The following is a 121,896-nucleotide window of genomic DNA, read 5'->3' as shown; positions in this document are numbered from 1 at the left end:
CCAGGGGCCTGTGGCTGGGGATGCTCCCAGCTTCTGAGCCACCTGAGGCCTTTCTCCCTTGTCCCCAGGCATTTTAAGGGAGTCTTTTTCATCTGGTGAAGGCATGAAGTTAAAAGCTAATCAACTGCCCAGGGAATGAGGGAGTTTGGCTGCTAAACAAAGAAGGGCTGTCTGCTGTCAGATGCAGTCCAAGATTTCTCAAAGGGGCAACAAAAGTGCTTTATTCCTGTGGGATGTGAACCTTAGTTCCCTGGTGGCTCCTGGCACCCCTAGCTGAGGCAGGAGAGGTCTCTTTGGTCCTGCTCAAACCAGCCCTTGCTGTCCCTCTGGAGCAGTTTGCTCTCGTTAAACGAGCTGTGGCGACCAGTTGCAGAATAGCGAGAAGGAGTGTTCAAGACACAGGGAGCATCCTACCTGGTGAGTCACCAACATCAGCTGTAAAAGGGGCTTTCTCTTCTGTCACACAGGGTGTGGGGAACCTATTGCTTATCAAAGATTGGTGGATTGGAAAAGAGAGTTAAATGTGTGCTTTAAAGAAAAGTAGGCAGGCCAAGAGAATGCCTGCAGACTAAAAGGCACCTGTTTTTACTAAGAGTTTCACAAAGCCTGATTGAATACTCAGAAAGATCTTAATTTAATGACTTGAAAACAAACAGTTCTGTCATCTCTAATTTATTTCTTTTGAGTTCTTGCTATAGAATATTTGAGTAAATGCAAATTAATTCTCCTTTCTGCCTGGTCTTATCTCCCATGTAACCACTTCAAAGGGAAACTGTCAGGGCTACTTTTATCTTCGTTACATGGATCTTGATAAACTGGTCATACTATGTGAATTTTATCATTAAAAAAACACAAGCCAAACAAAAAAACAAGTGAACAAACAAAAACTTAAAAAAACCCCCACATCTGCATTTTACAATATTCAAAAAATATTGCAGTACTCAAAATGAAGTGTATCACAACCGACTAGGTGTTTTCCAGAGGCTAGTAAAATCAACCATTATGACATCAATGAATTGCAAAAGTGGGGAAAATAAATAGCCTTCAGCATTAGTACAATCACTAACAGCAGAGATTTACCAAGTTGGATGTGGTCTGGGCTTAGCTTCCTCCTTCTGTATCCATTTTCCCTTTACAGTAGTTCCTTCTTGCATTTCTTTTACTGCACTTTCTTGCTGCATGAAAACATTGAAAACATGCCATCTTCTGTTCTTTTCAGCTATTGCACTGTCCAAAGGAAACTTCTAACTCTGGAAACTTGTGTAAAATGAGTGCTCATCCATGCACAAGTACATGCACACGCATCTAAACCTACATATGCATACATCTCTTAAATGCCTCTGAACTACCAAAATCTCTTTATTTACAGACTTTTATTTAGTTACACTATTTGCACTCCAGCTGTTGCAGTAAACACACTCACTAAAGGGTTTTCAAGGAAACCAGAAGTTAGGCCAATTCTGACCACTGTCACTGGAAAGTAAAGTGGGAGAAGGAAGGTGATACTTCATCCACTCTCTCCTTAATGATGGTGCTGGACAAAGATCTCTATCTGCTTTTTTTAAATTCTTATCCTCAGCTGCTTCACTTCCAGGTGCACACCCACATGAATACACTTTGCTTCAGAGCTGCTCTTGAAAAATCTCTCTCCTCTCTCCTTTCACTGATGCAGAGATGATGAAAAACCTCTGCTAGGGCACCCTAGGCATCCCCACTTGCACAAAACCACAAAAAAACAGTGGTAGGGGAGATCAAAACACAACTACAGCCCCACAGTTCTACTTCTTGACTTTTAACCTGAGTTTTCATCTGGACTATTCCCCCCCCCCCAAAAAAAACACCCACAAGGGGATTTCTTATGCAACTACCCTTCCAAAGTTTATCCCAGTATCTTAGTCTTCTCTTATTCCAAATAAAACACAGCACTATGGGTGTGAGCAGATTCCTCTGCATAGATTTTCCTAGCCATATTTCCTCTTTAGCCATTTAAGGAGTCTCCATAAGTAAAGATAAACTTGGACTTTGGTAAGGCCAGCTGGCTCTCCAAACTGCAAGGTATGAGAAATGTTTTATTTTCTTTCCTCTAGCCACTAGCAAGGAGCACACTTCTTTCTAATCAGCTAGGGCTGTGTTCTGAGGTCCTAGCTTCTTTTCACTGGGGACTCCTGCAGTGGAAAAACAGGATATAGTTCTGTGTTAGGTGATAAAAAAAAAGGTGAAGAGTAGCCCCAGTGAGTGAGGGCAGGGGGATGTACCTAGCCACATAAATGGTGTTTGTGGGTCACCTTGGCAGACAGATATAGAGGCAGTCAGAGTACATCTCTCAGGGCTGCAGAAAAGGGAGGAATGTCTCTTGCTTTATCTCAGTTTGCATGAGGAGTGTTTTCCTAAGCACATAGCTGCATTCTTCTGTACCTACCTTATGCCCATTATCTTGCTTTTATATGGGCTTGGACTGCTCTGTTGTAGTGGATCCTGCCTGTCTGACTCCTTAGAGAGTGCACTTTCAGATATCTGAGTTGCAGATAGGGTTACTTATTCTTTAAGAGCATGGTAAATATAATTAAGCCAGCCTTTATTTTTACTATAACCCCCACATCAGAAGGGCTATTTGCAGGCTGTAAAGAGAAATAAGTAGTAAGAGTAAAATAAATATCCTCAGAAGGACTTTTTTTTCTCTCTTTTCTTAACCTCAAAGATACAAGTTATGACAGAAGCTAAAGACCCTCTCTGCCTATTCCTGTGGGCCAGAAAGGTGTTAGCATTCCTGAACAGCTGATCTTATATCACAATGCCTTAAGGCACTTTAATTCCTATTAGAAGTAGACTTAGTCCTTTGCCTACTGTGAAATACAGGGAGCTTAAAGATGATTTAAAATAATCTTTCCCCCTCCCTTCTAGTTATAAGTGGAATTTAGCTGGAACAGAGAATAAGGGCCCCACATTTTCAAGGCATCTGGTTTCCCAGATAAGCTCTTGACTTGCTGTGAGTGGGAAGAGCGTGTTGCAGTAAATCAGAAAGTCCATAAGGTGTGGACTGAGGTCAAACTTCTGACTGCAATAATCACTCCAGAAAGGACTCAAATGAGATAAGCCTTGTTCTTGGCAGTAAACTGTAGTGGTCAACAAAAACCATTTCATCTTGCCTTCCAGGGTCTAATGCCATGAGGCTGATGCAACTGAGCAGGGCAAGGTATTCATGACTGGCTCTGAACTGTGCTTCCAACTGAGAGTGCGCTGACTTTGTAAAAACCTACCCTTAAAGTATGGCATGAACAGCACTGCTTTTGCTGGTGCAATTTCTTGCTAAATTATAGATGAGGAAATAGGTTAAAAAGCTGGATAGAAACCTGGACTTGTATCTAGACAAGATGATTTTGGAGACAGTTGAGTAAAGGCTATGATGCCAAGAGGTGTGCAGCTCTCAGTATCCCAAAGTGAATCCCATCAAAGGTGCCTCAAAAGATAACATACTTGATTCTGGACTGCCAATGGGTCATTCCTTGGGACTAGCTTGGCCAGTAGTATTCTATTTTTCTCTTTTCTTTTCCATACAAGTGTTTAAGCAGACAGGGATGGGGTCCCTCCACTCAGATAACCCGAATTGCTTTTTAAAACCCACTAGCTGTATTGAAGGACTTTGATCCACAGCTCATGTATGAGCAGCCTGCACTGTGGAGAACCACCTGAGGGCGTGGGAATCCAGAGCTGACTCCCCTTTACTACTACTAGTACCTGTCTGGAAGGCAGAAGGGGTTCTCAGAAAGTAGAGCTGGCAATTTCACAGTTCTCCCTGGAAGCTTGCTCCCACAGTGGAGAGCACAGTTGCCCACTGGATGGCACCAGGGCTCCATATATATGTGCACACTCCCCTTCAGCCTCCCTGACTCTGTCCTGTCTATCACTGGGCTAAGTGATGCTTTTCAAACAGACACAGCAAGACTCTGCAAGCAAAATGATAGGGAGAAATTACAGATGTGAAAGCAATGCCTGAAGATGCAGAATCCTGTCACGGCTAATATTTTCAAAGGGGCAAGTGATTTTTATGGTGTGTTACTGAGATGGAATATTCTACATAGCACTTTATATTCCTATCCATACTATTTCAGAATAATCACACAGAGAATAATCATAGATGTGGAATGCATTTTTTCTAACCATACGATAGAGTGAAAAACTTTTTTCTTTTTTAAATATGTTGTTCCTAATCTTCCTTTTTGCTGCTTCAAGTTACAGTAACAGCAGTATATAGATGCTGCAGGTTGTGCAGATTCTGGCTGCAAGATTCTATGTCTTAAAGTATATTAGCATCCACATATGATGCAGGTCAGAGGCATTGATGCTGCCACAGTGAGACAGCGCTTTTTTGCGCCTCAGTGGAGAATACATGCAGAAAACTTATGGTGGGTATTTATAGAATAATGTATAAGTAAATGCTGTTAGTACTCTTCTCCAGAACCACTGAAGCTGGGCTCGCTGCTAAATGTACATCTGCAGGGTACTTACTGAAGCCAAGAAGCTTTACAAAGTCACCAAAAACGGGAGGTGTTGAAAAATGTATTGATCCATTACTTTCTGTTGTAATTCGTAATGATCTCTCTGATGACTGTTCATTTATTTACTTGTTGTTGCTCAGACAGAAGTGTAAAAGCCCATGAAATAGGAGCCAGCCCCAGATCTGAAGAAACTGCTGCTGGTGGCAGCAAGGAATGAGAAAAGCCTGCCAGGCAGAACATAGCAGCCCAGGACTGAGATGCTTGGTAAGGGCCAGCCTTGACAGCCCCATGCTGTGTGTAACCTGGATAAGGAGCCTCCTTCACCCTTTAGATGGCAGAGGTCGGTGGGCTCCAGGTGCAGGACTAGATGGTGTCCAAGCCCAGGAACAGCATTAACAAGCAGGCAGTTAGATCACAGATCTGGGCTTCTGTCTGCGGCTTAGAGAGTCATGGGCACTGACTTTCAAACCTGCTCTTTATTTCTTCTACCCCAGTCATCCAGAGAGTGACACCACAGGCCCACCCAGTGCAGATAGAAGAAGGAAAACTAAGACTGATGCCCAGATGTGGATGGCACCAGCTACAAAACCTCTCTGACAACTGACCCTAAAGAGGGGAGAGCAGAGGTACAGCCCCAGCTTTGGTATTTGCAGCAGGCTGGGCTGCTGTCAGAGGTAACAGCAGGATCCTGCTGGGGCCACAGGCTGAACCAGAACAGTTCGGAGGTGTTTTTTGGACAACACCCTGATGTGAATCAAAGTCATCTTCATCATTCCAAAGTCAGGTCAAAATTGAGCATGAATGGTCTGGAAATGTGTCACACATCATAAGAATGAATATGTCATAGTTTAACCACATCCAACAACTAAGCACCAGACAGCTGCTCACCCATTCCCCCTGCGTCAGGATAAGGGACAAAGTTGGAAGACTAAAAATGAGACAGTGGGAAGAAAAATTCCAAACATTCCACCCTTCCTTCCTCTTTTCCCCAGCTTTATATGCTAGGCATGATGCCATATGGGATGAAGTGCAATATCCCTTTGGTCAGTTGGGGTCAGCTGTCCTGGCTATGTCCCTTCTTACTTTTTGTGCACCCAAAGCTCACTCACTAGTGAGTGTGGCGTGAGAACCAGAAAAGGCCTTGGCTCTGTGACAGCACTGCTCAGCAGTAAGTAAAACATCCATGTTATCAGCAGTGTTTTCAGCTCAAATCCAAAACTCAACCCCATACCAGCTGCTCTGAAGAAATTAGCTCTATCCCAGCCAAAACCAGCACATCATCACAGGACATGTAGTCACTTATTAGGAAGGGCAGATCCATGTTCCTTCCAAGATGTGTTGACTAAATAAATGAAAATATCCTTTGTGTTCACGTTTTGTTATAGTTTCACCTTTTTTTTTTCCCTGTAGGTACAATATAATGTGAACTGTATATTCTGGGAAGGGTGTGTCTGACCAAAGTACCATCAGCAGGCTTTGGGGGCATCCAGCTGGTCCCTTTCTGAAAGCACCAATAGTCCCCTCTGCATCTGAGCCACTGAGAGGGCAGCTGAGCTGACTTCCTTTGTGCCATTTTGCTGGAGATTGCTTTCTGTAAAACTGGGTTAGCAAGAGGGAAGATTCCTGCTACATCCTCCATTTCCTCCTGTATCTGTGCCTGACAGTGGAGAAGAACATTATTCATCCAAATAGCTGCCTAAAAAGCCAAGGGTCACAAAGAGTCAGAGGTCTATTGAAGAAGGAAGACAGAAGATCTATTACCTGAATAACTGTCCAACGGAGCTGCTACAAAAGTCATCCAGACTTTACGCCTCTGTACCAGGACAGCAGATGCCCTGCCTGCCACACAGGGGGGTTGCTGCAGCTCCTGACACTGAAATATGCTGTCAGTGAGCAGCTTCTCTTTCCCAATAAAACCAAAACTCTCCTAACACTCATATCCTGTCTCCTTTCCCCTTTCTCTTTGTATTTCATCCTACAACATTAAAGCCAAGGGATTAAAAATAGTAGGACATGTTGGATCTGCAAGTGGAGCTGATCTCAACTTGCTTGGGTGTGATGGATGTGGAAGTTGAGCCTTCTCCAAGCTTTGGAGAGGAGATGCTTTCTGATGTCTCATGCTCCTCTGAGTTACTACATGAAATTAATGGTTTGGATTTAATTTGCAGATCAGAACAAGGCAGGATGCCAGTGGCAGATAGGCACGTGGCTAGCTGTAGTTGTATGTGGTATGGGATTTTTTTTCTCCTTTGGTGTGCTTATGAAACATTTTCTAGTATGATTGTGCAATTGTTTGAAACCTTAGAGTGTCTCCCTTTAGCAAGTCAGGATATGCAAGGAACAAGGGTCAGTAAGAGTTATAAATTACATCTCTAAATTTTTCCTGAACGAATACTGGTTTTCCTTGATTTCATTATATGCTTCCACAGCCACAGAACCAAATGTGTAACCTTTTTTCTTACTCTTCTCAGCTACTTAAGATTTTAGCTTTTGACACTGATATGTTCAAGATGCCTTTTGCTTTTTTTAACATATTCTCACCTTTTGCTCCCATGAAAAGGAAAAGAATTCCGTAAAAAGATAATTATGTTCATTACAGTCTAGAAGAATGGAGAAGTTGGGAAAGACCAAATTATTTGAAATACATTATTTTTGTAGATAATTTTTATTTGTTACAGTTGGTAACAAGGAAAAGTTAGGATTTCTTTATGTTTTATTGTGAAATTGAAATTAAAAAAAAAAGAAAGCCACAAAGGTTGGATTTGAGAAAAACGATGGACAGTGTCATGATATTTGATTACAATGGCGATAATCCAAATACCCTGTATTATTTAGGCCAAGTTGTTTTATTCCTCATTTCCAGGAGCTCTGTGCTTTTCCTGGGGGTTAGACAGTCACTTGCATGCTCAGACATCTCTTCCTCATCTGGCCATGACCAGTTCAATAGCTTTTTCTCTCAGCAAGGCTCTAGCTGGTATATTTACTAAATTTGACTTACAGTTCTTAAAGGTGCCAAAAGCACTGAGATTCTGAAAAAAGGTAGTTTACTAAAAAAACCAGGATGCATTATTGCAGTAGGGTGAAATATTATGTCAGTAGTATAATGCAATTATTACTTGACCTAAAAGAATCCCATAGTCTTACATAGTTCAGTTTTGCAATATATTAAATTTCTAGAAGCAGTGCTGGTTTTGTACATCTTTTAACATTTTTTTATTATTATTATTTTGACGCTATGTTAAGAAAATCACAGAATTTTGCCTACCCATTGGGAGAATGAGGGAGAAATGAGGGAGAAACCTATGAGAAAAAACTGAGGCTGGTTGTTCATGCCCCTGAAATCCAACCTCCTAAGATAGAGCAGAAAACCCCATAGATATACTAGTTTTCCTCTTTTAAATGGATGACTTTTTTTCAGGAGATACACTTAGGAGCACTAAATGCAGAACATTTAAAGAAATTTGGTTTAATGGAAAAAGCAACTGCAGCCTAGTTATCTTCTTAATTCATGACCTTGATGAAAGAAAGTATACTTTTAATCTACAATTTCAATTTACATTGACACTAAAGAGAAGCTATCCTGCTGTTAAGAGGAACATTTCAAATTAGACCCACACTTCATGGTCTGCTGTTGAAAAAGGATTTCAAAATCTAATTTTCTGAAATGTCAGAAGTAAAATATTGCCTTTTGTGTTTGTCACAGCTCCCTGTAACTCGGCAAAGAGGTTGTCACCGCAGTGCTTATTTGTAAAATGTGCTTTGTGAAGCTGTCCTTTGTACCCTTCTGCCAGGCAGAGGTGAGAGAGTGCAGGCTGAAACTGAAAGAAGAGTTTCATTTTGTTGGTATTTAGGCTGATTAAGGGGAAAAAGGCTTTGGGAAGCTCTTCAAGGGAAAGAACAAAAACTACTGCTGGTGCTCAAAACACTGTGAAATCCTGCAAAGTTCAAATTAAGCTACTGAAAAGGGAGATAGCATATACTCAATATAAAGCAAATCTGCCTCCCCAGTTTCGGGGTTTACCAGTTCCTTCTTACACATCCTGGGCTCTGCTTTCCACAATCTGTACTGGACTGTGGGTCAGCTGAAGGATCAATAGGTGAAAAGTGGCTGATGAGTATATAGGAAAGGACTTTGCCTGTAGGAAAAACACAGGCATATGAGTTATTTTAGGGGAAGTTTTCTGTGTTCTCACTTTCATACATGTGTTAGAGACCTTCAATCAAGATTGTTTTGGTTTATTTAGTTTCATTTTGTTTCATTATGTTATATTTTAATGTGCCTTTGGACTGGAATATTTTACATTCTGCTAAAAATTACAATATGAAGAATCCGTGTTACTAGAAAACCAGTGCAATGATCATTTTATACAAGCCCAGAGACAGACCAATTAAGCATAAGGAATTTTAAGATTCATTATATAAATGGTTATGTTTAAGCTTGCTCCTCTGTGATTGTGAGAGACAGTGAGAAATATCCCTATTTCGTTGAAATTGCTGGTTTATATTTTGGTGAAAAAAAAAATCCTTATTAAGAGTCAGAAAAATTCCTTAAATTCAAATATGAAATATTTATGCAACATATTGCTATGGATAGCTGTTATGTACTCAGATATATTTATTCACTTCAGGAAGCAAAAGTGCAAACCCAATTCAAAACAAGTGAAAGCAAAAAACGTAGCTTTTACAGGGTACTCTTTAGAGTGCGATCTGTGAAAATGTCTAATGGGTTCATACAAGGCTATTTGTATAGTTGTGCAAACAGACCTCAGACCCTGACAAACAAGCCATCCCAGACAATGGAAAGCCCGCCTCTTACCCTCTGATAAGTATCGGCACAGAAAAAGATTTTGGTGTGATCTCACAGTGCAAAAGTACTTTTCCTGTGAGTACGGGAGTAGAAAATCCACATTGGTTATGTTGCATTCTTCTGCAAATTGTTGACTGTTCATCTGGGAGAACTCCCTGTGTGTTTCTCAAGGAAAGGGCAGACCTTGCAGATACTACTTTTTTTCTTATTCTATATTTTGTCTGGAGAAAAGCAAAGGACCCACCCACAGTTGTCTCTTGTCCTGTTTTAGTGACTCAGTGATTGCATCAGCTCCTGCCTTGGATGACAGCAGTGGAAGATGTAGAAGCAGAACTGTCTTTGAAAATGGCAGGAGCCTTATGCTCACAGCCACTGCTGCTCTTAACTCCCTCATTATCTCTGCAAGAGTGAGAAGTCCTTATTTTACCAGCTGCAAGTTTAACAAGCCTGTTCTGCTCCCTGTGGAAAGCATGAGCCCTGTTCCCAAGAGGACTTCTTCTTACCTGTGTCTTTGCCCTGAACACAAACCAGTTTTGTGGTGGAAATCTCTGCTCTTTCTTCTCACCTTGATTGGTTTGGGAGGCCAAAAGCCCTGAGGAGAATGATGGGATTTTTGCACGGAAATAAATCAGCAGAGGGATTTAGAGGGTGGAAAGGGAGGGCAGGGTGAGAATAACTCTATTCTTAATGGTTCTCAAGTCTAAATTCCTGTAAACATCTCCTGAAGAGCGTGGATTTGAACCCTGAGGATCCACAGGTACATCTCCTCAACTTCTCCCTCCCTCCTGACACCTGAAGTGAGAGCGGAAGGCAGGACAGGAAGGGTGAAGGAAACTGGCTGTCTCTTGGTAAAAAAAAACCTATACCTAGAGCAGGCAAAACTTAGCTTTTTCTGATGTGAGTCTGAAGTCAGAAACATTCTTGCTGCTACTGCTGCTGGCCCTTTCTCTGATCAGCAACGGACAGAGAGTACTTGCCAACTTTTTTGGTCTCAGAGGGAGCTACCACACTTGTGGCACACGCACTATAAAATAGTGAACTGCTTTGCTGACAACTTTTTCTCTTTCCCTACCTCCTTGTCTTGAAAGAAAGGTAAGAGATGTCACTTAGGAAGATGGTGGGATGAGGTGAAGGTCCCTTTATCCTCACAGTACAACATGACTATGGGCAGTGAGCCCTTGCTGTGAGCCTGAATTCACCTTATAAATACTGGACTGCTGTTTTGAGGCATCCATTGATAATAATTAAAGACAGAGATTTAAATGAGGTGTATTAAAGGGCAGCTTATCATCAGAACCTGGTGGATAGCCACGGGATCATTTCTGAGACTTGACCTGCCGCTAAATCAGATGGGCATTTTTCCATTCTCATGAGTCAATAAAATTGTATTTGGGAGACAACAATCCAGTAAAGGTTCATAAAAACGAGACCTGATGAAAGTTTCAGTTTGTTCTTTCATTTGCCTTTGATCAAAACTGGTTCTTGAACAAACAATTGTTCCTCAGACAGTTTTTTCCCCTGTTTATCAATATCCTACATTGTAAGACATTGTGTCTCTCCTGCAATCTGAAATGCCATCAGCTGATGAGTCATCTTATATATTTATGCTAAGATGAGACTAATTACCCTATGGAAATCCCTCTGTCTTGAGCATACAGGAAAATGGGCTGAGTAGCTCAGATTGAGATGGTATTGTTCAGGTAGATTTCCATCTCAATTCCTTGGGTGCTGTGTAAACCAGAAGGAGCTTTCTCTCACCTTGCTGGACCACAGAAAGAGAAATACCTGGGGTTAAGTAATGGCATAGAGAAGAGACTTGTCACTTGCGTTTTGTCCCCACTTAGAAATGCTTTACAGCCATTCTTTTGGGATGCCTTTTGATTTCGGGATGCCTTTGCAGTATTTGTGAAACTTGTCTTTGTACATGACTTTTAGTTGCTATCATGTGAAAATGTTGAAGCTGGGAAGAGAATGGATGAATAATCAAATGTAAAATTGTGGCTTAGTCGGGAATGTCTGTCCCTGGGGTATTAATGTGCACATCACCAGCATGTCCATCATGATTGGTTGCACTGTTTTGTAAGTTATTAATAAATAACCAGCATAGGCAATATTCTTTGCTGTAATGTGCCATCGGCCCATTTCTTACAGCCTGGACCCAGACTGACAGTGGCTCTTTGATATCTCTGTTTTGCAGATATTGTGGAGTTTGCCGATGGAAAGGCTGGTATTGTTGATGAGCTTTTGTTTACTGCTGTCCGACACACAGCAAGCACCATCGTAAGTACATTTTGTTGCCAATTCTTCAATCCTATCCCTTGGAAGAGAAAGTAGGAAATATTTTCTCTCTCAATAGAGAATCAACAAAGCCAGTTTCTTGGACCACTGAAAAATTGTGTAATCTTAAATCGGAAAGAGGTAAAAAAAGCTTAAATCAGCCCTTTAAGGCACTTTTAATCAAGAGATCTCCACTCAGTAATGAATAATTAAAAATATTCCACTAAAGCATGTTGTTCATTCTGTTACTGCTGTTTGCTCACCTTCTGTTTATGACATGTCCTGGATAGAAAAATCTTTGGAAACAATATCTCTATAATTTATCTATACATTGCAGAAAACAAAGATTTCACTTTTGGGAGAGCTTCAGTATTTTCTATACTTGTCCTTTATTTTAGTGGAGACTTACACATGTAGATACTGTTTCTTCTAGTTGGACAAATTCCTGAGTTTGGGAAATAGGTGCTACTCTTTGAGAAAATCTGTGGAGTATGTTATAGGTCCTTCAAATTAATCGTTATCTGTAGGGCAGAGGTACAGGAGAAGAGACTCTTCCTTTGTTCCCACGAAGATCAAATGTTTGCAGGAACTTACCACACCCAGAGGAGAGCTTTGATGAGATATTTGGGATGCCACTTCAAACCTTCTTCCCCTTCCATGTCAGGTGACCTTTGAGGTTATCTCTAGCCCCAAATACTTTTTTCTTTTCTGATGATTTTTCATCCAGGTGCAGACTCCTGCCTGCAACCTGGTGTTGAACTTCAGTGTCCACATCAGCATGAAAACTACAGCCCCACAAAACGTTGATATTGGGGTACCTGTGGGGCATCTTGAGACAGACTTCATCATCAGTAAAGCATAATCTTTGTCATCTGTGAAAAAAGTCTTAGTGGAAAGGGGGACTGAGATAGATTTTTTTTCCTGAGGTAGTAGGGTGTGGGAAACACAAGGGGCTGAGTTTATCAAGTATATGAAATTGAACATTATATCAGAAAAATAACATGATGCTTCAAGACTGGATCTGACCTGTGCCTGCTAGCTGAGATTATGGGCAGTGTAGGCTAGCGATCATACCTCACTGAGATATTACATACGTAAACTTTTAAACAACCAAAACAACTAACTATACCTCAGGAAAAAAAAATACCTTGAGTTTTATAGACTATGTCAAAGAGCAAGAATTGCTCTCTATTTTCCGTATGTGAAGTCAGGTCTTGTGTCACCTTTTGCTAGAAGCAACAGACTCTGAGTGAATGAAACTAAATATCAGTTTTATTCCCTGATTGCTCTACCCCACAGTTCATTTTATACATTTCAGAAAGAAGAAACATTTTTCTAAAAAAGTAAAAAAGAGAAAGTTCAGCCAACCCATTCTGATAATAGCAAAATCATTTACCTTTCATTTTAGAAGTCTTTTGCAGAATAATAATTTTCCAAAAGCAGCTTCCTTGAGCTCAGAACTGTTCCTTGTATATGTAACATTATATATGAAGAGTCATGACATGGAATTTCATATAGTTCTCTGATTTTTGTGGGTAAAATGTACTGGAAAAAAATGAAAGCAAGAATAATGATCTACATTTTAAAGGTCATGAAACTAATTGCTAAGAAGCACCAGAGTAGAGTTAAGAATAAAGGAAAATAATAAAGAGAAAAAAAAATCCCAATCAGTTTAGCCTCCAACTCAGCCCTTCCCAGGGCTGTGGTCTTACCTTCTGTGGTCTCTCATTCCCAGCATTTCACAAACAGTGATATTGCAATGAAGATCAGTTACTTGTAACCCCATACCTATGGTTAGATAGGAAATTTATTTCTCCTGACATATTAAAGTGTAAGCTGTCATAAGTGCTAATAAATGAAGATACGTAACTTTGTAGCATTAAATATGTATTTATGAATGTGTATTCATTGTCTTTCAATGCATGACCTCATTTTGTTGAAGAAATTTGAGTTTATAAAACTTTCTCTGAGTTAAACCAGGCTATAAATTACATTGGTGGTCCCTGGGACATATTGCAGGTTTTTTTCTCTCCTATGTATAGGGATTAATGTCTTGTAGGACTTAAATGTGATGGTTCAGAATTTGGGGATCAGGCAGGGAGAAACTGTCTACTTTTAACCTCTATTCTGACTAACAAGGGTAATAGATTTGGTGATCTCCACAAGTCCCAAATTCAGCTATTCTGTGAGAGTGTTTTTTTCCTTAAAATTTTGCACTAATTGGACAATCATTGAGCATACTGGACAATCTGTTTCTCTGTTGTTTTAGATTTCTTATTACTGCCCCAAATGTGGTACATTTGGGTACACATGAGACAATAACAGTTCAAGTCCATGGAGCACAGAGCCCTGTGCAAGTTACTGCGTACTTCAAAGATGAGCTTAAAAATCAGCTGCTATCAGACAGGATCATCTTTAACCTTAACCAAAATAATGACTACCAAGAGATGAAAAAAATAATGGTGAGTCTGGCATCATAGTGATGTACATCTTTTAATTTAGTGATAACAAGCACATAATCTGTACTAAGAATAGGTTGGAATAGAGACAACACTGATTCCTAGAGACACATGACAGAACACCATTACCAGTGACAGCATCACCCTGTTCACCCAACCAGCTAATAAAAGAACACCTAATGTAATTTCAGTGGTGACTGTGAGTGCACTTTTGTGCCCAAATAACAAGCTCAAGAGCTTGTCACATGGTGATAAGTTCAATTTAATTGTTTTATCACTGTTGTTCTGCATCACTTAAACTACGACTGCATTCATATTTTTGTCTTACTACTGACCATGTTACAAAACAGGAGAAACCTTTGAAAATGTGTTGTGTCTCAGACCAAAGCCTGTGTTGCAAACTCTGAAGTGGATTACTTCTTTACATCCTGAGTTGCATCATTTGCTTCTGGCATGATTCTTTGAAGTCTGGCAGGATTTATTTCAGTAGCACTGGTTTGGGCTAGTTAGTTGTAAAACAGCCCACAGCAATATTCAGTTTAGCTCCAGTTGGTTTCCCCCAAAGCTGAGAGCTGAGCTTTCAAATCAAGTTCCTGTTGAGGGTCATGTTTAGAAGCATCATACAAAACTGCATGAAGTAAAGCACCATTCTCACAGACAAGGTTTTAGTATAATAGGGATTACAGGATAGGTGGTGACTGGAATTCAACAAGCATGTAGATTGAAGAAAAGTCACCAAGCTTGAGCTATTGCCATTGAACAGAAGAATGCATTTCTATGGTGGAAAATAAAGCATTAGATAGTATCTATACTTTAAAAGAAATATTCACCTAGGAAGAAATATATAATCCCCAGTGAGGAAGATGTAATTGAGAATCTTCTGTTGAATGGTGCTAATAGAATTATGTAAGCACTTCAGCTGTTTTGGACCCTCATCTATGTGGCCCCAGAGTTCAAAGGTTCATCTCTGATTCTGTGGCTTTTTCCCTTTTGTCCTCTTCAGATCAGGCCAGGGACTCTGCAACACAACCTGTTCAAGAAGAGTGATCGGCCATATGTTCTGCTGGTCGCTGAAAGCAGGGAGCTTCCTAAGACCATCCAGAGCACTCGCATCCTCCTGTCCTCCAAGAAAGGATACATTTTTATTCAAACAGACAAGCCTATATACACACAAAGTTCCAAAGGTTAAGATACAAATTCTGCATTTTGAATGTTGAATATAGATATTACACGAGGGCATGATTAGAAAAAGTAACAATGACTTGATCCTTCCTGCAGCCAGGACTTCTGCAGGGTCTGCACTGCACATCGTAGCAACCCTTGTGGAAATACCATTGGAGCCAAAGAGTCATTCTAACGGGAGCCACACAAAATCTGCTCGTTTTTTTCAAAAAGCTTAATGACAACATTCCTTTGGCAAATAAATTTGTGAGAAACCTGCAAAAAACCCCAAACTCATATTGGTCCTGCTTGTAACACCAGCAATAAGTATTCTTTGCTCTTTAAGACCACGACTGCTTTGTTACGTACCAATTTCAGTAAGTAGTAAGAGACGGAAGTAAACAGAGTTCTTGAGTTTGGTTTCTGGCCTCAATTGCAGAAGGAATATATATGTAAGTGAAGCTCCCTGAGTAATTTTCAGAATTTGCTTCAAGAGGTTATCTGGTCAGGTAACGTGCAAAACCCGTGTAAGAATTCAATTCTTTTTTGAAATTTCTCAGACTTATTTTCTTTAAAAGAAATTCAGTAAATTCTAAATTCAGTAACTCATTTTACAGCTTGTAATAATTACTCTTTAGAAGGGACAAAAAAAAATGTGACTCTATTTATTCTTCTGTTAAACAGTAAAATACAGGATCTTCGTTCTGGATAATGCTATGAGGCCAACAGATGACACAGTTACAATTGCTGTGCTAGTAAGTATGCAAAAACATGATGAGTTCTTCTTCAACACAGAAACTATCAATAACTTGCACAAAAGATGCAAGAGCAAAACTGTAGCTTTGACTCCTCTCAGTATTTACACATAGTGAGAGATTTCTAGTTGGTTTTGTCCGATACCAGGAGCGTGGAGGGAAACATGACATGAATATCAAAGTAGGAAAGTAAGCAAAGCATTTTCTCTACCATAGGACTAGTACACGAACTTGAACTTTTGGATGTAAATGTTTGACACCTAGTGCATAATTTCATGTTTGCTTTCTCTGTCTCAACAGAATTCAAAAGGATTGGTGGTTAAAAAGTCAGAACGGAAAATAAAGGCAGTGTTCAGTGAACACTTCGAAATACCTGACATTGCTGAGTACGTTACTGCTGTGCCTTTGCATGAAAGCCTATAGATTAGGATTTTGCTAGAAGTACCTTTCAAAATTGTCGCTCTCTCATCATAGGGCAAAGATTAAGCCTATGGTTAATATCTTTTTACCTTTAAGCACCTCATCTTGGAGAGATGAGTCCAGAATTTAATGTTATTATGCTGTAATTAGCAGCATGTTTCCTGACAAGGAAAAATTTTAAAAACTGCTTAAATATCTGCTCAAATGTATGGCTCCATTCAAGAGAGCACTTCTGCAGGGGCTTATTTTGCAAAGTGTCATTAACTATACCTTAATTATTAAATATTAACTATTTCAGCCAGGCTTTTACTTAATATTCAGTGTGTTCTTGCATGTTAGGTTGTTTCTAGTATCACAATGAAGATAAGCTATAGGAAATATTTGATGAGTTCTCTATTTCAGAGGACTTTTCAAAGGTAATACATGTTACATTGGTTTGCAAATATGTTATCTTGTACTTCCTCGTACAGTTATTTTGAGTGTTTTCTAGGACATTTGGAAATATGTTGCTGGTTCCCCCTAGCAAAGAGAAATCCATTAATAAATTGGTTTGGGATGAGATCAAAGTAAGGAAAATATTAGTATTTAGTGATAATTTATATTGGCATTATCAAATATCTGAGGAATCCTAATTAACTATTTTCTGCTGAATCTGAACTTTAGGCCTGGAACTTGGAAAATCAAAGCCTGGTTTCATCAACATGAAATGTCTAATGTTTCTGCTGAATTTGAAGTTAAAAAATATGGTAAGAGAATATTAAATTTGCATTTTTAATATATGAAGTTACTACTATGTGTTAAAAGATGCACTGTAGTGATTAAACCTGGCTCTACTTAGGTACTAAGGACAAATTTCTCAGTGTTTCTGTGCATCATTGCTATCTCTGATCCACAGAAGGAAAACCCCAGTTTTGTATGGTTCCCACTTATATTTAAGAAAAGAAACACCTTTATTTAAATACAGATTTAGCAACTTTTTAAACACTTTTTTAGCATTTGTCACAAAACATTGTAAGGGCTCTCCTACTGCAGAAAAAAAAAAAAAAAGAATGAGATGAGCTCCATTTTAGAGTCATTGTAATTCTCCTAAACTTTTCAGTGAAGAGTAGGATGAAAAAACGGCCTGCTCATTTTCTCTCAGTAGAATTCAGTCTGGAAGTTTATGAGAGTTATTCCTATACTCAAAGAAGCTTTTTTTAAGCAACAGTAAGGGTACTGTGGGAAAAGTGAAAATGTAAAAATGTAACAATTTGGGATAAGAAATTGCTTGACTTATTTGCACTGAAATTATGCCTTCTTGTAAAAGTTAGTGTGGGTTTGTTGTTTTGTAGGGTTTTTTTCTACAAAGACAAAATAAGACCTTGGGATTATATGAAAATCTTGGTTTAACAAAACTGGTTTTGCCTTAGCTAGCAAATGTAACAAAGGAGTGGAGACTACTGCATCCTCCACAAACACCTACATGCAGAAGCGAATTACCCTGACTACATCTACAGGTGCAAATAGTTTGGCTTGATAGGAGCAAATTCAAAGTGACACAGCTGATGCCAGGGATCTCACATCCACACTGAACCCATTTCAGAGTGGGTTTAGTTCAGACTGCTTCTAGTCCAGGGCACTCAATGCCCAGTAGCAGTTGGAGTTTATCTTCTGCCTAAGTTCATTGTAAATAAATGAATAAATGAATTTCGTGGGCTCAAAGACTGCTCCACTATGTGAAGCAAAGCAGAATAAGGGATGATGATCAGAGATTTGCTTCAGTAATGCACTGCTGATTCAAACTAAAACATCCCCTCAATGCAGCTGCATCCTCTTGGTGGGTGTTGCTGCATGCCAGGAGTTTAAGGTATGTTTGAAACTTGCATGTCATGACCTTTCAACTTCTTTTTTTCATGCAGAACTCCCATCTTTTGAAGTCAAACTCATCCCACTTCAGCCATACTACCACATCTGGAATGAAAGCTTTGTGTTTGATATCGAGGCAAAGTAGGTGTGCTCAGAGTCAGGTGGTTTCAGGAGGCAGATAAGTAGATCGTGAACTTTACGGCTTCTTCCTTTTGTTGTCATTAACAGTTACCCCCTTCTGGCTTTACTTGATTCTGACTAATCTTACATACTCTCTGTTTCCACTAATGACTTGAGACATCAGTGTAAAATTCCACCTGGGTTCAAGTCATGCTGATCAAGGGGAGCAAGATTTTCTGAATATTTTAGTTTGCTAGTAAAGGCAGTTGTTTAGGATTCTCCTCTGTGTTGCTCAGTAAGGTTTGAGGCAAACTGATCACTTGGTTTTCTTTATACTTTTCGCTTTTTACATTTAGAAATGTTATAAAGCCACAGATGTGTTATTTAATTCAAGTAGAGATGGATTCAAGGTTGGGTATGGAATTTTTTCAAGGCCCAGTGAAGTTTGTAAGTAATAAGCTACTGCTTGTTTGAGAGTAATGATTTTATGCATCAATGTTTCCAGGGGAATAAATACAAAACCTTCTTGACTGTTGAATTTTCAAGTTTCATAGGAGTCAAAATACTGAAACTGTCTGTTGGGAGAATGACTAAATCAGAACTAGATACATTTGTTTTCCCTTTTTTCTGAAGAAGTGAACATTTTATTAAGTGAGAACAGGCATATGGAAGCAGTTGGTCTTCTTTCATAGTTGAGAGAAATTTATTCAGTTTCAAAGGAGTGAGGAATCTAATTTTTATATCTTTAAAAATCAGAAATTAGTATTTAACAATACCATCAAATAGAGTAGGGTTTTAGGATATTGTCAGACACACTGGATAGTTGATGTGGAAGAATATATCTCCTGTAATAAGGTACTGAATTATCTGCATAATACTGAAATAGTTATTCTGCTTATTTCTCCCTAGATAGACAAAAGCTCAAAATTTATTTCCAGGCAATTTTGATGTGTCAGGGGAGAGTTGAACATGCAGTGTCAGCAAGTAGTGTTAGACTGTCACTAAGAACAGCTCCTTAAAATTAGGTCAGCACCTCATGGTTTTTGAGGTTGATTCACCATATCCCTTAACATTCTTTACCACAAAAGCAAGAATAGGATCACACACAGTTATTGCAGCTAGTACTGTAAAATATATTTAGTGTTATACAGTCGGCAGATTTTTTTGTATGGTAGCCATAATGCAAAATAGCAGAAAGTGAACTGTTTGTATTTTATTACATAGTGATTATTTACTTTTGACCAGTAAAGCTTATTGTATCCATTCGCTTTTAGTATTTTGACTATTAATGATTTGAAATTATTTCTAAATAATATATAAATATACACATGTGACGTTGTTGGGAGATACTTCAGCAGAGAAGTTCATTCTTTTAACTTACTATTCTACAGAATAACTTGTATAATTTTATAAAGGTATTTCATTAAGTTTCCTAGGCAAAACCTCTTTGAGTATTGCCTTTTAGCAACATACACATAATTTAATAGTATAAGAATATCTTATTGATAAGTCACCATTGCACAGTTTATGTCTTTGTAGTTGATGTGAATGGAAGGGAGAAGACAGCCAATACAGAAGGGAGGAAAGATCTAAGTATAGAAATTGCTAATGTAATACACACATAAGCATAAAAAATCCTGGTCTATACAACCAAAGCTTGAGCCTTTATTAAGCACTGACAATAATTAACTGATTAAGTCATTCGGCTTACAGTAATCTTTAGTTAAATAGGAATTAATTATTAACATTTATCTGGGGCCAAGGAGGCCAATGACATCCTGGCCTGTATCAGCAATAATGTGGCCAGCAGGACTAGGGCTCAGCACTGGTGAGGTTGCATCTCAAATCCTGACCTGTGTTCAGTTTTGGGCCCCTCATTACAAGAAGGATGTTGAGGTGCTGGAGCATGTCCAGAGAAGAGCAGCAAAGCTGTTGAGCTGTGGTTGTTTAGCCTGGATAAAAGGATGCTCAAGGGAAACCTCATCACTCTCTACAACTACCTGAAAGGAGATTGTGGTGATGTGGGGGGTCAGTCTCTTCTACCAGGTAACAAGTGACAGAACAAGAAGAAATGGCCTCAGGTTGCACCAAGGGAGGTTTAGATTGGGTATTAGGAAAAATTTCTTCACTGAAAGGGCTGTCAAGCATTTGAACAGGCTGCTCAGGAAGTGGTAAAGTTACCATCCCTGGAGATATTTAGAAAAGGTGGCACTTAGGGACATTGTTTAGTGGTGGACTTGACAGTGCTTGGTTAATAGCCAGATTTTTTCCAACCTTACTGCTTCTATGATTCTGTGTGAGTGCATGTGACTAATGCATCATTATTACTGTGACCATTCATATTTCACCTTGTATTTGACTCTAGAAAGCCCTCCAAATTAAGAGCAGCAAACAAATTATTATTTAATTCAAATATTATCCTCATACAGTAGGAACTTTGTCTGCATTTCAACATGATACCAGAGAAATTATTTGAATCACCTGAGCAGTCAATTAAACAATTCCAGCTGGGTCACAAGCGCCAGAGCTTAGCTGCCAGTGGCTCAGCTGCATGGCAAGAACTTGACCTCATCCATGCAGCACTCCCCAGACAATTTCTGAAACCTTTTTAGGAAGAAGTATGAACCAAGGTCAGCTCAAGGTATTTGTGTGACCACCTTGCTGTTTAGTAGAGCAGGACTGGGCTGGGCTGTGCCAGCTGGCTGCAGTACAACAGCACTGTACTCCTTTAGTTTAATTAACCTGGTCCAAACAGAGCACAGTTGCTAGTTTTGCTGCATGGACCCTGGCACTGTATCCAAGTGGAAAACTGATCCCCCATTCCCACTACTTCTTATCTGGGTTATTTCTAATCTAATTTTATCCCTGACCAGCGTATATCCTATTGGACTTCTGCTCTCCGTCCCTGACCATGCTGGTCCTTCCTTTCCCCAGCACACCTTGAGAGAGCAGACAGAATCCTGAATTTGTCTCTTTTTGCTTGGCTGAACTCAACTCTTCTAATCTCCTCTTGATCGCCTTCAATTCTTTATTTGGTTCTATTGAATAATTACTAGCTTTAATCATGATTCCTTGATACTGTGATATGAAGTGATATCAAATAATTTGCTTTAATTTTAATCCTTTCTAGAATGCTCTCTATGTTATTGCAGCACTTATTTTTGAGTTTATAAACTTCATATATATTTCAATACTCATTAACATCATAATTATTTAAGAAGAAAAATTATGGGTTAATAATTGTTTTGTCTATTGGAAAATGTCCTAGTGGTGCTGCCTGATTTCATCAAAATCAACATATGGAATTCTTGATAATTGAACTTATTTCTCTGAACTGACCGTGCATGTAATAAAATTATTTAGTATATTGAATATTGTTTCCCACAGTTATTACTTCTGGAATTTAATGGAGCTTTCATAAGAACTGCCTTTCAGTTGTTTTGTTGGTACAGATAAGTGCTGCTGATCAGGTCAGTTTGAAAGAGGCTTTGTTTAAACAAAAAAAAACCATTACAGAACAGAGATAAAGCAGGATTTCCACAAGCAAAAGACAACACCATGGCCATGACAAGTCTCATGTAGCACATTAAACACTGTGCTGCCAGTGGATTCCCTCTGCCAGGGTTTCTTTGAATAAGGAGCCAGGTACAGCAACATGCCTTACATGCCCCATCCTTTCTCTCCATGACCTATATGGAATGTTCAGGAATGTTCTGGACAGATACCTATCTCGCAAATATTTCACTTACAAGAGAACCTTATGCTATACTTCCTAAATCCATAGAGGAGATGTGGGGCAGAGGGTGTCTGCTGTACCCAGTGCATGCATTAAAATATCAGCAAGTAGGATCTGTCTCTATAGGTCTTCAGAGGGGCCAAATACTTCGTATCAATCTCTGAAACGATTCTCTGGTCCCTTGTTTCAAAAGCTTTTCTCACGAGGTGTCTCATACAAAGGAATTAGCAGTTCATCTAAGCTAAATAAACTGGATACCTCCCTACCTCCCTCTGGAGGGGATGAGTTATGTAGGACCTTACTATACAACTAAAGTTCTCATTAATTCATTAAAAAAAAAAAAAAAAAAGTTTTGTTTACTCTGGTACAAATTTTGTCAGATATTGTCTCAACATGTGATTCTACCAATGTGATTTACTCCATATATATGTCTGCATTTGAAATCACTACTTGGTACACAGGCCTTCATATTTGAGTTACGAGTGAATGGGACTAGTTGTTGTTTTCAAGCTATTAGTTACAGATGGGATGCCTACAAATATTCCAATTTTATTTCAACATAAAACAGTGTCTGATTTATGCTTGCTTTTTATTAAGATAATGACTCACCTCCTCACTTTTCTTCCTTTCAAAGACACTCTTATGGGAAAGAAATTCAAGGTGCTGCCTATGTGCGATTTGGCATCATTGATGAAAATGAAAACAAAGTGTTTATTCCAGGTCTGGAGCAACAGCTATCTGTAAGTATTCAGTGGAATTATTCTGATTTATTGTACCCAAGCTGAATATTGTCAGAAATTCTGGAAACTTAGAACCCTGCAATACCATAGTCATGATATAAGCAACAGTTTTTATTTCTAATGGCAACAAACCAGTAAAGGCTTGTCACTTCCCCTTTTTCTTTTCCTTTTTTTTTTTTTTCCACTTTCATTTTAGATTCAAAATGGGAAAGGAAGAGTTACTTTAAATACACCACTTTTGGAAGAGAAAGTAAGGAGGAACATTTCCACTCTGGAAGGGTTTCATTTATACGTTGCTGTTACTACTGTAGAAACTGCGAGTGAGTTTCTCATGGTTTAGCTTTTCATGGTTTAGTTGATATAGTCTGTAATATTTATACTGACATTTCTGTTCATGTGGGAAATCTTGTGCCACTAGATTAATCTTTTCTGCAAAGCTTGCTCATGCTGTAGTGCCTGACAGTCTCTTTCATCTGACCCCCTTCTGTACAAAACCTTCATTTTATGTAGCATTCACTTATGTGAACCCAAACATCCCGACCACTTTAAATGCCCTATGTGGTCCTGCGTGGTCTTCCATTGCTGCTCTGGAAGTACTCTGTAACTTCAGGTCTCCTGTGACTACTGTCCTATAGGGTCTGTCCCACATGAAATAGCCCTGTGAGAATATCTGAGATATCTGAGTCCCTCTGAAGTGGCATCAGACACATGTGTGAATGCAAATAAATTGTTCCCCATAAGATCCCACTGATCACTTGCCTTAGCCACATCCATGCCTTACATATATATAAATTTATTTGTTGCACTTGATAACTTGCTTTCTACCTCAGCTGGCTAAGCTGTCAGGTTAGAGGTAAGGCATATATATTAACGCCACAGTGCAATGCAGAAGAGAATTTAACGCTTGGGAGTCTTGTTTGTCCTCTCATGTCCCGCAGTTTTATCAGACAGCGGTACTTGGCATATGCATGAGCACAGTATAGTCCAAATTGCTTGATCTTGCTGTTCATCTGGGACATGAGCCTGGAGCATGCCTTCCAGAGTTTCTAGTGGCTGCTTGCAGTTGTTCTCCTAGGGCACAGATAATAACAGAGCAAACTTCTGAAGCTGAATCTGTGACATAGCTGACCTTTCCAACAGGGGCAAGATTTTTCTTTTTCTTCATAGAGAAATTGATCCCCTTTATTTTAGGTATCTAAAAGTAAAGTATCTAGTCAGAGCTCAGGCATTTCATGTAGTCAGTATAGAGAACGGATGGGTAAAACTGCACTCCAGATGTGGCTGTTCCCAATAGCTATAGAAGTAGTCTTAGCTTAGAATTACAAGAATTCTATAAACCCCTAGAAATCCTACACATTAAGTAGGATTCATTAAAATCCTAAAATTAAGACGAATTCATTGCAGCTGTGCAGTTCTTTAGTATAACCTACTATAGATGCTAGCATGCACTATTGCCACAACATTTGTGGCAAGAGCAAAAGGGGCTGAAGGAAGAACTCCTCTTACTGTACCATCATGGTGGGCACAAGTATGTCTCACATGGTGAGACATACTCTCTGTCACACTGTGCACACCGTCCCTTTCTGCCACAGGCAGGCTACCTATGTGTACTTGCTGAGCTTGGAACTAATTACATGCATGACAGGGCAAGGGTGGTGGGCTTTACTGACACCTCTCAGCCTTGGAGTGTTAGAGTGGAAAATAAGGATGTTGAAATATGTTTCTAAATTCATTTGGTTTAAAACAAGCTGTGCAACTAGTTTCTTTAGATATAGTTATTTGTAGTGGTGTAACTAGAAGTTAACTGGAAGAATTACTGTTTTAACTGGAAGAATCTTAGATGGAAAGCAATTGCTCAAGCTGCCAGGTTACAGAAGATGACATTAGGTAATATTAACACTCCTTAGTAGCTGAAAATGAAAAAAAAAAAATCTTTCAGAAAATTAGTTATCTAAGGTCCCAACCCCTCTACCAATTCTGAGTGGCTTCTATGTTAGACTTTCATGGAGCCTTTATCCAGGAATGGAGCCTCAGCAGCTCAGAAAGGGAGGTGTGGGGTTGCAGTGGCTGCTGTTGTAGAGTGCCTTTTGTTTTCAGGTACTTTGTTTTAACTGATGTATTAGAGAGGAATTTTTATTCATCCCCTGTTAAAGACTGAAACTCATGTGTGGGGATCATATCTCACTTTCCTTTGTATATGTTGCTAAAGATGAAACTAATCTTGGAAACAGAAATGAGGGTTGTTGTAGTTATATTGAAGTACGTAGTTATTGCCCTCATAGCAACAGGTACTCTTTGATATTAACAGGTGGTGAGATGAGGGAAGAGGAACTCAACAATGTGAAGTTTGTGAAATCTCCTTATGCTGTTGATCTGTCCAACACCAAAAAGTATTTTGTGCCTGGAGCCCCCTTCTCTGTTGTGGTATGTAGTATTCAGCCAATTGTATCTGTTTGCCTCCCAAGTAATGCATTTGCATCTGCCCTTTTTCCTTATCTGATCCAGTGGGAGCTCTACAGGACAGAGACCTTTAGGAATAGGTCCAAAACAGACATACAGTTTGTGTCTGGTTTGTCTTGTTTCTGTGCACTCAGAGCCTGAGCAGCCAGAAAATGATGTTTTTCTGCTCTGGAAGTCAATGTGCACTGTTGCCCTACAAGATTTTATAAAACAGAAGTCTCTTCCTCACTTCCAATCAAAATATTAAAATAATAATATTGTATCAAATTAGTCCCTTACCAAATTATAATTCTGAAAACTAAACCAGCATACTGCCTTTTTTAAAAAAATGCATTTAAATTTTTACTGTTTTAACCTTCACACCTTCAAGTTTTTCTACAGATTTACAACAAGTTAAAGTCATAAATTTACCTTATAATAGTTAAAGAAAAATATCTCTGGGACCAACTTAGACCAAACAGATGCCAAGTGAATATCTAAGGCAGATCTTAATCCTTATTCACAGATTTTTACCTTAGTTGGAGTCTGGACTGAGTCGATTTCTACCCCATTCTGTCAAAGCTCAAATTTTTGAACAATAATGTGTACACTTTTGTATTTCTTCTCAGTTTCTAAAAATAACTGCTTCTTATTTGTAAACCTTTTTTAACCCAGGATTTCCTTTAAGTAACAAAATCTTTTTTTTTTTTTTTTTTCCCAATAGGCATCTGTCACTTTGGTTGATGGTTCTCCTGCTGGCTCCCTACCTGTCACTGCTACTGTTACCTTGCCTGGAAAAGCCCCAATGAAGAAGACTGCACTCTCTAATAAAGAGGGCCTAATCTCCCTTACATTCAACATCCCCAGAGATGCCCAAAGGCTTGAAATAATGGTAAAGAAAACCCAAACATCCATGTTTAAAAGTATACCGCTGGGAAGAACTCAGAAGACAATTACAAACGACTGTGAAGATGATCAGTTTTCAATAAATTGGCACAGAGGGTGGAGCATCATTTTTTTACACCATCTGCAGAGCTTTTTCCAGATTGTGTAGGATATTTTAAAGAGACCAGGGGACTGAGGGATGTCTCACTGACATGAAGGGCACTCTGGTACATCAGAGCCTCAGGGGTACATGCATTGGTTGTAGTGGTGCATTTTGTTTGGTGTTTCAATATCCATTTTCCTGGCATGAAGGACAGAAATAGGACTGTGAGGACTCACCATGGGAAATGACAGGAAATTATGAAAAGAAGGTGAAGAAAAAGGTCCTGAGCAATGCAGAGAGTAGGCTACATCTGCCCACTCAGGGGGTTCATTTAAGTGCACAATATAAAATGGGGAAAAAAACTTCTCTGAGTACAAAATCACTTTTGAGTGATTTTGGGGCATTGATTCTTATTCAGAAGAGCCAAGAATGAAAAATACCAGATTAAAATGCAACAAGAGACAAAATGGGGTGAGAGAATAAAATAGTTAAAACTCTGTTTTTTGGTGAGAGGTTCTGCTAATGAGGTCTTGGCATTCATCTCACTTCACAGCATTTCCCAAATAATCCTGCAAGATATGAGTCAATGGTGACTCATGTACTGTCTCCTGCGGGACACTTGATTTACTCTGTCTTTTTCTTCCCTGACAGGTAAAGGCTGAAGAGGGAAAAGAAAAATTAGAATCACCTGAAGCCAGTATCAGAGCTGAAAGATACCAGTCTGCTTCCCAAAACTACCTCAGCATCAGCATCCCACATGCTGTTGTGGCACCTGGAGATACCTTACGCATCACTTTGAATGACATTCATCAGTCTGGCAGTGGAAAGATTGACTATTTCTATTATATGGTAAACAAAATAGTATCACATCAGTAATTTCTTTTAGAAATTATACAACCCAGAAGATTTATCAGGTTATTAATGCATGGGGAAACAGAGGGGGCCCAGCAAAGGGTGAGACAATCAGTGTTCTGGCACACCTGACCCACCAAGAAAGGCTGAACGAATTGGGCTTGTTCAGTTTGGTGAGGAGACTTGGAGTGAGTTACTAGCGATCTAAAATTACTTGAAGAGGAATTACAGACATAATGAGAGACAAACTTTCAAACCTTAATGAGAGGCAAATTTTCCTAGGTGTTGGCACACAATATAACAAGGGATCAAGGCTATAAATTATGGGCTGGAAGGTTGATTTTGGAAAAATCTATTCACTAGTGATGAATGCAATACAAAAGATTTCCCAGAGGGTTTAGGGACTTGCCATCCTCAGAAAAACCTCAACACACAACTAGAGAAAAACCACATCTGGCCTAATCTTACACTGGTGATGTCTCATCTCAGAGCAGGCAGTTGGACTAGAGACCTCAATAAGTCCCTTCCAAAAACTATTTCTATCATTCTATTATTTTTATATATTTATATATGTTCTGGGGCATGTAATACACAAATCTTGTAATTTTTTCTCCTGAAGAAGGACACATAAGTACAAATTTTAGTCTGTAGTTTCTAATGCAGTCTAAGGCAAATAGATCCATGTGGGGTAGTGTTTGTCTGCATAATTATGTGGATGTTTTTGAAAGAACTGACAGCTTTAAAAGCTGAAATCCCAGGCAAATAACTTGTATGATATCTATACAAATTTTATCTTAATCCAAATTTCTTTAAATCCAGATCTTGTTCTTTCACACTCCTTCCAATCTGTATTCTTTCCTCATAATATTATTTTCATAGGTCTGACTCCCATAAATGCTTCCCCCCCCCCCCCAGCTATTACAGAACTGCCCACCTGGTTGTGGACAGGTTATCCATGTATATAAGGTTCTGTCCCTGCAACTAGAAAACCTAGTCCTATTCTAAGGGACCTTGAATATATAAAAAATGTCTTTTATAATTAACTACTGTTTTGTTTTTTTGTTTGTCTGTTTTTTCACAAATAATACATGATTTTTTTATTACCCTGGCTCCACATTACCTGCTTTTGGTGTTAGTTAACTAGTAGGTCAGTGTTACCTCCTGCAAAGATTGTCATGAATGATACTGCAGGCTTTGGCTGTTATGACCCTAAATAACATTCTACAACTGAAAAGCAGATCTGTAGGTAGAATAGTGAGGAAACCATCTTGCTCAGTCTGGAATCAGGAATGCACAGTACTTATTTTGCTGAAGGAGACAAACGTATTCATGGGTACATTCCAGGAGTGAATCCTTTGGATGTGAAATGTGTTTAATCCCCTGCTCCCTCTCTTCATCCTAATTTCTTTTGGCTGCATAAATTTCCCAGGATGATAAACACCACAGACACCAGTTCCTATTTATTTTTAATAGGACTCTGATATATTGTAATAATTGTATTCCTAGGAGTTAAGTTTAGGTTTGTGGGTTAATTTTCATTGGATGACAGCACAGGGTTGGAATTGATGCTGCCAGGCTCTGGGAAGGGATAGTACTGACTTAGCAGAGTGTGTAGGAGATGTGGTGAGAGACACTGCTAGAGCTCAGCAGCGAGGCTCTCTCCCAAACTTTGGTCATCTAAATGAGGGCAGCAAGGATTTCAGAGAAGGCTGCAGCATGTCTTTGTTTCTTCCAGAAGCCCATTCATTGTGTGTTTAGGAAAACTTCACGTGTTTTGTTCAGGGAAGAACACTGTCAGTCCTGCCACTGTCTGTTTTTCGTTCCACTGACAACCCAAGAAGAAAGGAGTTAAATAATGAAAGGTGGACTGAAGTCAGTTAAAGGCTGTGATATTTTATCCTAGTATTTTTTTGATGAAACCTCCCATTCCAACCTTTTCACACCATCTGAAAGATTCAGTATTGATTACAGATTAAATAAAGCTGATAACCTCATGGGGGTGATGGTCAGTCATAGTAGTAGACAAAGATAAGACTGACATCTGGATGCCTCTTTTCAAGCTGTAAGATTGAGTGGAGGGTGGCAGATTTATGTTCAAACCTGAGCCACAAGACCATTGCAGCAGAGGCTCACCACCACACTGTGTGCTAGTCTCCTCCAGGCTACTTGTATACAGGTTGAGAATTAAAGCTGTTAAGTGCTATCAGAAGAAAATATGTTTTAAACAAAAATCACTACAGAAAATTATATCTATGTATATATACACATATATATCTATGTAAAATTATGCAAAATAATACCCATTCTAGGGTGTATTCTCAGTATTTGATTTCTGTTTGTTTCTGCCTTGCAGGTTGTGACAAAGGGACAAGCTGAGCTTTTGGGAAGGGTCCCATCCTCAGAAAAAATTATAAACCTTAAAATCACAGAGAAGATGGTGCCTGCCTTTCGCTTTTTAGCCTACTACTTCATTGCAAACGAGGGCCGTCAAGACATTGTTGCCGATTCCGTATGGGTGGACGTTATGGATGTCTGTGAAGGAAAGGTACTTCCAGAGCTTGCAGCTTCTGTTACTGTATTCCAAACTGAAAACAAAAACATGGGGTATCAGCAGCAATGCAGGCCTGGGGTTAAAAAGTGAAAGATGTATCATCTTTATTGAAAAACAAGGGAGTCGTCAGAATTTGTGCTGAAAATTTTCTAAGCTATACCACTTAGAAAGGCTCCCAAGAGTGACAGAAGAGATACAATGACAAAAGTCAGTTATGTTTAAGCTGGCATATCTACTAAGGATTCCCTATTAGTTTCATAATCACCATCCCTACTCCCTCCTAGACCATGAAGTGTCTACTTTAGAATCAGACTTGGGTTTACCCAGTCATGTTAAAAAATGCAAGTGTGAAATAGAAAACAGGTAGTATTATTACAGACTGATTTAAGTCAGTTAATTTTGTACATTAATTAGTCTTCTCCTGTATTTCATGGCAATTTTGTTTCCACTGGAAAATGACAAAATTATGTTGAAGACCCTAGTTCAGCAATCCCTTACACATACTTTCAACTCCCACTGGTGCTTCCCATTGAAAGTCAGTGTCCAATATTCTGCAAGACACATTTGTTAGTTCCCCATGATGTACTTCAGTGGAAAATATCTGCACCTCCATCTTCCAAAACACAGGATCTCAGGTAGAAGCACCACAAAACAGGAACATTCCCCAGACTCTGACTGCTGACGATCACAGCTGACAGTATTCCTAGCCCAAAGAGTCTTCACTTTTTATTAACAAATTTGATATTTTTTGTTTCAATCTTTTCTATTTAGATTAAAGTGAGAACAGAAAAAGAGACATATGAACCAACAGACATCATCAATTTACAGATTGAAACGGACCATGTGGGAAAAGTTGCCTTAGCTGTGGTTGATAAAGCAGTGTTTATTCTGAATAAGAAAAATAAGCTTACAGCCAAAAAAGTAAGATATTTCTAAGAAAAAAATTTTCTGTGACTAATGTGAGGATCAAAATGTAATTAATGGCTATTAATTACTTAAACTTACAGATTTGCTAAACTTGAAAATGTTCTTTTCTTTTGCAATTTATTGTCTACTTAAGATGAATGGTATATTTAAGATGGGAATTTCCATGCAATGGCAGACAAGTTTGTAAATTAAAAAAGCATTGGTTGAAATCACTTCCTAACTAAAACATCCCTCAACTCTAATCTCAGTTTCCAAATGCAGCTTGTACCTCCAGTTTGTCTTGCTTCTGTGAATCAAAGGCTACAAGAATGTTTCTAATATATATATATATATATAAACCTTTTACAAGCATGTATAGTACATCTGTACTATTTTGTTTGGCAGGTATTTAATGCTATGAATTCGTATGATCTTGGATGTTCTGCAGGTGGTGGTTCGAATAGTGTTCAAGTTTTTACTGATGTTGGTCTGGCTTTTTTATCAGATACAATTCAATCCAGCATTCGGGAAGGTAAGTGCAATCTGCCCTCTACTTTACATGTTTGTATAAGACCACTGTATAAGATCTGGCAAGGCTGATTGCTGAAAAACCAGAAACATTTTATTGTGATGTTGTAAAATCTCCTTTGCTTCTGGATTTTTCTTCTTCTGTTCTTCCATTGGGTGCTGGAAGTTCAGATAGACCAGATGATGGCTGCTGGTCCTTTGGTGACCACCTCACCTGGGACAGGTAGCAGCTGACCATGGCCGGAAGGTAACTTGATAAACTGTGGGTCTTCTGTGAATGAAATGGGTCCTGAGATGGGTCTTCATGAATAATGTGAATGATCAGACTGTTCCTGTCCTGTTATCATGGCAAGCTCTTCTGTTCTGCCTTCCCAGGATATAAATGCCTCCATGGTACCAGAAGGCAGAAGAGATCTTTGGATTTTCAGAAGAAAATGTCAGGAATTGGTATGTCTGCTCACCTGGGTGGCCTGAAAGGCTTAGCAGGGGAAGGCAAAGGAATCTGGCAAGGATCTAGGGGGGTAAAAAGTGATGGCATAATAAAGGTTACCAAGATATTCTTAGTCCCAGTTCTTGCATTAAGTGACATAACCTAGCACAAGTGTTTATACTATGCTGCGTGACCTGATGCATCATTCATCAAAACAGCTAAACAAAAAAGAAACCTGAAAAACAAATCCCAACAAAACCAAAAAAAAAAAAATGCAAATGGAAACTAATTCTCCACAATCTCTCAACTGTGAAGTACTTCTACTAGATGTCCTGTAATCAGTCACGACTTCGAGGCTTTTCAAAGTTATTTGTATGGCCAGAAAACGTTTCATAGTTCCTATTTTTTTTCTTGATATTCTACTTTAAAGTTGTGCTAATTTTAGTACTTTGTGCTTCAATTAAGAGAAGAGTTAGTATAACATTTGGTCTAAATTAGAAAAAAAATAATTTTACACAAATTGACATCTCCTTGCCGGAAGACATGACGGCTTGAGGCTATCATCTTCTTTACTTTTGAAATCAGGCTCTTTATTTGAGAAGGAAAACACTTCCATGGCTATTTCTACTAAGATGTCTAATTTCAACCTGCCAAGGAGGTGTTTTTAATTCACAGTCTGACTGTGAAGAGAAAGGTTAGAATAGAATATCTAGGATGATATAGGGACTGTATTTTCCTCCTGTGTTTGTGGACTGCTTTTAGGATGGAGAAAAAGTCCCTGGCTGAAGCTTGACTGTTGCAATAGAAACTAATGTTAATGGCAAAGAATGACAGATACAAGCATGATAAACATCTTCACACTTGTTGCTACTTACACAGCACTAATTCTGGGCTTTAATTGTATTGCAGCCAGCAAATACCAAAACACTGAACTACAAAAATGCTGTCAAGATGGAATGAAATTAAATCCCATGAGGTTTCCTTGTGCAAAAAGACTAACAAGGGTGTCTGGCTCCCGCGAATGCAGGAACGCATTCCAGGACTGCTGTGAGAAAGCCACAGCCCTCAGGAAGGAGGCGAAGCGGAGGAACAGAGTGGGCTTGGCACGACGTAAAGAGCAGTGGCATACAGCTGCTCCTTCTTTCACACTTCATATGGTGGCAAGGGAGGGTTAAGGGGCATTTAGTGCTGTGGGGCTGGGGAGGAAGTTTTCACATCAGGGTTGCAGTGGGCAACAGTAGAGTGCAGCACCCACACAGCATTGCATCTTCGCACCCGTACACTGGGAAGGTGGGAGTGGGATGGGATAACTTCCTGGGGCGAGAAAACACAGGAATCACTTTAGCCCAGAACAGCCTTGTGGAGGAGCTGTTTTTCCCTGCCCAAACCCCAGGAAGGCCACAGAGAGCAGAGCAGCAAAGTGGGCTCAGCGAGGTCTGGGTTCAGGGCTATAAGTGGTCTTAGATCCATGACTGTTTTATTAGTGGCAATACTGTTGTAACACATGAGGATCTCCCAGACACCTTGTCATGAGAAGGGACCACTTTAGACAGAAATAATTTTGTCTCCCTTTCTACTCACCAAAGTCTGTTTCTGACCACACAGGTTACATCTTGCCTCATGTTAAAAAACAAACAAACAAAAAAAAATTACTTGGCAGAGAAAATGACCCCTCTCTAAATGTAATTTCCGCTACCATTTCTCACAGATTTACCCTTTCATTCTCTTTCACAAATATGGGATAGTGGGAACATTTTTGCTATGCATTACTAAAGGGAACTGATTTCTCATTTGCTAGCATACAGTTATTGAACGTGGAAAGAGGAATTTTCTTTTGTTCATTGACAAGATTTGGTCAGTGCTTCTCCTTTTTCAACATATTTTTGTAATGTAGAAGAGGAAACACAGATGAAATCTTTTCATTCAGAGTATTTTTTCATGCTCTGACCAGCTGACTCCCTGCAAGACAACATAAGGTCAGTAGCCAAAGGCTTCCAGACAGAAACCCCACTCCTGTTTTACAGAATACAGCGACCATGAAGAATTCTTTGACGAAAGCTCTGTCAGCTTGCGCAGTTATTTTCCTGAGAGCTGGTGGTGGCATTTTGAAGAAGTGAAAAACCCTGGAAACCATAGGTAGTGTACTGCCTGAGTAGGTGAATATGTCTAAATTTTTACAGTAAAGTATATATAAATATCAGCTTTACATGTTTTCTGATGCAGAGGACTTCAGAATATTTGCAAGTACTTTGTCTCTACAACCAGTGGAATATGTTTTTCCCTTAAAATACTCAAACTTCAGCAAATGACAAGGTTTACATTTTATACATCTTTCCTAATACATTTTATTTTGTGTTTCTTAGTGTAGAAAACTTTGCTCCTGACTCAATAACTACCTGGGAAGTTCAGGCAATAAGCATATCTCCTGAAAAAGGTATAAGTATTGGGTATTTTATTTGGTTTCTTTGTATGAATGAATAGAGAATGTGTAGTTTTTAAAAGAGAGACACAATGTAATGTTGACAGAGTAAAACAGTCTGTACTGAACAAATGCAAAGTATTCTGATTGTGATATTTCCTTCACTCTTTTATGCCATATTAAAGCCCAACTAGAAGTTATGAGCTAGATTTATAGTTATAAAGGCAACGTGAAAGTGGGATCTGAGGGAGGATGGATAACACAATCAAAACTGTCTCTTATTCTTTTTTCTCTATAAAACACCTTGGTTTAGCTTTCACAGGCCAGGAAACCAGAAGAAAGATAGTGGTAGTAACACCACTTTTCTTTGAATAATTCTGGGACCAAGGTCTGGCCATATCAAAGCATGAAAGTCTGTGGTTTCTAGGAAGACAAGTAAGAGCACCAGGAAACAAGCAGAGGACCAGCAAGGGCTAGACACCAGAGAGCCCAGGTTCCTCTGTGCTACTCTCTGGGAACTCCTAGAAGTAGACCAGGACCATGCAGGAGGCACAAAGGGTCTGCCTGTTACTGACCACTCCTCACTGGAAAGGGTGTCTCATCCAGGGGTACAGTGATGGGCATGGAGTTTATTTTCAGAAAGCAAGGAAAGGTTATTGTGTTTTAAATGTGGCCTTTACAGGAAAACTGGGCCGTGTTTCACTCACCAAAGTTACAAACACTCCTGCTAAGTTTTACCTATCCAAAAGTCATGGCAGTGATGCCAGAGGGCAAACCATCTACCCTGAGGTGGGTCTCTAGTGCAGATGAATTGAAGTGCTTTCTGAATACGCCTGTTTTCCTCTCCTGCTCTTGACTTCAGGGGAGCTCAAGCAATGAGTTTTGACTAGACATTTAAGTTCTTATCAGCTGCTGTTAAGGTTGTAATTCTCAACTCATTTTTTATGGGTTGTTTGTGTTTTTTCTCATTGCAGGGTTTTGTGTAGCTGACCCCCACACCTTTGCAGTTTTCAAAGACTTCTTCGTGTCCCTGAGATTACCGTACTCAGTCAGACGACATGAACAACTAGAAATAAAAGCAGTGGTTTACAACTATCTGCCCAATGATCTCCAGGTAGTGTTATCAACAACTGCTGTACCATACATTCCTGGCTAACTAAATCTGTAGTTATATAGCAATTTAATGTAAATGACCCGGCCACCTTTCAGTGCCCTCCTACAGCCCAGACATAACACTCCCATCTTGAAAGTTTTCCTAAGGACAGGATCCAGTTCTACTTGCTAATCAAACTTACTGTATAAAACAGATTTTATTTACCATGTTACACAGCTGTATTGCTTGCCTTTGGGTATGATTTCTTCCCCTTCTTTGAAGCAATCAGTTACTTTTTTGCTCCCTGGTAATCTGGGCAATACCCAGCTGCTGATATTTCACAAGGTGCTCAAGGTACAGAGGGAAATTATGAGCACATAGTCCAATATGTTAGCCACAAAACTCTGTGCATACAGCGCAAAGTCACTTTTTTCTTCATGTGACTCCTATGCAGCTCTCCATAAAGCCACAGTTGTCACTGGGCTTAGGACTTCTGTCAGCCTAAGGCTGATGCTCTTTTTTTCATTTCTTCCTATCCCTCAGCCAGCTGTTTGTCCAGCATTTTGTGAACTGTGTTGGATGGTGTAGAGGGACATATTAAAAATGTATTTTCTTTCTTACTTCCCCATGGTTCAGGGATAGATCAAAACTATATTGTAAATTCAGTGTAATGGAGAAATACTATCTAATTTACATTCACAGCCCCAGTCAATATAGATGAATGTTAACACACTAAAGGGTCATAGAACAGCTTAGGTTGTTAAGGGACCTCTGGAGGTCTCTAGTCCAACCTGCTGCTCAGAGCAGGTCCAGTTAAAACAGGTTGTTCATGGCCTTGTCCAGTCAGATGTTGAATATCTCCAAGGAAGAGACTCCACAAACCCTTTGGACAAGCTGTGCCAGCAATCAATCAGTTCTTGATGAAAAGGTTTTCCCGTTTTATACATGGAAAACAGTAAACTCAGGAGAGCAAAGTGAAAAACACTATCTTGCGAAACGGCTTCATTGCTCTTTGCTTTTTAAGCAAAAGCTAGTCTCCTGTTTCACCTGTTTCCAATTTCCCATTCTTATCTAGACATAGTGGAGCTAGAGTTTTTTTCCTGTTCAGTGATGCTCTGATCTCAGACATTGCCTTGTCCCCGCAGGTAACAGTGAAGATGGATGCAGTGAAGGAGCTGTGCACCGCAGAGGCAAGAGAGAGGGCTGTGCAGCTGCCACTGGTGGCGAAGGGGAACTCTGCCACACCAGCCTACTTCTCAGTTGTCCCTCTGACTGTGGGAGAAATTCCAATTACTATTACTGCTTTTGACAAGGTTTCTGGGCATAGTGACAGCATTAGGAAGAACCTCAATGTCGTGGTAGGTATAACTAGTTGAGGATAGGCGCTTCATAAACATATTCTTCTCCCCAAACATAACGTTCACTGTGCGTGAAGCTTTTGTGAAGGGAGTGAAATGGTTCAAAGGTAAGACTGGAAGCAATCTCAGGAAACCTGTTTTTCAGCAAGGAGTGAGGTATAGCATGTGGAAGAAATTTAACCCTATGTGTACAATGTATACAGAAATGTTTTTTCCTCTATGGCAAAGAGGCATCCTTCTACCCCTGACATAGCAAAAACTTATTCATGCAGCCAGTGCTCATCTCATAATCTTTGACTTCCACATGCTTCATCAATGTGCATGAGATGAAAGCAGCCCTGGATGCACGTACAGACTGGGGAACCAGATGCTGGAAAGCAGTGCCACGGAAAGGGACCTGGGAATCCTGATTGATGGCAAGTTGAATATGAGTCAGCAGTGCCCTGGCAGCCAGGAGGACCAACTGTGCCCTGTGGGACATCAGGCAAAGCATCGCCAGCCAGTTGAGGGAGGGGATTGTCCCACTCTGCTCTGCACTAGTTTGGCCTTACCTTGAATACTGTGTGCAGGTTTGGGCACCAAAATATAGAAAAGATATTCAGGTTTGAGCGAGTATCCAAAGGAGGGAAACAGAGATGGTGAAGGGTCTGGAGGAGAAGCTGTTTGAGAAGCGGCTGAGGGCACTTGGTCTGTTCAACCTGGGGAAGAGGAAACTGAAGGGAGACCTCATTGCAGTTACAACTTCCTCATGAGGGGAAGAGGATGGGCAGGCACTGATCTCTTCTCTGTGGTGGCCAGTGACAGGACCTGAGGGAATGGTCTGAAATGCCAGTGGGGGTTTAGGTTGGATATTAAAATAAAGTTTCTTCACCCAGGGGGTGGTTGGGCACTGGAACAGGCTCCCCAGGGAAGTGGTCACAGCACCAAACCTGACAGAGCTCAAGAAGCATTTGGACAATATCTCAGGCACATGCTGTGACTCTTTGGGATGGTTCTGTGCAAAGGCTAAGGGTTGGACTCGATGATCCTTATGGGTCCCTTCCAACTCAGCATATTGTGTGATTCTATATGAAAATTCTTTTTCCCTTATGAAGCGAAGATTGAAGATATCCATGTATCAATATTTTGAGAAGAAGATACTCTCTGCTAGTAATAAATTTAAATCCTGTTTTATTTCCTCTGGTTAAAGAATCTTCAGTTTTAATGACTGCATATAGGCAAAAACCCCCCATGATGTATAGATTATTAAATAACTCTCTTTCAAAATCACAAAAAGGAGGAACCTTCTAGAAAAGATGACTTTTCAAGATCTAACACAGACTTGTTACAGCACCCAAGTCACCCACTGAGGGCTATTTTCCATCCACACAAAAAAGTGCAAAATACGAATCCTTGTACCATTGTAACTAAGGATAAGGCATAGGATGTTGAGAACCTGCTGTTGTTACAGATCATAACTTTTTTGGAGATAGACACACTCTCAGAGTTCAATGCTACACTAAAACATTAAAAGCAAATGTAAAAATAGTTTTATTAAGACTGAAACTGTAGGAAGAAGGATTTGTGGAAGTCAGAAGGAAAAAAGTTTAAATCTTATCAACAAGATGTACTCAGAACTTTGTGGATTTCATATTTTATAAAATTTTTATTTTATTTTATTTTCCAGATTTATAAATGTGAGTCCCTCATTGAACTTGTCTTGCATGGCTCTCAAGGTTGAGAATAAACTTTGAAGTTTAATTTTTTGTGGTTAGTTTTGGTTAAGGGAATTTCATCCAGGGAAATATTTCAATAGTAACTCAAAAAGTCAGTAGAGTTTATTAGTATTTCAACTGGGAGACTGAAATTCTGATTTGAAGCTTGAGTTTTACCTGGAGAGAAATCTTACATCAAAATCACTTATTTGTGCCACCTGCTGCTCTTATGCCAGGATGGAGCTCATGGGTTTTGTGCAACTTAATTTCAAGTGTGAATGCTTGTAAATGTTTTGACTTTTTCTTTCCTCAACTGTGCAGGCAGAAGGTGTTTTACAGAGAGAAGAGGAGACTATTTGCATTAACAGTGGCTGTAAGTTACAGAAAAGAGTTCAATACAGATGAGATTTGGAGTAGAAAGAGGGAGTGGGTGAATGATGGGTGCAGTGAAATACTTCTTAACATACAGACATTGCTTTTGTTAACCAGAATTTGTCACAAATAAATTCAGCTGATACCTAGCAAAAGACTCAGGAAAGAAAAGTCATTAAATTCTGAATTTTTAGAATTGATTTATTTTACTTTTGTGTTTCAAAGTAACATTCTTTAAATATTAAATAAGCCTCTATTTCATTGACTAATGGGTCCTAAACATATTAAAAAGTAGGGTTATTTTCAAGCCTAAAATATTGGTAAAGTTTCGAAATTAAATAAATTTTAAAAATACTTCTTTCCATAAAATTTCATTTAATGTTTAAGATAACATTTCTGTCATAATTGCTTTCAGCTGCGAAATGCTTAAGGAAAAGTATGTTCTAAAATTGCACTGTATGTTTTTTATGTTTAAAAAGTCTGGATGTAGATCTCTATTTATTATTTATTTACAGTAAAATCCCATACACTGGACCTGAACAGACCATCTGATATGGTACCAGGTTCTGATAGTCATGTGTTTGTTAGCCTGAAAGGTAAATGTAATTTTTTGTCAACAACTTCTAAAGGTGTCAAGGGACAGGCCCCTTTGTGCTGCTTATTCCTGCATGTCAGATCTCCATTCCCTCCTAGTTTTTCTGTTATGACTCAAATTATCTGTGCTACATGACCAGGTCATACAACAGAACACCCCCAGGGTTGGTCCAGTACCTTTTCCTCTTTCGAATTGCTCCTTCTTACTTGAAATGGATGTAATAGCTTTATATGATCCATTCCTTCTCAGTGTGCTCACACTAAAATTATGGGAAGGCCAGAGGTGAAGGGATTCAGCTTTTCTAATAAACCCACGCCGCATTTAGGTTTGTAGAAACCTGCTTTAGCTTTTAGAAATAAGGATGCCGGACTCTGATGTATAAGTTCTGGAAAGTTCTCTTTTTCTAAAGAGAAGATATGTATAATCATATAGTCATTTAATCCAATAACTGTATACACACATATATATACTCATACATATGTATTTTAAAAACATCTATTAGCAAGTAATTTTACTAGGGGTAAATACTTTTTTTCCCCAAAAAATGCAAAATAATGCATTTGTGACATAAAGGATATTGGCTTCCTTTTCAAATCCCTATGCTAAAATACAGCAATGTTTGAATTCATCAGATGATAAAATTGCAGAGAAGAAAAAAATGCGCAAAATGTTTGGCATGATTAATGTACAATCTTTCTTCCCCTCTGTGGGAGGGTCATGTGTGGTTTGACAAGAACTTTCCAACCCAAACCCCATGGACCACTCTTTCCCCCTTTCCTTGCTTCCCTTCCTCCAGTGGCCTCGGGACTCTTTCGTGCTCCTTCCTTGTGCCAGCCTCCTTTCTCCAGCTTTCCCAGGGTCTGGCACCTCATCCTTCCTCTTCTTCAGCTTTACAAAGTCTTAGGTAACTAAAAACAGTGTTTAATGGTGAGGAGTATCGGGCCATGCTGGAATGTCAACCTTTAGTAATTATCATCATCATCATCACCCAGTTTTAAGTATGGTATGTACTATGGCTTGTGTTTTTTACAACAGGGAATGTTATGGACGAGTCAGTTGAAAATTGTCTTAGTCTCACCGGAGTTGAGAAACTTATTCAAGTGCCCACAGGCTGTGCAGAGCAAACAATGGTCACAATGGCCCCTGCAGTCTACGCTATTGAGTACTTGGATGCCAGTGAGCAGTGGGTGAACTTTAATCCTGAACGGAAGCAGGAAGCCATTAGTATGATTGAACAAGGTATGCAGAAAAAATAAATAAACAAAAAACAACAACAAAACCCCACACACAACCAAAAAACAAACCAGAGCCCAAAGAACAGGATCTTTGTTATCCTTTTGCACTGCACTCTAATTGTTGTTATTTGGTGAAGGAGAGACCAACGTCACAGCCACAAAGAAATGCCTCTGACAATCTGCAAACAGACATGAGAAACAGAACCTGTGAGGAGGACTTTGGAGACTGTTTGCCAACATCTGACAGTGGACGGTATTGATGTTCACCATCCACCCTCTATCTTGCCCAATTTAGAAGTAGAAAGTAAAATCTGAGCTGATCAGTGTGAAGTCTTTTCAGAGTAAATGGATAGCAAAGGCCAGTTCTTCATTTCCTCCTAATGTAGATGTTTAAAATGGATAAAGATGAATCATGTCCTAAAAAGACTTATTTCTCCCCACAACTCACAGACAGTGCTTAGTATGCCCAGCTGGGATGTAAACATCTTTGTCCACGCCTGTCAAAAGAAGTATCACAAAGGAAATTCCCAATGCTAATCACAATACTGACACTTTCCCTTCCACACTTCTGCACTCATCATTACATAAGCTAGAATGACTTCAGCAACCTTGGACCAACCCAGGGAGGGAGTTTCCTTGGGGAGAGGACACCTGTAAGTCTGCTTCTTGAAGAGTCCACTCCAAGATGTGATCCAAAGATAGTATTAAATGACAAAGCCAGGACCACAGTATGTGGAAGTGTTCTGGTTCACTAACTCTCAGGCACTAACATAGAGCCTGAGAGTTACCAGTGCCCAGCAGGTACAGCTGATCTTTCTAACTGTAGTGATATGCTTGTGGCATAAAGTAATATAACGTGCCTGTCTTCATGATATTCAGACGTGGCACACATTTAATCAGTGATAAATAAGGATATAAATAGAGATTAAAGACATGCTAGCAGTTGCTGCATGGAGGCCTATTTATTTCTAAGACTGCCTAAAGTGACATGAGATCCTGCTAATGAGTATTTGGTATTATCAGGGTCATTTAGTCCCTATATTATGCTTTTATTGATTCTTATTGAAGTTCATTAGTGTAGAAAATGAGTTGTGTAACTACGATACAGACTTTGTCAGGATAATACTGGTCAAGATTAGAGGTGTATAACCAAATAGATGATGTTTTGTATACTTTTTGTTTCAATGTGCTATAAAGTCAATAGCTTGAAAAGTTGTCAATAAGAGGAAATAAGTTTCCCAAGATTCACTACACAGAAAATGCTTTGTAACCGTAGGTATCTGCAGTTTTCAGGTTATTCTCATGGCTCAATTAAGCTGAACAAGACAGAGTATCTTTTAAGCTAAGTGCTTTTTCTGTGTCAAAGTTTGCTGACCCAGTCATTTCCTCCTTAATGCACCAGTGAGCAGCTCCATGAACTCTTCCACCAGTCAATGCAGAACATGTTCATGCTAATACAAGTAATGTAGGAAAATGCCCAATAAATATGGGTATTCTCTGAAAAGTTATGTTCTCTCCTGTTCATGCAGGTTATACTAGACTGCTTGAGTTCCAGAAGGTGGATGGCTCCTATGGAGCATTTAAACAAATCCCCAGTAGTGTATGGTAAGTGATTTTTTTCCTGCGGTTTTATTTTTGGTTTTGTTTCTTTATCTGGTTGAGTTTTTTCCATGTTACCTCTATTACCTTTTGATGCACCAGAAGCTTTTCTGGAGTGGGAGGGGGGGTGGATTTTCAAAGTCTGGAGGACATGGTGTTGCCCGTATACTTCTGTCATGAATAGTCAGCCACAAAAGCCTCTAAGCGTGTTCAGTCCTTGATGAAGGAGATTTATTCTGAGCCACTGATTATTTTGCATTTGCCACAGAGTAGAAATGTTCATTCTGATGTTGAGTAATAACTCACTAGGTTCCAGTGAGTGGACTGCATTGAATATGAGCCTGTGTAGAAAATTAGTATGTTTATTTTTCTGTTGATATAGTCTTTTGTAAATATACATCAGCATAAGTTTGGAAAATTTTCTTTTGTGCAGGTTAACTGCATTCATTGTTAAAGTACTCACAAGGTGCAGAGAATACATTAGTGTCCAAGACAATCACATACTCGACTCGGTTTCCTACTTGATTAATCAACAGCAGGCAGATGGTTCATTCCATGACCATCACCCCGTGTTGGACAGGTCGATGCAGGTAGGTAATCCATATTTAGAAGAATCTGCTACTCATTTAGGGCTATTAGGGATTGAAAGGAATATTGTGATTTGTTGAGTAACAAGAGATGTATCTAAACAAAATAAATATGTAATGTAAAATTAATTTGTTAAAAGGTCTATTTTGTCAGATGCATAGTTAGCACTTCACCACCTTTACCTTTTCATCCAACCTTAGATAATTTTTGCAACCCTGCCTATAGAGCACTTGGAAAATTAATTGTGAGGTCCATACGTTTGGTAAAAATGTAAGCCTTTTCTTACCAAAGGCAGCAGAGCCATAGAATCATAATTTAATTTTGAAGGGACATCCAGAGGTCATTTAGTCCAAACCCAGCTCAGAATAGGTCTAGTTAGATTAGATTGTACAGGGCAATGTCCAGTTGGGTCTTGAGTACCTCCCAGTCTCTCTGGGTAACATGCTTCAGGATTTCACCACTCCCATGGTGAAAAAAAGAAAATATTAATACTTAAGCAGAATTTCCACTTGCATATCTTAGTCTACACATCACCTAAAACTGTCCAGAAACACAAAATTCTTATACAGTCCACGGATCTACATTATGAAAATAATGTACATCTTCCAAAACTCATTGAAAATGCAATTACCTTTGTAGTGACCATATAAAAAAACCCCCCATGTATTAATATTATTAATTATCTGTGTCACATAACTAGTGAGGCTTTTTACAGTTGATGTAACACTGTTGGGGGAAAAAAACCAAGACCAAAAACTGACCAAAAGCTTTTGATTTTTTTCTGACCCATTTTCATGCTGAGATAGTTATCTTCTATTTTTCATATACTTCAAGAGCTTTCAGGGGGAAAAAAAGCTAATGAGGGGACTGTGTTTATCAAGAAGAGGGATAAGAAATGATCTAGTATTGGTGTATAAATACCTTTATAGGGAAAAAGTTCTGTGTGCAAGTAAGTGTATAGAAAGTACCAGAGAAATGAAAAGAAAAAAACCTACCCCACTAGTGCTTGAAAATTGAAGCCATGAATATTTCAATGAGAAATTACAGATTTTAAACTAAAAGTTAAATAATTAAATATTTGATTATCAGCTGAAGGATATGGTGGGTTCCTAGTTTCTGACACTGTTTAATGCAAACTAGCTACCACCATAGAAGGTATACTTTAGATGGACACATCGAGAAAAATTAAAGGCTAAAGCTACATGGTACGTGGTCAGGTGGTTTGCCAAGAATATCCTTGACTTCATGAAAAGTGATTTTCTAAATTTAATCATAAGCATGTACATTTAACTCTTCTTTTTAACGTTTTGTCTTGCAGGGTGGCATTAAGTTAGCAGAAGAGGATTTGGCTATGACAGCCTTTGTAACTGTAGCATTGCAACAGACTCTCCGGGTTTACAAGTTACCTGATGTGGTAGGAAGTGTGACTCTTTAAGTCTGATGGCCATTGCACAATGGCATATCCACCCTTCCATCTCTTACAGTGCTGCAAATCAGGAGTTCAAAATCTGTTTACATCTGTGGTGTATAGGAAAAGATTCCATGGCCTAATGTACAATAAGGTGCTTTGAGCTACACAGTCCATCATCAATGGCTTTGATCACTAAGCAAAAATTATTACAATTGTCTCAAAAATTGCTACAGTGAAGCATTCTAAATTCCTGGTACTCTTGCCAGAAGTAAGACTTAGTAGATCTCAGTGATCTTTTCAAATGGATCCATTCTGTTTTCACAGGTACAGAGGATAAGAAGAGCAGTGGATTACATGAAAAATCAACTTTCGAGAAATGCTGACTGCTATTCTACAGTTATCACCGCTTATGCTCTGACACTTGTGCAGTCTGATAGTGAAGATGCCCAGTTTGTGACAGAAAAATTAAGGGACTGTTCTGTTTTTGATGCAGGTACTGGTAACCATCCCTAAAAATTCCTTTAGAAAGCACTTTTCCTAATTGAAACACGCTGAGAACACTTAAATGAACAAAACATATTCAAGTAAACAAGGAACATTTCATTTTATAGAGACATGTATGCATATGTGTAATATATTTAATTATTTAAATTACATAAATTAATACGTCAATGTTTATATTTTAATATGTAATATGAATAATTAATATCACTAAAAGTGACACATGAAGTGACACCATTATGAAGTTTGGATCATGATCTTCTCTGATATTGGAACTTGGACAATACCATGGTAAATATTTGTTTACATTTTCTGCTCCTCTCGGAGCAAAAGAGAAAAGAAAGTCCAAGCCCAATGAGGAAGAAGGCCCAATGAGAAAGAAGAAAATTCAAATGAGAAAATAGCTACACATAGAAATACCCCAGACTGGATTTCTGATCAAGAGGCAAGGTGTCTCTTCCAGCCCACCTGCTTTCAAAGCCTCCCACTTGTTTGGAGTGCTTTGTTACAGCTCCACGTGAATGTCATCTCTTACTCCTCCAGTGTGTGACTGTGGTGACTGCTGGGTTAGTTGGCTGTGTGGCTGCACTGCCATCCTATTATTTTCTTCCAATACATTTGCTAAATCTCTTGCAGTACATTATGGTTTAATAGCCATAGTTTAAGTATAGGGAATATGGTTGTCCTTATTCAAGGCTGGATTTATGGGCATAATTAATACTATTATCTCTCAGGGACCACCAGACATAATGCTACCACTCCATCAGACAGACATCTCGGTACACTGGGATCATTAAACTGTGATGATTGAAAAATTGAAAGTTACAGGTTTCCTTTTCTGTTAACTTTTCTTCTCAATGAATCTGTAGTTCTCAAAACACCATCTGTGTCTTGTGGTCCCTCAGTGCTATGACACGAAATATCCACTGTGTAGAACAACGGTGATTTTTGGCAAATGCCCTTAGGAAGGGGATTCAAGACTGAATTATTCTTGCAGCAAAGCAGCAGCGTTACTGGGGAAATGGGAACGATGCAGTCTCGGTGGAAACCACAGCCTATGCACTGCTTCAAACGTTGCTCCTGGAAGACATGGAGTACACAAGGCCTATTGCTACGTGGCTGACAGAAAGAAGAAACTACGGTGGAGGGTACTGCTCTACACAGGTGCCTGACCACCAGTTCAGGGGGAGTTCAAGGGGGAGGGGGAGAAAACAGAAGCCTCAGACAGGCTTTTTCATTTAGATTTGAAAGCATGGTAACAGTTAATCCTCAACTTCTTTGGTGCACAAAGCATTAAAGAATTTGGCTCATTAATAAACAATGAATCAAAATAAAATGGTTAAAAGCTAGCAAAGAAGATTCTTTGTCTTCATGAAGACTTATGATAATCTAAGGTCAGAACTCCAGTGGTTTTACAATTTCAGTGCTGAAAAGAAAAGCTCGGAAATAGGATTAATAGTCTGTTCAGATAGGAACAGACAGATACAGGAGAACTTCAGAGCAGCAAAAAGCATAAAATTGAGTAGTCCAAGGTGACTGATAATGTCATCCTACGAGTTGTTGAAACAATGTGGCATAATTATTAGTTTTTTTGCACTTCTTTCTCACCTAGGACACAGTGGTGGCCTTAGAAGCTCTGTCAGCATACAGCATACGGACATTGAACACTATTTCCACTGACCTGACTGTCAGACTGGAAACACCTGGAAGACAAAATGACTACAGCATTGTTCTGACTGATACTGATGAAGAGTTTCAGAAGCAGATAGAGGTACACAACAATCCATTGTTTCAAACTTTTTTTCCTCAAATGGGAGAAACTCTGTCATCTGGCCTGGGTTTTCTCATGTTAAGTTGGCTTATAATACCTTTAAATAATTTATTCTGTAAATAACCAGAATCTTTTTAAAGAAGAAAAAAACAACAGGTGCTTAGCAGAACACTTTAGAGGTGCTTTCTTCTGACCTCTTCAAGGTCTTTGGTGATGTGAATCTCTCCCAGCAGTGAAGAGCAGCCAGGAGACCAGGTCTTGTTAGGCAATGAGCAAGAAGGAGAATATTTTGATTTTCACCGTGCTGGGAACTGTGAAAATATCAAATACAGGCTACAGAGGGGAGAGTGAAGTTGATGAAATATGTCTATTGGGCCCTAAACAGCAGAATAAGATGCACCAACTCAGCCCATTTAAAATCTTATGAGACTTGAGGTCTTATAACTCCATAGCTAAAAGTTTTCCCTACCCCATTTTGGAGTGGCAACAGCAAGACGACAGGAAAAACAGATCAAATGCTGAGCACAGACTAAGTATTTTTTTCCCCTTTGGTTTGCAGTTTGAACTTGGGAGAAAACTTGAAGTATCTGTACATGGCAGAGGAAATGGGACAATGAGTGTAAGTTGCAAATTCAAAATCCAGAGTCTTATTGGACTTCTTTTAATCCCTTCCTGAAAACTGAGTGAAAAATTACTTGCCATGACCTAAACCTTACTTTCCTACCTCCAAATTTCTAAAATTCATGCCCTAAAGCCTGCCCATATGGGCAGTCAATTTTTCCTGTCTTCAAGTTTATTAAATCTAGGAAATGTCAATGCTGGTAGAGGCAGCTGGAGTTTGAGAAACTTTATGGTTGGGAATGGAGAATTAACTCAAAGGGGTCCCACACCATTTGTGAATTGCACCTGCTTATACCCATGACAGCCCTCTGTGACCATTCTGAGTCTCTGGGAGACTGGTCTTTCTCTCCACACTTCCATGTCCCATCAACATTTGTTCAAGTCCTGGATGAGTAAATCCCTCATCATTTAAATGATATTTTTAGTGGCTTGCTGTTTGTGTCTTCATCTTAGATATTGAAGATGTACTGGTCTTCTGAGCTGAAGAACAATACCTGCAATGATTTGATTTTGACAGTGGAAATGGAAGGGAGCATTAAGTACTCTGGTGAGTGAAAAGGGCAGTGATTGGCTCTCAAAGGTGACACATTGGGACAGCTGCTAATGCTAATTCATAGCTTTCCAGCCACAGAAAGTGGGAACAAATAAATGAACAAGGAAAGATAGAAGGCCCTGAATTCTCCCTAGCTATTGTTTCATTTAGTTTGTTATTATTTTTAAATAATATAACAGCTATCAGAGTGACTCTAGGTGCAGCAGGTACTTAACAATTACACAAGTACTGTTAGAAACTCTTCTTGAAGAACAGGAGGTGAACTCCCTTCGCAGAAGGTAAAGCTCAGCTCAGTTCCCTGGCTAATAAGGGACCTACCATGTGGCCTTAAAACTCTTCGAGGCAGATCTGTCATAGGTTTTTCATATGAGCAATAATGTGTTTTCCATCCCATGAAGTATATATTCATCATCATCTCTGCCTTTGTCTACAAATTTATGCATAGCCTAAACTAATTCAGCTAGATTTGTGGGTTATTCTAACTATAGTTATCCCTAAAATTCTAAATCTGAATTAATTGGAAATACTGAGATGGTGTACAGCAAACTTCTATAAAACCCACAGTGATGGCATGACTTCCAATTGATATTTATCATTATACCCAAAAGGAGCCAACTTACCAGGTCCTCAGGCAAATTTATGCATGACTGATCATATCTCTCACCAACAGCAGCTGAATACTCTGATGAAAATGATGATGAGGACTTGATTGCTGCAGAAAACAGCACATTTGAGGGCCTTTCTAGCATAGAGTTGTTTGATATCCGCAGCAGAAGGAAAAGGGATGTGATCACTCCCAGTAAAGCAGAATCACTGCGGTACAAAGTCTGTGTCAGGTATGTCTGCAAGATCAGCTCTTCATTTGTTTGTAATTCTCCTTGGTCACCCTCTTCATATCCACAAGCTCAGCATCCAACATGGTGATCTCCTGTGAGTCTGAATATATTGTGAGTCTGTGTCCTCTCTCCCATGGTAGGAGAAAAGATTTCCACACGATTATGAGGTTTACAGATGTCTACTTCAGATTCTGCCCCATCATACTCTGGGGAGACTGTAAAGCACCTGTCAGGTTAATAATTTGAAAGAAGTCATTTATTAAATAAAGTAAATACAACTGGAATACAGTAGTAACACATTTAAGAGTTTCTGGAAAGATGCTGTTACTTCTTTCATGGTCAGACTCTGGCCTTATAAAAAAGAAAATATGTCTACTGCTATCTGAAAAAGCAGGGGAGGAAGGTAGGATATCCTGTTGTGACAATCAAGAAGTTGGCAAGGGCAGAGGTAGTAAGAAAGAAATCCTTCCATGCAGAATAACTCTGAAATACCTGTCTTTGCTCTTGCTCATGGTCTGGCATGGGTCTCAGAAACACAAAGTGGTGGCTTTTCTGAATTCCCCTTCTAGAGAAGTCCAAGGTGGCAGAAGCAGGTTTAACTCCTCAGTAGAATTTCATTTTTCCATTGAGTTTTGGCAAAGCCTTGTCTTTATTCTTCCTCTCAGACAATGGCATGAACAATGGCAGTGGAGGACTGAAGTCACCCTAATTCCCAAGTTTCACTCCCTCTCATTAATCATATATTCAGTGAAATGTGTACTGGCCAAAGAATTATTTCCCCCTTTAATTACTATGTAACATTTATCAACTACGAGCCCCACTGTTCCACAGCACACTGTTGAGTGTTAGGGTGAAGCTTAAACAATAATACAAAGCTCCCTTTGTTGTAGTTAAGACAAGGGAGAAAAACTGAAGGCACAAACTACTTCACCATTCTTCCCTACACTGTGGTACATCCCTTATGGGAAAAGGAGGGTGCCAAAATAAAAAGTCCTGAGGTTCAGAAAGCCTATATGAGAAGCTCAGTCAACAAACATGGGTTTTGAATGGCCATTTGACTAATTGAGATGACTAATTTTGCCTCATGACTCCTAATGAAATAGGCAGCTAATTTTCAAATTAAAATCCACTTAGGAAAGTTAAATGGAGCAGAATGTTTTGTTTCACCATTAGCAAGCCTGAAGAGCCAAAGTCTTCAAAGCAAGCTGGCTGTTCAGTGCAGATGTTCACTGCTGACTGTCTCCCTTATAAAGGTCCACAGGTTCCAAAGCACCAAAGATGTCCCTGGTTGATCTCACTCTGCTGAGTGGCTTGGAGCCTGACACAAAGGATCTTGAACAGGTTAAAACCACACTTTTCTGTGCAATCTTTTATAGGTTTTTTAGAAAATTTGTCTTTCAAAATCTTTCACAAGTCCACAGGATAAACAAGGGAAAACAGATTTTGAATAGGCAGATTTTCATTATTCCTATTCTGATAAAATATTTGCTGAATACATACAACAAATGCAAAGCTTGTGGTGAACAGAGTTCAGCCTTCTTAGTCCCTTGTAAGAGAAATTAGGGCAAAGCTCAGCAGGGCACTTAAATACGTGCCTGTCCTTAACACAGGTTACTGTCCCCACTGGCACTGTTGTCCTGCGACACGCCAGGACAGTGCACCCTGTGCTTGCAGGAGGAAAGGCAAGTACATCTTTTAGAGATGGTTGATGGCAGAGCACGGTGACAGGGAGATGGGGGGACACAGCTCTATAAAACTGTGGCTACAGAGTTTTGAATTCTGGGACCTGGTTTATTGAGGGAGGTTTGCCCAGTTTCATGCTCTCTGGGACTGTCTCCTTTAGGGAGGAAGTAAGAGGACAGAATAAAGTAAACAGCTGAACAAAGCACACCAGTATATAGAGGGTGTAGTATTCCTGTTCTGCCAGGGTTTTGTTCTGATTTGTTTGTTTCTTTGTTTTCCTGCAGTTGGTCACAGCTTCAGACCAGTACATTCAGCACTATGAGTACAAGGGAGGAAAGGTTTTGCTCTACTTTGGTGAGGTAAAGCAAACCCAATGATTTTATAATCCCTGGCATCTCAGATAGCTTACAGATTTTTTTTTAAAGCTAATGATTATATTTTTCACACTCCATTACTTTTCTGTAATTTTTGTTCTATATTATTGTTGAATGCCTTTATTTTTTTAATGTTAGGTAATAGAAAAATGAAAAAAATGTAAATGTTATTATTACTATGATTGTCCTAGATAATGTGTTCATTTAACATATGTCAAAATCTGTCTCTGACCTTAGCAGTTTACTAAAGAAAGTATATATACTGGTGGTCACTGGCACAAGGCAACCTATTTAACACCCATTAGTCCTGTGCAAGGTGGCTTTAGACAAAAGCTGAGAAGTATTCCCAAAGTACCAATGGTGTGAGTCCAGGTCAGACAATTGCAGGCATAGAAGACCTGTACACATCTTACAAAACTATTTTTATCAGTCTTAGCTCATGCACAAAATCTCCCAGTAAAATCATGGAAGGAAAAGTCCTCTTCAAGTTGACGGTACAGATACCAGTATTAACTCACCTATGCCATCAGAAAAAGGTGTTCAACAACTAGCACAGGTGCAAATGAATAAGGAATTGACTCAGGAGAGAGAGTTAGTTTTCTCATCAAAACTATTGTTCCTTTTTCCTCCAGCTCACAAGTGGACCAGACCCAGATTGTATATCATTTGGGGCAAAGCAAATCAATCCCATGGGCTTGGTTCAGCCAGCAAATGCCATCCTTTATGATTTTTACAATCCTGGTAAGGGTATAGAAGAATACTGCATAGCTACTTGAAAGAGAGACCCTCAAAAAAACCGCTCCAGTCTATATAAAAGTGATTTTGATACAGCGTGTGAAACTACATAATTTTACCTAGGGATAAAATAACCTGCTTTGCATACTGTCTTGCACTACCATGGTTTAAAATTATCTAAATAGAGATCTTCTCAGGAAGATCCAGTATTGTGAATGGAATGAAAAAAGAACTTTTACACTTACGGATTTTTAAATCAGACTTCCTGAGTTTCTGTTTCTTCTGGTGATTTTAAGCATGTTTCACTCACATTTTGTTTTCAGTTAGGCTGTCTAAGATGAGCAACCTTAGAGGTCTGATTCATGTACTGTGCTTGCTGGGGAAGTCTGTCTTGTTCCACATTCAAAGAAGGTTAAATGCAAATCATCCCCATTTGCCAGAGTTATGCAAACAATATTTGAAAATTAGGTGAAAGTAGACTTTGTCTAAACTGAGGGGTCCAAGACAGTTTACACTGACTTTAAACCAATAATGACTGGTGATCCTATCTTCTGAAACAGTGCAGTGCTCGCTGTAGTTCTATGATCTCGTGGTTTTTAAGATGAATGTTTTTCAAAGGGAACAATAAAAAGAGGAGGGGGGCAGGGAGGGAGGGAAGAATGCAACTTAAAAAAAAAATGCCCAAACAAAATTTACCCAAACTGAACAAAAAAAACCCACAAACTGTTGCCTAGCTGAAAGGCAAGGTGATTCCTGTACTCTAGGTGCCTAAGCTATAGGTCTTTGTGGACTGCTGATGTGCATTCTATCCCTTCATGCTCTCCTTTCCCTGGACCAGGGAGAAAAGTTGGGCTGCAGATGTAGACCCTACTGTATAGGCTTTTCCACCTGAGCTCTGAGAGAAGCTGTTGTGTTTCTTCTCCACAGACAGAAAATGCAGTGTATTCTACAGTGCTCCCAAGCACAGTGCCATGCTTTCAAAGGTGTGCCGTGCCAATGTTTGCCAGTGCGCAGAAGGTAAGGAATGACTACGTAGGTGGGTCTAAACGGAGATAGATAATTGTAGGAACCATTAACATGGGAATTGTTAAGTCTAGAAAAGGATGATTGCAATTATCCTAATGCATAATACAGGACGCAGTGCTAGAACTAGTATATTTGGTATCAAACTGAAATTGATCTTTTGATAGCTGAATGCAATATTTATATATATATATATATATATATGTGCATGCATATGTAAAAACCCTCTATCACACCTCTAAGAAAGTTGTTCTGCCATTTTATTCTCTGTTATATTGTTGTGTGAATGCGTATGGGTAAATTATATCTATCTACATGTCCATGTCTACAGAGATAGCCATATCACTTATTTTCTTCACTCCAGGTCCCTGCCCAAGACAAAGATCAACTTTCAGTAAAGCTGTAACACAAACTACACGCTTTAATTTTGTCTGCTACCAACCTACTGCAGATTATGGTAAGGCATGACAGACAACTGTCAACTTAGTTTAAACATAGTTCTTTTTCATAAGGATAAATTTGTTTGGTTTTTGTTTTGTTTTGTTTTGTTTTGTTTTTTAATGCCCAGACCTCTCCTGAATTGAGTAGGATTTCTGTATGTGGCCTAGTGGCTAAGGAAATGAAAAGAAAGCATGTGCTATTGTAGCCATCAGAGGGGTGAAATGGAGAGTAAAGGCCTTGGAAATATGCAGGGGATGCTGGGGGAAGGAAGGATGGACAACATTATGTTACAGGGTTTAGAAAAACCATGGTGTGAATACCACCTTCCCCTGCATCCCTCATGTTAGAGAATGTAGATAATGAATAGGCTTTACATAGCATGCCATAGCTCAGCAACTCCTTCTGCAGAGATAGATAAATATTTTCTCCTTTGTTAATTTGCCTTTCTGACCTCTTCTTTGGATGGAAAATTGGAAGAGTTACTGAAGGAAAACTGGTTGAACAGGTTTGGTAAGTTAGATGTTAACAGTAGGACAGGAAAAAGAGTGAAAAGATAATCATAGAGGATCTTCCTTGAAAAAAAATGCAAAAAAGAAATACAAACCTAGAAGGTCTTGATTAATACCTGAGCTTCTAAAAGCATACTAAGTGCTATCCTGTTGTCTTTCATACTCCCATGATTTGTGAAGTGATGGTACACTGGCCTCTATATAGACATTTGGTAAAAGCATACCTATTTTTCAGTCTTTGGATGCAATTTCATGTTTCCATCTGGTGTCTGTTGCAGTATATGAGGTGGAGATCCTCAACATTACAAAGAAGAATGTTTTTGATTACTATGAGGCCAAAATCCACAGAATCCTTAAAGCCAGTAAGTACCAAAATGTTTGATTTCTTTCATTCACCTGTAGAAAAACTAGGTTGATTGAATGTTAGCCAGTATAAGCCATGCAGATACCATCTTTCGGTGCAGAAAGTAGGGTCAGATGCACTTCTATACTAGGCTTTCAAGACGGCTGATTTATTGCAAGGTTTGGTGTAGCTGCCTCACTGTTCAGTTTGGCTCAGGGATAGTTTTCCCAGTTCACATTGTGCATGATTGCACACTGTGCAATCCCAGAGCAAGTGAGCTTCATCCTTTCAGACGAAACTAAACTAGGAGACATGCTCTAGCTGCACTGAGTCCATGGCTCCAAACTAGTGTTAGTCTAAGATAAACCCTCCAAAAAACATTCTTAGTGTGGATATGAGGTCTTCTGTATCAACTAGTTCACTTTACAGATCCTATAGATCACTACTGATCCATATTTTTTCTAGTGTAGAGCATATCCACTGGCCTCTGTTCTGATAGTAGGTTAAGATTTGAAGTGCTTATTACTTAATTAACTATGAAGCAATTGCAATCCTTGAAGAATAGACTGAGTTGTCCACAATGACTTGCCTCAAGTCAATGAACACAGGAAAACTTCTGTAACTTCAGTTTAATAACTGTGATAACAACAAAGAAGCCTTTCTGTTTCTTGCACTTAGACAACATCGTTTTGCAGGCCTGTCATCCCAGCTGTCCCTGTGTGAACTTAACCAGCAGTATCAGCCAACACTGATACTCTTCACAGTAATTTCTGGGGAAATTCTCACATGACATCTCAGACTGCAGCCACTGTGGTATCATGCAATTGCCAGTTATGAGTTTGGCAGCCAGAGATTGCCTTTAAAAAGAAACTTCAAGGGTTTTGAATTCTTCCCTCTCTGGAACAGAATAATTAACTCATTCGATCAATCTTTGCTCAGGGGACTGGCAATGCCACACAGTACTTTATGGCACACAGCTTGTGTTCTGTGCCCAGTGTTCAATTCCTGTTGGAAAATCAGGTCCACTCTTTATGAGTCCAGAGAGAGCATCTGATATACGGGGCTTTCCATATGCAGCGAAATGATAATGTACTTAATGATCAAAATACTGGCTATGGGAAATTATGGTATTCTGTGGGAAAGTTTCATTAATCTCTTTAGAACACCTACAGGATTTAAAGGATTTAGAGCTCTGGGTCCCAATGCTTTAGTACTCTCAACTTTCAGGCAAGCATGGAAAGAATTTTTTTTTTTTCTCAGTAGCTGAGAGAAACATCCTTTGAATGTGAAGTTGAAGGGAAAAGATGTCTTCTCCCATTCCCACATACTTTAAAATCCCCTTTGGTTTGTGCTGTCTAATGCAGCTTCTCAACAGCAGGCTTTCAGCAGGCTTGGGAAAGGCTGGCAGGAGGCATGAAGCCATGATGACAAAGAAAAAGCAAATTATTGCACCCAAATCAGCTTGTGACTGAGCTAGAGCTGTTATCTTCTGTATTCTATGTGGCTCTTTTGACTGAGGTTGGCCTATGTTGCCATCACCAAGAGTAGGTGAGAATTAGTAGGGTAAAATCTCATTCCATGGATCCCTGTCATTATTTCAGTATCAATTTTTGAAATAAAGGACAGGTTCAGAAGACAGATGGAAACACTTATTTGTGTTTGGGAGTCAGCAAAAGAGAATTTTGCAGATGTGTTGTTCTAGGATTACCTTGATTAATAATTGAATTAGTGCCCATGTTTTGGATGACTAATATTTATGCTATCCTATGAGTCCTTTAGGAGTCCTCTTAGAGGAAGAGTATAGCCTATGCAAAATAGTACAGAATCCTTTTTTTAATCTCCTTTTTTTTTTCCACCCCAGTTTTTTTGTTTGATTCTAAAACTTGAAGTAATTGCTTCTCTTACATTCTACTTGGAAGCTTTGAAACATTATGTTTTAATATTTTTTTTAATTGGAGATTTAGAATTGAAAATTATGTAATAACCTGTTAAGGTAACAACTCAAATGCTTACAGTCGCCACAGTCTCAATTGAATTAGACCACTTGTGAAGTATATGAACTGAGAAACACTTTGGTAATTTAAGCCAAATGAACCTGACGCATAACATCATAATTTTCTGAAGTAGTTCTGATCCATTTTTGCATTCCATGAACAAAATGAAAATTCAGTCCACCATGTAGCATGGGAACAACAAAAAGGTCATGGGTTGTATGAGAAAACCTACAGTACTTATTATTCTTTGGAAAAAATATAGATGTATAAGTACGATTTGTAAAATCCATGTATGTTTTACCAAGGAAGTAGATCAGGTTCTTAAAGCTAGGTTGCACAGTCCATGCCAAATTCTCTGAAATCTTACTAATGTTGAAATATCCTACTCCAGGTTTTTACTCTATTTTGGTTTCATTTTGAATACTAAACTTTCCATACTTTTAATATAATACTTTAGAGAGCAGAAGCTGTGCAAGTTTCTGTTAACTGATAGAAAGACTGTGGTGCCTTTCCTGTAATTCAAGCTGGTTTAATATTGAATTTATCACCAGGACATTTCAAATTATAGTTAGAAAGAGAGTGAACAAGCAGAATATTGCAGTTATTTGCATTTTTTTTACAAATGGACTTTGAAAACTGTTGTTCTAGTTAAACAACACAATATCTTCATAAGTGAGATTGGTCTGATAATAAGCATCTTTCCAGCTCTCATGTCATTGCAGTAACAGAGCAGCCATCTCGACTGCCTTGGATGCTCACTTCTGTAGTGGGCAATGCAGTTCTGAATGAATAATCTTCTGGGCCAGGATCCAGAGCAGAATCTTCTAAATTATTTTAACATGGAGATCACCAGGAGCATGTCCCATGTATCAGATTAGAGGGAGTAGTGTAAAGGCTACATCAGTGAAGATCAGGTCAAATGTACTAAGGAGAGTGAGATTTTAATACTGTCTGCTACATTGTTGAGCCACAAGATATTTGAATTTAGTATGCTGGCTTTTAAGACCACTCTGAGCCTGAGAAATCTGAAATAGAAGACAGCACATTTTCTATTTTTCTTGGCTTTTCCCTCAATCTCTGAGAATTAAACAAACTCCATAAGGTCTGAAAAGTCCAAAGGTCTATAGCAAAACAGCTCCTTCAATAACTACTGCAGAGGCCAAGACAACCATCTAAGGCAAAAGTGGCTTACTTTTTGTCAGGTAATGCTAAGGGAAACCTATCCTACCAAAGCATGGCCATTTATCCCCATGTCAAGCTACAATTCCCAAGTGAAATATTACTTTGTCTTAGCAGTGGGGCAAATGATCCCAAAGGCTTGTGCCTTGTGCGTTACAGTTCTACTCTTTGTTAGAAAAGTTCATGGGGTTTTCTCTTCTTGTCCCCCAGCTGATGATGAAAGCATCCAAGTGGGTGTCCACCGACAGTTCCTAACACGCTCCACATGCAAGTTAAACATGGTCCCTGGCAAACAGTACCTCCTCATGGGGAAAGATGGGGAAACAGTCGACTGTAACAACAAGTAAGTGCAATGGTTTCTGAGCAGCAGCAGCTGCTACCACGGACCATAAATCCAGAGGATACTCAGTCTATGAGAATACCTCCAAAAAGCAAAGGTGGGACCAAATTTCTCAGAGACTGATTCTACTGGATTTACTAAAAAGCAAAGAGTTCCACTCCATAGACAAAATGGTAGCTGTGAGGAATGGCTGAGCCACCCAAATCTATTGGCTCATGCATCTTTGCAGAGCCTGGTTCCCAGACTTCTCAGAATTAAGTCTGGCCCTGACTCCACTGGGTTAAAAACTCACAGCTGGGAAAGGAGAATGGAAAGAGTTGCGTGGTCCACCTACTGTAGATGCTTTAAACAACTCCTGTTTTTGCAAAAGAAATGAGCATTACCATGACTAAGAGCAGCCCCCAAAGTTTTTTATATCATACATGTAAATAGCATATTCTTCTAATTTCCCATTGTCACTCTTTAATAAAAAAAAAGACAATTTATTTGAGTAGGAGTTTACTCTGACACTATCAAATATTCAGGGACGAAGGCATCTTAAGTGTTTCATTTCCCTTCACAGAAGTGGAGAAAGGTAGTGCCTCTGAAAACTTCTAGGAGGGAGACCCCCATCAAATTGTGAGCGCCACTTCCTAAAACCTTAAACAGTCCCACCCCCATGTCTGTATGACACCAAAGTGAGTGTCTAAGCAGGGACCTTGTTCAGCAGAAGCCTGCTAAAGACTGGGGCCTCCTGGAAGAGGTGTAACCTCCAAAGTCTTCTCCAGTCCAGTTATAAAATACTCGAAGTAACACAGCTTCTCAGCACAAAAAAATTAGGAAACATTTTGGGACACTGTTGAAACTAAACTGCCCCTCACTGTGTCTCACTGATGTGCACTGGGGTCTTTTATGCCACTCTGGAAAGCTCTAACAGAAACTTAGCCCAGGCTTACCTGACATTCTCAAAACACCAGTACAGCCAGGTTTGTCCCAGCTGAGCACTGACACTTCTCAAACTTTATTCAAAGCTCAGTTAACCTGCTGGTGAAATTAAGTTTCAGGAAAGTTTCTTAGCTAGTATAACTCCTCATCTCAGAGATGCCTCCGTGGAGGCATGCAGCATCTCAGGGATTATGCTTTCCCATTGCTCCATGTCAGGAATAATGACTCATCTTCTTTATCTGTCCCATTTTCACTCAGGATGCAGTACTTCCTTGATGCACAAGCCTGGATAGAGAAAATTCCAAGCACCAGTGAGTGCCGCAGCACCCTGCGTCGGCAAAGCTGCGCTCACCTGCAGGACTTCCTGAACACGTCTGACAGCCTGTGCCTCCTCTGATCCCCACATCCTATCCGTGCGACTGCGGCTTGCCTCCTTCCCAAATTTTTTTTGCAAAGAATGTGCACCCAAGTGGCACCTGAAACATTGCAGGGCTGCTTCCATTGCTGTTTTGCTCTCTGGGGTATTCCTTGTAGATTTGTGTGTGGGAGTAATACAACAAAAAATGCAGTTACTCTGCTAGTTATTGTGTTTATTGTACCTGACACTGGCAAAGAGAGAGGAGGAATTTCTGTCTTCCTGATCCATTATATAACAGTGCAATTATCCTGTGGAGAGTCAAATGAAAAAAACATTTTTCTTGCAGAGCTGATTAATTCCTGCCTCCCAGGAAAAAGAGCTCGAGAAATTTCCATGGGTCAGAAAGACAACTGGACATTCCAGGACTTACCAAGAACAGCCTGTGTTACACTGCTGCTGAAAGAGATACTGCCACTCATGCTTCAACATATCACCTAGTTTCTGGGTTTAATTGTGAGTCCTGATGTAGTGTAACAAATGATGCCACTTGTAGCACAGCAGGATTCCCATACACACAGCTGAAGCTGGAAGAGGAGCTAGCCAACTTAGGGACAGGTGACTGGACTAGATAACTGGACTAGATAACATATCCTATGCCTGACTCGGGAGACCTGCACAAGTTAGTTAGGGCTGACAGCTCACTGAGGGCATGGAATTGCTTTTGATTGTGGTCATGTCTTTCAAATTTGGTTTGGTGTGGGGTTTTTTAAAATTTAATTAATTTGCATTACTTAAAAAACCCCCACAGAACAGAACAACTGACACAACCTGTGGTCACATTTTCCTAAAAGCTTGCTGCTTCTGGGGCTCTGAATACAGCTCTGTAGTGGAAATGCAATATTTGAAAGGGAAAGGTGGGGGTTTCACTGCTGCAGATAAAATAGGTTGTATATGTATATATATGTATACGTATATTTTGTGGCTTCCACAAATATCAAACTCAGTTGACAATGAAAATTTATCCCAAAACTCAAAACTTCTCTTTTCTCAGGATAAGAAAAAAATCTGTAAGAAAGTGTTTTGATAACACTGATAAGCAGATGACTTGCAAATGCAGGTTTTGCTACTTTAGTTTGCCAGAAAAATGCCATTTGGCCGTCATATCTGAAGCAGAGAAGAGCTGCAACAAAAAGCTGTGTTTGCTGAATAGGTCACCATCCTCAGATGTTCATACCACCATCTATCTACCACATTGCCAGCAGCTACTGAGCACAAACGTTTGCCACCCGGACTGCTTGTGCTACACTGCAGTAAAAATAAAAGGGCCTGTATCCATGATATGATAATTAGCAGGTCCATGCTGCTGTTGGTAATTTGGAGTCAAATGACTCCACTGACAGGAGAGGCAGCAGTGAGCCTTGTGTGGACAAGACATTACAGGGCAAAAGCACCCACCAGAACAGCTCTATCACAAGAGCTTTCAGATTCACAGCAGACAGCTCATTGCTGTGTGCTCACACTGTGTGAGATGCCCAGCTGTTTTTAAAGGCAGCAAACTCAAATTTAATGTCAGCTGAACACAAATATCAGCAATGTCCCCATCTCAGCTGCCAGGATTTGTATGGTTGGAGGGTGGGAAGGCTCATTTTATGAACATTTGCTTCGTGATATGTGCAAAGGAGGATAAGAAACCTACTGAAGGTCTAAGACGAATGCTTAAATTAACAGAGGGCCTTGAGGTTTGCCCCAGCTTTCACATTTAGGAAATATGACTGTAATACCTGGTCATATATTCTCTTTCTTTTATTACAGAGCTCAAATAAGTGTCAGTGATATGGCAAAATACAGCTGAGGTTAGTAAAGCAAGTACTAATTTCTACTAATGTAAGATAAAGAATAGCCTGTTCCACTGACATACCAATTACACAGTAATTCCACTAATATTTATGAAAAGATACCTCTAAGGTTAAGAGTGAAATCCTTCTTTTCCACTGCACAGGACTTGAGTTAAATGCCAGTATCTGACCCTTCTGCTGCATGAAGTCCATCAACTAGCTCAGAGGTTCCTGCTTAGCAGACAAACACGAAATAATTGCTCCACTCAGGACTCTGTAAAGTGTGGTGAAAGCATCTTTATATTAGGTCTAGCATGCATTTTATATATTTTCTTCCACTTTACTTGATGGTGAGCTAAGCTGAAACTTTGCAAATGCAGATGCAGAATGTGGGAGCTATGTAGGATTATTAAACTCATTTTACTCTTGTTTTTGGGACAGAGGACCCAAGCATGCTTCTACTTTACTTCTGGGAATCTGGAACCCCTTGCTTCCTGAGGAAACCTTTCAATATCTCTGGCTAAGAAGCTATCCCCTTCTACTTTTCTGCCCCAAACTCCCAAGCATATTCATAGGGAGAGGGAAGACAATGGTGGAATTATTCTCTGCTGCCACAGTTGTTAATGTTTGCAGGTAACGCAGCTGAAGACCTGCTGGAGACTCGGACAGCACCATGGAGGCCTGCTTGAGAGCTCTAGAAGCATTCATTTCTCCTTCTGCTGCCACAACCTGCAAAGGAATAGAAGTGGAAATGCCATGGTGACACTGCCCTTAGCGAGGAAAACCCACTTTACAATGAGAAAACAAACAAATACTTGGATTCCTGGAACATGAGAATAAGAGGAAATGGCCTCAAGTTGCCCCAGGTTTAGACTGGTTATCAGAAAAAAGTTAGGTTGTCAAGCACAGGAACAGGATGCCAGGGAAGTGGTAGAGTCACCAATCCAGGAGATATTAAATAGACGTGTAGATGTGGTGCTTAGGGAGGTGGTTTCATGGTAGACTTGGCAGTGCTGGGTTAATGGTTGGACTCAATGATCTTAGAGTTTGGGTTTTTCCAACCCAAACAATTCTATGGTTTTATGACAAGGAAATGAGTGCTTGGGGATAGACATTGCTGTTGGTCTCACCTTAGCTCTTGTCTCTCGAGCAGCCTCTGCTTCAGCTGCCATTGCCCTCTGCATGGCCACAGGAATCCTGACATCTTTGATCTCCACACGGGCCACTTTGACTCCCCATTGCTCCGTGGCACTGTTGAGGATAGCCTTAGGGATAAACACACAACACACCACAAAGAGTACAGAGAGAAAGCCACACGATGTACCCTGCTACTTGGATAGAAGGACAGGCAGAGTGCAAACCTGGACAGCAGAAAGACAGACCCTCCAGGGATACAAGCATCCAGCATGGTGTGCATATGGTGGGCACTACAGTCTTATGAAACACTTGCTGGGTGACATCAGTGTCACCTGTGTGGCTTCTCTACTGCCTCCAAAATTATGACTCCCATGCTTTACCTGGGCACTTACCAAACTTCTCCCTTTTACAAAGAAATACTACAACAACTTCCTTAGCAGCACAATTCTGTACACCATGGGTGAAAGGCAAGGCACAGCCCTGCAGCACTGACACAATCTTCTGTGCTCTGGCTCCTGGGCACTCCCGCAATTCACGCCACCACCATGACCCTGGCTCTGCCCAAGGCCACTCTGCTGGCTGGAGAGGGGTAGACTCTCTCTTTGATTTGACTATGCCTTGCCTCTGACTGAAAACAGTAAATCAGGTGTTGGATTTTTTCTCTGCTCCCTTCTTGGCTGTCAAATAAAGAAAGGAACCAGATGGCATTTTGAAGCATAAAACAACTTGTTCTGTACTCTTAGTTGTAATGGCAGAAGATACAAGCCTTGCCTCAATCAAGGGTCTGCTCAAGACAGAGCTTCCCATGAGCAGCAAACGTTTCTCCATGCTTGCAGTGGCCTCTGTGCAAGATTAATCTGATTTATTTAGGTCACTGGATAATTTCAAAATCTTAATTGCTTTTCAATAAGAGATAACTCTGTTACAAGAACCTAGGGAAATACCTTTAAAATAACTCTTTCTGACTCTAAGCAATGAGATGTGTAATTGAAAAAACAATAAAGGGAGATTTTGTTATCATTGTTGAAAAGAGAAAGAGATAGTATTTCTAATTTGCTACCTCCCAGAACACATCTCCCTTGTCAGTGCTTGTCAGTGAATTTTGAGAGCCAGATTTACCTGGATGCTGCGTCCAATCTCCACACGACCTGCCAGCAGCTGAGCCAAGCTTTGCTTACCCAGAATGTTTCTCAGGGTTGTCTGTGCCAAAAGCAAGGTTGCTGAGTGGACATCACTGACGTTAGCAACAGCACTGACAGCACTGTAGATCCTGTAGTACACCACCCCATCAACTTGGGCAGTAACACCATCTTTTGTGAGAATCTGCATTTGAGAAATGTAAAGAACTAGAGAAGGATCCAATAACACATCCTTTGCCTAGGAAGGGAAATTATTTTTTTTCCCCCCCCTAGTGAGGCAAAGGCCCTGATAATTCAACGAAACTAAGAATTTCTTTGATTTCCTGGTCATTACCCTGAGGAATTACTTCAAGACAGCTCTCCAGCACCACCAATGTTTAAACTGGGACAAAATGTTGTACATAGCCTCTAAAGCACAGTTTCAATAGTAAGCAAATCTCATAACTTTAATTAATTTCTTCTGCAATAATACATGATGGTCAACTTCTTCTTTTCTTGTAGAAATGTGCATTAATGAAGTTATACATTGCATGCAACTTGGAAGATCTGTGCTACTTCCTCTAAACAATGTAAGAAACACCAGAAAATTGAAACAAAAATGAAAAGTGAAAAGAATTGTGAGAAGAAACTGAAAAAAATATTAAAGCATTCATAGAAGTGCTGTGTCATCTTTTGTCAGACAAGTTCCCTGAGGCTCAGCAGGTAGCTGGCCTCAGCAGAGCACTGATGATGCTCCACTATCTCTTCTCTCCTCAGCATCTTCTGCCTGCAAGCAAATGCTTCCCAGAAGCCCTGCCAACCGCTGCAGAAGCCTTGGCAAAACCTGCTAAGCCTTGTACAGCACAAGTACTGCAACATCTTCCTTCCAGCCTTGTGTTTTGGACAAGCAATTTTTCATTTCACCCCATGCAACCCTGCAACCTGCACTCTGAGAAAAGGCTCTTTGTGATTATGGAAAGATAATAGTCCAAGAAACAGCTTCTGGGGAACACAATGGGCAATCCTTGAGGCCAAAGGGGCCCTGGAGCTTTCTCTTTGCCCTCTGCTCTTTGTGTAAGGGAGGGGACAGCAGTGCCAACTCCACAAGCAGAAGCATTGTTCTACCATAGGATTGGGGTCAGATAGAGACAAAGCCTAATCAGGACAGGATTTCTCAGCAACTAATTCTTCAATTAAGTTCTTCAATCAATATTTGTCAATAAAATGCCTAAAGATACACCCTCCATTTCTGTTTGGGTCTAAGTTTTGTGGATGTTGTCTGCAAATTCCTGTTAATTTAAGGAGACTTGTTTCCCATATGTAATTTGCCTTTTCAGGAACATGTAGAAGGCTCTTTAGAAGGGTGAGCTCCATGTCAGATCCAATTTCATTAGGACATTCATTTACAAGTGGGAATTTTGTATTCGCTTCTCTGTTGTTCTCTCTGTCTCCCATGCATGCTTGTATTCCACTTCCCTTGTCTTTTATCTCACAGTTCTGAACATCAGCTTGACTGCAATGCTGCATCCTCACATTTTTGTAAGCTGAATCATGGAATGGTGTGGGTTGAAAGCAACCCTAAAGATCATCTAGCTCCAACCCTGCTGCCATGGGCAGGGACACCTTCTACAAGACCAGATTGCTCAGCACCCCATCCAACCTGGCCTTGAACACTTCCAAGGATGATGCATCCACAGCTCCTTTGGGCAAGAAGAAATTTTGTCAGCAGTTTGAAACTCAAGATACAGAAAAGAAGCTGAATTTGTTATGGTACCTGAGAGCTACAAGATTATAAAACATCTTTTTTTTTTTTTTTTTTTTTTGGATCATGCCATGAATCAGTTGCATCTTTTGTTTCTGGCTTAGATGGCTGCTAGAGAATAGTTACCTCTTGTGGAGGAATCTTACAGGCAACCATTCTGAGGTCAACCTTGACAAATGTATCTGTACATGGAAGTATGAGGATCATACCTGAAAAATAAAAATAGAAATAATTAGATGAAACACCTCTGAAAGTTTAGTCCAGAACCAGCTGTGTTGTACAAAGCAAACAGATGGAAATACCCACACAGTGGAGAATGAGCCCACCTTATCATTATAGAAGCTCTTTCTGCTACAGGAGGTCACAACAGTGAGGTTTTGCATTTTCAAATAACATAGGGAAATGCAGATATCTGCAAATAATGTGAACTCATTAGAGGTTAATGACCTAAGGCTGTGCTCTGGCAATGGGCAGACTACAACTCTGGTCTTAAATCTACCATGAGACTTTTGGCAAAAATTCCTTCCATGCCTTTGTTCTGTTTCCCCTTTTTAAATTATAAGCCATTTATGGTTCAATACGTCTGTACCCAGGAAAGACGTCCCCAGATCCATTCCTGCGTGGTTCCCACATGAGAAACATTGTCTCAAGATATGACCCATCCTGTGAAGAAGTCCCCACTCTCATTCACTGGAGAGGGAGACTGGACACAACTATTCTAGTCTCAGCATTTTGCTTTGGTGCCCAGAGCCACTCAGAAGAGCTCTGCACCAGCCCCAGCTGCTCTTTTGAGCTCATGACTATTATCCAAGAGGAAGGACAGTCCTGAAAAGGACTTTTTCCTGTTATTTCAACTTCCGGTTTCCCAGTTTCACTGCGCAGAGGTGGCAATGCACCAACACAAACACCTCATGATGTTGGGTTTGGTTTGAGTTTGTGACTTGTAACCTGACCTGAAGTGACTGTAACAAACTCTACATAGATGCTGAATATCTTGGCCCTGACACATTTACCATTTTCAGAGGAGAAACAGCTAAGGAGTTGGCAGCAACAATCAGTGTTGGAAGTGAGGTACATGGAGAAAGGCCACAACAGTCACTCATAAAAGAGTGCAGATCTGAGGCAGACCTGAACACTGCATTTAGATCTCTCTGCAGTCCCCTACCAGTGTTTGCAGCATGAGCTCAACCTTTTGTTGTCCAATCTCCTCAACAACAAAGCCATACCTGGTATCAAGGTACTCAAACTGCTGTGCTGTGACAGGAGGGTGGCTTTATCTTCTCTTCAGAAAAGCAAATGGTCTGCAGGTAAAGGAACTGCAGTAGAGAGAACCTTCTCAGTCCCCTCTATGTCGTGAAGAAGGATTTCATGAACCTCTGCAATTCTCTATGTGATTAGAGTGCATCATAATAAAACAAATAAAGCTGGTGGATTTTAACAGAATAAAACTGCATGCATTCACCTGCTCCCTTTGCTTTCTTAGACTGTATACGTCCCAGACGAAATACAACAGCTCGCTCATATTCTCTGATAACCTGGAAAATTTAAAGTTTAGAATTTTACAACTAATTCTACTCTCTGGTCTGATTATCTTTAATCTTTGGCATACATATTAAATGTGAAAAAAGAAGAAATAATATAGGAGGCAACAAAGCTGCAAACCACTAGGTGTTTTACAACTTCTACTTACCCCATGTTTTGCTGAAAAAAACTCAGACCCTGGCCCTGCAAATGTGTTACAAAACAGATCAAATATGAAAGAATTGCCGCTGATCTAATGAGGCTATCCCACAGCTCTCTCAACATCAGCACTACACTCAGAGGAGCTGTAGGCAAACCGTGTCTCACCTCAGGTAGCCTAGCTAACTACTTCAGTTAGTGCATCGCAACTACTGAAGGCCTGGAGTTCATGTAATTCACACCTTAAGACTGCTTGAAATTATTATGCCCATGTCCTGAAGGGGCATTGTGTGGGTGTAGGCTATGCAGTTTTTCTCAATGTACCCATCTTCCTGTGTTAATCCCTACTGCTGGCAGCAACAGATATGAGTTCTTTAGAAAAGTCTGTAGATTTATTTTCCCACTGTTGTAAGTCAGAGAAGTTTACCTGATGATGGAAGTTGAGACTGGAGGAAATTAAACAAGAAAGTTGTGGTGATACAGAAAGTTAGTGAAAGAACATGGATCTTCGTCCCAGAACACATCTTTGCTACAAGCCCTTATGATTTCCAAAAAGCAAATGTAAAGTGCCTTGTCTTAACTAAATTGATAAAAAAATAACACCAATGATAACAGAGTATTCTTATGTACCTCAGATCCCTCTAGCTTACCTTCATACATGCCCAGATGGAAATAGGAAAGGTAATAAGCACCAGGAGGAATGAAAGGGAAACCAGGATCCAGCCACAGACACCAATTCCTTCCCGCCTGTCAGCTATAAAAGAATATAAGGTAGAAGAGCAATGAATGCAAAATTTGAAGAGTTATCCCAGGGATGTAGATCTAGCCCAGTGCAATCATAAAGGACTGCAAAGTCCAGAGACTCGCTCCCTCTTCTTCCATCACTCAAAGAAAGACATCAAAGACCTAACCAAACATCCAGTCTTATGGCCCTTCTGCCCAAAAGGTCAAAAAAGGTTCAGAAAATGCATTTTGCAACAGAAAGAAAAAGGAAAAATGTAAGATATTGCCAAAGGTGGGGGCTGTGAAGGAGAACTAAAAACCTTGTGTGGAGTATCCGTGAGTATGAATCTGTCAGTGCACCATGGATGGGGTAAAAGATTTAGTTTGTATGAAACAGATAATAAGGAAAATGAGAGGAACTATTGCTGCATTTATACAAAGGTTTTGAGGAATATTGATGGACCAGTTCATCCAGTGAACCATAAACTTCAAAATTACTGCTTGTCAAAATGCAGACCCACGCATTGTAAGCAGTTGTCTTATTGAGTTGAGCTTGTCTCATCTCAAAATTTCATTACCAAAAAAAAAACCCCTCTCAAAAAAAAAAAAAAAGTCCACCAAACAAACAAAAAACTCCCCACCAAATTTCATTATTTTGATGCCTGAAGGGAAGGAAGTAGTGAGTAGTTGTTCAAATGCTAAAAGTTCTGGAGGCTCTTTGCAAGGAAAGTGTGACCAAGGAGCATGTGGTCTTTGAAGAGAAGAACAGCTGGAGTTGCTGAAATCCTCAAAGAATAGGCAAGGAGGGAATCAGGACAGTCTTGTTGTTAGGACAGAGTGCTGCAGGATCAACTGAATTCTGTTAAATGCAGAAATGCGTCAGGAGAGTCACAAGGTAAGCAGCAGCAGCAGGGATGCAGGATGAGATAGTCCTAGGGGTTGCCTGGCTGCATGGTTTGGGCCAGAAGAGGATTTTTGCAGGCATGAGTATCAGCAGATGGGAAGCTGAACACCACAGCCTATGTTTCCCAGTGCAAGAGGAAGAGGCAGGACAAAGGGACAAAGTCTCAGAGGTCTCCTCAGAGAACCTCCACCATGCTGATGGAAAGGTGCAAGGTGTTTTGGATAGTTTTCAAAGAAAATTCACATGCATATAGAAACTGATAAATAGGAAACAATTCAATTTATACTGTCTGCAAAAAACCAACTTGTTACCACGATGAAAACATCCCGAGGCTCCCTCACCTGTAAGACACAAGCTAAAAGACCAGCAGAGCAGGACTGACCGGTTTGTCAGAAGACTCCCAGCAACCCCAGAGGAGGAAATACAGCACAGCCCTCCTGAAGCTCCTGCCCCTCCTATCCGTGCATGGCTGGGCTGTGCCTGATGGTAATGGTAGCTGCACACCTGGGTGTTACCTCCAGCCCTTTGTTGCTTGCAGTTTTGCCCATCCTACTTTGAGGTCCCTGCTGCAGATTTAATCATTCACGCTTAAACACGTGTGTCCAAGAGGGCCCAGTTTCAGGCGTTCATGAGAGCTAGGCACAGAACTGTTGTAGTGGGACCCCAGGTTTCCTCCTCATCCTTTCCAAAAAACAGCAATTTTAAATCCTTAGTTGTTTCATGAGGTATCATCAGGCATTCTGCAATCGGTGGTACAAATGATTTGAGGAGTGCCCCTGAACAAATTACGAGGCAAACCTTAAGGCCATGGGAATGAAGACAGAATTTTTAGGATTTAATATGAAAATCTTAACACAGTCACTGCTGTCTATTTGCCACATAGTGTACTTCACGTTACACTAGTGATGAGTCAGGCTACAACTAGATAAACAAAGTACCAGCAGTCAAGTGTCTTTTAATCAGCAGAAAGAGATCAAGGAAAACTCATGGAATGGGCATCGTTCATAATTCTGAATCTGAAACCTGGGGAAATTATTCATGAAGGGATGTTCTGTTCACTTTAGCAGAATTCAACATTTTTAGTCTCTCTCTTCATTTCACCTAAATGACTAGCTTACAGAAAATATCTATTCCTGATGCAGGCCAGGATGCCATTGGCCTTCTTGGCCACCTGGGCACACTGCTGGCTCATGTTCAGTTTCCTGTCAATCCAAACTCCCAGATCCCTTTCTGCCTGGCTGCTCTCCAGCCACTCTGTGCCCAGCCTGTAGCGCTGCAGGGGGTTGTTGTGGCCAAAGTGTGGGACCCGGCACTTGGCCTTGTTGAACTTTGTCCCATTGGAATCAGCCCAACTCTCCAGCCTATCCAGGTCCCTCTGTAGAGCCCTTCTGCCTTCCAGCAGATCAACACTCCCCTCCAACTTGGTGTCATCTGCAAATTTGCTAATGGTGGACTCAATCCCCTCATCTAAATCATCAATAAGGATATTAAACAGGACTGGGCCCAACACTGATCCCTGGGGGACACCACTGGTGACCGGCCGCCAGCTGGATGCAGCCCCGTTCACCAGCACTCTCTGGGCCCGGCCCTCCAGCCAGTTCTTAACCCAGCACAGAGTGCCCCTGCCCAAGCCATGGGCTGCCAGCTTTTTCAGGACTATGCTATGGGAGATGGTGTCAAAGGCTTTGCTGAAGTCCAGATAGACACATCCACAGCCTTCCCCTCACCCACCAGGCAGGTTATCTGATTATGAAAGGAGATCAGGTTGGTCAGACAGGACTTGCCCTTCCTAAACCTGTGCTGGTTGGGTCTCATACCTTGTCTATCCTAGAGCTGTTGTGTGATTGTACTGTAAGAGCTCATCATTTAGTAGTTGTGGAAAAGCTCCAGGACAACTCATAAGATTCACTTCAGGGTACATCACAAACACACTTGATACACAAAATTGCAATGTGGGTTACAAACTTGGAAGGCAAATGAAAAGTTCACTGTGGGCAAAAATCTCCCAAGTCTCCTACAGAAAGCAAAAGATGGAGTAGACTTAGCTTCTTTAATCGCCATGTCCCTTCCTGCTTTCTACTAGCACCCAAATCAATCCTGCTGAGACTCTTGCTTGTCCCAGTGCACTGTCCACACCTATGGCCAGACATAACGGTGAAAACAGCAGACATTTCCAGTAACAATTTGGTTTGAAGAGAGCACCAGGTAGGTATTCATCACACAAGTACAATCACATTAAGTCTACTCTTCTTCTGCCTTCCTTAAGTCATACTTTTCCCTTTCCATCCCTCCATCCCACCCTACAAGTGTATCAATAGCTGAATCAGTCATTTTTGGTGCTGGGGTCATGCTGGCAGAAGGTAGACTCTGGCAGGGTAGCATGAGTGGTAGATTCTGAATTATCATCTCCTGACTATGTGGGAGATTAAATGTGCTTTACTTGTTTGGTTAGTTCTGGTCCTTTTTATTATTATTGAGAAAAAAACCCACACATACAAAACAATGCTTACCAATTAGATGCTCTGTGTTGATTTTCTTGGGTATCTCCCTCTGGGGTTCCATCCCATTTGAGGGAAGATCTGATCCCCTCACAGACAAGACAGCAGTGTACCTTGAAACTGCACAGTGCTCATGCTATTTGCTGAAGAGGGAGGCAAAGTGAGAAGGAGAAATCCCTTGTATGAGAGTCCCCTGGGAGTTAGTTACCCTGGTGAGGAGAGGATGTTTACAAACACAGTCTTGCAGATCGGGGTTGTCTCTGATGTAACTCCCTGGTCTTCTGTGGCCGTGTTCTGTCTGGGTATGCATTTGGCCTAGCTGGTTTTAGACCCCAAAAACACAAGCTAGAAGTAATTTCTATGAATCTGTCACCACAGAGAAAAAAATGCAAACAAGACATGACAGAAACAGAAGACAAAGAGAAAACAAGTCCTGTGAGTAGCAGCTGAGGTTGAGCCCAAAGAAAAGGAGGCTCAGGAGAGACCCTATTGCTCTCTACAACTGTCTGAAAGGAGGTTAAAGTGAAGCAAGGGTCAGTCTCTTCTCCCAATAAACAAGCAATATCTCAAGAGAAAATGGCCTCAAGTTGTGCCAGGGGAGGTTTAGATGAAGAATTAGGAAAAATTTCCTTTACCAAAAGGGTTGTCAAACATGGAACAAGCTGCCCAGGGGAGTGGTTGGGTACCCATCCCTGGTGGTGTTTAAAGGACATGTAGATGTGGCACTTAAGGATGTAATTTAGTGATGGACTTGGCACCGCTGGGTTAATGGCTGGACTCGGTGATCTTAAGAGGGCTCTTCTCCAATCCATGATTCTACAAAGCCAGAAGGTAGAGATTGAGTACCACTCCTCTGCTGTTCTGGGGCTCAGCTACTGCTCACATCTCAAACACCAGCAACATAAATAAATCTCCAGGTGAGGTCTCCATGCTGTGTTAAATAGCTCACCACACACTTCTTCATACTGTCCATCAGTACAGGCCGAGCCCAGTTGAGCAAGACAACCTAAAAACTGGAGAAGCATTTCAGCTCCGGTCTTAAAACTGTCCCCCAAATAAAAGCATTTTTTACAAAATATTTTGACGATCAAACGAAACACAGCATTTCAGACTAAGCCATTTCTGAAAGCTGCAGGAGTGGAGGGCAACCTTCTCAAAGGAGAAAGCTGTTGCTTGTTATTTGAGTAAAAAATAAGGGGTGTTTTTTCATATGTAATTTATGAGTTTGACAGACACACGCATCAATTATCTGTAGGCATCTGTCATCTAGAATATCTCTGAAGATCTGGTTCCAACTTCATTTCACCCAAGTCTTCCTCTCTGACAGTAATCACACTGGTCCCAGATGGGTCATTCAAAGCTGACTGCAACCCTGAGAACACATTCTCAGCCTCACAGAGAGGAAATTACACCACCGAAACCGATGTTTTAAATCACAGTGAAAGCCATAAGTACAAACAGCTTGAAAAATTGGGATTGACATGCTTCTTGCAAATGTGTGACAATATCCATTTTAAGTCATTAAGGCATTTTCCTCATTATTTGTTTTCTGTACACTGAGCTGTAAGATCAAACCTCTTCAAGACAGATGCTTAATAGCAGGGTAGCAAGCATAAACAGTTACAAGAAAAATGTGTTTTAATTATTTCAGAAGAAAAAGCATAATATGCAAAACTAACACAAAAATTTTCCATTTTACAGCAACTTTTTAATTGAAAATTTTATTGAAAATAACTTAATTCTGAGCCATTTGAATGCCACAATTTACACAGCTGCTTATATCATCAGATAAATGAGCAAAACATAAAATCTTAACAGAAATAATTCCTCCCTGCTATTTATTGATAATTCCCTGAGGTGCCTGTAAATATAGTCCTTAAAAGGTGAATAAAGCAGATGGTGTTTTTCATTTGTGTTCAGGAACATCACAGCATTAGTTTCTTCATTTTAACTTCAGCTGCACTTTTACTTGCCATTTAAAAAATTTTCAATTCAAGGCAAGCCAATCTTAATCCTTTCTCCTTGGGGCTATACTGGGGCATGTGGATAACTCGTGTCCCAGAGTGTTACAGAACACTCAGACAATAAAATACAAGACCCCTGGGGCAAAATAGTTTACAAGTTGCAAGTTCACTGTGTTGAACAGCCTGGTGCAGTCCTGTGTCAGGGCACTACCACAAAGACAATCAGACTGAGTTCAAAGCTGCTTTAGCAGGACTTACTGACTTAGAAGAAACATCAGATGACTGTGGCTTGGGCTGATGGCAGTTCAGCTATTTCTGCAGAGCGTTGATAAAGCTAAAGCCTTCAACTTCTGTTTAAAAAGCAGAGTAAGGGCTCAGGTCAGGCATGATTAGGTGCTTACCTGTAAGCATGCCATTCTCTGGCACTTCTCTGCAAAAACTGCTGCATTTACAAATGGCACCAGTCCTTCGTCTCTACAGTGCCCAGTTGCTCCCACTTATCTCATCATCCAACTGTAGAGACTAAATCATACAGACCAAGCGCCCACTTCAAAGTCTGTTAAAACCAGAAGGGTGATTCTTACCCACAGTGCCAATCCCAAAGGTATATAAAAGAATCATCAGACAATGGCCACATGAGATTTGAAAAAAGTTGTAGATTTCAGTTTGTCTTTTTCTGACCTTTTTAGGCCCATACTACCTGCCTTCTCAAGCACTGGCTTCAGCCATTTCTCAAAGACTTCTCAGCTTAGTCCTTCCCTGGCCCTGAATTCTGCCCACAGAATAGGCACTATTTGCTTCACACTCATCATGCCTTTTCCCCAAATCAAAATTCAGAAGACAGGGAAGGACAGAGAGCAGATTAACAGTACTGTCCTGTTGCTTGTAGGAATGTCCCTATAGTGCTGCTCCTCCTCATGAAAGGGTCATTGGCTTTCAATAGCCGAAGACCAGGAGACAACAGGAAGGCCTCCTCTGGCTACACTTCACTAGAGCATGAGTAAATAGGAGAGAGAGGCAATCAAACAGATTGCTCCCATCTCAATCGCGAAAGGAAGGCAATTTGCAAGAAACAAGAACGTTCACAGCATGGCAAGTTTCCTTTCAGGCCCAGCCACACTTGCAATACTCATTTGCAAACTCGCAATACTCATTTGCAAATAGGAGGAAGAGGAGGAGAGAAAATTGCTCTGTTTCTCTCATATTCACTGCAGCTGTAATTAAAGTACTTGAAAGAAACATTGAAACGCTTGCAAACACAATCCCAGCATGTTCGTAGTTCTTCCAAAAAAGATTTTATTTCAAAGAACACTTTACTCGACTTATCTTTGCAGTCTGTCAACATAGATGAAATGCAGCAGTAATAGGCAACTTGAACAGTGAAAAAAATCATAGTTAGTTCAGAATTAAAGTCACACAGCCAAAGCCTTTTCCCAGCACAGGGTCAGTGTAAGGTGGTTTGCCTCAGGAACAGACTTTTCCTTGGCTTTTTAAAAATGGTGCTCAACAAAGCATGAAAGAGCTCAGGAGAAATCACCTCCTTCACATATTCCAAGGCTGGGTCACAGGAGTTTGCTACAATGAAGAACACAGACTTTATTCCTGAAGAGAAAAAAAAATAATAAAGAATGATTTTACATCAGGAGAAATATTTAGGAAATTGAATTTTATCTTAATCCTAAGCACTGGAAAGTTCAATTTACATAATTCTGCTCAATATGTTTCACTAAGAACCAGAGAGACCATCCAAGACATAGGAACTTGACAGTTTAATGCTTCTTGAATTATTCATTTGTCTGACACAGATGGGAGTGTGTCTGTAAAACCTATGTATGAAATAGTCTTCTCTGGACGATGTGGCTAGACACCACTTACTAACTACACTGTTTCAGGAGAAAAGCATTTAATATAGTGCATTTTCACTATTTCTCACCTGTTTTAGTTTGCAGAAACAAGGCTTCACAATCTCTTCAGTATCTTTGGGTTGTCCTATGTTCAGACAGAAAACCCCACACCCCACGGCCATTCAACAGACGTTTTGAGAAAGAGGTACAAACTGCCTACTTTTTGATAAAAACTGCATATTACTTGTTTTTTACTAAAAGGTAATGTAAATTAGTTCAAACATTGATTAATTAATGGGAAAACTAGGATTAAAGTAGGATATGAAACTTAGGTCCACAGTACGGTTACAAAATGCTTACTGACTTTGAACTACTTTACATTTCTATCTATGGGACAAAAGTCAATCTGCTTTGATATCTATATCTTTATTTTCTCCTTCTCCAATTGATCTACAAATCTACAATGAACAAATTATGAAAAGAATGAGAAGTGTAATGAAAGACGGTAGAGATTTCTTCCACAGATTTCTTGAGACAAGATAAAATGCACCAATTTTAAAAGCAGTCCAGAGTAGAAAATCATAGTTCAACAGGTTTCAAAAAACTTAAAAAAAAAAGCAAGAGCACAATGTTTTTATGTTTAGATTTAACATAGTATGTCAATTTGATTATTAAAATATAAAACTATCCAGTTGCTGCCAAATTTTTCATCTAAAAAATTCATAGAATATCCCTACTGTCACTCTTTAGGAAGTTAGTTTTATCATTCTGGACAGAGTTCTGCATCATAAAGAAATGGCATAAGCAAGACCAAACATTAGAAGTATCTTAGTAAAAACAAGTTTATTCATTTGTATTTTAGGTAAATATGTAAATAGTCAGCAAAGCCTTTTTGCCGTGACTGTAAACTTTTTATTTAAAAAAAATTATGTTAAAAACCAATACAGCAATTTTTGTTAACATTCTAAAAAAGTTTGTTCACATCTTGAAAGAAAATACATTAGCAACATCTCCCAGCAGAATCAATCTTTAAAAAAGTAAAACTCTATGTGCAGAACTTTTCTACAGTGTAGTATCCTCTACATTTTAATTTAATCACATGATTGAATATTATTCGTCTCTATTGTCTCTGGAACATGATCAAGAGTATATCTTAAATAGATGATACTCAATGACGTGTTACACATTGCCACAGGTACTAACATTATTAGAAGAGTGCACAACTGAATTTCACTAACAAAGCAAGACCTTTCTATATGCTGCATCATAACTCGTAACAGTTAATTTAGCTATATGCCTTTAAAATCATGTACGTTTTCCAAGGAAAAATACTAAAAAAATCCATGGTCCAAATTCTGCTCCCACTTGTATTCACAAGATAATGTAAGCACCATCAAGTTGTAGTCTACAGCTGAAAAGCATAGAGAACCAGTTTGTTTGTGAGTACAAGGGAGAGAAGAACTTGATCCATGTCTGTAAACATTCACAAAAGTCTGCAGTCAAAAGTGCTGGATAGGCAGCCTACCCGCAGTACAATTATTTCATTCACAGAGGAGTGTTGGGGGCAAGGAGAATATTATGGAACACTATTTTAGAGGCAAGTTAGAATGTTTTTATGTACTCTGGAAAGACATTCTCTCAGCTAGCTAAACCATACTCCAGTTAAACATAGTTCACTTCTACCCAAATATAGTACAGCATCATTTCCTAGCTTTCTTCTTCAGACAAAGGAGTACTTAATTCAGCAGCAAGCCCATGACAATATTTCAAAGCATAAGAAAACCCCCACACACCTCTAATCTACCCTCCCCTTAACATACTGCTGATGCTAACAGGAGATCCTCATACATACCAAAAAAATATCCAAAAAAAGTAAGCTGACCCTGATCTATGCACACACAAGAAGTGTGCTTCTAGATGAAAGATCATCTACAGCTTTCATTATCTAGTTTCAGCCTAGATCTCATTCTGTATTAATCACAAATACCATACAAAACATAACAGAAGGATAGGTGCTTATACACACTATTAAGTATACTTGTTCTCCCCATTCAGTTTGACAGTCAATTACCCCTATTTACATAAACATCTGTTTAAATGTTCCTGATCCTGTGAGACACCAAACATTTGACTCTTAAGATTAAAGGAGAGTCAAGGATGCTCAGCAATTCACAGGATCAGACCCTGAATCAATTGAATGCAATTACAAATTAAGTTTGACATCTGACACAGCCTCCTGGAATAATTTTAGCCTCATGTTTTCCCCTTCTTTGCCAACTCAGACCATGCTCCCACTAATGCAGAGACAACTTTCAAAATGAATTGGATCAGGTTCTGTCAAGCAAACATTCCAGTCTTTAAAAATGTCTGGTATTTACTGCCATCCACTCTGGGGCAGACTTGTCTGCAATGAAAATGGTGTTCCTGGTGTTGATGGATAGTTAGCAAAACCTTCAGGCTGAGCTGTATAGTTCTCCAGAGCAGAAGCAGAATGTGCCTTTAAGGAAGAGAAGAAGTTAGAAAACAGCACTGATAAAAACAAGGAAACAAACAAAAATCTGAATCAAGCAAAATTTCAGCCACAATACCAGTCCAACTCAAGCCAAAAAAAAAAAGATTCATAATCTCAAGTGTGCAAAGAACAGAGATGAGAAATGCATCTATTCACAGATGTTAAACTGTAGTGCAACTATTTCTCTGAAATACCAGAGAATGAAGAAAGCAGTTGGATTAAGAGGGAAAACACAAAAGTGTTAATGGCATTTTCTTTCCAGTGGAGTAAGCACCAGCTGATTTGGAGAGCATAGCTTAATCAGGAGCTGTAGTATTTCAGTGAGTTCGAACTTCCTTTCTCTTCACTGCTCAAGTAGATAAGTGATACTTTTACTGATTGAAACTTGTAAATAAGAAAACTTATGTTCCCTCAATGCAATCTGCATACATAGATTTCTACAGAATAAATAGATTCCTGAGCTGCAAAAGCAGTATGGCCTAATAACTTGCTGCTTCCAATCCTCTGATATTCAAAAGATATCTGACAATATTCTGCACACTGAATAGGACTTAGACACATGCTCCATTTCAACACTGATGTGTCACAAAAGAGAGAAAACATTAATTCAAGACACTCAACTGACTCTTTTAGTATTTTGTGGAGAAGGACAGATTTCCTACTAGAATTCTTAATCAGCACAGAGGCTGTTTTTAACAAAAGACAAACTAAACATATCAACACAAAGTCTGATGGCAGTTTCAGGTAACTTATGTAGGTTGATGAATGAAACAAATTGTTTCATGGACAAGAGATGATGAGACTACACATTATCCAAAGCCACTTCAAGCTTGTATTATAACAATTTTATATGTGGGAACCACCAAGAGAAAGGCACAACCACAACAGACACAAATTCAAGACAATCTGATTACATGTGTAGAGTCATGTAACTCACAACAAAGGGTCCACGAAATCTGTAAGTTATTCAAATGTCAGACTGGAACTGAGCACAAATTTTGCAACTACATGGTCAGGTCATTAGGTTTAACACAAACCCAGCAAAAATTTCATTTGCATTATCTTTTTTTGTTTTACTTCTCCCCATTTTACAAAGAGTTTTTGAAAAGGGTTTAATCACATTCATAACATACACTGCATCCATAAGCACTGTACACCGGCCCTGAGTAAAAAGTTAATATCAGTTGTTCTTTATCATCATCCTTGCAATGAGTTCTTACGCAGGTTAGGGGTTTAAATAATTTACTGACTTGGACTAATCCTAAGAAGTTAGCACAAAATTAGATGCTCAAATGATCACTAGAAACAAAAGAGTGTTAGCAAATAGACACGTTACCTGTAGTAGTGCTGACTGTGCAGCTGCACTATGCTGCAATTCCTGTAAGGAAGATTGTGTGGCACTTTGGGGAAAGCCAGGGATACCAGGGAGAGATAAAAGACCAGGAAAAACCGCATTTCCTGGTGTCTGTAGTCCAGAAGTCAAGCTGAAACAATGTCAAAACAAAGCTATTATTAGGAACATCTGCACTGTGTTTTATCCTATGTTTCCCTCTCTATAAGATTATGTCTATACAAACTACGAAAGTACTTCTTTTTCTAAACCTCATAAGGCCAGAATTTCCAAACAGAAGCCCAGACTTTACTCACTTACAAATTACTCATGCACATACAAACCGAGACTGTCTGAAGCACACCTAAGAAGGGAACTCAGAATTTTTTGTACTTTGACTGTGCCTACAGTTCACACTCAAAAAAACTTTACAGACAAGAGCTAATGCTGAGTACTTCCTTAAAACACCGGAACATCATAGACATTGTCTGCTATTACCTGTATGTGTCAATGGATGCCCATGTGGAATCCATTCTTGTAAAAGCCTAGGAGGTGCCAAGTATCCTCATCTGGGAAATAAAATCACTCAGCACCTCACTGGATTGGACTGTCATAACAGGGACTACTGAGGACAACCTATTTAGTCACTTCTTTATCAGCTTCTAAAGACAAGTGGAAATCTACTAGTGAACTAACTTTAAAAATTATCTGCAATTACTAACTATGAGCGAAAATAACATCTACACCTAAAGTTAAATCAGTGTTTTGCTCAAGAGAAAAAGAAACAGTTCTGACCTCCTTCAGAAACACAAACATACCCAGCCTGAGCAACAAGTGCAGAGTTGAAGTTTGAACTAAAGGCCGAGGCAAACCCTGGCAGGACCGGAGCCGGAGATGGGGCTGTGGCAGCTGCTGGCAACGGTGCAACTGCTGCTACTGCAGAAGATGCCTGGAGGCCAGGGAAAGAAGGGAGAGCAGGAGTGACAGAGGGTGTGTTAGAGACAGGAAAACCAGGGAAGGATGGGTTTGATGATCCCAGAGGTCCCTGGGCAACAGAAAAAAGGGAAGGGACGGCACTGGACAAGTTAAGCGAGAAGGGTGGAGCTGTTGCTGTTGCTGAGGCGGCGAGTCCTGAGAGTACGGCAGCAGTGGAACTCACATGGGGGGCAGGCACGGCTGAAGCAGCTGTAGACGGAGTAGCTAACAAAGACCCTGGGAGAGTGACCGGGGGTGTAAGTGCTGGGTTACCAGTAAAAGCAAAGTTACTGGTTAGAGACGTAAAAGGAGGAAGTCCATTGAACACAGGGGCAATGGGAGCAGAGGAGCCATGTGGAGCAAGGGAAATGGAAGCCAGAGAACTGGAATTGTTTAGAGGAGCACTCAAAGAAGAGAGACCTGACAGCACTGGATTCAGGGAACTGGGTAAACTGACTGGCACTGAAGCTGCTGAGGTGTATGCACGCCCAAGTGCTGACAGTCCTATAGTGCCATGAGAAGGGCTGGCTGCATGAGAAGGACCTTTGAAGGCTGAGAGGGTAGGACTCATGGGTTCTGTTTTGACCAGAACTGGAATACTTGTGGCAGCTGGGGCTGATGAGAGCTGCTGGTCAGGGTTAGTAGGGCTTGTGCCATGCAAGAGGGAGGCTGACGAGCCACAGTTGACTGGAATAATTGACGGCGAAGTGGTTAAAGGTGACTGTGCAGGCAATGTTGGAGTGGAACTAGAATTGGCTACAGATGGGGATGGAAGACCTGGAAATATAGCCAGCCCAGGTGTGGAAGAACGCTGTGGGGTGGGGGTGGCTGATGGAGTGTAACATTTGTTGACAGAGGAAGTGGAAGGGTCAGAGCTTTGATTAGCAAGAGCAGATAAAGAAGCGAGCTCACTTGTCACAGCAGAAGGTAAAGCAGATGAATTGATTAATGAAGTGTCATTTGATGTCAGAAATCCCTTTAAGACAGACAAAATTGGGTTAGGTAAGCTAAGTGAACCAGGAATGGTAGTGGCAGGAGAATTAGCAATTGTAGATGGAACAGGACTAGAAATCCCTTGGGCATTGGGTGGCAAGGACAAAGGGAGGCCAGCAAAAACTGATGACAATGGAGCAGGATTATTAGCAGAAGCAATAGAAGAGGTTGCAGGAAACGGGAGGCCAGCAAATGGTGTAGTAGCAGATGCAAAAGCTTCACTAGGCGCAGGTGTGGCGCATGGAGTGGAAGAACCTTGCGGAGCAGGCATAGCAGGGGGTATAGAGGCCAGCCCAGAAAAAACAGCAGGAACAGGGGTAGAGGTTGCACTGTGAACAGATGTGACAGGAACACCAGGCAATGAAAGGGATTTGATGACAGTAGGGGTTGGGGTGGATGGCTGAGATGTATGGATGGAAGAGGAGACTTGTCCTGGGAAAACAGGAAGGACAGGGGTAGACATGTTCATCCCAGAGATATGTGGAGTTGCAGGTGTTAATGGATGGCTTATTGCCTTGACAGGTGATGGGGTAGGGACTGGAGTAGCAGCAGGTGTTGAAGGATTAGAACCATGAGGAGTAAAGAGCTGATTCGCTTGTGCAGAAAAAGCTGCAAAGAAACAAAACCAGTAAGAATACTTGAAACTGTCAGAAGTGTTTGAAATCAACACAAAAACATTTTATACAGCATTTCAAAATATGATACACAGGCAATAGCTAACACACAATGACTATATATAAACAATGGATACTGGAACCTATGAAAACAAACCAAAAAGGTACATACAAACACATCACACAAGTAGTACATCATGTGGGCTACCACTTCTTTTTAAAACACTTTGTGACATCTGCTGCCTCTTCATGATCTCATGCAAAACAGTCAGATACACTCAAATATACTCTGTAAGAACATCTAAGTGATACAGGTGAATACCCTCCCTCTAGTCCCTAATATTTTGCAGTACCCAAATCAGCATCAGATCACCTGGGCTCCTCTGCATCCATTCTCACTGAAGGTCAGAATTTCCTTCAGAACCAGTTAATTCAATGTATCATGATTTCAGAGAAGTTTAGTCAACAACTGAAGAAAGCTGATTTCAGGTGCTGGCAGTTTTCTTTCCTTCAAAATCAGGTCATTCTCTTCACTGTGCTTCCTTCAGATTTTGATTCTAAGAAGGTACACTTTTAAATTCATGTATCACACTACAGTATTAAACTAACATGGACACTTGACTTTATCAAAAAATATTTCTAGAAGCCTTTAGTCAGGTGTCTGTAATCAAGGAAAGCACCTGCCACTAAGAGTATCAGCTTGTGTCAATCCTACAAAGTAAGTTATAGACATCAGTCAAGGTGGAGGAAAACAGGAAGGCACACTGTGAATGGGGAGGTGGAGATTAATGGAAAGAAGCTGCATTTAAGAACACTAACATCTCAAGAGCCTTGATATGCCTGCCTCTAGTTTCCTGTGGAATATCAACATGTTAATAAATCTTTCCTCTCAAACAACTTTTGTGTTTTATTTCACTTTTGAAGTAATCTATTCAACTGTAAGCAAATCACTGATCCAACCAGTCAAAATTATTACCCATAGCTCGTGAACAGCCTCAATTTCTGTCTTTCCTCAATTCTAAATATACACACACAAATCAAAAAAAATCTTCAAAATCTAGGACCTAAGTTGATATGACAAAGTCCTGTTTTGTATATCTTGAAACTCTAAAACTAGCAAGTCTGCAAAAAAACTATTTCCTTTAACATACTTTAAAAAAAAAAAAATAGACTGCCCAGCTCTGGATTCTGTTCTTCCCTTATTCTGTTTCCAAGCTGAAAACTTTCCTGAAGATCACAGCTATTTAATTCTAACAGCCAAGATAATCAACGAAATACAGCTGCAACAGAACCCAGAGCTGTTATTGAATTTCTCTCCTACAGAATATTTCCTTACACTATTTGCTGTATTAACTACCTTGTAAAATACATGCACACTCATGGAGGCGTATATAACAATAAAATGAGTCTTTGAAACATTTCTGTAGAACTATCCCTGTACATAGAGAAGAAAAGACAAAACTCTTTTTTTTTTGTCCCTAAGAATATTTACAGTAGCTAAACTTATCATGGTCATTTTATCTATCTGCAGTATTTGTCAATATGCCTGACTCAACAGTCAGTAAATTCTAAGTTTCTATTTATCAAACCTAACAAAGTATTATCAAAGCTTTTATATAAGTAGTTCCTTATGGGATTAATTACTATGATTTATACTAAGCGTACAAAGCACCACGTAAATAAAAACAACAAAAAATGCACAACTGTCTTTGTAAAAAGAAAAGGATCTAAAAGGTAAGACAAAAGTGCAGGGAAACATAGTTGGATACAACAGTCTGGGATAAGACATTCAAGAATCTCTGAATCTCCCTTGTATTTCTACCTTCCTAATGCAACTGCTATATGAAACTAAAATGTGAATGAGTTTTCCAATAGGTGTCCAGAGTTTCAACAACTGCAAGGATTCACTGAAGTATTTCAGTGCACTACATTGTAAAACATATTTTGATTTACTTTTTTACATGATTTCTCGCATACTTATTTACAGAAGAATATGAAACTTTGATAACACAAAAGGATGAATTTTAAAGTAACAATGCCTCTAAGTGTCGAATACCTGATGATTTTTTTCTTCACTTTCAAGGAATCATATTCCAACAGTAGTTAAACAATTAGAGGCTTGAGAAGACCCCATTAAACAATGTAAGTTGTTAGCATTTTCTGAACAAATAACAAAGACACAATCAACACAAAAATCCCCCTGGGGATTTGCAATTTACCTTGATTTTGGGAAGGTTTTGCTTGGCTGGAAAGGTCCTCATTTTCTAAACAGAGAACAACAGTTTGTTATTTAAAAAGCAAATAAAACTCCAGCAGTGAATGATACACTTACTGCAATGAACTAGAAAATCAATATCATCAATATTTTTAAAGATATGCGTGTTTTACCTGATGCCACTTGATTAGCAGTGTATGGTGGAGGAGCTGCTAAGCCCGGAGCTATGACATTAGCCATTGGAACTAAGCCAGCATTGTTGTAAGCACCTAAAATAACAAATGCAATACACATCTGTTGTCAAAAGAACCCATACCTCAATGAACCAATAGGCATCTCCTGCTTTAAAAGAACATTTTCAAGACTGTAAGACATTCCTTCATCAAAACGCTAGACCAGTTAGTCATCCAGGCTGGTTGTTGGCTTTTGCCAATGTCTGCCTGAATGGCACGCGTTGTGATCCAGATTTTACTAGGAGCAATTCTCTTGAGAGAGCCTGAAATTTGACACACTACTTAAAAAGCAAATGCATAAAACAATAGCATCAAGTTAGAACACATAGAAGTCTTACTTGGTGCAATAGTTGCATGTGGCCGACATGGTGGGATGGGGTATGGAACTGGTTTGTGTGGATTGTACGTCGATGGAGCCTATGTAAAAAACAAATGGAGAGGGCAATAGTGAAAGTATTACCTAATGTTTCTCAGACAAAAAGCTAACATTCAGATACTACTACATACAGGCATTCTTCACTACAAATTTATGTGATATGAACTTTATAATATCCATAGTCAGTGCAAGTATTTTGCTCTTTTCTAAAAAGAATGAAACAAACATCACTTTCCTATCAACTGCCTTAAAAACTCCCTGAAATCCATAACATAAGTGAAAAGTAGATTAAATTTCGATTTAAATTTTAATATGAAACTGAGCAGAGGTGAGAAAGGGAACTCCTTTCTGCCTTGTAGTTCTCACACTCTGCAGTCTTGGACTGAGTTCTCATTTTAAAGATTTAGCACATTCAAACCTAACCAATATTTCTGAAGGTACCTGTACCTTTAAAATAATATAGCTTTTAGGAAATATCTCATAATAAAAGTGATAATAAAACATTTGAACAGTACTTCAAAAGAGTAACAGGTTCATTGAAAGTTTTTCCCACATGTTTAAGAATTTTGAAATAGAGATCAGCTGTGTTGTTAAGAAACAAGAAGCTCCTTCAAAAGCACTGCCGTAATTCAAATGCCCAAGATATTGGCATTTTTGTGTCCACGTAGGAAATCCACAGAGATCAGCTCATGATGGACTACTAAAAATGCTTTTAGCTTTGTCTTCTGCTACTGTAATTTAAATTCTGTCTTAAAATGCACACACACTGCATCAAGCAGAGAATCTTCCCCTACACAGCTAAAAATTACAGCTTATTTTCAAGCTAAATAAAAACATACTAGGTCATATTAACTTTATTGCAGAAGTTTAGCTTCAATTAAATTGCTGCTCTACAATCTTCTTGCAACATAACAGCATTTTTTAATAAAGCCTCATTGAATTGGCTAGTGGTTGTTTTGGGTTAAGTTTCATTTATTTAGTCATTTATTAGACATACTGGTTTGGATGGTCCAAGTATACGGGCCGCTATTCCCTTTCCTTCATTAGTACATTCTTCTGTGTCCTTTTTGATAGGGGTTCCCTGAAACAAAAGAAAATGGAACAAAGTATTAATTTAGAAGCAAATATTGATATAGAATTTCTGGCATATTTGACCTTCTCCTATATTTGATTTTTAAACTTCTGAAAGTAACCTTGTTTGCCAGAAAAAAAACCCAACAGCGCTTTAGGCTTGTAAAATGATGAGTAACATCATTCCAATAGCCTGGTTTGTAACACTGAGCTTTTGTAAAGAGAGGCATTTTAAACAGTCGATGTTGATGATGGAATTCTGCATTTTGACTTGTGGATGTGATAACTTATATTTCATAGTCCCTTAAGCATTCACAGAAAATACTTAATACAATTGTTCAAGAACTACACTAAGATTAGTAGTAGTACTGTAGTGACCATATTAAGCCATCTGATCAACCTACCAGTAAGGCCTTTTACACCTCTCCTGATTCTGCCAAATATTGCTGGATTTTACAATGTGTTCCTGATATGAACAATGTCTAATTTATGAAGTAATCTTTACTTCAAGCAGCATAGAAAGAATGGGCATAAAAATAATGCAAGTTCTCTATAAATGTGGAATGAGGTATTAAAAAACAAACAAACAAAAAATTCCAACAAATGCACATTGGTTTTGACCCCAGTCCTCCTTCTATGTATATCAATACTAGTTTTGGTTATACTACAGTAAATCCTAAATCAAGAGTTCATTTGCGAAAAGCAAAAGCATAGGATCATATTTACTGGAAAAATTCCATTTATGCGGCTTGGTTTGCCCTTGGGATAAGGATTGCCAGGAATCATGCCGCAGGATGATATCATAGCATGAGGAGCCTTACAACCTGTCTTGGAAGCCTGCAAAATAATCAAGAAAGAACATTATTCACTATCAAATTCAATGCTTTAAAGGAATTTTACTATTTCATGACATTTAGACTGCATGAAGCAACCTACGTGGAACAGCTGAAATCTTTGTCTCAAATCTTTTTCCAAATAATCCAAATAAGTGTAAGGTTCTGCCAAAGTCCCCTTTACTTTGAATAACTCTACTCGGACCAGTTCTGCTTAGACTGAACTTGGGCTTAAGCCCTTGGTGTTCTCTAAAACAAACACAAACTGTTTCCTTCAGCATTGGTTGCAATTCTGTGCTACCTTTTCCATTCATTCCTAACACCTACAGAAACTTCCCCTTTTGTTCCACAGGCATTACATAGCTCTTAACTTTTTGCAGTTGCTTTCAGCTTGTCTTTCACCACCAGTTCCCAACAGTCCTCACGCTAAGTTATGACCCCACAATGACTGTAAGGATGGAAATAACACTGTATTTGACAGAACTAGGGATAGTAGTGTATCTTCATTACCTGTTCCAGAATTCTTCTGCATCTTTTCTTCTCTGACATATTAATTCTGAACAGATCTTCAATAAGGCGGTAATTCTGAGCATCAACAATGTTGCTATAAGGACAGTGACAGACAATTACTGCCATTCCATTTGCATAAGTAGAAATAATACACCACTGAAAAGTGACCAACACTTATTTAGCCACTACCCAACAGTACATAAAAAAACCCCATAATTAGCTCAGATCATACTATTACTGTTATTAAAGTAAAAACCTCCAGCCTAAATATGGACTTCATATCTCTAAGTAAATCATGGTATTAGAATTAAATATCAATATGGAACAATGGATGATGATGGCCAAACTTTATTGCAAAAATAACTATGTTGAAAAATCTAATTTTGCATCACAACAGTTTGTTAGAAAGCTTTAACTGCTACCAGCACACAATTCCTCAAACAGCAGAAAACCTGCAGCTACTCAGTTTGCCACTGTTTCTTCCTCATCTGGTAGAAAAACAAATTTTCATCTAATTTACTCCAGAATGGAAAAGATCAACTCCTGGCAGTTCTCTCCACGTTCTGAAGAGCTAGTGAAAGTCTTCAGATAGTTCCTAAAAGTACTCTTCCTCTCCCCTCTCCCCAAAACAACACTAGACACACTAGGGAAAACAAAATGTGTGAGTACAAGGAGACTAATGCCTGCTTCTACCTGCCTTTTTCAAAATCCTGATCACAGCATCATTCTGTCAAATATTACCGGTGCCATCCAAACTACTAGAATATAACATCCTACCAAAAAGGAGGACTTCTCAAAGGAGGATAATTGACAAAAATAAAATCAGTAGAATGTTGAATGAAGACATGAAAAACACCTCAACGAACGTTATTAAAATGGAAACGAACTTTCAGCTTTGTTTCCTATTTCTGATTAATAAAGTAAGCAGCACATAGATTTGGGTTAGGATTTCTAATCAAGGCTCCCTTATTATGTTCTTGCACTGTAGAAATTCAACAGCTAAAGAAATTACCATGCTTTCCACCACATGAGCTAAGTTAGCCACCGAAGAGTTCTAATGTGCCACTGACTAACTTTCCTTAGGCTACCCTGTTTTGTTTTGGTCTGAAATAGACTTGGAGCATTCATATGGCTTCCTTAAATTCAACTGCAAAAGTCAGATTACATCTATATCCTGGGTCTTAATTGTTTTATGGGTATTTAGATCATGAATTTATATGCCCCAGAAAGTTCAAGCAGGCTATAATATACAGCATTCATAGGCAAGGCAGACATACTTAAAGCAAAAAAAACCCCAAAACAAAACAACCCCAAACAGAACAATATTCTTATAATAAACCCCCCAACCAAGCAGCAGAGTTCTAAAGTAAACATGCGTAGGTAGTAGATCCTTTGAAGAAGCTGTGTTCAGTAAAAAACCCAACTTTCTCCATAAACATGGAGTATCTATACATCTTTTATAGACCATAGATTTGTCAATTTAAGAGATCTATTTACTTAATTTAAAAGACTTTTCAAGGAGAGGGACATCTTCCACTAGCCCCAGTTGCTCAGAGCCCCATCCAGCCTGACCTTGAACACTTTCAGGGATGGGTTATCCACAGCTTCTCTGGGCAACCGTTCCAGCCTCATAGTAAGGAATTTTTTCGTAGTATCTAACCTAAACCTGTTGGGAGTGAGCAGGACTATGAGGAAGATGAGACATCATTTGAACAGTGGAAAGCACGCTACGTGGATGGTAGCAGCATGGAAGGAATACCTGTTGTGGAAATCACTGTGTGATGAACTGCTTTCATATGTGTTTTACTTTTGTGGGGTAAACCTATTAGTAGGTTAATCCTCCATATTGTCTTCTTCTTCTCCCTCATGGCCTTGGCTGCTGCCCCAGAGGCACAGCAACAGCCTGTGACAGGTTGGCTACAGTGCTGTACCAACCAATGGAATTGTCTAACAGTTTTCCCTTGGTCTGTTGGCGGGCAGTTCTGTAATGTTAACACCCAGTTATGTATATGCATTACCCTCTGTCCAATAATGTTCGGAGGATTTGCATGTTCCTCCCCCTTTCCGGAATTTTCTCCCCGAACCCTATATAAACCCTGTTGCCCCTCAATAAAGCGGATCAGCTTAACACCTTGAGAGTTCAGCAATTTACTCCTACCTGCTCCTTTGCCTGCACCATCCGTGTCTCTTGTCTCCTTATTTAAGGGCTTGGGATACTCGTAGCATAGGTCAGCTAAGACTATAGCCAGCGCTGCTCCACCTGCTGAACCGTCGCTCCCTGGCTAGGTCAAGAACCCCTCACGCTGGTCCGCTCCTTCCCCGAGCGCACCAAGCCGTGTCAAATGGCACCCAACGTCTGAGGCTGGTCAGGGAGTTCTGCGTTCCAGCAGGACTTCACCTAGTCCTCGACAGGCAACAACCGAGGGGGTGTATAGGAGACCCCTCGGCACCGGCGGCTTCCCTGGGCGAGGCTGACCGCTGTGTCCCCTCACCATCATCGCCGGAGAGGTGAGCGCCCAGGGGATTCCCTCCCCCCATTACCCGTCTCCACCCCTACTCTTTTTTTACATCTGGCCATAACATTTTTATTAATTTAATTACAAACATGGGAGCCGCTTTAAAAAGGCCTGACAGAGACATTTACATCCGTCTTCGGGCTGTTATTGAACTCCAAGGTCACAAATATAAGATTTCACTTAAACTGCTCGCCGCGTGGCTCCATAAGCATAAAGCAACCAAAACTTAACTGCTGCGGAGTGGGACCGTATTGGCTAGAAGCTTTGGAGGGCTGAAAAAAAAGCGGACAAGGACGCTGGAAAAGCGCTTATTGCCTGGAGACTCGTACTGCTCTTAACTGCAACAAAAAGATAGAGCTACGGCTTTTACAGCGCCACAAGCTGCGGCTTTTACACCACAAACTGCGCCACAGCAAAAACCCCAAGATGAAGTCGTGAGGGACTCTTCCCCCCCCTCCTTGTCGGCATCTGAGATGGCGGGGGAGGGAGTGGGAGAAAGCGGTGCACATAATGGCAGTGGGACCCCCTCACTCCATGCGTCTTGCGTCGATTCTGTAACCGGCGGGAATCTCCATTCTTCTCCTTCGGTGAAGGGGGACGGAAAGAGGGAGGAGCCGGGGCGGTAATGAGGGTGGGCACTTTTCTGCGCGCGAGTTGGTGTCTCCACCCACATACACTCCCCGTAGCATGCCATCACTATACCCCTCCCGTCAGCATGACCTCATGCCGGCAGTCGCTCCTGGCCTTTCCGGCCTGCCGGTGTAAACATCCGCCAGTATGGCAGCGCCCATGGGCCGAGGTCCGCGGCCGGTCCTGGCCTGCCGGCGCCAGCGGCTGCAGGCCCTGGCCAGCAGATACCGGAGGCTGCAACCCTCAATCTTTCTGCTATTCCAATATTAAAGCTTGTCGTGCCACTCTCACCTCTAGGCCTTATATCTCCAGCTGCTTTTCAGCAGTTTACCCTCACACTCACACCGGCCCTGCCGCCCTTTCTCTCTCTCCCTGACCGCCGCGTCGTGCAGACAGCCGCCCGCGCGGGGGGGAGACCAGGGGCGAGGCCCTTGTTCCCTTACATCTAGTACCTATCTCCTCATATCCAACACATATCTTCTCTGCATTTAAACCGTTAACCCCTAAGCCTTCCTTTAAAGCTATACATACCTCCTTTCAAACTCAGACTTCTGATAATGAGGAACAGTCTGATTAAGATGAGGCTATAATTAATGAACCTCTTTATCCTCCAATGACTGATATTATTACTGAGGCTCACAAGGGGAGGCTTCTTTCACCCACTAGATCATTCAGTTATCACAAAACATTTAATGATAAAATACAAATAGCATCGAAAACATCTAATACACAGATACAAACAATAACACAAACACCTGATGCAAGCATACAGGCAGCAACACAGATTTGTAATGCAGATATGCAAGCATCAACACAAACGTGTGATGCAGGAATACAGACTTTAACACAAGTACCTAATACAAAACTACAAACATCAACACAGAGTTCAGCATTTCTCCCAGTCAAATTCCAAGTTGATAATGCCTCAGCAGCAGTTACTTCACCATCTGTTAATGCTGCTGATGACACAGCTACCACCACTGTCTCCCCACAAGTCCAGGACCAGTTTACCCCTTGTCCGTGGATTGATATCACAGATCACATAGTTGAATCCCACGAGAAGGCATGGCATTCATTTCAAGATCAAGCGATACTTGCTGGTGACCTTGAAATGCTACAAGCATTTCCTGTATACACTTCTAACTCGAGACCCCCTGAACGGCAACCTTTCACTTACCCTGTCATGAAGGACATTAAAAAAGCCATTGTAGACTTAATTCACCTTTCACAATGGGCTTAATGGATTCTCTTTTCCAAGCCTTCACCCTCACTCCAAACGACACAAAACTCATTGCGCGCGCATGGCTACCTGTAATTCAATATTCTGCTTTTGAATCTGAAGGGCTTGGGATAGTCGTAGTGTAGGTCAGCTAAGACTATAGCCAGCGCTGTTCCACCTGCTGAACCGTTGCTCCCTGGCTAGGTCAAGAACCCCTCACACTGGTCCGCTCCTTCCCCGAGTGCACCAAGCCGTGTCAAACCTACTTTCTTTCAGTTTGAAGCCATTCCCCCTTGTTCTGGCACTACATTCCCTTGTTAACAAATCTCTCTCCATCTGTCTTGTAGCCTCCCTTCAGGTACCGGAAGGATGAAATTAGGTCAACTCCAAGCCTTCTTTTTCCAGGCTGAACAAATCCAATTCTCTCAGCTTTATGTCTACTTCTACAATATCTATTTCTAATTCTTCTAATTCACAAACGAGTAATGGATTTGTGCTTTACCTTAACCAGGTACAGTGTCTCCTTCTAGAAGTATGTAAGGTTTTACATACTCAAAACGCTAGCAAAACCAATACAAGTTAAGGAAATACAGCATCAAAGATACTTACGAAGCTAAGATTTCAAGGGCAATAAGTTTATCTTTACTGAATGTGAAGCAGTTGAGAATATTAACCATTTTTGATGCTGGAACTGCCACTATTTTCTGACAAGAAAACAAGAAAGGAAAAAAAGTGCATGTAAAATAAAGCAGTAAAATTATTTTAAACTCAGAATACAACTCAGTAACAACTTCACGTGGTGTGTTTCAGTAAACACTTAACAGTGTCTCCCTCCCATTGGGAAAGAGACTCTATATGCTAAATTACGAACAAGCAGCTTCAAACAGCACTCACTCAAAGCGAAGAAATCAGGAGAGTTAACAATAATTACAAAGGGTTACGTCTCTTCCTGTGATACACAGGAAAGTAAAAGGCACTTTAGTCAGAAAAGATGCCCTGATCAGAAGTACAACGTTTCATAGTTTGATACCACTGAAGAAGCAGCAGATGAAGAGGAAACTTTGAAGATTATAAAGGGTACAATGAGTCATCAAAAGTAGATATCACAAAATTAAAATAAGGTTATAAAAGCAAATTTATTGCACAAGATTATTATGTCACAAGAACTTACATGTTGTAAGGCCTTTATTGCCTTGAGCTGTGGTTCAGCCCAGGAAAAGTATCTCAGTAACTCAACAACCTGCAACAGTAAGGCCTTCAATTAATCTTTTAGATATACTAAAAATATATACTAACAGCATCAATATGATCTTTACGTTTTTATAGTACAGTAGTATACTGCTAAAAAAATCTGTGTGTTTGAGTATCGGTGCCTAGCATCTAATTTTTTTTTAGTTCTAAGTAGGAACTTTTAAAAAATCTTATGTTGTGAGATGAAGATTTTCCATGGAAATATTTAAAATAGATACTTACTACTCTCTGTATATTAGCATATATGCACAACAGTGAGACAGTATTACAATAAAAAAAACTACCTCAGAAAAAGCTTATAAACATTCAGTATCTCAAACAGCATATTTACCAAATATACACCAAAAAAAGTCAGCAGAAAGAGAAACAGGAAAAAATCTACATAGTATCAAAATAAGTTGGATAATTATTACTGCATGCCTGTTTAGACAATACATGCAAAATAATTCTGAATTCCATTATGATAAATTTATACCATTTTCCACACACAACCAAAAATGCAATGACTTTGATGACAAAACAACTTGGAACTGTTTTGCACAGTTTAATGCTGATATAATAACAAGGAATTAAATATTCTCAGTTAATAATAATAAAGAGCTAGTATGTTCAGCTTTGGTACAATTAGAAACAGCCTGTATTATTGAATACACAAAAACAATAGCTCCCGTTAAACCCATGACAGTGTTGACTTTACCTGTTCACTAGAAAAGTATCCATGAACATATTCAATAGCTTTTAATTTGTACTCAGTCAATACAGCCTAAAAGATATAGAAAAAGAAAAGTTGTACAATTAGTCCCCCAAAAATTGTAATTACAGCACAATCATCTACTAATCTATTAATCTAAAAATTTCTGCCCCTACTAAGTGACATTTGCATCAATCACACTGCACCATTTTGAAGTAACAGTATATTCCTTATATAATTGAGAACGGTGAAAAACAGAAGTGATTTAATTCTTCTGCTTAAAAAATTACCCATTTTTTAATGAGTTCATTTTGCTTTTTTATTTTGTTTATAACTACTGAGAGAATATCATCATCATCACTCTTTTTTTTGCCCCAAAGCTTTATATCAATTTTATGTTAAACAGTTGATTATTGAGACAATCTCATTGTATGTTCCCTGTAACAAAGTAGCAAAGCATCTTCAGTGAATTTATGAAGGGACTGGATAACAAGTCTGTACAGACAGAATTAAGAGTACAGCCAAGCTTGCTCCAGAGGTGGATGATGTCTTATCATTACCTTTCAGATTTCTAACTTTAACATGCGATCACACAAAACAAACAAAGCGCAGTACTTTGATGCAGCACTTTTGACTTTTTGGTGAGACAGTTCTGTTGATAACCTATGTGAGCTACCTAATAGCCAGGACTTCCTTCCTCTCCTCATACCCAATCACTGAGATGGGCACAAGACGTAAAGAAGACAGGAGACAGCTGAATTCCTTCCCAAAACTAGTGCAAACACCTTTCTTCCCCAGTTTCCAAGTTTCCATCTATTGCTAGATCTCATGCATATTCTCAAACCACCTTCAGCTTCACTCCCACACCCATTTCTGTCTTCTTCCCAATAGCCCTACAATCTACTCCTACTCTAAATTTTTTTGTTCCGTCCCTACACACAGACCTGAAGGTCTTCATCTCTGCAGTCTGACTGTGAGTAGCACAAGTGCACAGAAACTCACTTGGATACTGTTTGAGGCAACTCTCTTCCCTTCTGTATCTTACTAAGAGGCAAACACTACCAGACACACTAAAGTCACAGAGGGAAAAGAATTTCTCTCTTCATACTCATTTTTTCTTCTGTCCCTTCCTTCTCCATGTATTTTGGAAAAGAGCATGGTATGTCATACTTTTGTACCAAAACAAATGTTACTTTTCTTTCTTAAATCAACAACTGAATGACTTTGTAATAAGAACACAAGTAGAAATGAATGCTATGTATATTTATGGAAGAAACAAACGAAACCCACAAAGTTTATTTTGTTAATAATTATAAATACATATGGAGAAAATAATACTAAGCTACACAGGAAGACATTTAAATATTTGTTCCTCCTAACTGTAGGACTAAGAATGGAACACACTAACACTACTAACTTGTGAATCACAAATAAAGAAGGTTCTACCACAGAGCTAGAAACGAAGCTTAGACAAAAACATAGCAGCAAAGACACAAAATCAGCATTTGGGCACTGAATGTTACACTGCAACAGCACAGCTGTTATTAGCACAGCACAGCACTGATCCTTAGATCAGCTGGAAGTTAGGCTTACAGGAATACAGGCAGATAGCATAGAGGAAACATAATTGCCTAAAATCACATGTCAAAACCCTTTTGTCTGAAGTCTTTAGTAATCACAGAGCGTATTCTAAAGGACTGCACTGCAGTAGCAATAATTGAAACATTACTCCCTCCCACCATGAATTCTCACAGAAAGCATTCATGTGCAAGTTGTGCCTTAATTTTTTTTTGTTCCCAGATTTTCCACATAAATTCTTAGACGAGAGGGAAGTCCACACCCCAGAATATCTTATTAGGTTGTCATGTTTTTAGCTGGTTATATACATACCTATTTTATAAGGGAGAATTTATGATCATGACCTTATACAAAAATGCTAATAAATGCAGATGTGATAAAAAAGACTCATCCCTGGGGCTTCTGTTGCACTGATTTATACCTCAGTATGTTGCAAAAAAATAATACAGCAACTGCAGCCATCGTGGGCCTCATACTGAAAAGAAACTGAACTGCAACTCAACTCTAGTACCCAAGTCCAAACAAAGGAAATTTACCTTTCCTAGACAAACCAATATAACAAAAAAGCCCTCTTATTACAAAAATGCTAAGGATCACTTTTCTGCCACAAGGCAATCTTATCTGAAACAAGCCCTTCATTTTCATATCAAGGCAGCTTTAGCAGGATATGTAACTGTTTACTGTGACACTTAAATAACCTCTGCTTAACTGCAATAAAATACATTGTTACAGACTTCTACTTCCCATGCAAAACAGGAAAAATTAATCTCAGAGGTTCTGGGTTTTTGCTCTTTTTCCACCTCCAGCATTTTGGTAACTATGCCAACCACTAACCTCTAACTTTCCTGTTAAATGCAGGCCTCTGTGCAGAGAGAGACCTGCCAGGCACCAGGAAGCCCAGGTTTCTATCTCTAGTCCCCACAGCTAGCAGCTATTTTGCTTCATCAGTTTTTAAAGAGGGGATGCAGAAACACACCTCAGAGCAAGCATCAAAATGCGGGATTTACATCCTGGAGGAAGGTGTGCACACACTCCTAAGGTGTGAGAGATGTGGCTTCCAAGGACTACTGAGTGCAACTTTGAAATCAGCTCTTATGTCCTATTTGTGCGTTGTTATCTCTTAAATCACCATACAAAAGCTGTATACCTCACATTGTCTCCAATCAGGCCAAGCAAAGGCAGCCCTTTTCCCCACATAGGAGATACTTGGCTATTTTGTTTTTCTTTCCCCATCTTCCTTGACAATGACAATGCTGCAATAACCTTATTCAAGTGCTTATTTCAAATAAGACTCTTGAGGCACACGGTGTTAGTTCAGTGGCAGCAGTCTGGACATCCAGTGTCAGTTTTATGAGACAATTAAAAACCATCTCAAAGCGAGGAAGCATGTCAGCAGTTTTACACTGTTACACCTGACACACAAACGCTAAAATACATCAGCAATACAGCATTAGTTCTTCACACCGTGGTGAAATTTAGTCTGTATTGAATCCTGAAGGGATTGTTATAGAACACAAAACCCCTCACCTCGTGTGTTCATCAAGGGGAACAGAATCATAGAAAGTTAAGGAGTTGGAAGGGGCCTTAAAGACGATCTAGTCCCAAGCCCCCTGCCATGGACAGGGACATCTGCCACTAGACCAGGTTGTTCAAGGTCTTATCCAACTAGGCTTTGAACATTATTATGGCTGGGGCATCCACAAGTTGTCCGGGTAACCTGTTCCAGTGTCTCACCACCCTCACAGTAAAGAACTTAGCTTCCTAATATCTAACCCAAATTTCCCCACTTGCAATTTGTACCCGTTACTCCTTGTCCTAAAGCCTATAATCAAATTATTAAACTAACATAACATACAAAACGAGAAGTCATTACCTTCCTAATTTCATCCAGCACGGTTTCAAATGATTTCTTATCCATCTTGATTAGTTCATTCAACGCGTGGAAAAAATAATAAAAAAAGAAATTTAAAAAAAAAAAGGAAAAAATCTGGGCTACGGTTTAAGAGTCTTCAAGCATACAGGGGAAAAAAAAAAAAAAAAGCTTGCTAACAAAAATAAAAGGGCACTGAAGGCGGTCCGGGCTCTCCTCATCCGTACACAGAGACAAAGGCTCCCGCCGGGCGCCGCTCGGGGCGCCGCTCAGGGCGCGTCCCGGTGCCGCTGGGGCGGGCGGTGGGAGCGGGAGTGCGCGGGGCTCAGGGACGGTGGGAGCCGCAGGAAGGGGCGGCAGCCGCGGCCGCTCCACTCAACACGCGGCGCCGAGGCCCGGCCGGCCCGCGCCAGCCCTCGGTGCGCCCCCGCAGCGCATTGCCCTGCGATCCCGGCGGGCACAGCCGGCGTGGCCCCGAGCGGCCCCCGGGCAAGGCGGGGAGGGCAGGGCAGGCGTGGAAGGCGGCCCAGGAGCGGCGCGGACACACCGACAGGACACCCCTCCGCCGGTCCCGCCTCCCGCCGTCGCGCCCCTATGGCATCACCGCGTGGACCGAGGGCCCTTCTCCACGCCGGCCGACGACAGCGATGCCTGCGCAGGAGCGGCGGGGACTCGGGGCGGGCTCGCCCCTCTCCCCGCCCCAGGCGCGGCGCCGAAGCGCTGAGCGCTCCGGCGGGACGGCCGCCGCAGCCCCCGTGAGCCGCCCCCTCGCCGCCGCCCTGGGCCCGGGGCCGGCACGGCGCGGGGAGCAGCGGCCGAGGGGCAGGGCCGGGCGGGGCGGTGCCCGCGTGGCCGCCATGGCAACCGGGCCGGCCCCCGGGAGGCGGGAGCAGCTGCGGTGCCGGCGCTGCCATGGCCGGGGCGATGCTGGCCCTGCTTGCTCTGCTCGGCGCCTCCCAGGTGCGCCACGGCCACCCGGGGCTTCGTGCGGGGGCCTCCGGCTACGGCGGGGAGCGGGGAGGGGCCGCGGCGAGGGGGGCGGCGGGGCCCCGGGACTAAAGAACTCTTTTCGTCCCGGTGCTGTCCCGCCCGGCTGGCGGCTGACGTGGGGTGGGGGCTGCTGATCCTTTTCATTTGGTTCCAGGCATTTTGCTGGGCTCGAGGGAGGAAAAAGTAATGTCTGGGTGAATGACGTCCCGCTTGTTGCTGCTGTCGCGTTTTCTCCCTGCTGGGTTGCTCATGGTTTTCCTCCATGGCAGCCCGGTCTGTCTGTCCGCAGTTCTGTGTCATCAGTGCAGCCCTGCTCCCGGCAAGGCGAGCAGCAGGAATGTCAGGTGGCCGTGGGCCTTCAGGGTCACCCACGGTACTTCTTAGCTCTGGACTGAGCTCTCCATTTCACTGTTTTATCTTGCAGCAGCGCAGCAGTGCTTAGCTTCCACTCTTTTTTTGGAAAAATAGAACAAAAAGGTGAAAGATGATTTTCTTCCATTTTCCTTTAAAATGCATGCATGGCCCTGAGTCTGACCATTCCGGTGTTTAATGCTTCCCCATTTCCAAGATGTAGTTTTTCTTTCTTGACCCATTTTTTTCCCCTTAATTCTTTTCATTTTGTTATTTTTACATCTTCTTGAAGTGGCTGTTGAATCTGTTTCATTTGAAACCTTCTCCACTATTTTCTTCATTTTGGAGTCTGATTTACAGATACAAATATTTAATAGCAACTTTGATATAAGAAATTTCAGCATGTATGTTTTGCCTTCTAACTCCAGAGCTCCCCAGTCCAAAGGACTTCATTAACTAATTTTCAGTTTGTTGAAGTTTTCTCATTTGCAATCCAAACCTCTAGCAGCAAGCCTGCTTCTGCTTATCTGTCCTGTTAATATAAATTGAATAAGTGAATTTATGATGCTTCAACACACTGTTACTTTCAGCTGCTATTTTCTTTGATCCCACCATCATGGAATTTGGTTACTAAGGAATATTTATTTTGTACTTTCAGGTTCTAAAAGCATATGATTACTTCTCTTCTTGGAAGGAACAGCAGCAGATGTACAAACTAGACATAGGCTGGCCTAAAACTCCAGAAGACTTCACTGGCCAAACATTTTGTGTTGCTGTTGACTCTCTTCATGGTTTGATCTATGTAGGACAAGTGAGTGTGAATACTATATTTCTTTCTTTGTTTTTCAAGTGTATTTTACCTTTGAAGAATCCTGTTTAGAATAGGACGTATATGTCTATGTATATATGAATAATTTTTGTATCAAAATCAAAGAAAATGTAAGTATAAATGTCTCTGATATATCTATTTTCTTAAAGCAGTTCTGTTACCATATTTGTTTGCACTTTTGAAAAAAAAATCATTAAATTTCTGTGGTATGAATGCATGATCCAACTTCACTGAGTTACAGCGGCTTCTTCCCTTAGCTGCAAGGGAAAATGTGATTCTGTGGCAACTGAATCTTCCACTCCTTCAGGCCTTGTCCCATGAAATCAAAATGACACAGCTCTTTCAACCGGTTACAGTAACTGAGTTAAATTATCTCCTCTACCCAGTTCCATCCATCGGTATCTCTAGGCCCTGGCTAAGTGGAGGGAATTAATTGTAAAGCACAGTATGAGTACTTGAGTGCCATGCAGCTAATAAGCACAGTTACAATTTTTCATGCCTGTGTTATGCTGGGCATATTTTTCCACAGGAACATAAAATCACAATTTAAAATGAAGGCCAAGATAGCTGCAGGTGCTTAGCTGCTCTGAAAGCTGGACTCTTATATGATTTAAAGTGAAAGTCAAGGCTGAGTGGAAGGTTTTTCATGCTAAACTTAGACCCTTCTCTCTCTTTCCTTTTCTAGATAGAAAAGAGGTCTAGTAGACAATCATCTGAGGAAATTCTTATGGTTCATGAAACATTGCAAAAACTTCACAAAGAAGAATTTAAAAAAATATGAACACTTGCTTATTATGTTTTCTTTAGATTTTGTTTTGCCTTTTCAGAGGGGAGACAATGTGCCAAAAGTGCTTGTGTTCTCAGAAGAGGGCTATTTTCTTTACTCCTGGAATGATACAGTTGAAATGCCTCATGGTATCTTTGTATGGAACACTGCAACAGATAGTTCAGTGTGGGTCACGGATGTTGGAACAGGTATGCACGGTGGTGATATGAGAAGTATTAGATGGGGAAGAAAATGTTAACAGTGAAGATTTTGCTTTAAACAACTCATCGTTTTAAGTCTCTCAGACAATTCTGAGGCAGATTTGTGCTTTTCTTGCTGTGAACAAACTTCCCAGGTGCTGCACAAAACACTCCAAAGTCGTGATTTGTGCTACGTGTCTGCTTACAGCTGCTGAGCTCATTAAGTACTCCTCCCTGCTGCCACCCAGAAGTATCGGAAAAAACCCACGACTTCTGGCTAGACCTGTTGTTTATCCTAGGTTTAGTAACCTTAATACAGTGAATGAATATTGCTGTAGCCTATGAACTTACAGTCATAATCTCACTACAGAATTTTGACTGATGAATTAATATCACTTGTGAGTATCAGATTTTTTATCTTTGCAATTGGTTTTAATTTGGCACTTTTTTTTTTCTTTAATTCAGGGAAATATGGACACACTGTGAAACAGTATAGCCCTTTGGGTAAACTTATGCAGGTCTTGGGCACACCAGGAAATGCTGGTTCAAGTTTGATTCCCCTGCAATTTGATCAACCAGCAGAGATCTTTGTAGAGGAAAATGGAGATGTATATGTTGTGGATGGAGATGGAGGAATGAACAACAGATTGATCAAACTATCCAATGGTATGAAAAAATGAACTGTCACAGTAGTTGACCACTGAAAATTGAATTTTAAATAACATGGCTTGAGAATACTTTTAAACAAGGAATAGGTAGAACTGTCATTTAACATTAGAAGACCTTGTTCACTCAGATCCTGTTTTATTGCTTGTCACTTCAGGAAAAATCTCCTAATCATTCATGAGAAGAGGCTGAGAGTGTGAGTTTGTTTAGTCTTTAAGAGAGAAAGCTAAGGGGGATTCTTATTGCTGTCTTGAAGTCAGTAATGGGAGGCTATGGAGAAGGCAGAGCCACGTGTTTCTTGGAGATGCACAGTGAAGAATGCAGAACACTAAGCAAGAGCTGCAAGAAGGGGAATTCCAATTCAATTTTTGGAAGAAAATGTTCATAGTGAGGCTGGTTAGACAGTGAATAGTTTGCCCAGAGATGGTGTACACTCTCCATTCTTGGAGATACTCAAAAGTTATGAGTTAGGAGGAACCTGATCTAATGTCAGAATTCAATGTATTAGATTAGTCTTGCTTTGAGGAGCAGCTTGGACCAGATGGTGTCTGGAGATCTTTTATACTTAAATTGTTCTGTGATTCTAATTAGCTTACTCATATACCCCAGTTAGGGTAGTGAGTGTGGAATCTGCACATGCCTATGGTTGGGATTAGTGGAGGAGATACTTTTTCTCCATTGTTCTCTCATAAAGTAGATAGTTTCCTAATACCTGGGTTGCGAAATGGTGAATTGTTAAAACCCAGAACTGCCACATAACAGATATAAAAAATCAATTTAGTAAAGAAATGAGTAGCATAATCAGCCAACTTTTCTTTTTCCTTTTTTTTTAAATTCGGTGCTTAACAGAATCTTAGACTATGGCAGAAATGTACTATTGGTTATGGTTCTGTAACTATAGTTCTGAAACCACTAGTAATAATAATCCAGTAGTGACTGTAGTAGTTCCAGTATATGTATCAGAGGTACTGTGTTTAAAAAGTTTAGAAATTTCACCTTTTACAAGTTACTCAAAATAATTTTGTAAGGGAATGACTTAAAGATGCTTTGTTTGCTGTTTTCTCACTGTGATTTTTTTACTTTCCTTTTTCATGGTGTTCACTGTTTAGATTACAAAGAGATATGGCTGACTGGAACAAACGGGACCGGCATTGGTCAGTTCAAGATTCCTCACAGTGTAACAGTGGATGGTTTTGGACGGGTAAAGAGTAAAAGAAAATGATTTTTTCTTTCGTCTTTCAACAGACCCCATTTACAATGTATTTGAACAAAACAAGCTTTATTTCTTCTTTATTAGAACTGTTGGGATCTGTATCATTTTATGGGGGTTACAGTTTTCATTGTGCTAGTCATGAGCTGAAGTTTCCCACTGCAGATTCTGCCGGTGTAGCTGACTCCAAGGTTAACACAAGGATTCTGATCAGTTACATTGTCAATGTCCATGCAACAACTGACTGTTTCCCTGCACTTTGTAACAGGTTACCTGTAACATTTTGAGAGTAACAGAGAACTCTGTTCTGTAATAAATATCTATGAAAGCACTTCCACATCAGGGGGCTTTAATTTCATATTAGAAAATTCCAGTAAGTTTAAGATGATAGTGAGGCTCCAGCTAGGTTATGGACATTACTCTTTTTTTCCATGCAACTCGAGGCATTCCAAGAGTCCACTTCTGCCAGATGTTAATTGTAGTCTGGCTGTGGTCTGCCATTTTTGTAGACAAATTATGCAGCTGCTTCTTTTTCTGTTTTAGTGAAAATAAGGTAGCTTTGCTAAAACATGACTGGTTTGAGCTAATTCTGCTGATGCTATATGAATCCGAATAAGAAATGTAAATAAAAATCACTGCTCTGCCAAAACTGGCAGAGTGGGAAAGAGAACAGGAGGGGCATGGTCACTTTATAGCTGAATGTTAACTGAGTTTATTCACCACAAGAGAGCAACTGTGATGGGCTATGATTTTATTGCCAACATAGTGTTGAGGATGAGCCTATGTTAAAATATAATCCTTAATTCCTAAGAAATCTAAGAGAATGCTGTAGTTGTGTTTCATTAAAAAAAAGATGTCAGGGCATCTTGTTTATTGCTCCCTTTTCGGTGATACCCCAGAAAAGTCATGAAGTTTACTTACCAGACTGATGCATTGTCAACAGCTAAAACTTCAGTGATTGTTGTACAAAAGATGCCTTGACTGGAACTGTCTAGTGGTGTTTGCTGGCTTGTACTGTTTGTGAACCCAGTTACCACAGGGTGGGATAGAGACAAGCTCTGAAAAACTGATAAGACAAAACAAACTGAACATGTTTTAAGTGTTTAAATTGCTCGATATTTGTAGTTGTATTAGGCATATCAAGAGTGCTTGTAGATGCAGTCATCACGGACCTGGATAATGAAGAGTGACTACCATTGAAAAAAAAATTTTTAGTGGGGTGACAGACCTTTATACAGATCTTTAGAATTAAATGTATGGGAATATGTCTTCACAGTGGGGGGGAAAATCCTATCGAACATATCCATATCATAGCCACAAAAATGAAGAGAAGACACCAGTTTCTCCGTTAAAGTAGTATAAAATAATTCATGTATGTCAACTACAGGCCAGTTTTGGTTTATATCCGGAAGTCTTATCTACTGATTTAGTTTTGAATGGGAAGGTACATTCTTCCAAGTTGTATCTCTTTTTCACTACAGGGAACTTGCTCTTATAAGAAACTAATGCATTTGCTCTGTTCTGTTTGTGAACAGCCATGATTTTTCTTCTTAACAGGTATGGGTTGCAGACAGAGACAACAAAAGAATCCAAGTTTTTGATAAAGTCACAGGAGAATGGCTTGGGTCTTGGAGCAGCTGTTTTTCAGAAGATGGACCCTATTCAGTGAGGTATTGTTGAACAGTTCCTCTAGACACATGCAATTACATAAATAAGGTGTACTCATACTGGTGAATTAAAATGTTGATTTAATGCCTGATGACAAGGAGTTAACCAGTTTAATAGGGTACTGTACCCTAATCATATGTAAAGATCTGCACAGTTTTATCTTGACAGGGAAATCCTGACTTTGTAACAAGTCCCGTGGATTTGAATGCAGGATTGGGAACTTCATTTTAAAGTTGTTGTGTTATTAATATTACTGTTGCAGCTTTTACAGGCAGAAGGATTGTCTTGAATGAGTTTTCTGTAGCATAATCTGTCTCAATGAGCAGCCATGTGAAGAGCAAGACTTGGAAGTTAATTCTCAGTGTTTTGTTGCATTTTTGTCTGTCATAACTTTCAAAGATGTGACTATTAAGGAGTTTTTGTTTGTATAAAAGTTCATGCTTGTGTCAAAATGAGATGTCATATGGCATCCATAATTCAAACATATGTGTGTCTTTCACAGGTTTACTGCGGATTACAAGTACCTGATTGTAGCTCAGCTGAACCTCAACCGGTTAGCAATCTTGGCAGCACCACCAGTGGGCGCTATTGGGGACTGTGTTACGGTCCACACAATCCAGCTGGCGGATGAAACCAAACCGCACCTTGTGGATGTAGACATGAAGAGGGGAGCGATCTATGTTGCAGAGATTGGAGCCCAGCAAGTACAAAAATTTGTACCCTTAAGCTGATGGTTTCCCACAACTGCCATGGCACAAGCTCTGTGACACACAAGACCTATGATCCCATTTCCTGGAGTTTTTTGTAGCTTATGTTTCCTTAGACAAGCACAGAATATTGTGCTGCCAGAACCCTTGAGCTACGAATCTGTCTGTTCTGTTCTGCACTTCTGGAGAAGTACCTGGGCTCATTTTATTAATGCTCTGGTGGTTTTTGCTTTTGTTGCAATTGAAAAATGGAAAGCATTTTAATTTTATTTTATAGAAACTTTATAAACACAACTGTTGTTCTTAAATGTATGGAGTCATCTTGGGGCTTCTCTGCTTAGCCTGTGTGTGTTGTTAAATGGTCAGAACTGTCTGAAAGAAATTGTATAAGTTATTTCCTGGGAAGAGAGGACTTCAATGTTTCTTCACTTTTTTTTTTTCTTTTTGAATCATTGTGCTGATACTGTCCAACACCGAATATAAGGATGTATTATGCTAAATGAGATGCTGCTGGATATTGGAGTCAGTACTGATACTGGCATCTGCCCTAGGTGGTTAATGACATTAAGTATTGAAATCTGTTTTCAGCTCTAGCTAAAATGGTGAAGTCTGTAATAAGCTTAAGTTAAATTGATATTAAGCACTTCAGCTCAATTAAAAGTATATGTGCACAGCAGCCAAGTACTGATTCTTAACTCAATCAGTTCTTAACCTGATTTGATTTATATCAGCATGAATTTTCTGTTCTGTAACGTTTCACAGGGGAACATATTGAAGTTCAAGTCATTTTAAGTTCCTCAAGAAAAACAAATTGCAATTAGCTAGGAAAGTCTTAATCAGCAGTAGGGACTGGGAGACATGATTTTCTTCCAATTTATTTGTAGCACTGTCAGTTAACAGCAATGCATCTGTTTTAATTTGGGGTTTTTTAACTGTTTTGTTTCCAGAACTCAGACTTCATCAACTCCACTAATGTCTAGAGTTAAGTTTCTTACCCTATATTCTAGCAGATGTCTCCAAGCTCTGTCCTAAAAATATGCTGCTTCTTTCCATTCCCAGACCAGAGCGGTTCTGTTGTCTCTACATGTTGCTAGAAGACTTTATAGCATAGAAGGAACTGGATATGGAAAAATGGGATGGGAAAAAATGGCATGGCAGAAATGAGACAGTGAATAACTGATTACCAGAGTAAAGCTGTGGATCTACATTCCATATTTTCTAGCTCTTCAAAACATTTAGGAGGATTTTCACTGTTTCCACACACTTATTGTACTGTGTGGATTATTTTAGTGCTAATTACCAGCTAAGAGTGGCAATTTTTTTCTACTTCCATGGAAAGGGAATATGGCAAATAGACTTATACTGATGGGAAATACCCATTTCAGTGAATGTTATCAAAAGCAAATGCTGCTTAATTTGGCAGGTTTCAACCTATGATCACAAATTTGTGAGTCAGCAGATGGAAAATCTGTCCAGAAAAGTCAGAATCATACTTTTTGTGGAAGGTAACTCAGCAGTGGAGCCTGATGGCCTGATTTTAGTGCTATTTGAGATTAATGCATTAACTGTGAATGCTTTGGTTTTGGCTACATCCAGAAAAACAAAACCGGATCTCATCTGGGTCTGTTCTCACACAAGCCTGAGAACCAGAACTTCAGGGTTATTCACTAGCAGATATGGTCCATCACTCACATGGTCTTGAACGGGAGCTAGTTAGCAATATTTATTTGCTGAAAAAGTAGCAGTACTTCCTCTAAACCTAGATGGATATGTCCACACAGTGTGTCGTGTGGATTTTCTAACTAGTTTTCCACGAACTCAGGGATCTCTGCTCTATGAGTAATTTAGCTATTTCTTGCCTACACAAACTGGATTTATTTTCTTAAATTTTACTGTAATATCACGATATTTGAGTGTATCTCAGTGGTGTAAGGAGTCCAGGTATATCCTTCCTTCCTGATCACATCCTGTCATGGGTTTGACACATCCTCTCCTTATTTATTTTTCCTTTGTCACATCCATTTGGAACAGAACTTAACGCTCTCTGGGAACGTTGCTTCTGTGTTCAGTAAAGTAATAATGCACTTTTGGATGTTGACCGATAGTTCTACCAGCTTCTGTTTGCTGCACAGATCTGCTTTCAGCTCCCTTTTTACATGGGCTTTTGCAGCCCCTACAAATGGGGAACTTTCATCCAGTTTTGTCTGGCTTTGCTGAAATAGGCCATGGTGCCAACATGTGCCTTACCACTAGGCATTTGGGTATTTGTGATAACAAGGGACAAGGGATGCTCATTATTAACTAGTATGAAATGCTTGACTCCTTTTTGTCTCTGTGTCTGTGACCAGAAAATGATTTTGTGCACTAACTTTATTCTATAAAGGTTTTCTTATGTATCATCTTGAAACTGATTTCTGAAAAAACGCGTAGTAGAATAATTTGATAAAATAAATTGAGAATTTCCCATTATTAAAGTCTTGAGTGCTTTATTTCTGTACTAATATCAATACACTTCATTGCAAGGGATTACTTTTCTAAGTATGGGGCCCTCGGCACTTTAGTAAGGTATTTAGTAGCTTCTGATACCAACACGCAAATGTAATCTAAAATTCTGTGTTGGCTTTATACGTTACTATTTCTGTGGACAATCTCTTTTGCATTCTAATTTAGGTATCAAGACAGACACATAAATATCTCTCATATGTTTCCCTCTGAGTAATTAGTAAAATGGGATGATGAGCTACATAAGAGCCAAGTTTAAAGAAATATTTAAACTGTATACCCTTATGATGCTAATAGGGAAATTAAAAAGAAACTCACAAAACATTTCTTATGACAAATTGCGTTTTATTTTCAGAAAAGATTTACTAAACAGTCAATTGAGCTTTTAGAAGGTCAAAAAAGAACTTCTCTTTGAGTTAGAAATACTTGCACAACAAGAAAAATAACATACTCCAGTGGTACCTAACCAAGAGGTTAGGTAACTAAGGTGATTGCTAGAACCTCCCAGAAATCTAATTTTAGGTAGTAAGTGCTAAATTTTAGGTGTAAGCAGTAAGCACTGGAATATTGAATTAATGGAAATAAGAATATTCTATATTTTGATGTCTCCAATTTTGCAGACTTTTTTTAATTGACCCTTTTCTTTAAGGAAGTACCACAACTGTTAGCTGGATGATGTTCCCAGGAGGTAAGACCAGATCACATAGTCTTCTCACTTCACAGAATGATAGAATGGTTTGGGTTGGAAGAAACCTTCAGGACCATCTGGTTCCAACCCCTCTGCCATGGGCAGGGAAGCTTCCACTAAATCAGGTTGTTCAGTGCCCCATCCAACCTCACCTTGGACATTTCCAGAGATGGATCATTCACAGTGTCTCTGGGCAACCTGTGCCAGTGCCTCAGTAATCATGATTTTTCTATGATGCTAAACAACCTTTTTTTATATGTGTGTTTCTGTTCTCATAGTCAGCAATTTATTAACAATATTTGTCTGACCAAAACAAAAGAAACCTGAATCAGATTTGTTCTATGCAACATCAGATCAGTGAGGCTGAACCACCTCAATAAAAGTTGAAGGGGAGGGTACACAGGTATGTCTGCAGGTCTGCTTGTTGCTGTAAGTTCACTGCCTCTGTGAAAGTGGTTACGAATCTTTTTGAAGCATTAAGCAGTCAGTTGCCTTAGTTTACATTTTCTTTAAAATTTGCAACCTGAGAAACCACCTCAAGTGATCTATCATGAAGAAGTGTGTTTGCAATTGTTGAAGTTGCTTGTATAAAACGTGAGAGGGCACCAAACCCCTGCTGATGCTTGGCATATTTAGTGTGAAGATATATTTTGCAAATGCAAACAGCTGGTGTTTCCTGAATGTTTTAAGTCAATAAAGATGACAAATTGCTCCAGACCTCCTTTCTTTTTTCAAAATAGACTGCTTTAAACATAGCTGATCATAGAATCATAGTATTTTTTTGCTTATTACTACTGGATTTATATCGATCTTTTATTTCCATTGTTTTTCCTAGAAAAAAAATCAGTAATTCAGTGTCCAGAGATAACTGGATGTGGTGAATTAATCCTTGTAGTCCTTACATCATTGGTTGTAATAGAATTACTCCTGAAATGGTGCCTTGGAAACATAATAATTTATAATAGTATAACTGTAGCAGCATAATTACACCAAGAGAGGGATGCCAGTATATTTCCCTACAGAGGTGACCCTGAGTGAGATTAGAGCTAAGCTTACTTAATCTCATTCACCAGTTTTATTCTACCCCTCCTTTCTCAGCCTTTGTTTAAAAATCTTGCTCTGATTTTTATTACTATTATATTCTACTTTGGGGGTTTGCATCTGCAAAAATTGTATTTGCCAGCAGTTGCCATAAAAAAGTTAGAACACAGACTTTTCTTCAGGTAAATGTTTCAAAATATTTGACTCTTTCAGTGTTCATAAAACATCAGTAATGTTGCTTATATGAAATTTTAAGGCATATTAATTTATGCTCACAGGAGGATTTATTTGTTACTGCATTAAAGCCAAAGTGACAGTGAAACAAATGAGATATTGAATAGACATACTTAGTATCACGTGTTTTGAGGCTGATGAAACCAAACGTGTGTAACTAGATCTGCAAAACAGAGGTGAAATCGTTGCCCAGTTACATCAGGAATAAGCCTAGTAATTCTGTCTCAGCTGTGGTGGGATCTCTTACAAACAAATTAAGACTTGAGAAATCTCTTGAATAACTAAAGTCTAGGTGTTTTAATCCATCCTAGTAGTCAATAAACATCATTATGAAGGAGAGGCTTTGTATTTAGTCTGGATTAATTTGTCTTCAACCTCCTGTTTTCTGTTTTCAGGTAACTTGGAGACATAATATGGAATTACTTTTTTTCATATTACCCATGGAGTCATTTACAGATGATGCCTGAGTCATCTTTTGCTCTGCTCCTTGTTTAAACTGTGTAGACTGGAAAAGTTGACTTGCAGTGGAAAACGAGTAAGACTTTTAATTTCAAAATGTTTTCTTAGCACTTTTTAATAAAAACAAACAAATCCAGAAGAATGTTTACTGTGTGACAGAAAGTCTGGATATTAGAACTGCCAAGCACTAAAGCTATCTGTGTGCTATACAGGGGTAATACTATATCCCCATGATTTGATGAGGCTGAATTTGTTTCTGCTCCTAGCTCTCAGTGCAGTACAGTACTGCCTCTGACAGTTGTCAAAGGGTGACTAAATGGTCAAACTGTAAAGGAACCCTTATGGAAGAATAGACCAGAATAGATACTGAGTTTTTTATCTGTGTTTACTGTTGAAGTGCTTAGCAAATTTCCATGCAGTTAAATTTAAAGAAAAAAAAAAATCCTAACACACACAAAACCAAATGAAAAAAGCCACTACACCTGTGTGGGAGGTTTCTGTAGATATTCAACAGAATCTCTACAGAATGGTTGTACCTTGCTAGTTGACATAAACCATAATGAAAGAGTACATGTATTGGATACACAGCCATGAAATCTATTACAGGTCTTTGGAAAAATCTCTGAGCATGTATGTTAGGATAATCCAGAAAATAAAGTTTACTTAAATTTTCAAAGGGCTTTTAGCAACATCCCATTCTAAATATCCATACAGAAATTGCATGGAATGAGAAAGAAGGAATAGTTATTGAAGACTAATTAAAATATTATACATTAAATATGTTAAAAACTAGTTGCTGCTTAGTGTATTGATAAATGTTCTGGAAATGCATTTGGGAAGTCAGGGACAGAATGCTCTGACAATGCTAAGCTACTTAGGCTTGAGACTAAAGACAAAAGCTGCAAATAGTTGCAGAAGGTTATCATGGGATTGACTGGGCAATAAAATAGCAAAAAAAATATAACATTTATAAATAAAAAATCAGGTAAAACTGGTAAAAAAAGTTTAATTTTATACACTGTGATATCTTTGATATAAATTGCCATTTAGGAAATTATTCCAGCTCATAAGACAAGATTCTTTGAAAATATCAGCTTCCACAGAAGCAATCAGGAAACAAAGAGAACAATGGGTGGTACTAGGAAAGTACCAGATGATCAAACAGAAGGCATTGCAATGCAGTTATGTGAATTCCTAGTGCACACTCATTTTGAATAGTGCAGGCAATTCTGCCTCTTCTTTCCCCTCCTAATCTCAGGAAGTCTGCAGCAGAACTAGAAACAGGAGAGCAGGGGAAGAAAAGTCTGTTAAAAATCCTTAGTTGTATCCAGCTACTGTGTTAGGTATCATCAGCATTTTGTCACTTAAGGCCTGTGTGTGAACATGCCGTTTTCCCTATATCTGCTGCTCTGAACTGGTTTGGCTTCAGAACTCTGTGAAGATGTACAGTCAGCTGGCATGCCAAGGTCAGGGGGAGAATGCAGATAGGCAGAGACATATGCTGTCTGTTATGCAGGAGAGGTTAGCTTGAAAGAAAAATAAGAGTTTGCAAATATACTAAGGTTTTAGTGGTGAAGGTACTTTTTGAATTGAACATACAGTCACAAAGTCAGTTCATTTGTCTTACTGAAAATCAGAAGTTTCAGCAGAGGAAGTCAGAGTTGTCCTCACTCCAGCTGGTCAGGTTTGAACTTCTCCTCAAGGGTCATGCTCTGGCTGCTTGTACCACCTGTCCACCATCCTAAAGATGAAAAGTGCTAGACTTGCTGCATCAGGTACCAAAACTGGAAAAAAATACTACATTTTTAGGTAACACACCATCACCCATGGTCTGACACAAAAACAAGGTAACACAAGCTAATTTTTGTTCAAAAATTGGAGCAGTTGAAAAATCTTGGAATTAAAATGAAGGTGCTCTTTCAAATGTTTTGATGATTTCCAGCCCAGACACAATGCTGCTGGTCGTGCTGGTTTATTTCATGTGCATTAGTGTAGCTGGAATAAGCAGGCAGAAGATGGCTCTTAGCTCCCAAATGGGACCTCCTCCTGCAGTGTTCGTAGCAGAGGGTGACTGATCTGCAAGCAAATGCCCATAATTGTCTCTATAGGGTTGCTGTAAAAGAGAAAGGAAGGAAGATGTCATATTAGGGGCATGGGCTTCAACATGTGTATAAATATTGCAGTGAGAATATGTACTTAATCCATTAAGCAGTAGACCTGAAGGTCAGGGGGAGGAGAGAGAAGTGATTCTACTTAGCAGAGTCCACACTAACTCTGTAATAAGGCTTACTCCATCTTACTTAATGCCCAGTCTAACTTCAGAGCTTTTAATATGAAAACTCTAGAAAATTGTTGTAAGAACAAATTATAACTAAGGGTTGCCACGATGTGCCTCCTAGTTGTTGCCTTAACAGGGGCTTTGTGATGAATGATGCTACCAGACAAAAACAGAAAGAAAGTTTGAATCATCTATAGGACAAATAACAAGCTGGAGGAATTAAAAATATTTGGGATAACTTTTGATGTGGTACTTTTCCAATTGATTAGAAAATGCTTGCCTGTGTTCTTACAGGGATGAATGGTGCAGCAGAGATCATGATTTTCATTTTGCCCAATTTCCTTGTAATAAATTTCCTTCTTTCTTATAAACAACTCAGTCAGGAGGAAACTCAGACAATATTTGTCAAACATCTTTTATGAATTAAGCTGTTACTATTAATAGAGTCAAGGTGTTGTTTTCCTGATAGCTATGTCTGATGGTGTTTCCCTAGCCAATCCAGGTGGATCTGCCTCTGGAGCAGAGGGCTGCCAAAGACAGCTCCCATCACATACTTAACCTTCTCTCTGACCTGCTGCTTTCTGGTCACAGTTTCTCCATTCTTGCACAGGTTTTGGCAGTGCACGGGTCTTCATCCCTGCACACAGCTCCCCAGCAGTGAGGAGAGGAGGACAGATTGCACATCAGGAAACCCTGACAGCGCTGGAGTGGCTCATGTTAAGAAAGTCTCTTTTTTTTTTTAACCAGGCACTGCAAAGAAAAATGCAAGCATTTGGGTATGCAAGGCCTTATGTAACATTTACTTCTTTTTTTTTAAACAATTATCTCACTAAGAATATGACCTTCCCCAGTAAATGTTGACTTGCTCAAGAAACAAAAGTCATGTAAACTTCAGAGTTTATATGTTGCATATAGTATATATCCTAAACACCAACACACATTCACTCGTGTACAGATTAAATATATCAGGAGAGGTATGCAGCAGATGCAGTATATACAATCTAACATTCATACATATGTATGTTATTTTAATTTAATCTTTATTGATCTAGTCTGGGTCCCAGGCATGCTGGGAGAGAAGAGTGGTAGCAAATGCTTCTATAACGAAACTGCCTAAGCCACCCAGTATCAGCAGTAGTTCTCTGCTGTGTTTGCACTGTACAGAGACAGCCCTGGCCCTGGAGGCCTTTACCAAGCAAATAGGCTGGTGTTAAAGAAAAGCAATATATAATTCAGTAAGACTATCTGAAACCTCCATGCTTTCAAAAGGAGGTCAGTTTTCAAGAGAGAGATCCGTTAGATCAGCTCAGGTGTCCCAAGGAATGCTATTGCACCAGTCTAACTCACTGCATTAAACCCAGTGTATGAGTTTTAATGGATTTTATGACATCCCCCGTTCTCACTGTTCCGCTTGGGGGAAATTTCAGCTGGGATAAGAAAGGAATAATAGCTACTTGATCCAAAATCTTTATCAGAGAAGGAGCATTTACAGCTTAATCTAAAAATCTCAAACCCCATATTATTTCAAAAGAAAAAAAAGAGCACTTGGCACTGCACAATACATGAGATAAAAGCCTGCACGTTGCCAAGACAGCTTGACATAAGCACATTGCAGATAATGAAACAGTGGAAAAATTTAAGAAAGAAAATTTTGAGCACCTTCTAAAAAGTTTTATTATAAATATGGAAGAATTTCTTTTTCACTGTAATGTGCTTAGAGGTGAATCCAAGTAAACAAAGCATTCAGAATTTAAGTAGAACACAGTGGCATTTAATGAAAGCACAAGTCCATGACACAGGCTTGAAATGTATCCTTTTTGTTAAAAAATGATTTATGTGAATCTAGTCAAATTAAATGTGATTACCAGTGCATATATTTAAAGAGCTAGTGCTGGGATAGAGCTATCACTGGAATAGTGATCTCAAATCTGAAGTGCAGATTAAGCCCCAGATCAGGAATGGCAATTGCTAACATTTAAATAAATACCAACAGGCCGAGTGGCCAGTATTCCCACCGCTCATCCCCTGCCAGGCTGTGCCTCCACAGTAAGGGTGAGTCAGAAAACTGGGTACATCCTATGAAGCGTAATAATTAAATGGGCTGAATCCTCAATGGCTGGGTGTTCAAAATGCAAATACTGCTGCTTTTTAAAATTCAGCAGAGAATTTATTAGTTTTTTATAAAATCAGACACAGTGGAGGAGGGATGAGGGCTAAAACTGAAGCAATACTGGCAACTCAGAAACTGGGGTAAATCAGATTGGGTTACTTCATTTTTGTTATGGGATAAGACTATTTTAGCTGCTGCATTTGGTTTAATTGCTTGGCCTCAGTTTTTTTAAGTGGGTGAAAGCAAACCTGGAGCCTCAGGTTGGTCCCTTATTTTTTGTTTTCTTGCTTGCTCCACAAAGGGAGGGAATGAAACAAAAGGGGAAGCTGGTTGCCACTTCTGCACCTACAGCCTGGAGAGGTCTCCAGGTGCCCAGCATGGGTGGATTTTGTTTTGCAGCAAACCCAGCCATCCACAGACCACCCCAAGGGGACAGAAGGGAAGAGGGAACAGAACCAGCCCTGGACAACTTCTCCTCCCATTTTTTTTGCATTTGTCTTACTTGGGGCTCAGTCTTAGATCCTAGCTTCTGGTGTCCTGTTCCTCTTCCTCAACAAGGCTGCTGAGGAAACTCCAAGGGACTACAGCAGGCTTATCAAACGACAAGCTGAAATGATCGGTAAAGCCAATCATGTCACCTAGTTGAAACTTTCCAATAAGCCCTAATGCCTTTCTACTAAATATGGCTTTAAATTCAGCAAAGGACATGTCCTCTGCATGAGATAATTTCCATTTGGTATTCCTGTGGAAAATATGTCAGGTTTGGCTGTGCAGTGAGCCTGGAGATGTCCAAGGAACAGGAAGCTGAAGGAGGAGCTTCCAGCAGAGGACACTGAATAAGACAGGAGCCCCTGGGGAGAAAATAAATTGGTGATTGTGTCATTAAATATTGTAGCCATGATGCATGTGGAGAAAAGACAGATTTAGAGTTACACAGATAATATTAAGTCTGACACTTTCTATGCTTTTGCCTGCTGGACTTAGTAAACTTAATAAGGTTTTTAATGTGCATATGTGCCTGTAAAATAATGTGTTTTGACAATGTCCCTTTAACCTGGTAATCCTGTTTGCAATTCACAATACCTCAAAACACAATGCCATTTAATGAAAATGTGTAAAGTGAACCCCAAGACACAATTGAGGAGCACATCAAATTACAATGCAAAGTGGGCTTTCAGTGTTACTCAGAAAGAAAGTAATCCATGTCACCAGAGGTGGGCTGCTGCTTTGGATCTTACTCTGTCTTTACAGTTTTCGTTATAGCTACGTCCAATGGTTTTTCCAGTGTATGTGCTTAAGTGGAAGGGAGAAAACTGTTCACCGGAAGTCTCAAGAACCAACAAGAAAAACATTCTTCTTGGTTTGTCAGTTACTCATTTTTGTTACTTCTGTAATCAGCTCTATCTTTTGATCCTTCTTAATTTTATTTTGCTCGCCTTGCCTGTACACAGACACACAAATAGAACAGGCCAGTGTCCCCTCTCACAATGTAAGATTCAAAAATTAGTTTTTAATGAAAGATGCATCCAGTCTTTTTCAAACAGAAATAATAATTTGAGTCACAACAAGGACTATTAAACAATTCCCTGTAGTGAGCTACAATTGGTGTTTTCCTCTCTACACCTCTCCTAATTGTTCACTATTATTCTGACTGCTTATATAGCTTTGATGGGTTTTGATGTGCTCAAGATGCTTTTGCAGAGTATTTTCCTAGACTGTGGTGAGCAGAATTATTATACGGTTGGTCCTAGCATCTTATTGCTTTATAAGTTAAGATTTTCTTAGTCCTAGCTTGCTAAAATTTGCAAATCAAATTACTTTTAATTTGAAGGAGAATGACCCGATGGTAGTCTCTGCTGAGTTCAGCTACAGTAAATCAAAACACACTCACTGTAGCTGAAATTGTCTTGAAAGCAGAAAGGCAGTTGCACTGTGAATCTGTGAGGGTGGAGGTGATGAATTATACTGTGAAATAAAATGAAAACCAGATGGCACTTGCCAAACACCAACGCAGCACAGTTACGCATAGTGGAGGCATAACCACACAGCACTTATACAAACTTGTTACCTTGATCCCCACCAGGCTGCTGAGCAGACTCAAGTTTGAGTTTTGCTGAGGTGTCTGGTGACATCAGGGTTTTGTGAGATGAAGACAAAGCAGCAGCTTGGGCTGAATGAGCCCAGGCTAGAGATGAGATGACGGACGGGCAGTTTGCCAGGACCTCCCCAGCACTGATTGCTTTGCCCAAAACTGCTGCATAGTTTGGAGCCCCCACTAGCGCCTGCAGGGCAGGGAGCTGCTGGCTGCTCTGATAACGGGATGAGGCAGGATTTGAAATCTGAGTTTGTAAGAGTGTGGTCTTTCACCGTGCTTTTACGACAGCTCAGGCATCACTTTGGTGGCCACAAATAGTTTTAAAACCACAGCTTCAGATGCATTATGAACCTAAACTTGGTGGAGATAAAACTTGTAGGAAAGATTAAAACCCTGACTGCACTGCAGCCAGGAATAAAATTGTCACTGACAGCTACAGAAAAACTAGGATTTCCCCCTATGCAAATACATCGCATATTTTGTTGTTGCTAATATGACCATTCACAAGACCTATAGCAAGAACAAGAAGATACAACCTAGTGGTGAGGGATTCATGTCAGGGTTGGGTTGTCTCTGCTGCTCCAAAGCATCCACAGTTTATAAGCTGGGTAGTGCAGCTGTAAGTGAACAGAAGCTTTTGCACAGAGAATTATTGTTTATTAAATGTTGCTGTTCAAATTTCTTTGCAACTTTAAAGTAGATTTTCCAATCAACAGATGAGTCATACCCCAGTCCTCTTTATTTTGCCAATAGACAAGTAGGAAGACTCAGCTTATATACATCTTGGAATATTACCAATTTGCGATTCAATTTACTGTCATAATTGTTTGTTGTTCTGCTTTGTTTCAGTGAAAATGATGGATCATAATAATTATTTTGCATATTGTACTTCTCCTTTAGTCCTTAGATCTAGAAAGGGATTTGGACCAGTTTTCCTGCAAATGAACCACAGTAGAAACATACCATTTTTATTTATAAATACCTAGGTTAATCTTTATTATCAGCGGTCTTTATTATCATCTCTTTTTAGCAACATTAAAGAGGAAAATCAATTCCCAAGAAAATCCTTCTGGCCACTTTCCCATCAGCTGAAAGGTCATGGCACTGCAGAGTTAAACCTCATCATCTCTACATGACTATTCTTACTGGGTTTGTTCCAGTTAAAATATCTTGTGAAATGGTAACATTAGTGCTTCATGATTAAATTCAGCCATTTACAGAAGATCCCCTTTGGCTAGAATTTTCCACCCTGCAGATGAGATGCAGTAACTGATAGCATGCCTGGAGCAAAGGAAGGTACAAATCAAAACTGGAGATGCCAACAGATCATGTAAGTACGCATTTGTAGGGGTTCTACCACGCTGTGGCCCTATAAGGTGCTCAAGGTGAAAAAGTTTGATCCATTGACATTGCAAAACCGACTCCTCCTTTGGCCCGGGTGAGTGTTGCATGTCACAACATAGGAAGGTTCTCTGTGGGAGGGCTTCCAAATGAGATTGCTCACCTGCCACATTGTAGAGGCAAGGGTCTAATAGATCTGTTAGCTATTTTTCTTCCAAAACCCACCTGCAAGCTGGTCCTGACCTGGGATGTGCACCTGCTGGCCTAATGCTCTCCATGGGAAAACAATGTTTGCTCTTTTTTTTGGCACTTGGAGGAGGGTCCCAATTCCAGTATCTCGGTTTTAAAGGCTATGTCCATTCTATTAAAAATAACAAAACAGAGGGTTTGATCTGTGTCCCTGAGTGATATGCACTGTTTCACATCCACATTGCCCTGTAGCACTGCCACCCCATCCTCTCTCTGGATGTCTTCTGGTACTCTGCTGGTGCCCCTTCAGCAACAGAATTATGATTTAGAGGGTGGGAAACTTTACCTTCTTTTCTTTTTCTGAAATAATGTAAGGTTTGCTCTGCAATTCTGAACTTCAAAAGCCTGTGGGTGGGTGTTTTGTTCATACTGCTGTGTGGTGTGAGGACATGCGCCAATGTTGGAGGCTCAGGTTCATTCATGGTATCTTCCAGGAGGAGTTCCTGGGAAAAAACTCTCCAGAAGCATGCCGGGGCTCTCTCTTGAAAAAAGTCCATTGAAGTGCTCAGGCCAGTCCATGAGGAAACTAAAAGTTCAGCACTGAAGAGTTGTGGACCAGTGCTCAGCCCCCACCCTGCCCGAAAATTACTACTGTACCAGGAGTCAGCACCTTATTTTAGCAAGAACAGTGTTACCAAATGAGCAGGAAAAGAGTGACAAAAGTTATATCCATCACTCACTTTCTACTAGGAAGCAGACATCAGTCTGTGCTGGGTTAAGAACTGGCTGGTGGGCCAGGCCCGGAGAGTGGTGGTGAACGGTGATGCATCCAGTTGGCGACTGGTCACCAGTGGTGTCCCCCAGGGATCAGTTCTATTTAATACCTTTATTGGTGATCTGGATTAGGGGATTGAGTGTACCATTAGCAAATTTGCAGATGACACTAAGTTGGAGGGGAGTGTTGATCTACTGCAAGGCAGGAGGGCTCTGCAGAGGGACCTGGATAGGTTGGAGAGTTGGGCTGATTCCAACGGGATGAAGTTCAACAAGGCCAAGTGCCGGGTCCTGCACTTTGGCCACAACAACCCCTGCAGCGCTACAGGCTGGGCACAGAGTGGCTGGAGAGCAGCCAGGTGGAAAGGGGGTGCTGATTGACAGGAGGCTGAAGATGAGCCAGCAGTGTGCCCAGGTGGCCAAGAAGGCCAATGGCATCCTGGCCTGCATCAAGAACAGTGTGGCCAGCAGGAGCAGGGAAGTGATCCTTCCCCTGTACTCTGCACTGGTGAGGCCACACCTTGAGTATTGTGTCCAGCTCTAGGCCCCTCAGTTCAGGAAGGATGTTGAGGTGCTGGAGCAGGTCCAGAGAAGAGCAACGAGGCTGGTGAAGGGACTTGAACACAAGTCCTATGAGGAGAGGCTGAGGGAGCTGGGGTTGTTTAGCCAAGAGAAGAATAGGCTCAGGGGAGACCTCGTCACTCTACAACTCCCTGAAAGGAGGTTGTAGCCAGGTGGGGGTTGGTCTCTTCTCCCAGGCAATCAGCAATAGGACAAGAGGGCACGGGCTTAAACTGTGCCAGGGGAAGTTTAGGTTGGATATTAGGAAGAAGTTTTTTACAGAGAGAATAATCAGACACTGGAATGGGCTGCCCAGGAAGGTGGTGGATTCACCGTCCCTGAAGGTTTTTAAGATGGACTGGATGTGGCACTTAGTGCCATGGTCTAGTAACCACGGTGGTGTTGGATCAAGGGTTGGGCTTGATGATCTCAGAGGTCCTTTCAAACCCAGTTGATTCTATGATTCTATGAATACTGTTAGTATAATTCAGATTAAAAATATCATATATATAAATCTAGCAGAGAAGGAATCCTACATCTCTCAAGTCAAAGTGCCTCCTGGGACTTCTCCCAGGGAACTCAGCTCATGCCTCACCCCCCTCTCAAGGTCCCATTGAGAATTATGATTTCATCTTACGCAAAATACCCAAAGTTTTTGGCAGAATACTTGAAAATTAATACTGCAGCACAATCACGGAAATTCCTCTCATTTTAATGGGATTTTCTGCCTGGCTAATAAATAAATTGTCTTTCAAATGAAAGCTGTCTCTGAGCCTGTTCTCTCGCTGGATTCTGGCCCAGCTGATGGAGAAGGAAACTCCAGAGAATTTCTACTCTCTCTGACAATGATCATACTGTTAAGTGATGTGTAGTGGCTATTTACTTATTTATTTACTGTTTTACCATAGTTAATATGTGTTGCATTGCTGCCTGCTGTCTCTCCCCATTTGTTTAAAAAGAATGTTGCACAACCCAATACTTGGGTTGTATTTTCCCTCCCAATGTATTAGCCACACAAATATGTTGTTGTTGTTGTCCTCTCCTGTCTTCTAGCCCCGGGGATAGTTTTCTGCCATAATCATCCTTTATCTCTCTTAGGTTTAGCTCTTGTAGTGCATTTTCCCTAGAGGTGAGTGAATGGATAGACAAACGGGGCCAACAATGAATGAAAGCAGCAGGGCTGTATACCCCAGCAGGGTAAAATGCTGACTACCAGCACTGCTTTAGACAGTCATAATTTATTCTGAGTTACCTTACTGGTCACGATCTCTACAGGTCATTGCTGTGCTCTGTAACCACAAGCTTCTCAGACCAAGAGTTCTACATTTTTATTTATCTGTGAGGCAACCAGGACAGCAGCAGCACTTCTGAACATAAATTATAATTCATTCTGGCACTGTGTTGTGCTGTGTTAATATGAAAATGCAGTGCTGATTTTGTTTATTTGTTTTGTGTAAGGAGATTGATGCTAAATTTCCCCCTGCAAATCCAACAGGATCGTTGTGGTTTAAGATAATTGCATAGCTTAACACAGTTATAAAACTGCAGTTGATTCTGGCACTGGGAGCCTGCCTTTGATGTGTCTCAGGTTCATCTCCTGGAACTGTCTGCCAGTTTGTCCCATGATCCATCATTTATTTATTTAAATTTAAAATAATCAAGATCGGTTCCCAAGGCCCTATGGAACTGCCATAATAAATTATGCAAAAGTACTGTTAAGTTAAGCCTCAGCAGTTCAGTCAGCCAGCTATCTACCTCCACTGTCAGCTGGAAAACATGTCTCTGCCTCATCTGAAAACCCTCTTACATAAATGCCTTTTGCAGTGGGCCTGGAAAGTCAGCAAATTTTATTCTTCAAAACAAAAAGAGGAACAATTTCCAGAGCCATCAAATACAACACTCTGTAAGAGCTGTGCTTTTCCCAGTTACTAGGTGCTAGAGCTTCTGAAGAAAGCATTTCTCGGTGTTTCAGGCTCAGTGCACAGAGGAATTCACTGTGCACACACACACAAAAAAAAAAAAAAATTTTTTTGTGAGAGGGCAAGGCACTCTTAATCCAAGCACGGAGAATAAGTAAAACTTCCAGGGATGAGCCCAAATATATTCTCTCTGCTTTCCCAGGCAAACACTCATAAACTTCAAGAAGATGTTGAAGCACTGAGCAGAGCTCCTGAGGCACCAATATCTTATACTCTGTATTGAACCTGTGTGGCAAGGTTTTGGTAGTGGGGGGATCTACAGGGGTGGCTTCTGTGAGACTCAGCCAGAAGCTTTCCCACACAATGCCAGCCAGCTCCAAGACAGACCCACTGCTGGCCAAGGCCAAGCTCATCAGAGAGTGCGTCCAAGATAAGAGTTAAACAGGGGAAAAAAAACCTGGCAACTTCAGCCAGAGAGGGGAGTGAGAATATGTGAGAGAAACAGCTCTGCAGACACCAAGGTCACTGGAGAAGAAGGCGGAAGAGGTGCTCCAGGTGCCAAAGCAGAGATTCTTCTGCAGGCTGTGGTGAAGACCATGGTGAGGCAGGCTTTCCCTCTGCAGCCCATGGGGGTCCACAGTGGAGCAGGTATCCCCCTGCAGCCCGCAGAAATGTGTGGTGAGATTACTATAACCCCCATTCCCTGTCTTCCTGCACTGTTGGAGAAGGTAGAGAATTCAGGAGTGGAGTTACACTCAGGAAGAAGGGGAGGTTGGGGGAAGCTGTTGCAAGATTTGGTTCTATTTCTCATTATCTTACTCATATTTAACTGGTAATAAACTAAACCAATTTCTCCAAATCAGAGTTTAATTTGTCTGTAACAGTAACTGGTGACTGATCTCTCCCTGCCCTTACCTCGACTCACGAGACTTTTGTTATATTTTCTCTCCCATGCCCAGCTGATAGGGGGAGTAACAGAGGGGCCTTGGTGGCCACCTGGCACCCAGACAGGGTCAACTCATCCCATACTCCCAAATATTCTGCTTGGATTTCAGTTGTTGAGCTCATGAGGTATATTTACCAGCATCTAACCCTGAGGAAACCGTCACATGGATCATGTTGTCAGTGTTTGTGCCCAAGAGGGAAAGCTGTATGTGTCTAATGAGGCACATTGTATGAAAACTGTCAAAAGAGAATGCTAGCAAAGAAAAAATAAAGTTAGAAATAAAGTAGGCTTAAAAATAGTGGAATTATTTCAACTATGACTTCCACTGTAGAAGCTTTAAACTCTCACTTTATCCCCTAAAGCCCATGTCCCTGGTATCTCCTAAATAACTTCCCAGTATCCTATTTCTTCCTGCTCCTGTCAGTACTGTGACAAAAAGGTCAACTGTTACAAAATGACCTATGCTTATATTATTAAATTCCTTTACCCTCCAAAATGCTTGGCCATGTCTAGTCTGCCTGATGGCTCTGCTCTTTGTTATGCAGTAACTCCTGTGGTCATGAATTGTCTGGAAAGGGCTTGTGGGCCCAGGCCAAAACCATGCCAAGAACTTTTTGCAAAAGTTCAAGACAATTTCAGCAATTTCAGTTGCATAAAGCACCCTCTGTAATCAGCCGAGGATGCTGCCCATCCAAAAAGCTCTTTACTCAGGAGACTCAAGCTCTGCAGTTAAATCTCAGCTTGTTGTCTGTGTGCACTTTTGGTCACCACAATAGCTGTGCCTTGGGATGGATTCTAAGAACAATCCAGGCAGACTATGGACACAGTACTAAGTGGGAATAATGCACCTTTCTGAAATGTGGTTCTTAAACACAAAAAAGGGAAGTGTAACGAAAACTTGACTGAATGAAGACTAGACTTTAGCTAGATCCCTAAATCCCATTTTTCCAGATTTGATCTCTAGACCTTATAATACCAAGTAGAGCAAAGTACAAACACTTTCAATTGTAAAGGAGTTATATTCTCTTTGAAAATCATCCTCTGCAGATTTCAGCCAAGGCCACATCCCAGATGTGGAGAACTGTGGGGTTCTATCTTTCAGCATTTTGGTAAAGAAGCAATCTCATTGGAACACTAAATACCCTGGAACCAATATTAAATATTGTGTCATGTTGGAAGGTTACTCACCCTCCTCAGTATTTTCTGAAGGAAAGACTCCTTAGAATATGGAAAAGTAAAAGGCTGTAGGATCATTTGTGGACATCCTATTAACTGAGGCTGTGTATTGCCATTTCTAACATGGCTTTGCTGAAGTCTCCAAAACAACTCAGCTTTGAAGCTTGCAAGAGCACTAAAAGATCATTCAAGGATCAGGGAGCACAACCCAGAGAACTGAGGTGTAAGAGCCTGTAAATGGTTTTGGTGCTACTACCAGCATGCATAGTTCAATCATGCATATACATGCTGTATGTTTCACTCAAGTTGTGTTTAGGCTGCATTTCTTCTTGAAAGACAACAACAGGCCCATCTTTCCCACAGGTGAATGCATTTTAGATATGTTCATAGGTAAAACAGACACAGCAGCTGGAGGCTTAATTAAGCATTTGCCTAACCACGTAAACAGACAGTGATATATCTTCGTAGCATCTGGCAGTTTAACCATTCACTAGTCACCCTATAATTAGCATGCTGATGAATTTAATAGAATACTGTTCTAATGTAGTGCCAGATGGCCCTTCTGACTGACAAGGAGAATGACAATCTCTGTCATATTTACTTCAAGGGTAGCAGAACAGTCAAAAAGTTCCTTCTTAGAGCACAACATTGATGAAGTAAGAGGGTACATTTACTTTCCTCAGAAATCAATGGCTTTGAATGTGTAACATAAAGTAAGCACAGTTCAAGAACTTTACATGAAAAGTTTCCTTGTTTATTTCTCCTGTTTGGTAAAGACATTAACTTGCTTGTTATGTTTACAGAAGAACATTATATAAGACAAATAAAGACCAATCCCAAGGTCCTGTGAAACAGGAGGAGGTGGAGGACATTAAGTGTAGTGCTGAGAGAGGTCTGCTCTGCAGCAAGGCTTGTGAGATGACCCCTGGCTACCTCAATGGAGCTTAAAATTGGCCCAAACACTACAGAAGTGACTCTTTGCTACAGTTCCATTCATTAGAGAAATTAACTTTTACAAAGCAACTAGTGAAATGGCAAGGACACTAAAATGAGGAATTTCCATGGAAGAGAAAACTAAAAGACAGAGATGAAGACATATTTGCTGTTGGTAAGTGAAGACAGTTATTGTGTAACCATGCAGAGAATTTCTATAAACTTCGGTATCATTCTGGAGTTTATAGACTTTAGTGGAATTAGTAGTCAGACTATAACAATCTTATTATCAAAGAATGTCTTGCAACTAAGAACCTGTGGG

General features: G+C 40.1%; 4 protein-coding genes across 7 annotated transcripts; 2 read left to right on the top strand and 2 right to left on the bottom strand.

Moving 5' to 3' along the window:
• The first annotated feature begins 311 nt into the window (after nucleotides 1-311).
• Nucleotides 312-58,274, top strand: LOC126648535 (complement C4-like). 3 transcript variants are annotated; one of them, XM_050331613.1, is made up of 42 exons: nucleotides 312-417; nucleotides 11,501-11,583; nucleotides 13,850-14,042; nucleotides 15,043-15,223; nucleotides 15,885-15,955; nucleotides 16,256-16,341; nucleotides 17,039-17,121; nucleotides 18,274-18,361; nucleotides 22,711-22,816; nucleotides 23,013-23,136; nucleotides 25,125-25,240; nucleotides 25,980-26,147; nucleotides 26,895-27,092; nucleotides 29,449-29,640; nucleotides 30,418-30,567; nucleotides 30,958-31,084; nucleotides 31,456-31,527; nucleotides 32,420-32,620; nucleotides 33,535-33,646; nucleotides 33,874-33,944; nucleotides 34,904-35,043; nucleotides 36,168-36,380; nucleotides 38,396-38,447; nucleotides 38,962-39,042; nucleotides 40,077-40,280; nucleotides 41,806-41,881; nucleotides 42,309-42,465; nucleotides 43,782-43,877; nucleotides 44,199-44,367; nucleotides 45,373-45,539; nucleotides 45,988-46,146; nucleotides 46,706-46,765; nucleotides 47,221-47,314; nucleotides 47,991-48,156; nucleotides 49,410-49,497; nucleotides 50,124-50,198; nucleotides 50,846-50,954; nucleotides 51,876-51,965; nucleotides 52,336-52,428; nucleotides 53,200-53,283; nucleotides 56,648-56,780; nucleotides 57,960-58,274. In XM_050331613.1, exons 2-42 carry the CDS (start codon nucleotides 11,519-11,521, stop codon nucleotides 58,096-58,098), a joined length of 5,049 nt encoding a protein of 1,682 aa, XP_050187570.1. In that variant the 5' UTR covers nucleotides 312-417; nucleotides 11,501-11,518; the 3' UTR covers nucleotides 58,099-58,274. The 3 variants fall into 3 exon arrangements, with proteins under 3 accessions (XP_050187570.1, XP_050187571.1, XP_050187569.1); XM_050331614.1 differs by lacking the exon at nucleotides 312-417 and having other exon boundaries at nucleotides 11,428-11,583; nucleotides 47,994-48,156; XM_050331612.1 differs by lacking the exon at nucleotides 312-417 and having other exon boundaries at nucleotides 11,428-11,583.
• Nucleotides 58,275-60,384: 2,110 nt separating this feature from the next.
• Nucleotides 60,385-69,840, bottom strand: STOML3 (stomatin like 3). The gene is made up of 7 exons (XM_050331663.1): nucleotides 69,729-69,840; nucleotides 66,242-66,345; nucleotides 65,374-65,446; nucleotides 64,038-64,120; nucleotides 62,151-62,354; nucleotides 61,025-61,159; nucleotides 60,385-60,623 (listed from the first exon to the last, which is right to left on the bottom strand). The coding sequence occupies exons 1-7, from the start codon at nucleotides 69,778-69,780 to the stop codon at nucleotides 60,423-60,425; spliced, it is 852 nt and encodes a 283-aa protein (XP_050187620.1). The 5' UTR covers nucleotides 69,781-69,840; the 3' UTR covers nucleotides 60,385-60,422.
• Nucleotides 69,841-72,962: 3,122 nt separating this feature from the next.
• PROSER1 (proline and serine rich 1) lies at nucleotides 72,963-95,495 on the bottom strand. Of its 2 annotated transcripts, none has more exons than XM_050331622.1 (13): nucleotides 94,945-95,495; nucleotides 91,500-91,565; nucleotides 90,723-90,791; nucleotides 90,161-90,255; nucleotides 85,187-85,280; nucleotides 84,570-84,680; nucleotides 83,770-83,853; nucleotides 82,735-82,813; nucleotides 82,337-82,432; nucleotides 82,168-82,212; nucleotides 78,185-79,943; nucleotides 77,373-77,520; nucleotides 72,963-73,282 (listed from the first exon to the last, which is right to left on the bottom strand). In XM_050331622.1, the coding sequence occupies exons 1-13, from the start codon at nucleotides 94,987-94,989 to the stop codon at nucleotides 73,277-73,279; spliced, it is 2,697 nt and encodes an 898-aa protein (XP_050187579.1). In that variant the 5' UTR covers nucleotides 94,990-95,495; the 3' UTR covers nucleotides 72,963-73,276. The 2 variants fall into 2 exon arrangements, with proteins under 2 accessions (XP_050187579.1, XP_050187578.1); XM_050331621.1 differs by lacking the exon at nucleotides 72,963-73,282 and adding an exon at nucleotides 74,414-76,021 and having other exon boundaries at nucleotides 94,945-95,491.
• Nucleotides 95,496-95,778: 283 nt separating this feature from the next.
• NHLRC3 (NHL repeat containing 3) lies at nucleotides 95,779-104,802 on the top strand. The gene is made up of 7 exons (XM_050331662.1): nucleotides 95,779-95,901; nucleotides 96,941-97,093; nucleotides 97,939-98,086; nucleotides 98,543-98,743; nucleotides 99,853-99,944; nucleotides 101,511-101,623; nucleotides 102,124-104,802. Exons 1-7 carry the CDS (start codon nucleotides 95,854-95,856, stop codon nucleotides 102,350-102,352), a joined length of 984 nt encoding a protein of 327 aa, XP_050187619.1. The 5' UTR covers nucleotides 95,779-95,853; the 3' UTR covers nucleotides 102,353-104,802.
• Nucleotides 104,803-121,896: the final 17,094 nt, after the last annotated feature.

The sequence above is a fragment of the Myiozetetes cayanensis genome, unplaced genomic scaffold (genome assembly GCF_022539395.1).
Source record: "Myiozetetes cayanensis isolate MyiCay16 unplaced genomic scaffold, myiCay2020 scf5-8, whole genome shotgun sequence".
Lineage (NCBI taxonomy): Eukaryota > Metazoa > Chordata > Aves > Passeriformes > Tyrannidae > Myiozetetes > Myiozetetes cayanensis.
Note: the sequence above shows the minus strand (reverse complement) of the source record. Positions and strands in the feature narration are given on the sequence as shown.

What these genes read in the sequence shown, in the direction of transcription:
- LOC126648535 (XM_050331613.1), top strand. Translation starts at nt 11,519, where the DNA reads ATGGAAAGGCTGGTATTGTTGATGAGCTTTTGTTTACTGCTGTCCGAC. An exon ending in CATTAGTATGATTGAACAAG is followed by an intron (nt 40,281 to 41,805) that starts GTATGCAGAAAA and finishes CTGTTCATGCAG; the next exon opens with GTTATACTAGACTGCTTGAG. An exon ending in CCAACCTACTGCAGATTATG is followed by an intron (nt 52,429 to 53,199) that starts GTAAGGCATGAC and finishes TGTCTGTTGCAG; the next exon opens with TATATGAGGTGGAGATCCTC.
- STOML3 (XM_050331663.1), bottom strand. Translation starts at nt 69,780, where the DNA reads ATGGAACCCCAGAGGGAGATACCCAAGAAAATCAACACAGAGCATCTA. An exon ending in CCATCTGGGCATGTATGAAG is followed by an intron (nt 65,447 to 66,241) that starts GTAAGCTAGAGG and finishes TAAATTTTCCAG; the next exon opens with GTTATCAGAGAATATGAGCG. An exon ending in GTAAGATTCCTCCACAAGAG is followed by an intron (nt 62,355 to 64,037) that starts GTAACTATTCTC and finishes TCTCAAATGCAG; the next exon opens with ATTCTCACAAAAGATGGTGT.
- PROSER1 (XM_050331621.1), bottom strand. Translation starts at nt 94,989, where the DNA reads ATGGATAAGAAATCATTTGAAACCGTGCTGGATGAAATTAGGAAG. An exon ending in GCATAAATGGAATTTTTCCA is followed by an intron (nt 83,854 to 84,569) that starts GTAAATATGATC and finishes CTTTTGTTTCAG; the next exon opens with GGAACCCCTATCAAAAAGGA. An exon ending in GCACTTGTTGCTCAGGCTGG is followed by an intron (nt 77,521 to 78,184) that starts GTATGTTTGTGT and finishes ACATTGTTTCAG; the next exon opens with CTTGACTTCTGGACTACAGA.
- NHLRC3 (XM_050331662.1), top strand. Translation starts at nt 95,854, where the DNA reads ATGGCCGGGGCGATGCTGGCCCTGCTTGCTCTGCTCGGCGCCTCCCAG. An exon ending in CTCTGCTCGGCGCCTCCCAG is followed by an intron (nt 95,902 to 96,940) that starts GTGCGCCACGGC and finishes TTGTACTTTCAG; the next exon opens with GTTCTAAAAGCATATGATTA. An exon ending in GATGGACCCTATTCAGTGAG is followed by an intron (nt 101,624 to 102,123) that starts GTATTGTTGAAC and finishes TGTCTTTCACAG; the next exon opens with GTTTACTGCGGATTACAAGT.